The sequence below is a fragment of the Panicum hallii genome, chromosome 9, assembly GCF_002211085.1.
Source record: "Panicum hallii strain FIL2 chromosome 9, PHallii_v3.1, whole genome shotgun sequence".
NCBI lineage: Eukaryota > Viridiplantae > Streptophyta > Magnoliopsida > Poales > Poaceae > Panicum > Panicum hallii.
This window is the reverse complement of record NC_038050.1, coordinates 14,702,823-14,840,691: the sequence shown is the minus strand read 5'-3', so window position 1 is coordinate 14,840,691 and position 137,869 is coordinate 14,702,823. Positions and strand designations below refer to the sequence as shown.

Here is a 137,869-nt window from a genome sequence, read left to right as displayed (position 1 = left end):
GTCGAGCCATGGCGAGCTCGTGTCCGGAGCGCCCTGCGGAAACAGAGGAGACCAAGTCGTGCGGATTGGCAACAGCGGGAAGGGCGCCACTTGGCGAGTGGGTGAGGATCAAGACCGGGTCTCGCGCAGAGTTTGTTGCTCAAGTCGTGGAGGAGGCCGGATCACCAGGAGAGTGCGTGTGTGCGTGCGTGCGCGGCGAGCTCGGTGGAGTTGTGGCGTGAGTGCTGTTGAGCCTATAAATGGCGATGTAATCCCTCTGTAATTAGTGAGTTGAGTCCCTTGTTAGTTGAATTGAAGCCAACATACAGGCCGTTGGAGCGGCCGGGGCGTTCGGCGCCAAATCGTGTGCGGGCACTGTTCATCTTCCTCCTCCGGCCGGTGCGAGGGAGTGTGAGATTGAGGGCTCAATTCCAACAATTGGTATCAGGGCTTGTGTTCATAGCGGGCGCCGACGTGAAGACCCCTCCGGCCTCCCTGAAGAAGCCGTCCGGCGGCAAGGGCGGCGCTGACGCCGAGAGCAGCGCCAAAGGGGAGGTGGTGCGCGTCATCCGGGAGTTCGGCGGGCCGACGAGCTGGCCCATGCTGACCAAGACCAACTACATGCAGTGGTCGTTTGTCATGAAGCTGAAGATGCAAGCCCGCAACCTGGGGAGCGCGATCGAGCCCGGCGGCGTGTCGGTGCAGGAGGATCGCATGGCACTCGACGCCATCACAAGCACCGTGCCGACAGAGATGGTGGCATCGCTGGCAGCGAAGAATTCCGCATTGGAGGCGTCGAACGCGGTGAAGGAGCGGCGCGTCGGCAGCGACCAAGTACAGAAGATGGAGGCACAACGTCTTCTTCGGCAATTCGAGAACATCCGCTTCAACGACGCCGAGGGCGTGGACGACTTCACGCTCCGGCTATAGAACATCGTCGCCGCATTGGAGACGGTGGGGGAGACGATCCCGCCGCGGAGGGTGGTGGAGAAGCTCCTGCGCGTCGTCCCCAAGTCGCTCCGGCAGGTGGCCGTGGCGATCCAAGTGACGGCGGACCTCGCCACGCTGATGCTGGAGGACGCCAGTGGGCGGCTGCGCGCGGCACAGGAAGCTGAGGCCGAGGATGACGGGCCGCCGCCTCCGGGCGCCGACGGCAAGCTCTACCTCACCATGGAGCAGTGGGACGCGTGCCGGCGGGAACGCCGCGAGAGGGAGCACGCGCGTGGTGGCGACGGCCGTAAGAAGAAGGGAGGTTGTAGCGGCGGCCGTGACGATAGCAGCGAGGATGATGACGACAGAGGCAACAACGTTCGTTCGGGCGCGAGCGGGCGTCGTCGGAGCTCGGGCAAGGGGAAGTGCTTCAACTGTGGCGTTCGCGGCCACTTCTCCAGGGAGTGCCCCAAGCTGAGGAAGGAGGAGGCGCTGTACGCCAACGCCGAGGAGGAGGCGACACTTCTGTGGGTCGGGAAGCATTGTGATGTCGTGGTTTAGGGGGAGTTTGTTGGAATAAACCACGCCATGGTGTTCGTGGCCATGGCGGGGCGCGTCGAGTTCGCTAGTGTTCACGGCCGTAAGGGTCTTAGGGTAGATCGAGTCGGAACGCCGGTGTGGCCGCGTTCCAAGGTGGAAAGACGTGTGTGCGCTCGTTCCAGCCAGACAGGGCAGCGGGAGGCTGAGCTTGTGGTGCTGTGCGATAACATACGCGAGTATGTGCTTGTGTAGGAGCGTGATGCAGGCGAAGACAGGACGGAACAGGTGCGGCCGTGTTTGGGTCCGTGTCGAGCCATGGCGAGCTCGTGTCCGGCGCGCCCCGCGGAAACAGAGGAGACCAAGTCGTGCGGATTGGCAACGGCGGGAAGGGCGCCACTTGGCGAGTGGGCGAGGATCAAGACCGGGTCTCGCGCAGAGTTTGTTGCTCAAGTCGTGGAGGAGGCCGGATCGCCAGGAGAGTGCGTGTGTGCGTGCGTGCGCGGCGAGCTCGGCGGAGTTGTGGCGTGAGTGCTGTTGAGCCTATAAATAGCGGTGTAATCCCTCTGTAATTAGTGAGTTGAGTCCCTTGTTAGTTGAATTGAAGCCAACATACAGGCCGTTGGAGCGGCCGGGGCGTTCGGCGCCAAATAGTGTGTGGGCACTGTTCATCTTCCTCCTCCGGCCGGTGCGAGGGAGTGTGAGATTGAGGGCTCAATTCCAACAAACGCGATCAGCGCCAGTACCCTTATTGGGGATTCCCTCTACTGGTTGCTTGAGGATATTGAAAGTGGCTTCCTTGTGTTTGATTTGGGTGCACAGAGCCTAGATAGAATTGGCGTTCCGCCGGACATGGATACTAATTGCAGCAACTATCAAATCATACTTGCAGAGGGTGGTGGTTTAGGCATTGCTGCTTTGAGAAGCCTTAGTTTCGACGTGTGGGAGAGGAAGGTTGGTAACGATGGTGTTGCTAGTTGGGTGCTGTGGAAGACTGTTAAGCTGGAAGAGATCGCTGGGCTGTTTAGAGACGTGAGAGGGCACATGATAATACGTGGGTATGATGAAGAGGATAATGTGATTTTTCTCAGGACGGATGTTGGTTGCTTCGTAGTCGAGCTTGAGTCGATGAAGTTCAGGAACCTTGGAAAATGGAATTTCATTACCACCTGTGCCTATCATCCCTACAGAAGTTTATATACAAGCAAAGGTAGATTCATGCCTCTGTCCAGTTATTTTAAGAGATCAATGAACTCAGAATAGTAGAATACCTTCACAGCTCTACTGATGTGTTGGCTAACATCTTAAATGTTGATGTCATTTTCCTTCTCTCTTTGTTAGATCAATCATGGCTGTGCTCTGTGTTATCCTCGAACTATGGGCATCATTAGTGGTAGAACTTGTAATGGTTATTAGAGTTGACAGACTTTGTTCAATGAAAGACAAAAATAGATGTAAAGGTTATTTCCTTCTGTTTAAACATCTTGTAATGGTTCATTTGTGAAAGTCTAGCTGTATAGCAGTTACCTCACACCCTTCGTGATTACTGTGCTAAATAGTAAAAAGATGAAGATGAGATCTAATGTCTTCCATTGGTTGGCAGGATTCCCCCTAGACTATCAAATGATTTGGAATGACTGCATTGCAGCTTTTGAAGAACAAAAGTTAGTCCTGCAGGAGGTCTTAAGAGTGCAGATTGTACGATTTCATTGACTGCTGACACGGATGAAACTATGGGATATATGTGTGTTGCATGCCACTTTATCAACGCTGATTGGAAACCGCAAAGGAGAATAATTAAGTTTGTTGTTGTAGAGCCACCACATAATAGTGTGGAAATTTTCAATGATATTCGCAGATGCATTCAGGATTGGAATATTGAACAAAAATTATTCGGGGTTACAATAGCTGATTCTGCAGCTAATGAAACAATGGTGCACATGCTGAAGCAGGACTTGGTGCTCAAGAAAGTTCTACCTGTTGAAGGGAAGTTGCTGCATAACCAATGTGCATCACATATAAGAAATCTCCTAGTTAGTGATGGGCTAAAGTTTGTAGATTCAATTGTGGACAAGATACGTGAGTGTCAAGTATATCCAATCATCAAAATCCAGAGAGCAAATCTTTGAGAAAATTGTTGTGCAAGAAGGCATTTCATATTATGAGTGTCTGTCTCTGGATACGCCCACATGTTGGAACTCAACATATTGGTTGCTTAATATGCTTGTGACATTCAAAAAGGCATTTGATTCATTGGCATTTCAGGCTACAAAGTACACACATGGGCTCTCTTTTGAAGAGTGGGAAAGGTTGGGAGTAGTGTACAGATTGTTGGATGTATGCTGTGATGCCACTACGGAAATTTCCTGCTCGTTATGCCCTACATCCAACCTCTATTTTCATGAGATATGGAAAATCAAGTTAACCTTGGATGGAGAAGCTTCTGAAGTGGATAATGATGTTCAGAAGATGATAAAAGGGATGAAAAGAAAGTTTAAAAAATATTGGCAAAAGTCGTACATATCACTATCCATCCCTATTATTTTTTATCCAAGGTTCAAGTACATGTTTGTCGAGTTCTGTTTCAAGCAAGCCTTCGGGGCTGATGCAGGCAAAAGTCTTCGGAGAGTGCAGAAAGTATTAAGAGAGCTGTATGATGAATACTCTTCTCAGTTGAATGATTGTAATGTTGACTGCACGGAGGAGATGTCTATGGAAGATAATGGACCATTTACTGACTGGTGTCAGTATCTAAGTAGCAATGTGGAAGTGCTAACAGAACTAGATAGATACTTTAATGAGAGGCCGATTGACCTATCTGAGGACTTTGATATATTAAATTGGTGGATGGTTTAGTCACCTGTTTATCCTACCCTTGCTCGCATAGCACGAGATGTGCTGGTGGTGCCTGCATGTACAGTTGCATTGGAGTTTGTTTTCAATACAGGAGAGAGAGTTATCGGTGACTCGCATTGCAGATTGACTACAAAGACTGTTGAGTCACTCATTTGCCTGCGGGATTGGTGTCAAGACTCGGGTAAATACTGTATTTATCTTACTCTCATCTCAATTTTCAACACTAATTTATCTTTATTTTCAATAGTGAACTAGGTTATCATCCGAGCATGAGATTGGCCACTGATTTCAGTGACCTCTTGTTTGGTAGCCGCTTTTGGTGACCTTGATGACCTTTGAATTTTACATGCTATGTTTAGACGAAGGTAAAACCTAGCTTACTTCTATTCGACAACATGCTTGATGTTCATAACACATGTGTTTTTATTAGGTATTTGTTAATTACTAAAGTAGTGCTGGTGCACTAAGGGAAATATTATTTTCCAGATTATGTCAGATGATTACTAAGTAGTATATTGTTCAACTTCCTCAAAACATCGTATTTGAAATGTCCATTTTGAAAATCTTGGTTCTATATTGTCATTTTGTAAAAGAAAACTTTTATTCAAAAAATCGTATTTGAAGTGTCCATTTTGAAAATCTTGGTTCTACATAATAGCTCTATGGATGTGTTTGTGCCTTTAACAGATAATAGTTGCCCAAAAGTGCTCCTCTGAAGAATACAAATTACTTATTGTACCCCAACATGTGAACCCACAACCATATGTGATTACGGAAAAGTCAACGAACTAATGAAAGGACAGCAGGAAGCAATGCCATTTTTTTGAGCGGAAGCAATACCATGTTTTCTATTGTATATGATTACTGATTCTTTAAGACAAAGCAAAATAACCTTTGTTGGAGGATTTCTCCAGTCGGGTGGCGGAACGCACCCGCCTAATCCTAGTCTAGGATGAGTTTGGGAAAGTCAAGGAATGCAAGATAAAAGACGAATGAACACGGGGAACACACAAGGATTTAGAGTGGTTCAGGCCGCCGGAGCGTAAAATCCTACGTCCACTTATGTGTTGTATTGCTTGTGGGAACTTAGAGCTTGGGGCTTCTGAATGCATGAGCTCGAATCGACCTTTCAGACTTGTTCTAACATGCGCGCTCTCCCTTTTATAGGCTTAAGGGGAGCGCGTACACTGAGCGGGGTCCCAACAGGTGGACCAACGATATATTAAATAATGTACACATCGGAGCCTTTAATGCCACAGATTCAGAGATCTTCCACTTCAGCTCCTTCCTGTAGTCCTCGATCGGGAAGTTGATGTGCATATCTTCTACCAGGGTATGGACATATGCCGTCTTACTGGCACAGTGCCCGCTGTAAGTGACACGCATAGTGGAAGACGTGCTGTCACTGTTGGGTCAATTTCCACTGACACGTCGGGCAGGTTTGCTGACACCACGGTAAGCCCGCCCGTTACCGAGGCGGCGCGTCGTATCGCCGCGCTGCGGGCGCGGGCAGGCGGCGTGTAGTCACATCACAGCGCCACGCGCGTGAGCAAAGGGTAATTATGATCTGCTGTAGGAGGGCTGCGGCGTGCGCTGCTACAATGTGCGTCGAGGCTACGGCCCGCTCGCCATCGATTATAACACGAGCGGCCTGCTCCTTCTGCTCCACCTCCAGCTCCTTCTGGATCGCCGCCTTCTCCCGCCAGGCGACCACCGTCTCCCGGTCGATGACCCTGCGCATCTTCTCGCGCTGGACATCGCTCTCCCGCTCGAGCTGGGCCCGTTTCTCGGCGGCGCGGGAAGCCACCGCTTGGATGCGGTCCCCCAGGCGACGCTCCCAGTCAGAGAGCCGGAGGCACTCCGCTTCCAGCTCCTCACACTCCTGCCGGAAGCCCTCCTCCATCTCCTTTGTCGCCCGCTGGGCCTTCACCATGAGGCGGGGGAGGGGGACCTTCACCCGACTCGGGAGAGGGCGCCTCCCATACACCACATCCGGTGCACCCTCCTGTGCGGCCTGGGGGACGGTGTTAGGAGCCTCGGCGACCTCCGCCGTGGCTACCCCCGCTGTCGCCGCAGCCTCCTCCGCAGCTGGCTCCGCAGAAGGGGCCCCTGCCGCGGCCCCCGATGCAGCCGCCGCGGCTGACTCTTCACCCATCACGGCTGGTGGGGCCGCCTCCTCTTGGGATGCGGCTTCGGCCTCCAGGGCTCCGGCTCGGGCCTTCGCCGGCATGGGCGGGGATGGTGGCGCTGCTGATGTTGCCGCCGGCCCCTCAACAAAGGTGGATGGAGCTGGCTGGGGGTCGGTTCTCCCGGCCGGAGATTCGCCGGGGGACGCGGAGGTTGTGGCAGGGCATGCGGCCCTGGCAAATATCATCAACATAAGGATCTGAAATAAAATAAAATAAAGAGAAACATGAGGAGTAACCACTCACGTGAAGCCTCTCACTCCCCATCCTGCCTGTGTGATCGGGGTTTCCTTCCTTCCTAAGGAGGGTGCCCCCGGGTGTCCGGTGGGGCTTTTTTGCCGGAGACGCCTCCGATGGTGGTGGCGGTGGGACTTGTTGCTGCTGCTGGGGTGGTGGTGTTGGCGACGCTTGGCGCTACTGTGGCCGCGGTGGCAGTGGTCGATGCTGCGGCGAAGACCGTCGCGTCTCCTTTGGCCCCCCCTATAGCTGCTGGAGTTGCGGTGACGGTGGTGGAGCCCGAGAGCTACTATGCACCCCCCCCCCCCGACTCCACCGTCTTCTGGCGCTTGGCGGCCGACTCCCCCACAAAGGACCCATCGCTGCGGCGGAGCCTCCGTGACTTGTCCTCCTTGAGGTCCTGGCTACTCCGCGAGGTGGCCGCCTCCCGCACCTCATCGTCCTTGCGGATCGGGATGGTGCGCACCTTGTCGTCCTTGCGGATCGGGATGGTGAGCACCTCGTCATCCTTACGGATCGGGATGGAGCGTCCCTCGTCATCCTTGCCGATCGGGATGGCGCGCTCCTTATCGTCCTCGTGGTTCGGGCCGGAGCGCATGTTGTACTTGTGGCGTAGCTCCGGCTCCTTCCCCTTCCCGGCGGGGGCCGGACCCCCGTGGCAGGACCTACTAGAGCCTTGATCGGCGTGCTGCTGGTTGTCGGGCGAGGTGCCGGGGATCCAGATCCCGCGATTGGGGTCGCCCCCCACCTACCGTACCGCCAGGCCGCCCTCGTCAAGAGTCGGCAACGATGCCAGGACCGCCGTCCGCATCGCCTGGTCCTCGCATAGGGCCTTGATTCCTCTCGAAAGTACCAGAGACTCCGGGGTGTACGCCTCGCCAGTCATCGCCCGAATCAGGGCCTCCAGCTCTGCGCCGGACAGATCTGAGCCGGCCCCGCGCACGATCCTACAGCAATCGTTCACCCCGGTGAACATGCAGGCCATCCTGGATCGCTGCTGCAGGGGAGCAATGTGGCGCCTCAGGAAGTCGCCCAACACCATCATGGATGTCAGGCCGCCCCTCGCCAGAGTTTTGACCCGGTCCAGCACTAGGTTGAGATCCACCGGTAGGGACGGCCTGGCCTTCTAGCAGCTGCGGTCAAGGAGGGGCCCTTTCGTCGGCAGCTCGAGGCGATCGTTGGCGTTGGTCATGGCGATGACATAGTCATCGCGCCAGTCTTCCCACTTGGCGCTGGAGAAGGCGCTAATATAGGAGCTGGACATCCCATGCCGGAGCTGGAAGTAGTAGGCGCCGATCTCGCGCTTGCTCCTCCCTGTCCCGACCAGGGCGTAGAAATGCCTGAAGATGGGGACACAGGGACGGACCCCCACGAACATCTCCATGAAGTGGGCGAAGATGGCCACGAGGAGGACGAAGTGGGGGGTGAGGTGCTGGAGCTGAAGACCGAACTCCTCCAGGAGCAGAAGGAAGAAGGAGGAGATTGGTGGCGCCAGCCCGCAGGAGATGTACGAGTTGAAGAGGATGAACTCCCCCGCGACCAGGTCATCGAGGGAGCTCGAGCCTTCCCGGATCTTCCTGGCGAACTCCGGCGAGGTCCAACCCAAATGGCGGCGCACCGTGTTGAGCTGATCCTTGCGCTGGAAGCGGTGGGGTTGGCGAAGAGAGGACATGGCGGCGATGGCAAGGATGCAGGAAGAGGATGAAATGCTGGGCACAAAAAGCAGATCGCAAATGTGCGAATTGAGAAGAAGGGGCGCTGCGGCGTCTGGAGAAGGCGAGAGCGAAAAGATAGCCTATCCCTGCGGCGCATGCCTTTAAGTAAAGCTGCTCACCCTTTCGAACTCCACGGCGACCGAGGAGAAGCCGAAGAGCCGCTCGCACCAGGCCCTTGCCTCTCACCCTCTATGATCGGTGGGCCCGGGCCCGTCAGTCAAAGGTGTGGTCGTTGGAGGCGGGGGGGGAAGTGGAATCCGAATTGCCAGTGCCGTGGGACGGGTTCGAATAAGACAAAAAGCTGAACCGTCAGGCGCGCAAAACGCGGGCAGAGGATGACCCCTCGGGGATCTCGCCTAGGGTGAAAGGTCCTTCTTGCCCCTTCATTGTGGACGCAAGCTGTCCACCCGGCGCAACATAAGATTATGGCCCCACCTGCGGGTTTGTTCCTCAGCCGAGGTGGGCCCGGGGGCCTCTGTCGGTACATACAGATAGGGGTATCTCCTGCTAGTGTGTCCAGCCCGGGGGGCACAAGGTTATCCGTAACCTCGCACTAAACCTTTAGGTGACGGGGCGTATCCGGGCCTGACAGCTGGGGACACGGTCCCCGGACCTCTCCCCACGCTCTAGCAGGACCGGCGCCTATACGAGCCCACAAGGACAAGGTGCTCAGGAACGGCCACCACGGGCCCGAACCACCGCGGGGTGGTCCGGTGCCGCCACGTGTGGAAGCCGGACCCCCAGGGGGCCTGTGCACCTGGGTCGGCCTCGGGGGCCCGGACCTCCCTTTCCTCCGGGGAGGAGGTCCGGTGCCGCCACATGCCCCTGAGGAAGCGGCTGCTAAGACAGCTCTGCCACGTGTCCGGTGGCAACCAGCCTTCTGCGGGACGCCAGCCCAACTACCGCATTAAATGCGGGTAGGTGGGGTGCGCGTGCCCGGGTCAGGGAGTGGGCTGTCCACTGACACGTCGGGCAGGTATACTGACACCACAGTAAGCCTGCCTGTTACCGAGGCTGCGCGTCACATCGCCGCGCTGCAGGCGCGAGCAGGCGGCGCATGGTCACATCACAGCGCCGCGCGCGTGAGCAAAGGGTAATTATAATCTGCTGCAGGAGGGCTGGGACGTGCGCTGCTACAGTGTGCGCGGAGGCTACGGTGCGGCGGGTCAACATAGCCCCTTCGACTATCAGCGGGAATTGACCCAACAGTGACAGCACGTCTTCTACTGTGCATGTCACTGACAGCAGGCACTGTGCGGTAAGACGGCATATGACCATACCCTGGTAGTAGATATGCACATCAACTTCCCGATCGAGGACTACAGGAAGGAGGTGAAGTGGAAGATCTCTGGATCCGTGACATTGAAGGCTCCAGTGTGTACATTATTTAATATATCGCTGGATCCACCTGTTGGGATCCCGCTCAGTGTACGCGCTCCCCTTGAGCCTGTAAAAGGGAGAGCGCGCACGTTAGGAAACAGGTCTGAAAGGTCGATTCGAGCTCAGGCATTCAGAAGCCCCAAGCTCTAAGTTCTCACAAGCAATACAACACACAAGTGGACGTAGGGTTTTACGCTCCGGCGGCCTGAACCACTCTAATCCCTTGTGTGTTCCCCGTGTTCATTTGCCTTTTGATCTTGCATTCCTTTGACTTCCCCAAACTCATCCTAGACTAGGATTAGGTGGGTGCGTTCCGCCACCCGGCTGGAGAAATCCTCCGACAACCTTGATTTGCTACGTATAGAGCAGACTTAGCGAACTCAAATATATTTCACCTTGTTTGTTGTGTGTACTAAATTTAGCTTAATATCAACATTTTTATCAATTTCTGCTGCCGTTCCTTTATCAATAGTTACTGTATTGGCACATCCTTATTAGTATTGTTGCTCCCATTATCTCTTATTACTGTTGCACCATATACTCGTCGGTGGTGATGTTTTATAAAGAGCAATGTTGTTGCTGGTTATAGTACATCAGGATCCGATTCTGAAAATGAGACATGTATTTGTGAAACTCTTTTACTTGTAGTTACGTTCATGACTTGTTCGGCTCATATGTCTAGATCTTGTTCTGCTTACCTGTGTTTTGCATATAGTAAAATGGCCTGTCAGCAGGCTTAGATTTTTCTTATGACCACTGACTTTTGTAATTCTTACTGACGGGTCCAGGGATCCAGGATCCCCAGTTGGCCCACTTCTTGCTGACCAAGCTCGAGGACACGCCTAGAACGAGTGCCCGTCCGCAAGGGCAGTGATCTTACCTGGACCGCCTCGGCCCATGACCCCGATTGACAGCTCGTCCGGGATGACCGGGGCCTGTGTCCCCGACTGGGGAAGCGGTCAAGGGCTAGATTTGTACCAGGGCTTTGATTGAGGGCTCCGACCGGGCTCCGCCTTGCATGTGCCTACCTCCCCGGCCGGACGTCCAGTCGGGAGGCCGCACCCCGTGTGCTAACGGGTCCCATAAGCAGGAGCGAAGGATAAGGATGAGTCTGAAGTCAACTTGATGTACAGGACCAACCACTCCGGTCACAAGAGGAATAGTACCCTCCACAATGGCGACAGGGGGGCACTATTCCACCAGCCCGTCCTCACGAGAGGACGGGACGCAACGTCATCATGACCCGACGGGCACAACTCCGTCATGATGTAATGGCGCCACGAGCGAAGCATGGCAGCCGTACCGTACTCATCGACATGCGCCCTCCCCTAACCGGATGGACTCAGAGCACAGGGACAGGACAAGACAACCACTCCACGATGCAAGACTTGGATGGTGGTCGCCGGAGGACTCTGACTGGCGGGTTTGTCAGATCCGACTGACGGAGTCGATGGTCCCGATCAGCGGAGTTGGGAACACACTCTCCCTCTCTCTCTCCCCCCTACCTTTAGCTTCCTTGTATCGATGACCCCCTTGGACTATAAAAGGGTCCTCTGTAGAGATAGGACAAAGGCAACCAGAACAACTCTCCGCTCGAAAGTTCATAACTCCCCAAAAACTTCTCTCGAGCACCTGGGCTCAAGCAATACAACGGACCGACCCCCAACTGGATGTAGGGCGCTTTACCTGAACCATTATACATCTTGAGTCATTGCGTGCTAGGCCATATCCGATCACGACGCACGGCATACATCTTCGAGAAGGTTTAGCTGTTGGCCATTTTCGGAACCGACAGTTTGGAGCCGTCCGTGGGGAAGATGTCGTGCATTCATCATCCTGGCGATCGGATGACCTTCACCTCCGGCACTTCCAGCCTCACGAGCCTGAGCGATACGATTTGCTTTGGCTCACTGGACTTTCCCGCAGCCCCACGCATTGGGTTGTGGGCACCTCCTCCTTTCGCGCCCTTCCAGACCTTCCACTTTGGAAACTTGGACTTCGTTGCCGATCGTCCCGGCACGCTCCATCTCCGCGAGGACACCGTCCCTCTGGCATCGCTCGAGGGAGACGCCCCCTCGAACGGGCCACAAGCCAGCCTCAACATTGAGGCACTGGCGCGGCGCATCGAGCTCTTGCTCGGTGCCGCTCCTTCAGTGAGCGACGTGGACACGGTCCTGTTCTCGCTGCACAACTGCTTCTGCCAGCTCTCCGAAGGGACCCCGCTGTCCCCACCATGCTTGCCACGTGGCCAATTCCTGTTTGGCCTCGCAAACGCCACGAGATAGCCCACCGGTTGATCCGCCAATGTTCGCAGTCGCGCGCGTGACCGCGAGTGGATCTATCATATAAGGCCCATATACGGCCACCGCCACCGCCACCGTTCGCCGCGCCGCTGAGGTAGGGCAGAGGGAGAGGGGCGGGGAGGGGGTGGAGCAGCCACCGGGGGTGGGAGGTGGGGGGAGCGGCTACTTGTGAGGTTGCCGGCGGCCGGGGTGGCTTCTATGGCCGGCGGCTGTAGAGGGAAGGTTGGGGGCGGCGGCGGTTCAGCGGTGGTGGTGGTTCAGACGGCGGCGGAGGTGAGGCGGGAGCGCTGCCGGCTGGGCGAGGCTAGATCCCCGATGGACGGGGCCGGCGGCGGGGGCAAGAAGGAGGCCGGGGTTGAGGACGTGTGCCGGGTTAGCGTCGGCGGCGGTGGAGACGGGGGAGCGCAGCCGACCCACGACAGACCATGGCAGAGGAAGAAGATGGAGAGGAGGAGAACAGCGGCGGCGACGTATCGGATCTCAATCACATATGTGACTGGGGATAGCCGCCGGTTGATCCGGCAGCGGGCTACACATGATTGAAAAGATAGAAGAGAGAGGTACACACACGTACTGATTTGGGTTGCTAAATATGATTAGACTTAGGGTTAGAGGTTTAAGCTAGGCTAGGTCTCGCATGTGTAGGTTGGTTTGGTCACGAAAAGACAAGGTCCAAGTTAGAGTTAGTTTATGCTAGCTAATCAGTTTGTATTTGAATTTAGGGTTCAAATACAAACCACACATCAATTAACTCCAAATAAAATCAAATAAAATCCAAATCACACTAGCATTTAAATAATCTTAACAATTCAAATTTAAATTTTTGAATTGAAATCTAGGAATTAGGGAAGTTCACAGAAGGCAATCTTACAGTGATCAAGCTAATTATGCACATTGCACCAAAAATTTTTGAAACCTACATTTTCACAGCAAATAAAATTTTAGAAAAATTTGGGATGGTACAGGATGGACTAAGGCCCACCTGTCAATGACACAAGGCGGACCAATCAAAAATTTAGATGCAAACTTTATATACTTTAGAAATAGATATAGATTCGATATGGACACTTTGGTCAACCGCTAATTTCCTTACATTTTTAATTTCCAGCATGTCGGCCTCAGCAGTGCTCCTCCGGTGTCCAGCCTGCTGCACGCTCGGGCGGCCTTGTTGGTCGTTGATGGTGCCTCAGCTGGAACGAGGGTGGTTGGCCCGCACCGGCTCTACGTCTTCTCCGCCAGACCCGAGCCCCGCTTGGTAACCACACCCATCCCATCGATCTCGCACGCATTAGGTCTTCTTTACAATTACTCTAGTTTTTGAAATTCGGGCGACGGCTCCAGAACGCTGGCGGAGGCCAAGAGGACCGGGGTTAGGATTTCGGTGTTGTAATAGTTGGAGTGGGAAGGAGAAAGAAGATGAATAGTGCTTGATCTATGCTGGGTCGTTGGATTAATTATGTCCATCGCCTGAAATTATGATGACTATTTTCATGTACCTGATCGGAGAACAGCATCATCCTTGTTTATTCGACCTGCAGGGGACTCGCAGTGTAGATTTCTATGGTGCCACCACCAAACAACAATGTCATCAAGTCAGCGGAAGAACGCATGGCTCATAAAATGGACGCGCTAGACCATGCCTTGGAGAAGAGCGGAAATATGCTAGATGAAATCCTCGAACAAGTCAAGCGACAGAACATGATACGTACGAGGTCGGTATATAGTGATTCACTCTAAAATTTACTCTCTCTTCTATTGCCTCCACTAAAATATAATATAAGTATTTTTAGAATTGACCCAAGCCAACCCATCTTTATTTTAACTAAGTTTACTGAAGAAACAAAAACATCTACGATGTCAAATTAATATTATTGGATATACATAATAAAAAATGAAGATATTGATATGCTTCTATACAAACTTGGTCCAATCTAATATTGTCCGACTTAGAATAAAACTAGAATTTCTTATAATTTTTGGGGACAAATAAAACGGAGTAGCTAGCTAGCGTTATACATACTGATGGATTATATATGCATGCATACGTTGCTTGGTCATAATCCTTAATTTGTGAGAGACCCGTAAGATGCCTAGAGTGGGGTGAATAGGATAATCTGTAATTTTAAACACTTTGAAAAATGTCAATACCAAATGAATTCGGATACTCCGGATATGTGTCCGGAGTCTTCGGAGATAATATCCGGAGGTTCCGGCTAAGAATGCTAAGATAAGAATAGCTAGTTAAATCAACAAGGAAAGTAGATCTAAAGGACTTGCAAGTATTAGGGGTTGCTATAGACAGATTCTTAGAGGTTGTAATACACTAGAAACTTGGCGAGAAGTAGATCGAGCTCAAACTCGAAGAAGTTAGTCTTACAAGCAAATAACCAATAAAACAAGTAAAGAGCACAAGAGAGAGACATAATTTATTTCCCGAAGTTCACTCCTAAAAGAGCTATGTCTCCGTTGAGGAAGGATTCAAGAGACGATGCTCAAGAACCCCTATGCTCCTCTCCTAAGGATGAGACTAACGCTCAAATCTAAGATTATTTACTATGAGTTCCTCCGAGAGGAATGACGATTACAAACTTCCCGTGGTGCTCACAACTTCTTTGAGCACTCACGAGCGATGCCTAGCCGTCTAGGAGCTTGAAGCTCCAAGAGTAACAAACTTGAATCCACCGGCTAGACGAGGACGATGTGCTCAAGAGATGGAATGGAAGCTCACTAGCAGAAATCTTTGCTCTCGCAACAATCTCACTTGAATCCCCAAAGAAAATCACTTAGGAATGAAGAAAAAGTGGAGTGGGAGAGCTCTTTTTGCTTGTAGGGCATTTCTGGTCAAAATGAGCAAGAGAGTGTGGGTGAAGGGGTATGGGGGGTATTTGTCGTTGGTTTAAGGTACTAGCCTTTAGTTTGAGGTACCCGAAGACTCCCGATATATGTCCGGATACTCTGGACATATCTGTCCGGATATTCCGAACCAGTATCCGGACACTCCGGGTTCAACAGGAGATTTCACAAGAAGACTGTTTATAGTGGTAGGTTTGATTCTCATGGTTTTTGTAGATTATCTTGAGTACAACTACCACGTCAACACCTATAGATCAAAGTCCCTCTTGATAGTACGGCGTTCCTATACTCAATTTCAAAATAAAATCTAATCTTCAACTAAATTTGTAACACCGCTTTTCGTTTCCTTTTTGAGGGGTCATGCTTTATAATACGCTTTGCTTATTCACCTTTACATTTGCACATATATTTGATAACACGATTAAATATACATGTACTTTATCATCTAACACCAAAATCCACTAAAGAATCTAGTTATCTTTCAATTTGTTTGCAGGTTAAGGCCAGCGCTTCTCGGCGTTTCAACACTGGGTGCCGCCATTTATGTCAAGAAACGTTTCTCTGCTGGGAGTCAAGATCAGGCCTGGGGAACAAAACCCTCCCTCTCAATCACATCATCAGCTTGACAATTAATACTCCATTTAATTAGAACATTCTTTTACCTCACTTAAGTAGAACATTCCCTTTGCAGAAAAGCTGAATAGTCAACACTTTTATCTTGCTATATGAAGTTTGGTCGGATGACCAAATTATTTACTGATACAGGGCAGTGGCAGAGGACACGATGAAATCGTGGTATGGCAACGGCGTGCGGGGGGAGCAGGCCAGCAGGCGGCGGCGGCGGCGGCGCGGGGGGGGGGGGGAGCAGGGGACGGCCGCGCGGGGGGGGGGGGGAGCAAGGGGCGGCCGCGCGGGGGGGGGGGAGAGGGGGCGGCTGCGCGCGAGGGGGGGAGCAGGGGCGGCGGCACGCAGTGGGCAGCGCCGGCGCGCGGGGAGGAGCAGGGGGCGGCGGCGCGGGGGGGTGGGGTGGGGGGAGAAGGGGCGGCGGCGCGCGGGGGGAGCAGGGGGCGGCGCGTGGGGAGGAGCATGGGGCGGCGGCGCGGGGGGAGCAGGGGCAGGGGCGGCCTAAATTTTTTTCTCCCGATTCCCGAGCGTAGGTATGGCGGTTGCCATACCTTGCCACATAAGATCCTCCGCCACTGATACAGGGATACATGCACAAGCTGACTGTATTTTCGTACCCCAATTTCTTGCTTGGTTACAAATGATTTGATGCTTAAATTACCACTAGTGATAATTATAAGGAAAATTTTGCTCCATAGAGCACAAAGATAATCTGGTAATATACCATTGAATTGTTTTGCTCAGCCTTAACTGTAATCCATGCCTCTAGAGTGTGTCAAGCATTTAGAGGGACAGCGAACAGATCCAAACTAATTCCAGGGTATCCATGCACGTTATTACGATCTCCCTCCCCATTAATATTTATACAAAATTCATATAAGGATATCTGTGTTCCAACAAAAATGTCCAACAATGTGCAGACTTTAGTCATATTCCATCAAAATAGGCATCATTTAAGGCTGTTATTTGTGGCATCAGGAGTACCGGAATAGGTATTTTTAAGGTAATAACTTCCCTAAAATCGGCCGTAATTTTGTCCATCTGTAAATATCTTTTCCATTGACCACCGGACCACGTGAAATCATGTTTTCGTTTTTCGTGCAGTATACAGTGTGCGTTGAACTCTAGCTCGGTGACACCACGCTCAAATGGAGTACCGCGTGCAAGCAATTTTAAAAAGTTATAGTTCTTGCATTGTCCATCAAATTCTAATTCCGATTGCACAATTGTTTCTCTTTCGATGAGTTTTTCAAAATAAGATCTCATATTTTGACGATATTTTTCAAAGACACATAAATTATTTTATGTATAATGAGAAAATATTAAAATAAATTAGTTAAAATGCTCAATTAATCTACTAGAGTTGCTTATCATTGATACGTAATAAACATTTACCTACCCCAATAAAATTGTTGAACCGCATTCGTTAATCACACCAACCAATCTATCTTCGCAATATCAACACTAATATCCACTTAATTGAACTCAGGCACGTGAAGCAATATTTTACAGTGGCAAAAGCAACTTTTGAAAAAGTCATAAGCAAATTAGAATACACTAAAAAATATTTTCTCTTAAAAACTATATGATTGAAATATAGTGATGTGAGATCTTATTTTGAAACTCTTATTGGAACAAACACAATGGTTCAAGTGGATTTTAATTTCGATGCTCGATTTTGGAACTACGAGCTTTCTTAAACTTGCATACATGCACACATGTATGCATTATTTTTCTACCACTCACATATACATGCATGCGCTGACTTCATTCCTCATTTTTCCCTTCTCTCCGTCGCCTCACATGCATACATACAGCACGGTATGATACATCACGATACGCTGCTGAAGCCCCGAGCTGATCCGCTAATTATTTTTCTTACTAAAAAAAGGCGGCCGTACGGATTATTTATAATACAACTGACCGTAAATTAGCCGCGTCTATTTTTTTAGTTACATCACTACGATTTAGGTGCTTGGTTGAGGGTTATATGCGTCTTTTCTTTTCCAAATGTAGATGAGTATCGGAATAGAGCATGTGTGGCTTGTGTGGATGAGTTGAGTAGACGAGCCATCCTTCCCGAATGTAAGAAGACAACTAAAGATTAAAAAAACATGCAATTTATCAATACTAATCTATTACTTAGATATCTGACATGAGGTTTCAAATTTACCTTCTTATAATGAGATATCTGGACCCTGGGAATTGATCGAGAGGGTGCAATAAGCACAGTTACAAATATCAATCCAGCTAATATATTTTGATTGCGCAACTAAAGATGGGAGATACTTAAAATTACCCACGTTGTTGAGAAGATGTTTTACCAAACTTTTTTTTTCAAAGGGCTTCACTAAAAAAAGTATTTAACAATTAAAACCAAAAGTATTTTAGAAAAAGTAAAAAAATACTTAACCATTAAAACCAAAAGTATGTTAGAAAAAATAAAAAAATATCAAACTTGTTAATATCTCGATCATATGAGCAACAGAATATACATTATAGATATTGATTACCTATAACTAAATTCACAGCAATGCTATCACAGCATCTTACAAAATCAATCATTAAAATATTAATTTGAGGGAATTCTAAAACAAAAAATTGTTGAATGCTGATCATCCATGTATCCACGTTGTACGAAGTTCCGCTCAAACAAAAACCTTCCAACCAAAAACCCACGAAAAACCCTCCGTCCCGCGGCTCCCCACGGTCCCCACCACGCGCCCGCCCTAAAATATCCCCCCAGCACAAACCACTCCGCCCCCAAACCCAAATCCGCACCCCGAAATCCCCAATTCCGCTCTCCCTCCCTCCCAGCCTCCCTCCCCCACCCTCCCTCTCCCCCCGCAGCAGGCGAGAGCGCGAAGCGGAGCGGAGGCGGAGAGATGGAGTCGGACCAGGGCAAGCTCTTCATCGGCGGCATCTCCTGGGAGACGACGGAGGAGAAGCTGAGCGAGCACTTCTCATCCTACGGCGAGGTCACCCAGGCCGCCGTCATGCGCGACAAGCTCACCGGCCGCCCCCGCGGCTTCGGCTTCGTCGTCTTCGCCGACCCCGCCGTCGTCGACCGCGCACTGCAGGACCCCCACACCCTCGACGGCCGCACGGTACGGCGCCATCCCCGCCTCTCGCACTACTCGAAACCCTAGGCCGAATATTCGCGACCCCACGCGGAATATTCCCTTCGGTCGTCTTCCGATCTGCCCCCACCGGTCGAGCTTGACGAGGATTTCTCTCTGTTTTGCTGGTACTTTTGTTGCCTCAGGTTGATGTGAAGCGGGCGCTCTCGCGGGAGGAGCAGCAGGCCACCAAGGCTGCGAACCCTAGCGGCGGGCGGAACTCTGGTGGAGGAGGTGGTGGCGGCGGCGATGCCGGTGGTGCGCGGACAAAGAAGATCTTTGTGGGCGGGCTGCCCTCCACTCTGACGGAGGAGGGGTTCCGGCAGTACTTCCAGACCTATGGCGTCGTCACTGACGTCGTCGTGATGTACGACCAGAACACACAACGCCCCAGGGGGTTCGGCTTCATCACCTTTGACTCTGAGGATGCTGTTGACCGCGTGCTGCACAAGACGTTCCATGACCTGGGTGGGAAGATGGTGGAGGTGAAGCGTGCACTGCCTCGTGAGGCGAACCCTGGCGGTGGTGGCGGGCGTTCTGGAGGAGGCGGTGGCTATCAGAGCAACAATGGCCATAGTGCAAACTCTGGCGGCTATGATGGTAGAAGTGATGGCAGGTATGGGCAAGCACAGCAGGGTAGTGGTGGCTATCCTGGCTACGGTGCGGGGGGTTATGGCACTGGTGCAGCTGGATATGGATATGGTGCTAACCCTGGAGCTGGATATGGAAATTATGGGGCTGGAGCATATGGAGGTGTTCCTGCTGCTTATGGTGGACCTTACGGCAACCCGAGTGCGGCTGGCTCTGGTTACCAAGGTGGTCCTCCAGGTGCAAATAGAGGACCCTGGGGCAGTCAAGCTCCATCTGCTTATGGTGCTGGAGGCTATGGTGGCAGTGCTGGCTATAGCGCTTGGAACAACTCTTCTGGTGGTGGCAATGCTCCCACAAGCCAGGCCCCTGGTGGAGCTGCAGGCTATGGCAGCCAGGGCTATGGGTATGGAGGATATGGAGGGGATGCGTCATATGCTAGTCATGGAGGATACGGCGCTTATGGAGCGCGTAGTGATGGTGCTGGCAATCCTGCTAGTGGTGGAATATCTGGATATGGTGCAGGGTATGGGAGTGGGAGTGGCAACTCTGGTTATCCAGGTGCTTGGAATGATCCTTCACAAGGCAGTGGATTTGGTGGTTCAGTCAATGGAGGTTCTGAAGGGCAATCAAATTATGGCAGTGGCTACGGCAGTGTGCAACCCAGGGTTGCTCAGTAAAGAGAGGCTATTAGAGTGTCTTTGAAAGGAACCAGCACATCTGGGCATTCTATGTATTGTTATGTTACTCTGCTCTCTGATTGTTCTCAGCCTCCTGAAGATGGCCCATTTGCTGGTTAAATCAGTATTTCTCCGGGTTGGAATGCTTGAACCTTTAGTGGCTTACTACTAGAACTTCTAGTCAATAAGTAGCTATAATGTGGAGTAGCAGTATCTTGCATTATTTTTTTTAAGTTTAGCTTTATCCGTCTGTGTGCTTTTCCATGAGTGAAGTTTCAGGTTGCTTCATCTCTAGTTTCAAAAGCTAGAGTAGCTTGACTGCTTATGGGCAAAACTATCTAGTTGTACCTCTATTCTACAGATCATATATTTGTGTTTGGCAGTAGTATCTATGCTGGATCTTGTTCTACTTCCATTCTGGAATGTTCTGTATTTTGTGGTTGTGTTGACCTGTGGTGCTGTGCTTACCCATCTGGTTTAGCTCAAGTTGGATTTATGGTGTTATGCCATGTTACAACATTCATGGTTTGCAACAGATGCCAACCCTGGAACTTCTATGCAGTGTTAGTCATCTGATACTGTAGCTTCTTCTAACAATATGCTCAACTGTAGTGCAAGTGTTTTTTATGTAGCTGGAACGGTACATCCTTCAAGTATATCATGAAGCTATGAATTCCATCTATTTGGCTCTAGATTTCCATATTTTCCATGCAGCAGTAAGCTTGTTAGCAGCAAGATTGTAGCACCAAATTTCTAAGGTAGTATAGATAACAGAGTTATCTGTGAAGCTACTTGAATGATGTAGGCGTAGCAACTGTAGAAGTAGAGCACTCAAGGCATTTGACAAGTGAAATAATTGTCCTTCCTCCTACCTCTCCTTTCTGTACAGGTTGAATGGGATGACATTCCTTTTTAGGGATGCCCAGACGAGGGCTACTAAATCAGCCATTCAAAAGGCAGGTGACTCTGTGTTTACATGATGAGCTGGTGGAAAGTTTTCATCTCGGAGAGCTGACAGAGTGCAACATGCCAGCTTAAGTGCTTCATTTTCTGAAGGGTCTGGTACTGTGCTACAGGATAGTGGTATGTGGAATAAAAGATTCAATATATTAACGTTTCATTCAGAAAAATCTTTTTTAAATTAGGGAACTTGCCAAAAACAACTCTAGATGATTTCTGAGCTTTGTTCCTTTCAGATTTGCTGTAGTGCACCATATACTTTGGTGACAGAAAAAATGATTATGAAACATTGTCAATTGGGCAATAATATCATTCTAGAAAAATAGATAATGAAATATTCTCAGTTGGGCAACAATATCGTTCTAGAGTAGACATTAGGTTGGCCACACAAACAGTGATTCAATGTATTTACCATTGAAAGTGTGCATTTGTTTTTCTATTACAAATTTAATAAATTACTGAATTTTTTTTAAATAAACTTGCAAGGGGCCAGTGCAACATGATTTGGCATGGACCTTTGCCGGCTTATGCTCACTGCACCCCAAGCCTTGTGCATATACACAGATGGGCTCATTATCATGACTATTTCCCCTTTTCTCTGTTCTGTTGACTATGTTGATGAGCAGCTGACTGTTATTCAGTTAAGGTGTATAATATATACATATGCCTTGTTTTAGGCTTCTAGTGCTGAAGGCCTCTATCTGTTGTTATGATGCCTTTTTACCACTTCTGCAATGCCATATTATACTATATGGTTATATCCCTTGATATGGAATCTCTGCTGATGTATTTTCATTTATGGTTTAATGTTCTCGACTTTGTAAGAGTAAAGTTAGACTGAGCGGTTGAAAATATGTTGAAACAGCTTATTCTAGTGACCATCAGCCTGGGCTAGCTCAAAAATTCTCATAAAGTGTCTCCAATACCTAGTGCGCTGTTAGATCATGTTGCAGAAATAGTGCTGAGCAATATAGTACTTGTAATCATAACTCAGATGCTAAATAACAAAAAGTTGAGACAAACACCAACCACACTCATTGGTACAATCTGAAGCAATGTAATTGCCATCTTTCTGATACTGTGATGTGAGGATACATTTGGTGGAATTCTTTCAGCATATACTAGTGCAATGTTGGTTTGCAAATTCGAGATTCTTCTCTGGAAATAGTATATATATTTGATTCCTTGGCAATTTATTGGTCCTTTTCGTCATTAATCACTTAAAGATAAACTATTTGAAAATAAAAATGTGTACCTGCATGTGATACCTTGTCTCATATGGCCAGGTTCAGATTTCACAGTTGAAAGTCTTAGAGAGTTTGCATTTTGGCCGTAAGCTTTCCCCCCCTGAAGCGCAGTTTTTAATGCCAAAACTTTTTTCAACAGAGTGCAATGAGGTAACTGGACGCACTGTCGCTTTGTCTGGGAAGCATGGGCAAGGGCTTGGCTGCGTGGTACAAGGGTTGGCGCCTGTGCATAAATCATAATAGAGATGGTGGATGCTTGTGTTCTAGTAACTTCCCAATATATAGGTGACTCTTTGTGTTGGAGGCTTCTTTTTGCTTTCGTGATGCTATACTCAGTGCATTGTTGCATAATACCCTAGTATACTCACAATGTACTTATATCCCTTGATATGCAAGCATTGGTGCCTCTTTTGTTTAGTATGAATGCCATTGAATTTTATGCTGAATTGTCTACTCTGTTATAGCTATGCTCTACTTGCTGCATTTCCTTGCCACTTATGTTAGCTCAAACGTTAAGCCGATTACACACTGTTGATATTTTGGCACCACTTCTGATTGTAAAGATGGGGATATAAATTTATATTTGAAATATTTTGGCTTGAAGTTACTTCACACCTTCTAGTACCTGTAAACAGGGAGCCTTGTACATTGCACAACTAAGAGATGAGACCTGTTAATTTGGATGAAGAAATTGCTTGAGTTCATGTGGTATGGGGTGGAATTAATGTTCGAACTGCCATATCTGGTTGTTTTAGGTGAATCATACATTACAACCACTTGGGTGTTCACATGCGGTGCTAGGCAAAAAAGGACAAGGTTATGTATTCCATTAATCAGGAGTCATTTGGAGGCACATATTATGGAATAAAATGATCTTTTAGTAAAGTAAAATACAGAACAAGATAGTTGACTCCTGTTTGTGGAAGTTGCTGGAGTATTCAAAATAAAGCAGACAATGATGTATTGAACATGACCTGGAATTTGAAACATTTTAATATATGCGTGATTGGAAAAAAGGTGAACTCTGGCTACTTATATATAGGGGTTGGGCCGTTGGGGTGAGAGTAGGGTCAGATGTGTTTTGAGCTAGAATTATTTACATTCAGCAAGGAGTTAATAATAGCTGTAGTTGAGCCTGGCTTGAATCAGTTATAGCAAATGCTGAATCTCATCTTGGATTTGTAAATGGAAAGAAATGCATATAAGTTATCTATATCCTTTGCTTACTATTCTTGATTGGAGAGTACTTATATACAATTGTTGTTTGACCTATTTCTTAGAATGTCTGTGCAATGCTTGGTATCCCCATACAAATTTGCTTAATGCTCATGACTGTAGCATCATAGTACAATATAAGCTCATTACTTCGCTCATGAATGATATCTCGTGATGTGGCGGTACAGATGAATCTTATATTAACTGGTTTCCTCTGTTTTTTTCAGGGATCTTGTATTACACGTGGTGAGGTCAAGTTCAAATGCATCTAATCAGCTTGGTGATCTCTCGGTTAGCATGAGTTTGTTTCTGAAGGGCATGTGTTTTTGAGATGCCTGCGTCAGGTTAAAATGCTCAATGAGACAACGTAACATGCAGTAGCCTTTGAGATAATTTATGTCGGTCTAAAATGTTCCGAGAATTATTAATTTCTATTCAACTGAAGCAAGTGTTTTTGACATAAATTGTATGAGCTCATTAGGTCATAAGCAGATGGTTAATTCCAGAGAACTATTGTGACAATTCACAATTGCCTGAGGTTTCCTTTCCTGTGATCTGTATCCTTCTCCATCAGTTTATACTTACCAAAAGTTATCAAGTGGGAACTTCATGTTGCCTGCTCATTTGTATCAGATACGTTCCTTGTGGCAATGGATTAGATTGTCTGTTCTATTGGCTGATGGTGAGATGTAGTTAGTGTGGTTGTTGCATCATCTCTCTTTTCAGACACTTGATCCATCCCCTGATGTGTCATTGTGGCTTATGCTATTGCATTGTATGCTTGAGTTCTTGTTCTTCTCCTGTTATGATTTGGCAGCGCTCCTGCCATGCGCCACCCCACCCCCACCCCCCCCCCCCCCAAAAAAAAAGCTTGAGTTCGTTGCCCTGTTTAAAATCTGTCTCTGCATTGCAGTGCTCAAGAGAGGTTATGAAAATTTTCGAACCTGGTTCTTGAAATTCAGGATTTGTTTCTCAGTTCAGACGGTACGCATTGCGTGGCAGAATGTACGGCTGGTAAAATTCCGAGTTATACGTGGCTTTAGCACAATAAAACGATCTCGTCGCAAATCTGAACGCTTGTTCTTCTGCGTGCCAAGCTAGCACTAGCAGGACGTGAGAAATTCTGGCAAAGCCCAAGCCCCTGGTTCCCCTGCAACGGCGGCGCGTACATAGCTTGACTCCATTTGGGCGCAGCATGCCCTGGCCCTTGCAATTCTTGGTCACTTCTCTTGGAGTCCTCGCGGTCGCGGGTCTTCCTCCCAAACTCCCCATCGCACGCGCGCGCGCCCCGGGTGCCTCTCTCGGTGGCTCGGCCGTGCCGGGAGGATGATGGGGCGCCACCAGCGCTCGCGCTCCGCCTCGGCGAGCTCCACGGCGACGCGGTCGGACATCACCGAGCTCGACTTCGCCGCGGCGGACCTCGACTGCCCCTTCGGCAGCGTCGACGCGCTCGGCCCCGTCGAGCTCCGCGAGGCCGCGTACGAGATCTTCTTCATGTCATGCCGCTCCTCCGGCGCGGCACCGAGCAGGGGTAGCGGCGGCGGCGCGGCCGAGGGGGAGGTGTCGTCGCCCATGGCCGGCGCCGGCGCGAGGGGAGGCGCCGCCGGGGGCGGCGTCATGGGAGGCCGGGATAAGAAGGCGCTGGGCCTCAGGCCGAGGCGGCTGTCGTCGGGGGCGCAGCCCATGATGGCGCGCACGCTCAGCCAGACGTCGGCGCCGGGGTCCCCTGGCCGCTCGCGCCGGCCGATGACGTCGGCGGAGATCATGCGGCAGCAGATGCGGGTCACCGACCAGAGCGACGCGCGCCTGCGCCGCACGCTCATGCGCACCGTCGTCGGGCAGGTCGCCGCCCGAACGCATGCGAGCAGCATCGTTGAAGCAATCCATGGCGGCATTGATCAATTTCGCCTTTTCCTGACAAATTTGATTTGCGCAGGTGGGCAGGAGGCCGGAGACGATCGTCCTGCCGCTGGAGCTCCTCCGGCAGTTGAAGCCCGCGGAGTTCGCCGACGCCGAGGAGTACCACCAGTGGCAGTTCCGGCAGGTCAAGCTCCTGGAGGCCGGCCTCATCCTGCACCCCTCGCTCCCCCTCGACCGCCTCCACTCTGCCGTGCTCCGCTTCCGCGAGGTCATGCGCGCGACCGAGATCCGCGCCATGGACACCGGCAAGAACTCGGAGGTCATGCGCGCCCTCACCAGCGCCGTGCACGCGCTCTCCTGGCGCTCCGGCACCGCCAGCGCCGCCGTGGAGGCGTGCCACTGGGCCGACGGGTACCCGCTCAACGTGCTCCTCTACTGCTCCCTCCTCCAGACCATCTTCGACCTGAGGGAGAGCACCGTCGTGCTGGACGAGGTCGACGAGCTCCTGGAGCTCATCAAGAAGACGTGGCCGACGCTCGGCATCAACAGGGCCGTGCACGACGCGTGCTTGGCGTGGGTCTTCTTCCGGCAGTACGTGATCACCGGCCAGGCCGAGCCGGACCTCGCCGCCGCGGCGCTCGCCGTGCTCGTTGACGTGGCAGCCGACGCCACGCAGGGGAGCCGTGACCCGGTCTACGCCAGGGTGCTCCTGAGCGCGCTCGGCGGGATTCAGGCATGGTCGGAGAAGCGGCTGCTGGACTACCACGACAGCTATGGCGAGTGCATCGGTGGCGCCGCCACGGAAGGCATGGAGATCCTTCTGTCCCTGGCGCTTGCCACTGGCAAGATCATCGCCGACCGGGAAGGCGCCGGAGACGGGAACTCCGCCGGCGACCGCGTCGATTACTACATCAGGTGTTCGATGAAGAGCGCCTTCACCAAAGTAAGTTTTTTTTTTGAGGGAAACAGGAGGGGACGCCCCTACTAAGAATTATTTATTAAAAAAATAATACGAGGTTCTTTTTCATGTGATCTTCGAAACTGGAAGGCATTCTGTTCATGTGATCTTCGAAACTGGTGGATAGTATTATTGATCTGCTCATGCCCATGATCCGAATTCAGATACTCGAGAACGGACTCGGCGAGACCGACAGCGTGATCATCGACCGCGACAACGACCCCGCCTCCGTCCTGATGCAGCTCGCGAGCGACACGGAGCAGCTGGCCATGTTCGAGCGCAGGAACTTCAGCCCGGTGCTGCGGCGGTGGCACCCCGCGCCGGTGGCGGTCGCCGCGGTCACCCTGCACGGCTGCTTCGGCGTCGTGCTGAGGCAGTACCTCGCCAAGGTGGCCGTCCTCACCGAGGAGCTCGTCCGCGTGCTCCACTCGGGGAGCAGGCTGGAGAAGGCCCTGGCGCAGATGACGGCCGAGGACGCGGCGGACTGCGACGACGGCCGGGCCAAGGCCGTCGTGGGCGACATGGAGCCCTTCGAGGTGGAGTCCGTCGTGATGGGGCTGCTCAAGGCCTGGATGGACGACAAGCTTGGGCTCGCCACGGACTGCCTCCTCAGAGCCAGAGACACCGAGGTTCTTCCTGGTCATCGATCAGACACCTCGACGGCGAGCTGGAATTTTGCCAGTTCCTCCCTCCACTGGCGAACTTACGAACGTGCTGCGTGTTTTTGGTAGAGCTGGATACCCAAGTCCAAAGAAGAGCCCTTCGCGGGGTCCGGCATGGAGCTGATGAAGCTGGCACGGTTCACCCTCGAGGAGTTCTCGGAGATCCCGGCGAGTGCGAAAGAGGAGGTGGTTCAGGACCTCGTCGACGGCCTCGAGGCCATCTTCCAGGACTACATCTCCTTCGTGGCGTCTTGCGGTACGCTCAGGCTCTGCCGCGACTGCGAAATTGAGAAGTGCTCATCATATGCAGCAGCTTACCATGCATGGCGTGTGACAGGATCGAAGCACAGCTACCTCCCTCCGCTGCCGCCGCTGACGAGGTGCAACCAGGACTCGGGCTTCTTCCGGCTGTGGAAGAAGGCGGCGCTGCCGACGTGCCATGCGCCGGAGGGCAGCCCGCGCGGCGGCGGCTCGCACCACATCCCGCAGCCGTCCATCAGCCGGGGCACGCAGCGGCTCTACGTCCGCCTCAACACGCTCCACTACGTGCTCTCCCACGTCCAGGCCCTCGACGCCTCCCTCGGCTCCTCGTCCGCCCACTTGGACCGCACGCGCGCGGAGGCGACGTCGTCCATCTCCGCCGTGGCCGAGGTCGCCGCGCACCGGCTCATCTTCCTGGACTCGCGCCACTCCCTGTACCAAGGCCTCTACGCCCGCGGCGTGGGCGACGCCCGCATCCGCCCCGCGCTCCGGCTGCTGAAGCAGAACCTGTCGTTCCTGGTGTCGGTGCTGGCGGATCGGGCGCAGCCGGTGGCGGTGCGGGAGGTGATGCGGGCCTCCTTCGAGGCGTTCCTGATGGTGCTCCTCGCCGGCGGCAACGAGCGAAGCTTCGCGCGCGCCGACCACGCCGCGGTGGAGGAGGACTTCCGCAGCCTGAAGCGCGCCTTCTGCACGTGCGGGGAGGGGCTAGTCCCCGAGGACGTGGTGGCGCGGGAGGCCGGGACGGCCGAGGCCGTCGTGGACCTCATGGCGCGCTCCACGGAGTGCCTCATCGATGCGTTCAGCGTCGCGGCGTGCGAGGCCGCCGCCGCCGGCGAGGGCGACAGCGGCGGCGGCACCACGCCGCTGCCGCCCACGACGCGGAAGTGGGAGCCCGCCGACCCGAACACGATCCTCCGGGTGCTGTGCCACCGCGACGACGAGGCCGCCAACCAGTTCCTGAAGCGCACGTTCCAGCTCGCCAGGCGGCGGTGATGAGGCTCGGCCGCAGCAATCGGCGGTCGAATCACGTCCCGGATCACAGCGGATGCAGTCGAGGTGCTGCTGCTCGCAGTTTCTGGCTGGGAATCGCCGACGTGTAGCTCGCGTTCGAGGGGGAAGGGAAGACAAGCTGCGCCGCACTTGTTTCTGTACGGGCAGTAGAAGATTTTGCAGTTCACCTGAGATCAGCTCGGCACAAATTGAGAGAAGCTGAATGCAAAAAAGAAAAGAAAGGGCACCTCAATGGGCCGTAAGAGAAGATCTTCGTAGGCCCCCTCAGCCCATTCGCCCCACGCCTCTCACTTCAGTTCCTGCTCTGCACGGGCTCATGCGTAATACCAAAGTACTGCGAGGGGTCGCGCGCTAAAGAACCATCAAGACGTATGGCCTCTGTCTCTGTGATCTGGGCCGCCCCGTTGTGATCCAACGCGCCCCAGCCGGGCCCGCCCGACCGCACGCCGCCGCCGCCGCCGGCGGCGACCAAGGAGACGCTGTGCGTCGGTGGTTACCCCCCGGCCTGCGAGGTGCGAGCCCTCTCCAGCCACGGCTTCTGATTCCGCCACTCGCGCCATCCCTGAGCCGCCGCCGGCGCCGCGCGTCGAATCCTTCGAGCCGTCCGCGCGCCCTTGCTTGATCCGCCCCGCCGCTGCCATACACTGTTGAGATGATTTTTCCCTCGAGTTTTTTTTTTGTTTTGATTCCCGCTAGGGAGTTGGTTGGTCAATTTCACTTCGGATGCAATAAAAAGGTTCCGAGGAGTAGCAAATTCGTATTCTGCGTGTAGAGTTCGCTGTGGTAAGGAGAATATGGTGCTAAAATTTTGAATGTGGGATGCCACAGAAGTTGGATGTTACGAATGTGGAGTCACTGATTAGTGATCAACTGTTTGCAGTACAGTTATTTCCATACTCGTTTATTGTTGAATTACACATTGATGGATGGAGAAACGTATTAAACAGCTAGCTATGGTAGATCATAATTCTTATATGCTACATCCCATCCCTGCTCATCAATATGGAATGCATTTTTTTCCACTTCAGCAGAATGGTTTTATGCTCATAAAGGAGTTCGTCTTGACTATATACTTATATGGATAGCCAAGGTCTTAAGCGATAAGAAGTAGAGGGGGAGAAATAGAACATCAACATCCTACTATGTCTGTAGCATAGTTCCCATAAGAACTTATTGCATTGGAGAATCAAACTTGAGCAGTAGGGCGGAAACCATGCAGAAGAGCAGCAGACCATACTTTCTCCATGTCTAGCACAATGTCCCCGCACTCATGCTCGTTCCATCCCTCCAATGCATGAACCATTCCAGCGATGCGCCAGGCACTCATGACCCTCCTCGGTAGCCAATTCTGCAAAGTTTTTCAAATTTGTAGACTCAATTAGATCATGTACTAAAGTTCCTGCAGAAATGCAGTTCAGTGGGACCTTATTTACCTCGCAGGAGTGCACATTCTGTAGTGTTTTAGGCACAGCCATTGCAGGAGTTGTTGAGTAGGTGCAGCTGTCCTTGCGTACCATTTTTGGTGGAAACTGGGAATATGGGATAAACTGGGTTCCTTTCTGTGCCTTGAATTGCTCAGAAGCATCTAGACCTTCCCCAATTAACCACACCTGCAAAATTTGAGCCCAACAAGTGATGCCATTTGTCGATTAGATTTGATGTTCTCTTATATGTCCTCTCCTGTCCATTTCTTAAGAGATTGAGTGAGAGCCAGAGGTCCGTTTTTACCTTTGAAGTAGGTGTTTTTGAAAACAAAAGGTTCGCAGCTGCATCTTCTGGCATGTTGGGCTTAAGGAAATGATAATCCTGCTTGTTTGTCATTACTACCTGAGCAAGATGTGTTGGTTTTACATATTAGTACAATGTTTATTATGCAGGTGATTAACATGAAGCTGATGTGCCTTTTGCACTCCTTACCTTGACATTCTTCTTGCACAATGCTGCAGCGACAGCACGAGCAACCTTTGAAATATTTCCTGCAAGAACAACTTGATCTGTGCCTTGGGGAATACCATTCACAACCACCGCAGCAGCTAAGCTGGTGCCATCTACAAGTCGTACCTCCAACTTTGGGTACTTCTGTAGATAAAGTTCTCCATTTCCATTGAGGTTATTTGCCTGTGGACAAACATATCATTGTTAATCATGATTTCTATTGTGCAATCTATTGCTAGTAACTAGTTACTAGCTTTGCATCTGGATAATTTAGTCAATGGTAATTACAAATGAGTACCGATGTGACGAAGTGAACAGATGATAAAGAGATCTTCATAGTTTGAGTTCAGATACCTACTATATCATACTCTATAATGCTATTGTTATGTATCCATTATCAGATAAGAATTACAGGAACTAGTGCCAATTGCTACTTTCTGATAATTTTCTTGTTGTTAGTTGTTTGCCTTTCATAATGTATGCAACTATCCTTTTTGTTCAGTCAGGTCTGTAATGATTTTTTTTCCCTGACTTCCAGAATGGCAATACATATACATGCAACTTTTATTCAAATGACAGATATTTTCGAGTTGTATACTTTGAATAACTGAATAGATGACATACCTGGTTAAGGAGTCCGAGGCTAACAACTTTAGCGCCTTTCTTGTCAGCTTCACATATTGCCTTTTCGATTAGGTTATTGATTGCTTCCTTCTCCCAAGTCAATCCGTACTGCAGAACAGTGAAAGTTAGCGTTTTTGTTAGATACTTTTCTGAAACAAGATGATTTGGTTAGAATCATTGGACACCAGGAGCAGATATTATGAATTGCACATGATCTTACATGGAAACTGTATCTCGGAATGGCCCATGACTGCATCTTGAGTTTCTTCATGACGTTCCTCTCAACAGCGAATGAAGTGCCATATGTCCATGTCAGAACCATGGAAAGCCATGATACAGGCCACATCATCCGCATGTACCACTTGGAAGTGTAAGGCTTAGAAGCGTATTCAGCAAACCCAGGTCTCACATGATAAATGGACTGCAGGCTGGTAAGATGGGTAAGATGAACCACATCTACTGTTTCCTCTTTGGCCTTCAGTGATTTCTCATACAGCGTATCCGATGACTTGTCCATGGTGTTATATATGTAATCATAGAATGGCATGAACAGGGAGTAGTTTGTCCTGAACTGTGTGTGGTGAAGAGAATGGAACCTAAGTTGCAAAAGTTCATGTATACACTCAGAACAACATATAGAATCATGGAATTAACTTAAAGGAACAAAATTATTTCAGTGGTGAAGAGCAACAGGCATATGAGATACTTACGAGGGTGTGTACATCAGATACTTGAGAGGAGGGAACCACTTGAAGAGCCAACTTGGTACCAGTTCAAAGTTGCAGTGACCCATGTTGTTCATGAAGTCTATGTAGAGCACATAGATCTCAAATGCAAGGATTGAAGCAGTTCCAGTCAAGGCGCATGCGATCAATGGGATCGCGAACAGCACTTCATAAGCCACGAGCTCGGCAAATGGATGGATGACGGCTGCATAAACACAATAAGATTGTTATCTTTATATGTTCTAGTTGCTCCAAAGAAACAAAAAAAGAGCACCATTTGATGTGCACAAAAGGCATCTGCCTACAAGGTAAGGAAATGGTATGGGATAATATTATAGGTTAAAAAAAAGTTGGTTTAACTTTTGCCGTCTTTCTGCTTGCTAAGATAAGGGAAGTGTGTATCTTGCCATGTTTGGAGAAGGCAAAGAAGCAAGCGATACCCTGAGACCTCATTTGATGTGTAAGTCCTACAACGTGTAGTATTTGCCATGTGGATTTATACCCAAATGTTTGGCCCGGTGCAAACGGGCCGGCCCGCGCCCCTGCCATTTTGGCACGGCACGAGCACGGCCCGGCACGGCTTTAATCGTGCCCGGGCCGGCACGGAGCACGCCTAGGGCCGTGCTTGGGCCTGGCCGTAAGCTCACCGGGCTGCTTCGGCACCGCCCTTTTAGGCACGGCCCGTGCGGCATGGCGCTCGGCCTGGGTGGCCCGCGGTGCACAGGCACGGCCTGTTTGGCCTGTTTTGTCGGCTCCCGAGTCCCGACTCAACCCTTTGTAATAGCATGGTGATCTATCTTGTGCCTTGTTCTGGTTCTGGTTAGGAGTTAGGACTTAGGAGAAAATTGCAGCTCGATTGGCTGTTCTGGACTTGTGCTTGAATGTATCTTGTTCTGGTTCTGGACTTCTGGTTGAGCACTTGTTCTGGACTTATGCTTGAATGTAATCTATCTTGTATCTTGACTGTTATCTATCTTGTGCCTAGTTCTGGTTGTGGTTGAGCACTTGTTGCAGAAAAATAGAACGGAAAAAGATTACACCATATTCCTTGTGCCTGTTATCTATCTTGTGCCTTATTCTGTTATCTATCCTGTGCCTTATTCTGGTTCTGATTTATAGCTAATTGCACCATATTCAGATTATGTGGGAAAAATTGAATTTGTTGCTGTGTTTTTTAACTTTGGGAGGGGTGAGCCGCGGGCCTGGCCCGGCACCGTAGCATGGCCCGGCACGGTTAACTGGACGCGTGCCGTGCCCGGACCTGACCCCCCCCCCCCCCCGGGCGGGCACGGCACGGCCCGCTGTGACAGCCATGCCGGGTCACGGCCCGTTTAAATCGGTACGGACATGGTCGGGCCCGGTCTGTACCAGCCCGGCACGACCCGACTTGCAAGTATACATGGATTGTCTAATTTCCTGTTTGTATGCTGCAGACTTATTTTTCTGTTTTTGCATTTCTGTGATTAGATGCATATTGGAAGTATGTCCTTGCCCGAAAAACAGAGGGAAGAAAAAAGAACTAAAATTTATCTATCATATCCGGTGGCGAATCTAGCAGCCAAGTGAAGAGGGGGCTTATCTCCCCTCTCTTCTTCTTCCTCCCTTCCTTCTTCTTCTTCTTCTTCATTTTTTGTTCCTAAAAATGGAGGAGAGTTTAGAGGGGTATCCATTAATTTTAGGGAGGTAGGGGGGGCTTGATCCCCTAGCCCGCTTAAGATCTGCCCCTGATCATATCATGACTTCTTGGCTACATGGTTTTCAAGGCTAAAGCATGCTTAGTTAATGCTACTCTTCTCTGTTTTGCATGAGTGACATAATAATAGTTTACCAAACTACTGCACTAATTGCCAGTTTTGATTTACCTACATGGTTTTCCTCTCGTAAGCTACATGTACAAGATTAAATGATTCCATTAGAAGAAATTCAATTCTGATATTTGAACTCCTATTTAGGTATTGTCTTTTCTAAAAGTAATATTCATCAGAAGCTCTCAGGATCCTCCTTACAAATACTAAGGACACGTGTTCTATCTCGTACCAAAGCTCCTGTACCTCTCAGGCAGTGAATGTTTACTGTCGCCGACGCCTAGCTGCATGATACTGGCCTGCTCACAGAGCTCTGCTGCTACACTGAAGGTACGCCCTACGAGGTCAACCGTATGTAGTCTGTATATTTCTAGATTTTACATGGAGCAGTAAAAAAATCTCTTGTGTTTCATTTTTTTAAAAAAAAAACTATTCCTTTCAAAAAGGAAAGCTTCCTCTCCTATTTTTACAAGTGAGGTTGTTCTGTTAAGATCTTTTTATTGGAATCAAGACTTTTGATAATGACATAGAAAACGACAGGTTTCACGAAATCATCTTCGAAGAACAGGTGAAATGGTATGGTTACCTTGCGTTCAATCTTTTTTTTTCTATGTAAACTACATAGTTCTTTTTTCGTGTAAACTACGGTGGAGGTCGGTTTGAAAAAAAAATAGCTTGAGCCACTTACGGATTATAGAACTTTACTGTGGGATTCTATCAGTCCGGATGGTGATGATAGGGATCGGTGGTAAGTACGCTTACGTGGTGATTGGTACTGCCGCACGCGATCATGTTTGGATTCTGTTTGGTGTTGGAAGCTGGCATGCAGCAGCCGAGCAGCATGGCTTCGCATGGTCCCGGATTTGCTCGTCCTTGTCAGGCGTCCTCATCACTCATCAGGCCAAAAGGTCACCTCTCGACTAAAGGACTCAAAGAAGCTCAGGAGTCAAGAGGACAGAACACGTGACATCGATTGACCGTGCCGTTACCGGTCAGTAAAAGTCCTTTGAAAAGACAGGCAGGCGGCCTCATCTTTTACTGATATTCGGAAAGGTCTCTGCTCCAAGCAGTCACTAAATCGAGCATGACCGACAGTGATAAAAGGACTGGGTAGCCCTGTAGTCCATGCACCCATGCATGCTGGTGACGAGATCCGATCCGGGTCTAGGACAAGGCTATGTTGGGCTCTAGGCAGTAAAGTTTTTTTCCGTAAATACGTAGAAGAGCTATGTATCATTGTATTAAGAAAAGGATGATTTGAAAGAGTATAACAACGCAAGCTCAAATAAAATGGTTTAGATGAAACCCAGCCAAGAACGAGTAGTCCCCATCAGCAACAAGCCAACTTGGCCGCATAACTGTCGGCAATTCGCCGGACGAGAGGGAGAGCTAGCTAGCAATCAGTTGGAGTAACTTACATGTGATGGGCTCGGTGACGATGGAGGAGTGGTGGTGGGAGTGGTATCTGGTGTAGAGGAAGTGGTGGTGCAGGGCGCGGTGGAACCAGTAGTAGAGGAACTCGACGGGGCCCGCGTGGAGCAGCGCGATGAGGAGGAAGCCGTCGGCGCGCCAGAGCGGGAGGTGCTGGCCGCCGGGCAAGTAGAGGGCTCCCAGGTAGAACAAGATGCCGCTGAGGATGATCTGGTCGTCCCAGTTGCGCTCCCGATCCACCTGCTCGAACTCGATGCCCCGGTCCACAATCTGCCGCCGGCTCCGCGCGTTCTGGAGCCGGGACGCCGTGATCCACGCCTGGTTGTGGAGCATCCGGAGGAACAGCGACGGGAGGATGGCCAGGTAGCCCGGGTCAGCCGCGCGCCACCCCTTGGTCGCCGCCAGGTAGCCGCCGTGCGCCACCCACGGCGCCAGCAGCAGGTACTGCATGCGTGTGCACGGGCAACACCACATGAACGACCGGCCAGTAGCAGGTTGATTTTGATTTGTTAATCAGTAAAGACAAGACGGTAAAAAAATGGCCTACCTGGAAACGTGTTGGATCTAGCAAATTAACTAATAATAATAAGCTTCCATGAACATGCATGATGCACAGTAGCATATATACACTACATGATACATGAACTGTAGGATTTGACTGTGCATAGCAAGTCGCCCATGCATGAATGTCCCTAGATGCACACAGTTTATGAGTGGTAGAGCTGTACACGACAGCCATGTATATGATGTGGAAATAAAAAAAAAGGAAGCTAAGATTGCTATGCATGGCACACACTGGCCGGCCGGTAGACAACAAGAGTTTCCAGCCGGGATGACAAGACTGCCGTTCATGCACCAACGGAAGAAGGACGTTTGCTTGAGCTGCCTAACACCGCGGAGCGATAGATGGAGATGGTGATGCATGCATGGGAGCTAGCTAGCCGAGGTAGTAAGTAGTATACCTTGAAGTTGCCGAGCTTCTTCCATGGCCACTCGGTGAAGAGGCCGGGGTTCGTCGCCATTGCGAGCTGCCGCTCCTGCGGACAACGAAAGCGCGTGAGAGCTACACCCCTTCACCCCTTTCTCAGCAGCCAGAAGTGAACTTGCCAGCCCTTGGGCAAGCAGTCTCAATTTATAGACCCGTAAGCTGTTCGTGTCTCTCTGTCTCTGTGTGTGTGTGAGAGAGAGAGAGAGAGGGGGAGGGAGTTGCCGTTGCCCCCACACTTTCTTGAATGTGCAATAAGTGCTTGCACGCTCTTAACCTTCAGCTCCCCCAACTCAGTTATCTCTATCCCCAGCAAGAAGGAATCCGGTCTTATTATATCAGAGAAAGTTACTCCACTTCATTAGGTTGGCAATCAAGTGTGCTACGTGTAACACTTTCGGGCGGACACCACCAGAAAATGATGCCAAAGACTTTTGGCACCACTGCAATATCATTGGTTCTTTTCTTTTCAGACTCAGAAAAGTGGAATAATATCATTGGTTCCTGACCGATAGGCCTTGAGTGGTGAGTATGCATAGTGATATGGATGCAAGTTATATATATTTTGGGTTGTTGGATCGATCCGAAAAGTTGATAAAATAAATGGTATTCTGCATAAATAATCTGAAATTGGAGAAGAAATGACGCATATAAATTACCTGACCAACAAAATACTATTGGGTAGCCATTTGCATCATGTGAAAACTAGTTGGCCCCACTAACAATGCAGTGCTATTGATACTGGTACCAAGTTTGTCCCGGCCGTTTACTTACTATTTCTTTTGTAATCGCAAAAAAAGTATTTCTTTATTTGTTTTAAAAAATATGTCTTTACGCAGCAGCTATTCTGACGACGACCGTGCGAGAGCAGCAGCAGCGATTCAGAGACGTAGTAAAACTCTCCATGACGACCGTGCGAGAGCAGCAGCACCCGTGCCTCTTCGGCCTTCGCTGCGCCTGTCGGTCCACCATGAATTCACTCGCTGTTCTCCCCATCTCGGTCAGGCTACCGGCCAAACGGCCATTGGTAGTACGGGCCCAATAGACTTTCAGCCGGCCGGTTAAGAGACAAATGAAATCACACAAAAAAAAATCTATTTTGCCCATCGGCGTTGAATCATCCATGCAAAAAATAGGCTCAACAATAAACAATTTTGTTGGCTCCAAGCTAGCTAGCATCGGCCACGCAAGCATCAGAAAGCAGGTGGCAGGTTCCGGGCATAAATGATGAGGCCCCGGGCACGAACGAAACGCAAACCGCCGCCAGGTTTCTCAACATCGTTATCGACCAGTTTTCCCCGTTCTCCCTGCCTGGCGGCTGGCCACACGGCATGATCAATGATCGACGCTCCCCCGGCCATTGACGGCACGTCTGATCTCTCCGGACGACACTTGGAGCAATCTGTTCATGATGGGCGTCTGGCAGCAGCACCGGAAAGCAAAGCATGACCCTGACGGCGGCATGGTTTACCTTCTTGCCGCCGCCGCCGACGGCGACGGGGGGATGTATTAGTAGTTGAACAGCTTTCGGGTATGCGTCAAATAGACCTTCAATGGGGGGTGTGGCGCCATGATTTTCGATCGACCCCCTCTGCTGCTGTTGCTCGCCCATCATCTTGACCCATAAAAGTTGAGTCCTTGTCGTTGCAACTCCCAGCCAAGTACCAGGAGTCGTGTCAGGAATTTTGAGTTTCTTAGTTAACGACAAGCCCATGCCTTGAATTATCATGCTGCAAAAATGGAATAAAAGTTACCACAGTTGAGTTTCCCATCCTTAAAAATCACAACCTTAGCTACCCTAACAAACGTGCAACATCCCTACAATATCTCAAAAATGCTCACTGCAACCTTCTAAAACACTTTATCCAACACTTAAAGAAGCAAATATACCAAGTCCATGCAGCAACATCTGAAATCATCTTTTGTAAAAACTCCAATCGCCACATAAACATCCAAAACAAGTATTGCAACATTCCAGTATACATACTATTACAACATCATGAAACACTCGTTCCAAAAATTTAATCAGGTTGTTACCATATAAAAAATTTCAACATCCCAAAAAATACATTTGGCAGCTCGGGAGGGAGATCTCCCGAACTTGGGAAGAGCGCACTATGTTAAATACTCCCTCCGAGAAGTTAAACAATTTTAAGTTTGGCTAAATTTATACAGAATAATATTAATATTTATGTTACAAAATAAGTACCGTTAGATTAATCATATAATATATTTCATGCTAAATGTATTTTGAGATATAAATGTTAGTAATTGTTTATAAATTTAATCAAATTTGAAATTATTTAACTTCTCGATAGGTGAGAGTTCATTTTTCGAGGAAGGAGGGAGTATATGAGTGGCACCAGTGCGGTGGGCGCCGACGTACCGCATCGTGGCTTCATGGTTGGCTGGCCTCGCCGTCATACTATGGGACTTGGGACGTGCGTGATGTTTGCGGCTAGCACGACAACACAAAAGCCCTAGCAAAAAAGCGCAGGAGAGCCACGAGCCAACACACAGCAGTTGAGGATTCCTATTTTTTCTAAATTAGAGGTGATGTCTGTAATGTGAACCATTTGCTCTCAAATTTATACTTTGCATATATATATATATCTTTTTGTGTTTACGCCTTTTGTGTTTAGGAATACCTAGCTTGAAAATCCTAACTCCGTTACTGCTCCCATTGCCCAACTGCGCCATCCTCCTACTGTTTTGCTTCCTTCCCTTGCAGGCTCTGCTTTCCTAGTGTCAAAGGGGAGAAGCGTGGAGTAAGCAGGGAGCAACCGAGCAAGTTGTAGGATGGAGAGTAGTAGGCCACGTCACCCGCCACCTTCGATAGCCCTAGCAGGCTAGCACGCAGAGCTTCCGATCACCACCACCACCACCACCACATGGGCCACATCCGGACCAACAGTGTCGTCTCCGGTGGGCCACCGTACCTCTGCCTCATCCGAGCCTCTTCAACTCCACTTGGTGGCGGAGCTGGAGAGAAAAGAAAATTTCAGACCAAGCTCAACTTCATCCCTAAACTTTTAAAATAAATATTCCCATCCTCAAACTTGATCATCTAGTAGCTATCTGCATCCGGCTCGATTTAATCCTTCATCCTGCATAGCATACCACGTTAGCACGCCTTGCACATCTAATCAGCTATTGTTCCTTAAAAAAAGTCAACATTTCTATAAATTTGATCATTATAAAAGTTTCACCTTGACGAAACTAAAATGATGTACAAGTTTTAAGGAAGGGAATTGATACGAATATATTTATTATACATGCAATAAAGCTCTTTTTAAAAAAAATTCATGTAGACATAAGTTAAAGTTTTGTTATGTCATCTTTAAAAATGTGTGAATGTTGTGGCTAAAAAATAGGAACACTTGGATGCTGGTACAGCATGGTGCAAGATATGTAAACCGAATGACTAAATTGAGCTGCATAAAAAAGGTTGAGGACTGAGACTGTCATTTTGAAAGTTTAGGGATAAAGTTAACCCTCGATTAAAAGTTTGAGGATGAAGTAGACTATTCCGCCAAGAAAAACTAGTGTTTCTTTTAGTTTTGCATTAATTTCCTACAGAAATTTGATCTAATTTCATCAACAAATTATATACTATGTATTTTTTTTTGTTGAGGGGGGCCGTGGCCCCTGCCAGCCCGCCAGAGCTATATATCACTCGCGCTACAATAGCGCGAGCCATCGCCTGAAGCATCGACTGAAGAGGTATTCAGCCCATCTTCGATTTCACAACCCACGACGGCCTTCTTCCTCCTCTCGCGACGCGCCTTCTTCCTCCTCCGCTCACCACCGTATTAGGGTTAGGGTTCGGGTTGCCGGGGCTGGGTTATCTCCGGTGTGCCCGGCCATAGAGGGAGGTTCAACGGTGGCATGGGAGCGGGCAGTGGTAGCGGGTTGTGGGCGGGGCGGCGGATGCTGCCGGCCGCAGGTCGTGGAGGATATCCGGTGGCCCCCGGAGGCGGCGGGGGAGTCACGGCGAGCTCTCGACGCTCGACAGAGCTAGGTTAGGGCAGCGGGGGTTGGTGGCGGCGAATTCGACGGTGGGAGCCGTCAGAGGCGGTGTTCGAGGGTGCTGCGGGGGCGAGCAACTCCGGCGGCGGCACGGAGGTGAGCAACTCCGGTGGTGGCGGTGGTCGGTGGCGGTGAATCCGGAGCCACTGGAGATGAAGGTGGAGGGCGGCAAAGGGGTGAGCGGACGCTGGCTGGGAGCGCAGGTAGGGTGAGGAGGAAGAAGAAGTTCATTGTGTCGCTCTTGGGCTGGTTCAGGCGATGGATCTCGAGTTCATCACCTCAAGTGACGTATAATCACCCCTGCCAAGCCCCCCCCCATTCCGCCACTTACTCCATTCTACCTCTCATCAATACACGCCAAACCTAAGGCTGAAATAGGTTAAAGATGTTGTTTCTATTTTTGATGCGTATACAGGGCCGGGTTCGGAGAGTTTGACCGTACCTCAACAACTCCAAGAGCCTAACCAAATCTCACTCTCCATATTCCTATTTAGTTATCCATTTAGCCAAGATTCCCTCTCCATATATGGATACACCCAACAGACTAGCCAAATCTCACTCTTCGTATACTTTTTTTCCTTTACCCTTATCCATTCGGCAGGAGCAAGATACCCTCGGCGACGGGCGGCGGGCGGAGGAGCGTCACGCGTGAGCGGTGGAGGAGCTCCGTAGTGGGCAGAGGAGCTTCGAGTGCGGGCGGTGGAGGAGCTCCGTGGGTGGGCGACAGGCCGCCGAGGGTCATCGCGGCTGAGGTGAGGTGGAAGGGGCCCAGGGCGTTGCACGCAGGAGGACGAGCACGCGCGGGCGTGCGCAGGAGGGCTAATGGCGAGTCGAGTACACTCGGGATTTTTGCCGAGGGAAGGAGCGGGGATGATGAGCCAGATAGCCAAGCGAGCAGGATGCAGAGGCTGATTGTGTTTTTTACGCCGTTTCACTATATTTGCCAATCCAATTTATTTTACGGGGGCTCTTGGAGTTGCTCTCATGATCTGAAAAAAATGATACCTAACAATCTTTTAATTCCAAGGCGGCACCCAACGGAGATGGGAACAAATTTCATGTCGGAGATAAATTTCAAGTCGGAATCGAATTCAAGCGAGTTATACGTACAGATGTGAGATGTCTGAAGCAGTTGCCGCACCGCACCGCACCCTGCCGGCCGGCGGTTCGTTCGTCCGCATCTATCGCGGGCGGCAACGGATACCCATCTTTGCCGCGCATTGGAAGACAACCCTTGCGCTCGGCGTCCAGGCCGCCACCGGCCCTAGCTGGCCACGCGCGCGCGAGGCATGCACGCCGGTCCGCGGAGCTGGCCGCCCGGCCGGTCGGCTTCGATCTGGCTAATGGCCACGACAGCCGCAGGCGGCAGGCAGCAGGCCGTGAGGCCCTGCGCCCCTGCCAGCGGCCGGCCGGCGCGCGCGCCACAACAGGGACGAAGGCGGCTCGCGTGGCTCCGGCCGGGCGGGGCGTCGTCCCACTCCCAGGTCCCAGCTCCCAACCGAACGCCGCAGGCCTGCGCACGCAGAGCCGCGCGCAGGTATCGCTGCACGCACTGCACTCGCTGGACCATCAGGCTACTCTCCGGCCCGATCCCACCCGCCCGGCCGGCAGCGCGCGCGCAGGCAGCGTACGACGCGCACGTCCTCCGGGCCGGACCAAACCTGCCGCGAGACCCGGGACATGTGGCGCCGTACGTGCGGGCCCTGTCTGCTGCGCCTTGTACGTGGCGTAGTTAGTGTGGCGATGCACGTACGTAAGTTCGAGTGCCGACGAGCTAGCGCTGGTAACACACGCAGGCCGATCGGTGCGACACGGCACCCGTCACTACCTGCCTAGCTACTCACTACTCACTAGTACTAGAACGGAGCTGCCCGGCCGAGCACGGCTCGCCGTCGCCCAAGCCCGCCCGTTCGTCGACCCCATCCACGCCGTCGAATCGCAATCGAGCTAGGCCCGGATCGCCTCGCCGGCGACGGCACCTACTAGCCGGGTACTGTACTGGTGTCTTAGGGTATACGTATACCTAGCTAGCTACCTCATCGATCGATCGGGTCGGTGAGGTGAGGACTGAGCGAGGACGAGTACTGCTGCCACCCGGAGCAACCACCGGGGTCGAGAGCAAAGGCGCGCACAGTGTGCGTTCGGTCGCTGGTGCAATTGTACAGCAGCTTTTCCTCCGGCTTGATTGGGCCGCGCGGAGGTCCTCTACCTAGGCTCAGAAGCCGTGCCTCGCTCCGTGGCACCGAGAGCGACCTGTCTGGGGTACTTACGTGTTGCTGCGGGCACACGCAACGCAAGCAGTCGCTGTTGATTGCCATCGTGCATGAACCACCTGCTGCTGCTGGACTCGAGCTTGGCGGGCCATGCATGGCAGAGGAGCTTTGGGTTCTTGCCGTCAGAGCATATATTTTTGCTTCTACAGCTTCCTGTGTTCGATCTCCAAACACCAATCTACCGGCTCAACGGCATTCATGCGCAGTTCGTCGTTCCCGACAAGGACCTGGGCTAAGCCAGGAGGGCACTCTTCGCCTGAACCTGACCGCAAGACCTAGCAACACTACGACGCAAAAAACTAGCATCTATCCATTAGAGAACTGTTCAGGGCACCACGCAAAAAACGACTCGCACGGAACATGCATGAGCATCACCACGTACGTACTAATAGTTTCCTAGTCAGTACAGTCTTTTATACCCCGAAGTGACGCGCCGAAAGAACTACTCCTTACACAATCAGCTGCTAATACGTACGACACGTTTTATGCGCCGAAAGAAAACTGCGGCTGTGATCGATGCAGCTAGCGTACTCCGCAACAATTGGGCGGGCCATCTCGTCGGCTCGATCCCACTGTTCACCACGCCAACACGGCGACGGACGGTCCACGCACGAGACAGCTGTTGGCCAACGGATCGATCACCAGCCACTGAGCTCTCCTTATGATCTTATCAACAGCAACAACAAAAAAAAGAAAAATAAAGAACAACAGTGAGCTCTCGTACGACGACGCCAGCAATGGCGATAGGGATGGGAGAGAGCGAGGACGAGGCCCCAGCACGATGCCGTGGCGGAGACCCAGGCACAGGACGAGTTGGCGAGTAATGGTGTGATTTCGCTCGCCGATCCATCGCGAGTTAAGAGGGCTTGGCTTCCAACTGCCCGCTCCCGCTTGTCATCTCCCAAGGTCGTCTGCTGGAACCAAACAAAACAAAGCAATGACCAGACGTCTATCCCAAGCTACGCAGAAGCATACATGTAGCTCCTACGCGAGGCATGGAGTCTCAACTACCAGTAGGCGATTTTTCTGCGACGAATTTAATTGTGCAATAATGTGCAACTAGCTAGTTTACGCTGTGATGGAGGCAGCAGAGAATGTTTGAAACTTTCAACAAAACTCTTCAGCCCTGGTATGGCCTAAAGCCCTGCAGAGACAGCTGCTGGTTGGTCAAGAACGAACTAGCTGCCGCGTGCGTCGCGTATGGAAAACATTCAGGGATCGCAATTCGCCAAAGCAAAAACACATTCAGGGATTACAACCCGTTCCACAGTACGATAACAGGCACCTACAGCTAGGGATAGGTCATTAGCTAGGTCTCTTACGTGGTGCTTGTACGTACAGGTTAACATCAACAGTCATCAACAAGCATCTGCCACGAAGCAACCTAACGGATAGCGACCCCGGCCAGAGTCCGGACGAACTGTCGTTCTCTGAATTCGCCGGTTTCAATGCTGGGTTTCCTTCCAACCAACCGCTCCCATTAGGGGCAGTTTCCATGTTATGATCCAAGCGCAGTTTTAGAAACTTGTTGTTTCATTAGTTGGCTTAGCCAGGGTGCCGTGCCCAAAAGAAAAACATGCGCGCTCTTTCAGTTCACCTTGCTAGGCCGAATAATGATCAAAACACAAGGTGGCACTGCTTGTTTCTTCAGAGTTCAGAGAATCAAAGTGGGAGAACGACAACATCCTGGTGCCCTCTAAACTGTGCACTCTGACAGGTCTGTTGCTGCTTGGCGTGCGTGGATGGGCAGCATGGCTCGTTCTGGGGAATCCTGGCCATGGCCACCATGGCGACGAGAGATGCCAAAGCCAGACCAAGCTTGCAATCGCCACCGCGTGGGCTGTCGGGCCGAGGTCAGCAAACTATGCGGATCCACGTGGCTCCCGATCGGGTGCACTTGGATCTGATTCTGATCTGATGTCCGAGCAGGGTTTCAGGGCATGCTCGCCTTTAAATTCTGACGCATCCATTGATGCCCTTGCTAGGCCATATGTGATAGTACATGCGTGCACCGCCGAAATGATTGATCGATGTTCAATCATGCTGCTGTACTTGAACCAACAAGTAGTGAACAGAGCTCCGATGATTGATGAAGTGATGATAACAAAAAAAAAGAAGGGAAAAACACTTTAGGATGTTAATGCTAGAAAGCTGATCTCTGAATGACAGCGGGTGTTCAGGATTTACAAGTCTAGCAGGCTGCACAGTTCAGCAGTGCCTTGATGCAGTCATGCAGGCAATGGAGAGTACTGGGAGGAGACGGTCCCAGTCCAGCATTGCCGCCATGGCAGGCGAGGCATGCCGATCCATGTGGGTGGCGGTCTCATGTCCAGCACATGCATGTACATGCAGTATGGACGCAACCCCCGCCAGTCAGATTTTTTCTTCTTCTTCCCACTGGCCATGATCAGCGAGTGATGGCACTGCGCGCGTGGCGTCTCCCTCGCGGATCGCCGCCCCCCCCCCCCCCCCCCCCCCCCCCCCCAAAACAGCCATGCACCTGCATTCTGCAGTTCTGCATTTGTGCAGGGTCGCATCAGTCAGTACCTAGCGCCGAAATATCTTCGCATGGAAAGGAAAGCAGTTCTGTTCACCGAGTTATCATATGGTAGACTACATTTTTTTTTGAAGAAATGGTAGACTACATTTGTCCACCGGCGTCTGAACTCTTCCGAAAGCAGGTCCGGCGTCTGAAAAAGCACCAGCTTGGAATATCTACATCATTTTCTCAAAATTCGCTCAGCACATTCGCATAAAAACGACGCAAATACACGACACCTACGCTTGTCTGTATGCACCTGACCTGAGAGCACGCACCATTTGGCCGCACTGGCTTCCAACCAAACAGACAGTGAACCGCAACGAAGGCGCACATGGGCACCCGAGATGGCTAGCTCAATCAGTGCTGTTACTCTCCAAGTACAGGCAGCACGCCCAGCTCCCGTTCCTCGCGGCATTCGATGCCACTAGGAAGGGGCCAGAGCCCCTCCTTGATTCGCCGATACGCCACCCGAGAAAACGCAGAGGCTTCTTTGGTTGCGCCGGGGCACGGTTGTTGCCTCGACAGTCTTGGCCCGGGCCCTGCTCTCGACCGAGCAGCGGTTGCCCGGACGGTGCGGTCGGTTCCGATTGCTCTTGGAAAGCGGGCGTGAATTGGAGCACGATCCCGGCGATCTTGAAAGCGCCCATGAATTGAAGGGGAAAGGTGCCGTGGGGTTGTGCCGGTTTCGTCCTTCGCCGGGCCATTCTCTCCCATCATCACTCCTGCAGCGTGCTTAAATTTATTTTGTTGTAGAGAACCAAATACATGACGTACTCCCACGATCACGGGCTGGCCAGATCTACATACATGACGTTCTAGAGAACCAGTTCCACTTGCAATGCAGGTTTATTTTGTTGTCTGGTATGTTATTTTTTGAGCAAGATGGTTTCAAAACTAAGTTAGAGGATTTCACTTAGGGGTGTAATCGGGCTGAGTCTTCAATAAAGCAACTTTTTTTTTGAGCAACATGGTTCCAAGACTAAGGTAGCGGATTGTTAGGGTACAGCGTATCTGTCCCGGCTAAGTCTCTGATTTAGCACGGGTGCTTAAATTTACAGCTCATTACTCTTTTAGAGCTCTTTTGTCACAGCTTCTTGAATAGTTTCAAAAAGAGCTTCACACGAAGCTATGCTAAAGGGATATTTTCCTAGCAGCTTCATCCATAAAGTATCTGGTGAAGCTGTTTTCAGCTTACACTGGGGAGGAGAAGTCGGAAATCGTAGTTTTGCCCAGCTTCTCTCGCAGGCCCACGTTTCGCCAAACGATTTTGAAAACAGGTTCAGCTTCACCAGAGAAGCTGTTTCACCAAGAAGCTACTTCAGAAACTATTTTAGGAGAAGCTGAAGCTATACCAAACAGGGTCCAGTAACATAAGGCATGTTACTCGGTAGGATTGAAAAGAGCGACCGAACGTATGCTTCGCTAAACACAGTTTTTAGAGGAAAGGGCGTGCCCCTCATTTAATTTCCCAACCGGGAGAAGAAAAACATTAAGTTTATAGTAGTACAGTGCAGTTTTAAGTGTATTCTAAGCGCGACCGCTAAACAGGTTCACAGCATTGGGTGAATACCCAAGGGCAGACACAAAAGGAGTCTCAGTTGTTCCTCTCGCGCCATAAGGTGATGAAGCGCCCACTCCCAGCTCCTCCGAAGCATGCTGGTTCATGCAGATGCGCAGCGGCAGCTTGGCTTTGTTCTCCAGTTTCACCAGGATCACTTCCAATTGAGCCTCCTCCACGTCGTTGCACAGGCTTCTCCATCTTCTCATGGTCCCACACGCCTTGAACACCACCTTCCTTATGTCGCTCCACACCTCCCCCTGGAAACAAAGAGCATTCCTCAGTTCCCGCAAACTCCACAAAATGGCAGAGGTACAGAGATTGAACACAGCATGCTTTTTCCTACTAATCCAGAACCTAGCAGTAGATTCAGAGCAAGGATCTGGACTCAAATCTAAACACAGTGGATCAATGAGCCATTCTAGAAAGCAGAAAGCTACCATGTCTTCAGACGATTAATGTTGCTGCTGCACAGCTAGTTCTACCGTGCTTCGAGTTCTCGGCTCGTGGAAAACGTACACCTTCGTCGCATTACATGAGGCCTCATGCGTGAGCGTGCGCGCCTTCCTCGTAATTAAAAGAAAGCCATTCCAAAAACTAAGTGGCCTAGCTCGCTGCGCGCGTTGGTTCGCGCTCGAAGTTTAGCCCGCGCCCAACGATAATTTCTTTTCGGCCCGGAGCTTTTCCTTCATGGGTGGGTGCGTGGGCTCAACAATCGCTATCCGTAGTAGAACAGCCCATGTGACGCCACGGCCCACCGGCCCACCTCCGGAGCCGTGTCTGGGTTCGCGAGCTCCCTCCGGCCGGCGGCGGCGGCTTACCCACCCCGCCGCGCGGCAGGCAACCACAGCCACCCACCTGGCCGCTACACGCCGCGCTGCCCACATCACCCGTGCCGTCCCGCCTCGCCTCGCCTCCCCAGTCCTCACCTGCCGCGCCCACTTCCTCGAGCACCTCGTGAGCAGCGCGGCGGGTAGCAGAGCGACCGGGTGTGGGAGGGATCGGAAGGGCCGGGGGTGCGCATGGAGGAGAGCAGCGCGAGGGCGGAGGTGGTGCGGAGCCTGATGGACGCGAAGGCCGAGTCCGGGAAGAGCTTCTCGGACGTGGCGGCCGAGACGGGGCTCACCAACGTCTACGTCGCGCAGCTGCTGCGGCGCCAGGCGCAGCTCAAGCCCGACACGGCGCCCAAGCTCAGGGCGGCCCTGCCCGCGCTTACCGACGACCTCGTCAACCTCATGATGCAGCCGCCGTTCCGGTCCTACCACCCCGACATCGTCCACGAGCCCGCCATATACAGGTGCCCCGAGCCCCCATCCATTCTTCCCTCTGCCCCTGTATACGAGGATGTTGCCAATTGCCTATTTTTAACTGTCTCCGTAATAGGTAATACTTGTTTATGTCGATGTTAGCATGCTTGCTAGACGAAGAATGCCTGGGCAATTTGTTGGGGGGACCGTAAACCTGTGCACGTGCAGATGTAGAATTTGCAACTAGAATTTGCCTTCCCAAGTGACATAGTTACCCTGCAAATAGCTAACTTGTATTAAAGATGTGGCTACAGTTTTCCCCAACCTTTAAATTTCAGAAGACTGAATGTGCATGTGGTCCGAATGCTATGCACAAGTTTATCTTTAGTTATGCTACTTCTTTTAGATAATGATCCATATTCAAGCTATAGTGGTGAATAAAGATTAAAGAAACGAGAGGGCAGGATGCAAGTTGCAAAAATGGCACTATGTTTGATAAAGATGCACTTTGCTAAAACCTTTCCACTAGTCTGCCTGAAACATCCTCCGTATAAGTTAGAAACTTAGAATCAGTGTACAAGAATGTCTACAGTCCACAACCCACATAATGACTAGAAGACTAGATAGCTCCGAGTCCCGAGACCAATGCCCCAATCCTTGGTTAAGAATATCCAAATTCTGCAAGTTTGCATGTTGAGCTTGACAGTTTTCAGCATTCTTGTCAGCAGCTTGCTAAAGTTGTATGGTGTTGCTTATATTCAGAGCTTCTTTAGTCCATGACTTGTTTTTCTTCCATCCATTTTATCAGTAACTTATCAGATATTAGAATAGTGTTCTTACTAACAATGTTACTACATATTGCACACAGATTGAATGAAGCTGTCATGCATTTTGGAGAGAGCATCAAGGAAATCATCAATGAGGAGTTCGGTGATGGAATGTAAGAGATCCACCTATGATTCATTTATGCATAAATTCTTGTTCTGGTAGTTGGGCACGAACTATTGTGTGATATACAAGTTAGTAAATCCATTTCTTATGCTTAAGAGAGGATACAAAGTCCTTTGAAAACACTGCCATTGGCATCACTTTCAAGTTTCTTTTATATTCTGTATGATGTCTCTGTGTTTGCGTGTAGACATTTATTAGAACTTGGAATGCTTTTAAATTCTTGTGCAGCGTCATTCTTGCCTGTGCCTGTCGAAACCCCAATAAACACCTGAATGTGTGCAGTTAGCAAATATATCCATGGAATCCTCTGCCCATGAAACTCCGTTGAATGGTCTGTTAAATGTCGACACTGTTATATATCTTATCTTTGTGTTAATAACTTTGTGTTACTACATTTTCGTTGCTTCTTATTGCAGCATGTCGGCCATAGATTTCTACTGTTCAGTTGACAAGGTTCAAGGTGCTGACGGCAAAGATCGTGTAGTGGTCACATTTGACGGGAAGTATCTGCCTTACACTGAACAGGTTCGTGTCCTTTTCTTGTTTTTCGCCTGCCGCTCTGTTCCTGACAAGCTCTTGGCGCTTACCTTGCTACCAATACAAATTAAAAAATTTAGCAGATAAATATACAATCCTTGAATGAGTCGGCAGATCTTTTGATATAATTACAATGATCATTATATGTTTTTTTATATTATTATAAAAAATGATCATTATATGTTGATAGGATTATCATCTGACTGGGACACCTAAGCATACACACTTATGCAGTTATACCTTTTCACATGTGCAGAAATCTGAACACATGATGTCGAGGCCGGCCCGCAAGACATCTTGAGACGGGGAGAAAGATTCTTTCACGACATGGAACCACCATGTCGCAATTTGGGTCGAGCGTGCCTTTTCTTTTTCTTTCCAAATAATCAACGAAAGTAAACAGGCCCTGAACTGATGCACACATGAACTGCTAAAGCCTGGTTTCACCCTTGCTAGCTTTTACAGGTACGCCAATAAAGAATAAACACATGATTGTTCGACTACATTTGATGATGTCATAATTTAAAATAAATAAGCATTTGTTTATGGATGTACATGAATCGTCTACAGATTGGCTCGTGTGGAAGTATGTTGGAGAAAGTTCTGGAATCGAAAAAAAAAAGATTACACTCCTCTCACATCCTTTAGTACATATTTATCATAAATACATGGGCCTCTTGGGCCTGGAACACCAACTCTAATGCATACAACTCATTTACAACAAAACACTCTCTTCAAGATGGATGATAGATGTCAATTGTGAATTGTCCCATCTTGCTAGAAGCTGACATATATTTTTTGAGTCCCAAACTTCCATTAAACAATTTGCTACTTGCTCACCTGAAGCTCATTGATGAAGAAGCGACCAATTTCCACAGGCTTGTTCTGTCGTGTTAAACCAGAATATTAGCAATGTTTGTCGCAGACCTTCCTTAGCTTTAACTTGGACAATAAGTTCCTTACCCATAGCAGCTCACTTAAATAAATAGACATGGCTCTATACTCCGCCCCTGCAGTTGATAGAGGCGCCACTGCTTCCTTATGTCCCAAATCACATCCCTTGGAAAAAAAAAAAGGTCGGACAAGCGAGATGCTGATTTTTGTTGTTGCCGTGAAGCGAAGATAACATTCGTTTGGCGAATGAAGTGGATTAACAGTTTAACACTTTTTTCTGGAATTCTGGGCAACTTGCACAATCAGTGGCGGAACCAGGAATTTTGAACTAGGGGGGCCGACTGGACATTTTATACTATACGTGAGAAAATATATCGATATATATATATATATATATATATATATATATATATATATATATATATATATATATATATATATATATATATACGTGTCACCAATATTTTAGATAGAGAAAATGCTTCACATATATTCTATTTACACTTCATATGATTTCGTAGCATACAAGCAGCCATCTGCTAACGTATTGCAAATTTGCAATCTCTTTCTTTTCTAAAATAATATAAATATCTTCTTTTTTAGTTTAGCCATGTTTACTGAAAAGATTATAACATAAGTTTTAATTTTTTCATTATACTATATGTATTTAAGATAAGAAAAATAAATATAGGCATTTGAGAATAACAATCGCTTCTGTGCTTGATGGCTTATATATGCGTGAATTATATGTACGTGCATTGCTTGCTTGCCAAGGGCTAAATTGCATGACTGCATGCCATGCTGCCCTATGCTAGGTGTGCTGGCTAGTAGCATTTTCCGCTGCAGATTGCAAGAAACCAAGGCAGAGGCTGTCATGCGCGCAAACGTCGAGCGACTTCTGATTTATTGTTAGAGATTCAGACCTCATTGGCCCATATCGGAGTCTTCTAGTTGGATTTGACTGTATTTAGCTAGCTGCCTGGCTAGACGACTATTACATGCACCGTTGAGTATATGTTGTTGGATATGTTAAGGATGAGCTGAAGAACTTAAGTACACAACATCGTTGTATTGATAATCTGTGTGTTAAACTTTAGAATTTTAGAATATAGGTAGGAGGTTAAAAATTTTCACTGGTGTGCACAATCTACATCACACTAGCCTTTCACATTTAGGTGATCATTTCTTTTGAAGCATAGTACTTTTCCAGAACCTCTTCAAATACCACAGGATTCTACAGACTGCATCATGTGTCCACTCAAAGGATCATGCGTATATCTATTTGCCACGCTTATTGCATATGTTATATCTGGCCTTGTATGACACAAGTAATCAACATCCCATAAGTTTTAAAAACTCAAGCCAATATAAGGTCTTATCCAAGGTTTGTACGGGCAATTAGGGGCGGTAAGATAATTAGACTAGACAACTCTATGACGCTAGATTCTTGTATAGGGCAAGAATCGAGAGTCCTAAAGGGTAAAGTAGAGTTTTTAAGAGAGCGACAATCAGTTGTACTGTTTTAGAGTTGTGAATTTACAATTGGCTTCTCCAGAATCTTGTCCTCCTGTCGTAGTTGCTTCGACACCGTCATCTAAGAGTTTCTACCGGGTTCATATTCTTTACATGGTGCAAGAATGTACCGTACTCGTAATATTTTTTTTTCAAGATCCAAGATCAGTGGTGCATAATTAGGTGATATAAATCATCAGTTTTTTTGTTTGCTAAGATAAATCTTCAGCCTAGGTTTGAACAACCTCTGATCTGTATGAGGACTGATGTCAGGTCAAAGACATAGGAGGCATTGGCTGCACTTGGGTGCACTGCCGGCTTCGGACTGCGATGTGCAAGTCGCCCCCAAGTCGCTTTCGGACCAATGATCAGACGTCGGATCGACTCGACCTGACGAACGGAGTAGTTGTCATGCTGCTACACCAATCAAAGAGTCGATGCACTCTGAATCAGTTTCTTATTATGGTCTTAGCCGGCTAGCCCCTTGACTCACTGAACGAACATGGATGCACCTTTGGAACTGGTAGCCGTGCTAGCTCTCGGTTTACTCCTTGGCGCGCAGGCCGGCCTCGATAAACTACTCGGCCATTCAGTCGCTCTCACACAATTACACAAACCACACCAGAATCCTGACCCTGAGCTCGAACCTCTCATGAATCACCTCCATCTCCACGGCCTTCTCCTCCTCCCCTGCATCCCTCTCCTCCTTTGCGCCGCCGCGCCAGTGATTGCTGGCGGCGGACGGCGCGAAGCACAAGCGCTACTCAGATGGAAGGCGAGCTTGGCCGGTGTCGACGACTACGAGTCCCTCAGCTCGTGGAACCTGGCGGCCAACTCCACCGCCACCACCACCACCAGCCCGTGCGGCTGGGCGTTCGTCGCCTGCAACACCGCCGGTGACGTCACCGAGCTCAGCCTCAGCAACGTGGTTCTAAACGGGACGCTGGCCGGGCTCGACTTCTCGGCGCTCCCTCGCCTGGAAACCCTTGTCCTGGAGCAAAACTACTACTTGCACGGCACCATACCGGAGGGGATCGGCAACTCGACGAGCTTGGCTTTGTTGAGGATCACGAGCAACAAGCATCTGACGGGGTCGATCCCACGCAGCATTGGGAAGCTCAAGCAGCTCGCGGCGCTGGACTTGGGATCTTTGGGGCTGGTCGGTGCGATCCCGGTGGAGATCGCCAACCTGACGAGATTGGAGGACCTCAGACTCGACGGCAACAGTCTGACAGGCTCGATTCCGCCGGAAATAGGGAGGCTCGAGAAGGTCAGATCGCTGTATCTGGGCGGCAACAAACTGACGGGGAGCATCCCGCCAGAGATCGGCAACATCACGGAGCTGCAGATCATGGACCTCGCGGACAACCATTTGGAGGAGGAGCTGCCGCTCACCCTCTCCCAGCTTGTAAAGCTCACGGCCTTGTTTGTGTCGAGCAATCAGCTCGAAGGCCACATCGCCACACAGCTCGGGAACAAGAGCAGCCTAAATCATGTCGAAATTTCCAGGAACAGGTTCTCCCGGCTGTTCCCACAGTCCATTTGCACAAGAGGAGGAGCACTGCAAAATTTTGCCGCAAACGGCAATGGGTTTCAGAGCCTTCATGATCTGAACTTCCAGAACTGCACGTCCCTCGCATCTCTTGATCTCGCAGCAAACAATATTCTTGGGGACATCACGGAGTGGATCGGTACGCTTCCTAAACAACTTCTGAGAATCTATCTTACTCAAAATCAGCTGTATGGGGCACTTCCACGGGAGTTGAGTGAGTTTGTTCAGCTCACTGTTCTGGAGCTAGGTGAAAATGAAATTAGCGGTGAAATACCTCCTACACTTGGAAACATAACTGGTCCGGGAACTCTCAACCTGGGACATAATCTTCTTGCCGGCACAGTTCCTGCAGGACTGGGGGCACTGCTTGAAATTTACTCACTAGATTTAAGTTACAATTATTTGTCAGGACCCATGCCTCTAACACTGAGTAACCTTTCTAACCTTGCCTTACTTGACCTGTCAAATTGTAGCCTTACTGGTGATGCATATGGCCTTCTTGTTGCTGACCAGTCCGATTCTTCGCCAAACCTCTCATTTCCAGATATTGAGATCCTTGCCCTCGCCTCTTAACTACATTACTGGCACCATACCGATAGTGCTTTGTAAGGCTAGCTATCTGTATCTTCTTGACCTGTCAAATAATGCCCTATATGGTGACCTGCTGGATTGTCTGTGGGATTTGCCAACTTTATGGTTCATGGATTTGTCAAGGAATTCTTTTAGTGGTTCATTTCCAATCTCGAGCACACGCACAGCTACTCTTGAATCGCTACACATAGCCAGCAACAAATTCAACGGAACTTTCCCTTTGTTTCTTCGAAACTGCAGTCGATTAATCACTCTAGACCTTGGGGGGAATAGTTTTTCAGGTGAAATTCCTTCTTGGATAGCTGAGAGCTTGGCTAAACTTAGGTTTCTCCGGCTGTCATCAAACATGTTTGACGGCATCATACCCCAAGAAATATTCAAATTCCGTCAGCTTCAGCTATTGGATCTATCTCATAACAAGCTTAAAGGTCCTGTGCCGGTCGATTTCACTAACCTTATCGTCGACTTCACTAACCTTATCGGCATGGTACAAGAACAAGGAGGAGAAATAATGTATGACGGTTTGCACTTAGAGTGGATTGAACTAGTCTGGAAGAATGGGGACTACATTTACAGCAAGACCATTGCATTTGTGACAGGTATAGACTTGTCATGCAACTCTTTATCACAATGGATCCCTGAAGAGCTCACAACCCTTCATGGACTAAGGTACCTAAACCTGTCCAGAAATAATCTCACGGGTGGTATCCCTGAATATATTGGCAATTTGGCGATGCTAGAATCCCTCGACCTGTCATGGAATCGACTATCGGGACAAATACCTCCAAGCCTTGCCGATTTGAAGTTTATAAGCAGTTTAAACCTCTCGAACAATGGTTTGTCCGGAAGGATGCCGACAGGTAGTCAGCTGCAGACACTTGACGATCCATCAATATACAGCAACAACCAAGGGCTATGCGGTCCTCCTTTGAAAGAATGTGCAAACGCAACAGCACCAACGCACAGTCGAACAAGCCAGGAAGATGGTAGAGGAACATTGTGGTTGTATTGCTTTGTGGTTGCTGGATTTATCTTTGGGTTCTGGCTATCCTGGGGCATCTTGTTTTGCAGTAAAATGTGGAGATATGCGTTCTATCAGTATGTTGACAACATGCAGGAGAAGATTGCTAAGAAGATAGCTGCATACCGTCGCTGCAGGGCCAGGACCTGAACGTCTGAACGACGACATGCACCTGATGGGCCTGAACTCTGAAGAAAATGTGTTCGCATAGTCCAATGTTTTAGCTCCCTCCTTGACATTGCCCTCGATTATATGTAATCATTAACGTGTCCTCCAATGGCCTGGCCATACTATTTCGGGTATGACAATCTAGCATTTTTTGCTGCATTTTCCTAAACATTGGAAGTTTGGAACTCCTCCACAAATGTTCACGATCCATTGTTTCTGAAACACATTGAAATGCAGGCAAAATCATAGCTACTGTATAAACACAGAATCAAAATCCAAGAGCTCAGGCCTGCACCTTGAGATGCTGCTCGAGTATAGGGAGGAAGGGGCCGGCCGGCGTACGTCTCAGCGGTTATCAAACTCAGGCCAGCAGGCGTTCATCTCAGCGGTTATCAAATCGGCATGCAGGCCGGCAGCCAATCAAACTATATACTGCAGTTAAACAGATCGCACACTGCATTCACTCACTCACTCTCAGCAGCACCCAACCAGAGTTTTGCAACCGGCAAAATGTGAAGGGGATGAGCTACAGGGTCAGCCAAAGCACTGCTCCGATGGCAACGGACCCGGGATCGACCCCTGCTGGAAGAACTGCAGGCCGAAGACAACGGCAATGGCGGCGACGGTGAGGTAGGCAACGCCCTCGGCGGCGCCGAGGAGGCCGTAGGGGCCGGCCGGGAGGCCCGACCCGGTGCGCGCCTTGGTGGTGACCGACCACCCGACCAGGGCCGCCACGACGAGGTAGCTGACCCCCTCCGCCGCGCCGAGGGCGCCGCCGGGGCCCGGGGGCAGGCCGCAGCCCGTCGTGTTCAGCGTGTACAGGGACCACGCCACGGTCGCGCTCGACGCCAGCCCGGCGGCACCCGCGGCTAGCTCGAGGGTGCTGTTGCCGCCGCTCGGCTCCGCCTTGCAGGTGATGGTGGGGCGCCGGCGGGGTTTGGCAGCGTGGCGGCAGCGGGAGCCAGCGGTCGCAAGCGTCGTGGAGGCGGCGGTGGCCGAGATGGTGGGGCGGAGGGCCAGGGGCGCCATGGTTATCTGCCTTGCTGGATTGGAGCAGACGAGCGGGAGGTTCTTCGAGTGGATGGGGGCTTGAGACTTATCCTCTCTGCTGCACTGCTGTGTAGACACTCTTCGCAAATAGGATCAAAACATTTTTTTTAATTCTCAATATTTTGTACACGGAATATCAAAACTTTCTATACCTCCAGCTCATAAATCACATAATAAAAAACTCTGTACCTAGAATTAAAAAACTTTGGAATATCATATTTAAAACTTGTACAACTGTTTCTTTCAATTTACAAATGGAAAACCTTGTACTTTGAATAAACTTTGTACTCAGAATACAAAAGTCTGAAATTGCATATTAAAACTTTGTACATTTCCAGCTCCCAATCATGTATCAAATCATTTATATCTGGAATCCAAAACCTTTGAAGCCACATATTTAAAACACTCTACATCTCTAACTTTCAAATAGCAAAAAAAACTCTGTGCTCAAAATTTAAAAATTTTGTAATTTTTTTGAAAAAGAAAAAAACTTTGTAATAACATGTTCAGAACTGGCTACATCTCCAGCTTTCAACTCAATGAAAAACAGTGGCGTATCCATGGGAGGTTACAGGCAAGGGGGAGCTAGAGGAGGAGAAAGTGGAGGGGGGAAGAGGAAGGCTTAAACACCCCCATCCCCTAGCTCTGAGCTGGGTCCGCCCATTGAAAAATTTTGTACCTAGAATTCTTTCACACTCTTTGCCTTCATATATTTACCCTTTTACATTCCTATGCACTCATGTCATTCTATCTAATAATCATAATATAATGTAGCAAACAGAACTACTCATAGGAAAACTTCCAACATTCATTTAGTACTCTTTTGTGCTTAGAAGCGAATGCTCCCTTCGTTTAGAAAAGCAAGACATGTTTTAACAGAGGTATTGATTTTGACCCTTAATTTCTCTTGCAAAAATACATCAACTGCTACAGAATCAAAATAATCTCAAAACCGCTTTGAACAAAAATATATTGGTGCAAGTTTTATGCTCATATGATTTAGCTAATTGTTGGTCAAAGTTTGTAAAGTTTAACTTTTCCTTGATCAAATTACATCTTACTTCTGAATGGAGCAAGTAGTTCATTGAAGAGCAGCAATAGTGTGTAGTAACCCATTCTACAAAACAGCAAGAATTAATGAATTTGTAGTTGATTTTCTAGGCAGGTTGCCATATGGATTTTGAAACCCTCTCAAACTAGAATGCCACATAAGGAGTGTTCAAAGGCCCACTCCAAACATCAAATGAATGATAACAAGATTCACTTCCACTTAACACATTAGATAGCAAATAAATTGATCGAGTTACCACATTGATACATCTCCTGTGTGACAATGACAAGATCTCAAAATTTCCTGCCTCCATGAATTGGGAGGTATTGAACCCACACTGTAGGAGCCACGAACATCTATGGGAAACAGAACTTCTATAAATATTACAGAAAGCATCGCCTAGTATCACTTCCGTCTAGTGCAAAAATTGCCCTATGGACTGCATCTAGTGGTACACATTTTGACTGTGCAAAAGTTCTACAGCTGCCGCGACAACACCCTTTCCTTCTGAAAAGATGTCAAGTCCAGGTTCCTCAATCCTCCTCTGGAGGAGTTTATCCAATTCACCTCTTAATCTCTGTTTAATGCAAATGAATCCCAAATTAGAACAAAGAACATATTGTAATAACCTTATCCTGAACAAGCTTTTTTATCCATTAATTGTCAGTGGGCGTTCAGGATTCAATTAATCTTATCCTGAGCCAGTAGGACCTTGGTTTCTATAGAATAATGGCAAGCACCAAAAGTTAATTTAGATGAAAGGAATTCTGGGAATGTTTAGGATTCAGTTCAGAAGGACTTGAACACAAATGCTCAGTAAACAGGGCCAACAATTCTAAAGCTTGAGTCCAAATTCAACATTAATCATTTCTAGATTTCAAGGTATAAGCATGTACTCCCTCCATCCCAAATTAAAATTCATTTTGACTTTATTAGATACATAGTTTTTGCTATGAATCTAGACATAATGTACATCTAGGTGCATAGCAAAAATATATGTATCTAGAAAAGGCAAAACGAATTGTAATTTGGGACGGAGGGAGTAGTAACAAAAATCTTTTTTTTTGGAGCAATAGTAATGAGAACTATTTATATTGAAGTTGGTCATACCTGAATCAACTCTATTGTACGCTTTTGGGCCGAGAAATGAAGATAACCCCCGAGCATCTCAATGCCTTCTCCAGTTTTGTTTGGACTAAGGGAACCACCAAAAAGTAAAAGGGCATAGTCTGATATATTTGTGGAGTCCCTCACATAAATGCTAGCCGTCTTAACCTTCTCACTGTAAACCAAGTAAGGCAACGGGAATTGGTTCACAAATGCATTCACTGATGAAGGATGAATGTCCACTTTTCCCACATCTTTGGTGTAGAAAGCCGTCCTCTTTCCTCGCCTTTTACATTGTACAACATTCGGGTAAAGCCCAGCACACAAGACAGCACGGACCACCTCGAGATCGCTGCCATACTGGTTATATGCCTGAACCATAGCATGGAAGTAAGAAGCCAATAGTGGACTTTTAAAAAAAAACGTACACAATCATGTGTCCCAGAATTCAAACTACAAATACTTGACAGGTCCGGTAATTAGGCACCAGTTTAGTATTGTTCACATCCTGTATAGGATAATGCACAGAGCACAGGTAGCAAAATTATTGCAGCTGTGTATTCAATAATCATATTATTTGAAGAGGGATGGAAGTACTGGGTTACTGAGAGCCGCAGGAATGTAAAGTCCCTAGTTGCACAAGGGATTGAAATCACATAAAAGGTCTTGCCCTCAACCGAAATACCAGTAAGAAATATCAGTATAGGGAAAATGAACCCTTTTGGAATCTATTTTGAAGTATGATTTAAAATATCAAAATTTTGTGAAAATACATCAAAATTAGTGAGGCGAGTTAAATCAATGGAAGGGGTATTTCAAAAACCCGGTTAAATGTGCATCACACCCTGAAAAGCAGCCAGCACCTTGCCCAAAAAACAGGCATGGATATGCTAATGGCAACTAGTGTGCATGCTACATGTTAGTATAAATACTCCATAGGGTCCAAATTATTGGTCGTTTTGGTTTTTCTAGATATATAGTTTTTACAATATATCTATACATAGCGTATATCTAGGTGCATAGCAAAACCTATGTACCTAGAAAAGCCAAAACACCTATAATTTGGGATGGAGGGAGTAGGTTTGAATAGAAAAAAAGCCAACCTTATTTTGCCGATAAGGTACTGGTGTTCATGAATTGCATGTTTGAAATAAAGTAGAGATCAATAGCAAAACAGTCTAATCTCTACTACTAAAAAGGGGCTAAGGGAGACAAAATTTTCAATTGTCTACACCCTCGGTGCGATCCTTTCGTCACTCCCCCTTCGTACGTCCGCCAGCGACTTTTGGCCGTATGATCGCCCTCCCGCTCCTCTCTGCCTCCCCCTCCGCCAAACAAGCCAGACCCTCTACCTCCCCCTCCTCTCCGTTGGCCGCTGCCCTCCCCTCACACCGCCGCAGGCCGCGTGCCGATCTGCGCCGCCGCCATCGCGTTGTCCAGCCATCCCCGCCCTCGCAACTCGCATGCCAGATCCTCCCAATCTTGACTCCTGGCGCGCACGGGCTCCTCTGACCTCCCCTGCGCGCGACCCCCGCTCGACCCCAGCGCACACGGGCCCCACGCTCCAGGCGCTGCCGCCACACCCCCCCCCCTCCCTCCACACCGGCCGCCCCGTCGCTCGGATCTGCACAACCGTCCCAGACTCCCCGCCATCCCACCGCAGGACCATGCCTGCCTGCCTGCCACGCGCCGTCCTCGCCGCCGCACGGATCCGCGCCCGCCTCGGGACGACGTCGCACGGGATGCCGACGTCCCCGCCACGCCCGGTGCCGTGCACCGTCCTCGCGGCTATAGGCAGAACCCACCTCCCCCGCGGCGGGCCCGAGCTGTGGACGGATCAAGACGGTGGAGAACCCCCTCCTACGCCGCCAGGGCCCGAGCTGCGGGCGGATCGCGGATCGAGCCGACGGAGTTCGGGCTCTCCTCTGCGCAGATTCCCCCTCCTGCCTCAGGGCTGTCTCTCAACCATCCGCATCTGCCGCCATCCATCGCGCGAAACACGCCATCCATCGCGCGAACACGCCGCCGCCGCCACGCGAACACACCAGATCCGCTGCCGTTTGTTGTCCCCATTGCGCGAACATGCCGAGCAGAGGGCTCGACCGTCGACCGGCTGCGCCGTCCCCTACCCCCTATCTTCCTCAACGAGGTGAATCTGCTATCTTGCTTCCTGGCTCCATTTTGATTCTTCAATCTGCAGCATTTCTCGATGTCAATGGGCCCTCACCAACAAATCCCTCCTCGGCAAGTTCCGTCCGACTTTTTGATCTCTGGAGGGTTCTTACAGGCACCCACATAAGAAGAAACCATGGCTTGCCTGTGTGCGTGTGTGCAGGCACCCACAAAGCCATGGCTGCCATGAAGGATTCAGAACTTGAACGCAAATCAGGTATCCAGGTTGCTCACGGCAAGGGCATGGCAAGGGGAAGAAAGGAAAAAATGGAGAGGAAGAAAATATCATGATCTATACTGACCCAAAATAATTTCTGTCATTTAAGGTTGGCTTAGGATGGAAAATTAGGGGTAATTTGATCTAAAATTCTTTCTATTCACAAGGATAGCTGCAATACAGTATTTTAAGACAGCAGTTCTGATGGATTTTTGGTCAAACAGTTTCATGGTATTACATGGTATACTAATACTCTGATTTGGTAGAATAGTATGCATAGTAGTAGAGATTTTGATGTGATCTAGGGCATGACTTGAAAATTATTGTGAATATACCATAGTTTGTTGTAAAACATTTTCTATTCGACTATTGGAGGACATTGCAATAAGTCACTTGGTCGGCTAACTTTGTCTTTCATGGGGCTCTAGAGATATGAAATAGTGAAGCTGGTCAAATGATGAAAGCAAATAATAAATCAGGAAATGCAACTATGGAAGAGCAATGGTTTCATTTATTCTGTTATTTTTTTTCTTTCAAAATAGCGTCAGGTCAAAGCAACCAGTGAGCAAGCACAATTGGGGAGCCAAATTTACATTTTGCATTTCACTTTTACCATATTGACTTACGCTTTTCTTTTGCTGTGATATGCTCTGCAGTAAAAGCTAGATTGTTTTTTATGTCTGCTACAGTGCATTCATTTTATTTGTCATTCGTGTGTTACAATTTTTGATACAGTGTTGTCCATGCTCTATTTATGTAGGTACACTGAAACTAATTAGTCCAAGTAGAGATATGGTAAATCAGTTTAACATCTGAAATAGTTGCAGAACTACTAAACTAAGTTTAATATCTTTCAAAATTATTTGGTGATCTGCATCTTTCTGGTATATCAGGCATAAACACAAATATGCATAAGTATCAGTGGTTATTTATTCTAATAACTAAGCTAATTCTTTTCATGTGATTGGAGTTGAATTATGATATGGATTCTCAATTTTTACTATAATCATTAAAGTCGAATCAGGTTGTGGTATATTTATTGACTTTGTTCCTTGAGTTAATAACTAAGGATCTTGACAAATGCAGGGGAAAAAATTTAGTTCCCCTTTCAGCTCATGAGGGCACAAAAGGAGTAGCGGTAGAGGCAGGACCACTCCTGCAGCACATATCTGGTGTGGGTGCCATAGTGTAGATATGTGCAACTCAGAGCTAGGTTGTTACAAATGGTGATACATTAATACAACTATATTCTCCAGTTATTCTATTTGGCCCTGACCCACCATGCTTGTTCTGATTGCCAAAACCAATCATAATAGCTTAAGTGTCATTCATCACTGGTTCTGTAGTCTGTGTGATAATAACTTAAGCTTGCTATGGTTAAAGATTGCATGTAGAAATGAACCTGTAGGTGAAGTTTTATCTGCCTAAGGTTTAAATATGCATATTCAAAATAGCCAGTAACTTGACTTCTAATTGTTATGTCTGGAGTACTCGCATGTCAACCAACGGCAGGTATGATGTTATCACAGCTGTTGATTCTCATTCCCTGTGATAAAATAACTTAGATAAGCCGTGCATATCAAAACAACTTAGATAAGATATGTGATGCTCGGGAAATCGACTGCCTCTTTTATTTAGTGCTAAAATTTGAGTAATGCTTGCCCAACAACGCCAATGGGAAAGTGATGAATCCAGTTTGGATTTTTTAACCATATTATTAGGTACACTGAGATAGTTTTATGTGAAGCTTTGTTTTCCTAATAGACCGGAAATGCCCTTTGATTATTTGTGTTTGCCCCTATATGTTTGCCGATGATTTTAATCCATTGTCTGTCCGGGTCCTGTAAAAATATTATATAGATCATGTCTGTATGTGTGCTTGTGTGTTCATCTTGCTGAAGTACTACTGTAAGTACTACGCCATTTATTTATGAGATTAAAAGGTCTTGGACTATTTCATCGCGCAACATTAATAATGTTTTTGAATTGACTATTTTCATTTGATATGTTCGTTCTAACTTTCACACTACTAATGTCTTTTTGAATACTTTGTTTATTGCACTATAAATCTTTTGTCGCCCATAGCAACGCACGGGCACGAACCTAGTGTAGTTATATAGTAAGATCGAAACAACGAGAACTACACGTTTGAAATGAAATAGAGCCATGTATAGTTGCATAAACGATATTTGTGAAGGAGTGCTCATAACTAACCTTCACTCCTCTTGTCTTGCTAACAAACCCAATATCAGATAGTAGATCAAAGAATTGATTTCGCATGTCATCCATCATCTTCAGGGTCATGGGGGACAAAAAGTTTTCCCAACAGAAAGAACGTTCTCTGCCACTACGTTTTGCTTCCTTCCATGCTACAAACGCCTTAAGAAGAGCAATGTGATCACTGGCAAAAGAAGTTACAAGAAATTATCAGCCCCTGGAAGCCTCACACAACTTTTGGCATTGAATGGCATTGCTGCCAGATAAAATTTACTCTAGTACCTATCTAGACTAAGAAGCAACTGTACCACATGACATACATTCCAGTACTAAAAAAAATTGCTACATTTAAACAGGCACAAGACAAACAAATCACATACATACATGTTTTTTTTATTTCGTTTTTCTTTTTTCGAAAATAGTCAGACATGATTCTATTATCTATGGTTGTAGAAATACCATCTTGTTAGTCAAGTATCCAAAAATTCCTAAGTAAATGTCAAAGTAACAAAACTGTTACAATAATTACCTGCAGGAGTCACCAGCAAATGATCTTTTAACAGCATCAGCTTCTTCTTTTCTATCAATTGGGAGCACAAATGGATTACGGTATGCAAGAGCAGCAGCAATTGTTAATACTGGGTCCAGGCACTGGAATACAGATCCCATGAGCAGCATTTTTCCAAGGTTTGGATCCAGTGGAAGTGTACAGAGATGTCGTCCTGTACAGAACAAAACACGGATGAGCAAAGTGCACATGAGCTGGAACCTGGAATAAAATCGAATAGGCTAGAACACTTATATGCAGGCTAGCAGCAGCAACTTCATACCTAGAGAAGTGAGTTCCTCCATATCATCGAGTGCGCCAATGGTTTTAAGAAGCTCAATTGCATTCTTGACAGAAAGAGGATCAGGAGGTTGCAGTGATTTTGCCAAAAAGGAGGATACTGCTCCAAGCTGTAAGCTTTTGATAGTAAGGCATAGTTCTTGCAAAGGAGTCCTAAGAATTTCAGGCAATTGAAACTGTGGCATTGCATCATGAATGACTTTTGGATAAAGCCTATAACAAAACCCTGGCTGAACGCGGCCTGCACGACCTCGCCTCTGTGTAACATAACAAACAAGGGTAATATTAATGATTTTTCAAATTTGCCACAATGCCTAGTTACATTGCCAGCAGCAACATACCTGATGAGTAGAAGCTTTTGATATCCATGATGGTAGAAGGCATGCAAGCTTGTTCAAGGCATCATAACTTGTTTCCTTTGCCTTACCACAATCAATTACATAGACAACATCATCTATAGTGATACTACTCTCCGCAATATTGGTTGCCAGAACAATTTTTCTGAAATTACACACATAGTCGTCAATAAATAAATAAGGAATGTAAAGTAGCTCAAATAGAACATCATTGGCATTACAAGATGCAGCTTAAACAAATTGTCCAACAACAGTTGTGTGCATAACATGAAAACTAACATCAAGAAAAACCATTCAAATAAAAAAGAATGGTACTTTAACATAAAGCAAAAGTAATGAGAAAGGAAATAAATACATTTATGATCACATGTGTTTCAACATACCATAATAAATTGAACTAGTACACATAGAAGGGTACTGGAAGGGAAATGGCAGAAGTCAAATTCATTGGTAATAATACTCATGCTTTGCTAAACAAGGCCATAATTTGCACCTTCGTTAGTTCACTTCCTGATGGTAATTTTAACTATGTGCTACTTAAGTACGAAAATTAAACTTTGCTATCATAGAGATGTTGAGATATCAATGAAACATTAAGGCTATAAGGGTAAAAAAACCAGCATATTTCTACGACTTCCTAAGCAAAGCATGGTGGTTAAAAGATGCCCAGGAGAAGTTATGCTAGTCAAAGAAAAAGGAAAAACTTTGTTTGGCACATGTGCATCGCAATCATGTCCATAACACACTGAATATTCTATTTTCTCGATAAGTAGCTAAGTGATTCACCTCATATTAGTTGGCGGTCTGTCAAAAATTTCACGCTGATTGACAGTTGGCATAGAACCATGCAAAGGAAGAACAAGGAATCTGTTTGAACTTCCAAGGAAAGTATTCCCTTTAATTTTGTCCAGAAGTTTTGAAATTTCATCCCAGCCGGTAAGGAAGACAAGAATTGCACCTTCTGCTTCATAGCGACAAATATACTCAATTGTATTTTCTACCTAAAATATCAATAAGAAGGCGTTAACTGCACAGATAGGTTATAATGAGTTACTGAAAGAAGTTCCTAGCATGCAACGTTTTTTCTTTGATATGGTTGGCAGTGAATTAGTTTAAAATAACGTTGATGTGCAGAGTTGAAGTACAGCCATGAAGTAGACAAGTGTGACAAAGAACATGCAAGAAATGACACTATGAGCAACAAAACAAAGCCCCTTTAAGCATTACCACATGCCAATACTTCGGAAAGCTCTTATTGACAGTTACTCCGTACATATGTTGATAAAAGAAATTGATGATTGTACAATCTACCAATTGTGTAGGGCCCCACCAGTGGCGGATCTAGAGGGGGGGCTAGGGGGGCTCGAGCCCCCCCTACTGCCTGGGAGTCCATGGATCCCCCCCTCCGCCCCCCCCCCCCTCCTTAATTGCCCACGTTCTTCCTTCTTTTGAACATCTAGCATATATATCCACTTAATGTAATGATATATTCATGAAACTAGTTTAACATCCACAATTATTTTGGGCTTCATGATGTCACGCCTCATCCAAATGATGCGGATTTCTTCTTGTGGTGGCAGCAAGCTGGTGACAGAATAAGTGCCGGTGCGCTGCGAGGTTTCAACACCCTGGTCGTTCTGGGGGCATGGACTATTTGGAAGGCCAGAAACGATGCTGTGTTTGATAGGATTGCTCCTAGTGTTGATAGAGCCCTCTTGCTTGCGCAGGAAGAAGCTGAACTATGGATGCTCGCAGATGCAAAAGGGCTAAGTGCAGTGGTCGCTGTCATGCTCTATGACTAGGAGTTTCTGGCGACAGCCTAGTGGGTCTTTGTGGCAATTGTTGTTGTTTTTTGGCGCGAATGTAATTCTGTAAAAAAACCCAGTGGCTGGGGCAGTGGTGTGCATTTTGGGTGCATAGTGGCGTGTGTATTCGACTATTTTAGCCTTTCCTCTTCTTAATGCAATAATACCAAAAACATAAAACTTCAAGCTACTCCCTCCATTTGGATTTACAGGGCGCCATTTTTCCAGCTTAAAGACCAAGGATGTTGTTCAATGGACAATATTTCCCTTGCTTAGTGTTAATTGCGCATTCATTGCTAGCCTGTTGATGCCGGGTTTGCTCTGGTAGTTAATGCAGCTGCATGAGCTGCATGCCTGCTCACGCTTACAGAAGTGACTGCTTGGGAATAACAATAAGTCAATGCCATTGCGCATGCTGGACCAAACTAGGGGTAATCATGTACATTTCTGCATTGGGAAGAGTGTGTGCCCTCTATATCTGAACAGCTAAACAAAAAATCTGCGCCTAGTAAATCTGAACAGAGGGATTAATTGTCAAATCAAATGTATGCACTTAAATTATAGGAAAAAATTACGAAGTACATACCAGGCTCAAATCTAGTTCAGCAGCAGACCAAGCTTCAAGGGACTGCCTTGTTGTAATGCTGTAATTTCCATATTCCTTATCAATGTCAATGTCCTGGAAAAACACATCAGGTGAGCAAACTATAATATGCTCCTAGTGTTGAAAGAAAACCAAACACTCCTGGTTTCTGCAAAGATTTGTTTCACAAAGTTTCAGTTTTTATTTAACTTTATTAGAGAGAGAAATGTTAAATCAGTATGACACAATGCACATATCACAAGTACACAACTGGACTAATCCATACGCATCAGACTAAATTAAGGGGGAAAAGGTTTGATGTGACAAGAAAAAAAATGAAATTTACCTCAAACAGATCAGATAATGGATCACTCTTAACTGATGAAAGCCTCTTTTTTCTCGAACTACCTGCAGAACTATCACGTTCGGACTTGATTTTGTAACGAGTCTTTTCTAAGACATCTTCCAGAAAAAACTCAGTAACAGGAAAGGTGAAACCCTGTCCAAAACACCTCATCTTAAATATAACATACAGAAATATTGAATCCATCATGTCTTCTATTGATGTTGTTCAAGAAAGATTTCAGTACCGGGATGTGCATTATTGGAGCATCTCCGAAGTACTTGGAAAACAGTTCTGCATTTATAGTTGCACTCATCAATACAAGGCGAAGGTCTGGACGTCTTGGTAGAAGGTCACGCAGTATTATGATGAGAAAATCTTCGTTCATGCCACGTTCATGAATTTCATCAACTAGTAAATGACTTACGCCAACTAAGTCGGGCTCTTGAACCTACACAGTACATCATTAACAATTAAATCAAGGCTAATGAAACCAAAATGACAGCATACCAGAAAATATAAACTAGCTGGTGAATTGAATTGCCAGTTCAAGTCTTAAGGTGGGCTGAAGTGAGTTAGGAAAACTATGCCAGTACACACTCGATTCAGCGATGGTATCCGTAAGTATAGATGCCACAGGTAACTAAGCTCATGTGCGCAAATCACGAAATTAGTTAAATGCATTGAAATGACTGACAGTATAGAATACTTTCACTAAGGAGCATGTTCACTAAAGGAACTTAGTTTTGAGATTAATTTTATACTATCAATTATGGAGCTGCTTCCAAGTAAGCTATGTAGAACTAAATACCAATTCCAATGTACAACAAAAGGTAGCAATCACCAGCAAATTAAGGAAAAATGCACTTCAATTTTAATTCAGAAAGAAGATAAAACAAAACAAGCAATGATTAAGTGGCCTGGCTATCCTAGGACATGAATTCATCAATTCTATAAATTAATCATACCAGTCTTCTAAGCAAAACTCCAGTAGTGCAGAACAGCAGTCGTGTTTGTGCAGACCGTTTTGATTCTAGGCGAATCTGGTACCCAACAGTCTCACCGAGCTCTTCACCTCTCTCAGAAGCTACTCTTGCTGCTACTGATATGGCAGATATACGGCGGGGCTGAGTACAGATTATGCTGCAATCAGCACCACGGAGGTTATCTATTTCTTCTTCCAGAATGAACTGTGGAAGCTGGGTTGTTTTACCACAACCTGTCTCACCAGATATGACCAGAACCTGATACAGGAAAACCCCACAAGTTAAGAGAGAGAGAGAGGAAATGGAATGGCCACAAAAGTAAGAGCAATTATGTCTAGAAAAGAAATAGAACTCCACAGTATACACATTCTCGAACATGTGATCAATTTCACATCTAGCACACATGAACAATCACAAACAACATAATATTAACCCTGTAACCATTTGATGAATATGTCACCACTGATCAATGCCAGGATCTTCGAACTCATGTTAATTATGTCCATTCATTCACAAGATAGCTTTCTGCACAAAGGAAAAGCAAGTAATCGCAAAGGAAAATAACAGGGCATACCGCAGAAGATATTTGCTACTAAGGCTATAAACCATGCACTGTTCAGACAGAACATTCAGTGGGTACACAAGAAAGTAGAATAAACTGAAGCATCTTACCTGATTAGCTGCTACTGCTTTCAGAAACCCTTCTCTCATATTGAATGCAGGTAATTTCTCCCTGAAAGACTGCATTGATCTAGCACTTGGCGTCATCTGGAAGAAAAAATAGATGGTAGGATCCCTGAAGGAATGCTCATAAATTGTATAAAATGTTAAAAGGGGTGGGGGTGGGGTGGGTGGGGTGGGGTGGGGTGGGGTGGGGGTTGGGGTGAGGGGAGGGAGTTGCAGTCATTGACAATACCTTCCTTGAATTCTGCAAATCCCTAAGCTGAGAGCTGAGCTTTTCTTTATCAATATCTGCTGGTCGTTCAACTGATGAGGATGCGCTAGGCAAAGCTTTCATCGATACATTAGATGAGCTTGCAGAATCATTGGTACTCAACTTTGACCTGGACAAAAGGTCTTCCACTCGCCTCTCTATCTGATTAGACATCTTAATCTGCTCCAGTAAAAAATAGAAACAACGATCAAGAAAATGACGCTTATAATCATGTTATTATACAGTATCAATCAGATATCACATAGCACCTCTTTTTGAGTTGATCCATGCCTCTCATCAAGATCTGCTCGATAATCAGGTAATGGCACCTTACTGAATACCAGTGCCTTCCCCTTGTTGTATGCATTACTATCTTCCCCGGGTTAAAAGGCAAGCCGGGTAAAGTACAATTTGTCAGCTTTGAATTGTGATTCACAGACTAAACAGAAGGTGCACAGAATAGATAGAACTACCAAAGTTTAAGAACAGAGATCATAGCCAGGCATTGCATCTACTTTTTTTTTCTCGAACACCATTGCATCTATTCATGCTAGTTGAGAATGATCGTAAAGATGTGAAGTGGAGACTAGGAATGTGATACTTACAAGTAAAGCCCTTGTCTATGAGCCATGTCTGCAAGTATGTTCTGTCCATCCCGTCCAAAATTCCGCTGCTTGACTACTAGCTCCTGTTGGGTCCCTTCTCTTAATTGTCTGATCCTGTTCCACCATTCATTCTCATCGACGTTTTCCACCTGAAGATTGTCAGTATGCAAAAACTTGTAAGTCACTACTACAAGACAAGCAAAAGCATATGTGATGTGTACAACAAGTGAAGGAAATTTTGTCAAACCATGCATCTCAGGCAAATTGCACAGCCTAACAGCCTAAGTTTACCAAACCAAGTGGGCAGAGAGCAAAGCTGTACAACCAGCTCAACTGCTGTCCCTAACAATAAATTAGAGCTAAACAGGTTATATCAGAAGTGATGCAACCAAACTGTGTTTTATGACGGACCTAACTGGCAGTTCCACCAGGGCAACAAGGCAACCAGTAAGCAGAGTTCGAAACTGTGGAAGTGGTACTGCAAACTGTGGAAGACTACATGACTAGTGCACATTAACGTTTGGTCATTAAAGCTTCAAAAAAATTACCAAAGATACACGGAACTCCGGTAAAGCTCTGGTTCAAACCAACATAGGAAACTTATATACAACTAACATGGAAAGCTGCTAAGGACTCTGTAACACTCGTGCAAAATTTAGAATTCGGAGGATGAATTAAAAGCACAAAATCATTGCGGCATCACGATCCACGAACTCGCGGCCGCCGCGTGGAAACATCTACATGAAACAACCAATCGAATCGCCACGCCGAGGCACGGTACCGAGCGCCCTCACCTCCCGTTGCTTCTGCCGGAGCCGCTCCGCGCGCCACTGCGGGTCCCACCACCTCTCCTCCCCACGTCCCCGCCGCCGCCGCGGCCTCCCCTGCCGCCGCCGCGGCCGCCCCCGCGGTGGGAGTTGGGCCCGCCACCCCCGCGCCCGCCGCGATACGACATGGCGGCAAGGGTCCTGAGTGCACCTAGGGTTTTGAGAGGGGTGGACGCGGAAGGGAAGTGGAGGAACCGGCCGCTGATGTTGCTACAGGAGGCGAGGAGGACGTGGCTGCCGCGGCAGGCGGAAGAGTGGAGCAGCATCTGGGTCGCGCAAGAGCAACACAAAATAAACCGGCTGGGTGCCTCTCATGCGTTTGGGGGTAGGAGAATTTGGCTCGTTCGCTGGGCTGGGCCGATGGGTTTGCATTTTTTTAGCTTATAAATTTTAAGTGAGCCGATGGGTTGGAGCTTTTGGGCCAAGTCTCACTGGCCCGATATAATAGGTTGGATGGTTTAGGCCGAATGTTAAGGGGGACCTGGTAAGCGAAAGTTTCTCTTTCTTATTATCCAAAACAGTGACAGATAATCACTTTCCCACTCAGAAAACAGATAATCACTTTCTTTTGTAGTAGTTTTTTAGTAAGAAAGGAGAACTGTTATCAATGGCACAAACAGGAGTAGCTATTGTTTGCATTAAATGTTACCTATGACAATTGACAAATGTTTTTTTAACCAACATGCAGGAGCCCTGTCTTTCAATTAAGAAAGAGTTTTTACGTACGAGAGGTAGCCAAGGTAGGCCCCAAAGAATTATCTATGACAAATTTAAAATAATTAAAATGGGTATTATAAAAAATCTTTCAGAATAATTATATTGTGATGTTCTTAGCCAATCTCTAAATTTTTTGAGATTACACAATACAACTCAGACACTTACAACGCACACATACTTACCCCTATGAACCCACGTACGTAAATTCTACCCTTATGAGCATCTTTGAATACTGAGCCGGCAAAATTCTCGAGATTGACGAAGTCACCACATAATGAGAAATATGTTCATAGCTTAGTCTGGTTGGGGTGTTTCAGTAAATGAGTAACTCTGTGGGATTGATGAACTAGAGAATCTATCTCATCTTTTACCAGCCCTACTATTGGTTTGTGTTGAAATGATTTAAACACGGGTTGAAATGATGTGAGTGCATCTGTAAGATGTAAATTAGGAATTTTAGCATAAAGATGATACAGTACTCGGTAAGAATGCTGGTCTTAGCGATTCTCTATCTAACGTCTGAAAATGAGGATGCATGATGGATGGGTAAGTCATGTAGATTTTGGTATATTTTACATCGTATATTAGTGCGGGGAAGAGGCTGAAGTGGCTGGTTGAATGAACTGATGTAGAAAACAAAGGAAAGTAAGGACACTAGATTGCTCAATATTTTTCTTACTATTTTTTCCTCTTCCTTTCTATCGTTGCTTGTTCAGATACTTTTTCAGATAGAGACTTAGGGCAGCTCCAATGTGCATGCTAAAAAGGTGCAAAGATGAGAGAGAAGAAAGGAAGAGAGGTGCTAGCTTATCATTTCTTTGCACATGTGGTTTGATTTTGCACCCGGTGCCAAGAATAAACAAACAAGATTCCTCTCCACTCATTCTCTCTCCACCCATTAGCACGAAGGATCTGTTAGAAAAGTTAGAGAAATTAAAGTTTTCTATTAACGTAGGGTGCATCTTAGTTTGGACCAGTAAGAGCCCATTTGGAATGGCTGCGGCTCCTCTAAAAATAGCTCGGGCTCCAGGCTTTTTTGGTGGAGCGGCTTCTCTGGTGGAGCTAAAACCGTTTTGGAAAAACTTTTGTCAAAATGGCTTCATCTAGCCATTGAAATACAAAGAAAGTATGAAATGACCGTAGTACCTTTCTTTTTTATTTTTCATTCTTCTCATTTATTTTCCTTTCTCCCTTCTCTCTCCACCATATTCTTTCTCCCCTTCTCCCCTCATACGCATCCTCCCCGCCCCTCGACGCGCCGCGGGCCGTGGCCGGCCGCCTCCTCCACCTCGGACCTGCGTCTCAGGCTAGCGCTCGCGGCCGCCACCGCACGACCTCCGCACCACAGGCCACGGGCTCTCGCTGGCGCCTCCTCCGTTGTGGCCCGCCGAGCCACGGGCCACGGGCTCCCGCCGCCGCCCGGCCTCCCGCGCCCGCTCCGCCGTGCCTCGGGCTCCCGCTACCGCCCAGCCTCCTGCAGCCAGCGAGGCTGAATGAGGAGCAGCGGCCGGCCGCCGCGAAGAGGCGCAGCGCGCGCGTGGGGGGCAAGGTGGTAGGCGAGATGGAGTAGCCGAAGGAGCCGTGGGAAGCCACATTCTGTGGCTCCTCCTCCACAAAATTGCTCCACAAAGCGGAAATTTCAGGGCTTCACCACCGGAGCTGGATGTGTGCACCTCGTTTGGGAGCACTTCAGCAGAAGCCGGTTTTGGAGCGACTCCTGGACGCCCGCCAAAGGAGCTCTAAGTTTTATACGTTGGACCTCTTTTTGCTAAGAGACCATCCTATGATATGGCAGGACTTGCATCTTGCTAGAAAACTAAACGAAAACGAAACGCTAGAGCTGCCCTTAGTCAGATAGAGACTTAGGGTGGAGGTTGGCAGACCTTGAGGCATTACCCGTGGATGCTATAGATCTGCGGCTTCAAGGAGCGCCTCCTTCCCGATGGCCTCACCTCACCAAGGTCCGCATAGAGTGCGTGTTGGCATCTTCAGGTCCACATGGATTTCTTTTTTTCTTGTTTTGGGTTCTTGTTTTCTTTTCCATGGTTTGTGATTCGGATCATCATATGCATCACATGTGTTTTGACTATGCATCACATGTTGCATCACCTTACTTATGTTGAAAGCTCAATTACAGCATGGCAAATTTTTCGTTACATATGTACAAGTGTCCTGTCAGATTTCCTCAGCTTTACTAAATCTACCTGAAATGAGAGCACAATGGCCTTTGGTGATTGCATCTCCACTTAATTTGTCCTAACCTCACAGTATTTATTTTATCAGTTATCTAATCGGCCTATTGTTTCATTTGTACCCCTGTGCTATATACATTGATAAACATATTCTTAAATTGTAGCAAAATTACTAAAGAGAACTATTATAACTTGGCCATATTCATAGTGTTTCCTGAATTATAAGGTTTTATTATCGTTTTATGTCCCATGGATTGATGTTTTAAGTTCCTCTTTTTTCTTCTACGAGACAGGACGCCCTGGAAGCAATGGCCTACATGGTCACGTGCCTTCTCCAGCTACGTTAAGCTACGGAAGGCATTGCCTCCGTGAAAGGAGCGTGATGTCGCTAAGAGGGTGGTTGAATAGATGCATCTACAAATTTTCCAAAACAGCGGATAAAATTCATTGCCTGCCAAATACGCAACTTCCAGGTTAGCAAATCTGGAACTTCTGAATTTGAGCAAGACAGTAGATTAACTCGGAACTTCTGGGTTTTACAAACCGGAACTTCCGGATCCACACAGAGCAGAGTGAACATAATAAATTTTTAGAACGAGTAACTTAAAACCCCCCGAATGCAGAGTAAGCCCCGAATGCAGAGTAAGCTTAGTGAAGTTTCTGAAGTAGGTCCACACAGTTTCTGCACACAGAAATACTACTGTCGGTACATACAGATAGGGGTACCTCCCGCTAGGGTGTCCAGGTATTAGGCTTCTCATAATCCATGCTCCCCCTCGCCTCTGGGCCACGTGGCATACGGCCTCCGGACCTGACAACTGGGACCGCGGTCTCCGGACCCTCCCCCGAGCTCCATGAGGCCCGGGGTCTCTGCACACCCAGGTGGGCGGGAGAGCCCTCGGGTAGTCCCTGCGGACCCGGTCTCCCCTGGGAGGTCCGGGGCCGCCACGTGTGATGGCCGGACCATCACAGGCCAGCCCACTCCGACCGGCCTCGGGGGCCCCGGACCCCCCTTCCTTCCCCCGGGAAGGGGTCCGGTGCCGCCATGTGTTGCCCAGCGGGAGGAGCGGGGCTGGCCCCGCCGCGTGCCTGCGGCCCGAGGCCCCTTGCGGGACGCCTCCCCACCTACCAGCATTTAATGCGTTAGCTGTGTCGGGCGCGCCAAAGTCAAAAGGTGCGGCCTGCCACTAACACACGGGGCAGGTAAGCTGACACCACGGTAAGCCCGTCTGATCTGAAGGCGGCGCGTCGTATCACCGTGCACAGTGCGCGGGCTGTGTGCTGTCCCGTCACGGCGCTGCGCGCGTGATGATGGCCTGTAATAGGCGAGCCATGGCGTGCGCTGTAACAGTGCATGCGCGACGGGTCAGCACTGCTCCACCACCTGACGGGAGGTTCCATCCCAACAGTGACAGCACGGCTTCACTGTTGGGCAACGCTGCCACCGGACACTGTACAAGACAAGGCTGTACACGGCCATATCCTGGCTGTGGATACGCGCATCAACTTCTCGATAGAGAGGACTACGGAGAGGAGCTCGAGGAGAAGACCTCCTTATCTCTCGTAGAACAACCCCTGTTGGCCGGGCCCACCTGTCGGGGTCCCGCACAGTGTAAGCACTCCCCTTGAACTATAAAAGGGAGAGTGCGCTCGTTAGAAGACAGGTCCCAAGTTCCAGGCACACACACAAGCTTATGCTGCTTTCCATTCAGGCTCACGCAGCCAATACAACACCAAAGTGTACGTAGGGTATTACGCTCCGGCGGCCCGAACCACTCTAAAATCTTCGTGTCCTTCCTGCGTTCATCGGTCCACCGATCGAGCGCTCCTAAGTCTCCTCCAAACCCATCCTTAACTAGGGTTAGGCGGGTGCTTTCCGCCACCCGGCTGGAGAATTCCTCCGACATTTGGCGCGCCAGGTAGGGGACTTAGGTTTGGTTTGCGCTCGGTCGACCTTCACGACCTCAATGGCGCAGGAAAATGGTCACCATGACCTCCTGATCGGTGAAGAAGTGGCGTCAACGGCGCCACACGCCTCGCGCCATCCCGCCTCCAGAGTGGCCCCGCGTGCTGCTCCACCGTGTGCAGCGGAGCGGGCCTCTGTGGCCCAATCGGTGCCCCCACCGAGCGGGCCCCTCATGGCAGCCAGGGAGTTGCTCCGCAACCCCCCGGGCGAGGCAGCGTCGCCAGACGCGCACAGACAATGGCGTGACGACGTCGACCGTCTCCTCAACCTGGCACAGGCTTCCCCAGGCTCTGCGGGGGGGGGGGGGTCTGTTTCCAGGCAGCGCCGTCGCCAGGGCGGTGCATCCGGTTCTGTGCGCTCACCATCCGTGAGGAGTGCACGGACCGAAGACCTCCGGGCGGAGCTCAACCGCAGGCATGCGGGAGAGGACGCCAGGGTCTCCATCGAGCGGGCGCGCAACCGACGACTCAATATTGAGGGTCGGAACCTTGCGCCCGAGCTCGATGCGGCTGCGGCCAGGTCGCAGGGACTCCCCCAGGCGCCGGTGTCGGGTGTGGGCTGCGCAGCGCTCGCAGACCACCTCCGCGCAGTCGCCTGGCCGTCCAAGTTTCGGCCTCACCTGCCGGAAAAATATGACGGGTCCACCAACCCGTCAGAGTTCCTGCAGGTCTACATCACCGCCATCACGGCGGCCGGAGGTAACGAAGCCGTCATGGCAAATTACTTTCATGTAGCCTTGACCGGGCCAACCCGGACCTGTCTCATTAATCTTACCCCAGGAACCATCCGGTCCTGGGGTGAGCTCTGCGCACAGTTCACTGCGAACTTTGCCAGCGCGTACCAGCAGCATGGCGTGGAGGCCCACCTCCACGCCGTGAGGCAACAATCCGGGGAAACCCTCCGGGCCTTCATCTCCCGCTTCACCAAGGTACGTGGAACTATCCCACGTATCTCCGATGCGTCCATTATCACGGCCTTCCGACAGGGGGTCCGAGACGAGAAGATGGTAGAGAAGCTGGCGACCCACCAAGTGGAAGCCGTCACCACCCTGTTCGCTCTGGCGGACAAATGCGCCCGGGCTGCAGAAGGCCGTGCATGGCACTCTGCAACCCAGGCAGGACCCGCTCAGACGAGCGGACCCAGCGTCGCTGCCCTCGGCAGCGGCAAGAAGAAGAACAAGAAGGCCCGTGGCTTCGACAAGTCACGGATTGGGGGTCCGGCCGTTGCAGCTGCGACGACCGGGGGCCAGAACTCCCGTGGCAAGCGCCCGCGACAGCAGCGCACCGACCCTGGGTCGTGCCCTGTTCATCCGGGGCTCACCCACAGTGCCACCGAGTGCCGCGAGATCCAGAAGCTCGCGGAGCGCCTCAGCAAGAGACGAGATCAAGCCTCCAAGGAGGGCTCCTCCCCACCGCGCCGATCCGGTAAGGAGAAAGCCTCCAATGCCGACGCAGCTGCGACGGAGAGAGAGTTGGGGTATCAAGCCCCCAACAAAGACCTCAAGGGACTTTTCCAGCAGTCCGATTCTGAGTCCGGCGGGGACGAGCGCCGCAAGAAGCTGTACGTTATGTACGGCGGCAGTTCGGAGCTCGTCTCCCGGCGGGACGTCAAGGCCCTTCGCCGGGAGGTCCTCTCGGTGAAGCCAGGGATGCCGAGGGCGGCGCCCCATCAGCGGTGGAAAGGCACCACCGTCTCCTTCGGGCCATCCGATTGCCCAGAGAACATGGCGGGCGTGGGAGTGCTACCGCTCATCACGGCACCCACCATCGCCAATGTTCGCCTTCACCATGTGCTGATTGACGGAGGTGCTGGCCTCAGCGTCATCAGCTATGCAGCGTTCAAGCACCTGCAGATCCCGGAGTCCAAGTTGGCTCCATCACGCCCATTCTCAGGAGTGGGCCCGGATCCCGTATACCCGGTAGGGACCATCACCCTACCGGTTACATTCGGGACAGAGGACAACTTCCGTACCGAGAACGTGCAGTTCGAGGTTGCGGAAGTTAACCTCCTCTTCAACGCCATCATCGGCAGACCGGCTCTGTACCGGTTCATGGCCGTTGCCCACTACGGGTACCTGGTCCTGAAGATGCCTTCTCCGGCAGGCGTCCTCACTGTCCAGAGCGATCGGGCCGCTGCTGTTGTGGCGGTCGAAAAGCTCCATGCGCTGGCCACAGGACTTGCCCCCATAGCAGGCGCCCAGGGGTCCGGCCCCTCAACCTCGCGTGCCAAGGTTCCGGCCAAGGCACCGAGGGTCTGTCCGTCAGACACGGACGATGTTCCCGTGAAGACCGTCCAGGTCGGAGCGGAGACCTCCCAGACCACCCGCATTGGTGGCAACCTGGGAGAGAAATAGGAAAGCGCGCTCATCGCCTTCCTCCGGGAAAATGTTGATGTGTTCGCCTGGGAGCCATCACAAATGCCCGGGATCCACAGGGAGGTGATTGAGCACCATCTGAAGATCCACCCCGACGCCAGGCCGGTCCGGCAGAAGCCACGCAAGCAGTCCATCGAGCGGCAAAACTTCATCCGTGAAGAGGTCCGCAAGCTGCTGCAGGCTGGCTTCATCGAGGAGGTCTACCATCCCGTGTGGTTGGCCAACCCGGTGGTGGTCCCAAAGGCCAACGGGAAGCTTCGGATGTGCATCGACTACACCAATCTTAATAAGGCATGTCCAAAAGACCCTTATCCACTCCCGCGTATAGATCAGATTGTAGACTCCACCTCCGGGTGTGATTTGCTGTCCTTCATAGATGCCTATTCTGGTTTTCATCAAATCAAAATGGATAGAGATGATAGGAAGCATACAGCTTTTGTAACAGTGGATGGGCTTTATTGTTATATAGTGATACCTTATGGATTGCTCAATGCTCTACCCACCTTTGCTTGTGCAATGAATATCACTCTAGGTGATTTGGTTAGAGATATTGTAGAGGTATATGTCGATGACATCGTTGTCAAGACTAGAGAGTCGTGTTCTCTATTAGAAAATTTAGCTCGAGTCTTTGACAAGTTACGGGCGACCTCCACCAAGCTTAATCCCGAGAAGTGTGTCTTTGGCGTATCGGCGGGGAAGCTCCTTGGATTCCTGGTCTCCCACCGGGGAATCGAGGCCAACCCGGATAAGGTCCGGGCAATCGAGGCAATGAGACCCCCTGCGCGCCTCAAGGATGTACAAAGATTGACGGGGTCCCTGGCAGCTCTCAGCCGCTTCATTTCGAGGCTGGCGGAGAAGGCACTCCCCTTCTTCAAGTTGATGAGGGGGTCCGGCCCATTCACATGGACCGAAGAGGCAGAGTGTGCCTTCAAAGAGATGAAGCAGTACCTTACCTCCTTGCCGGTCCTGGTCGCACCGGACCCAGGTGAGACACTGTTTCTTTATCTTGCAGCAACGACCGAAGTGATCAGTATGGTGCTGGTCACCGAGAGGTCCGAACCTCTCTCGCAGGGGGGCCCCGCGGACCCCCCTGTAGGAGAAGGAGGTCCGGCCCCCACCACTCCGGAAACCGGCCCTACTTCGGAGGGTCCGGCCGGGTCCCGACCCGGACAAGCGCTAAGCAGTCTGGGGGCCGACAGGTACCCAGCTGAAGCCGAAGGGTCTAATCCACCTGGCAGAGTCAGGACCATCCAAAGGCCGGTCTACTATGTCAGTGAGGTCCTTCACGAGGCGAAGGCCAGGTATCCCGAGACGCATAAGCTTCTTTATGCCATACTCGTTGCGTCCAGGAAACTCCGCCATTATTTTCAGGCCCACAAGATTGTGGTGGTAACCTCCTATCCTTTGAGGGCCATCCTCCACAACTCCAACGCCACAGGCAATATCGCCAAGTGGGCAGCTGAGCTCGCAGGATTCCAGCTCGACTTCCAGCCGCGCCACGCCGTCAAGAGTCAGATCCTAGCTGACTTCGTGGCGGAATGGACACCGGCGAAAAGCGCCTCTGGGGGTCCGGACCATGGGACGGACCCCCCACGTCCGGAAGCCAGGGCCTCGGTGTTCACCGAACCCCACTGGACCCTCTTCTTTGACGGGTCCGCCCGCAGCAAGAGGGCCGGGGCTGGCGTGGTCCTCATCGACCCACGAGGCGAGCAATTGAAGTACATGGTGCACCTCAATTTTGAGGCCACCAACAACATGGCGGAGTATGAGGCCTTAATCTTTGGGCTCACGGCGGCTCTGTCCCTGGGGGTCCGGGAGCTCCTGGTCAAAGGGGACTCCCAACTCGTCATCAGGCAAGTCCGGGGGGAGTGTTGCTGCAACAACCCCCAGCTCGCAGCCTACCTCATCCATGTGAAGAGGCTGGAGAGGGACTTCGATGTGCTGGAACTGCAACACGTTCCACGCGAAGGCAATTCAGCAGCTGATGCCCTCTCCGCGAGCGCATCGACTCAGGCACCCGTGCCTGAGGGCGTCTTCCAGAGGCGTCTGCTGAAGCCTTCCGCCTAGCCTGCCGATCTGGGCGAGGGGGGTCGGACTAGCACCTCGAAGCTAGCGGTCCCGGCGGCGCTCCATCCATGGTGCCCGCCAAGGGTCATGTGCTCCCTTGAGGGTCCAGAAGACCTCAGGGAGCCACGCCCAGTTTCTCAGGAAGGTCCCGACGCATGGATCTTTAAGGTCCGGGACTACCTGAAGGATAATTATCTTCCTGAAGATCAAGCATCTGCTGAGCGTATTGTCCGGATGGCTAAGCGATACACGGTGGTAGAAGGGGATCTCTATCGCCGTAGCGCCAACGGCGTCCTCATGCGGTGCATCACCCAGGAAGAGGGCCGTGACTTGCTTGCGGAGATCCATGGAGGCGAGTGCGGAAGTCACTCTTCATCCCGCACGCTGGTTGGTAAAGCCTTTCGGCATGGTTTTTACTGGCCGACAGCGCTCCAGGATGCAGCTGACTTTGTAAGATCCTGCAAAGCGTGTCAGTTCCACGCAAAGCAGATACACACTCCAGCTCAGGCACTGCAGATGATTCCTCCCTCTTGGCCCTTTGCGGTATGGGGTTGGATATCTTGGGACCTTTCTCTAGGGCCGTCGGCGGGTACCGGTACCTCTATGTCGCCATTGACAAGTTCACCAAGTGGCCAGAGGCAACCCCAGTGGTCAACATTACCAAGGCGTCGGCAACTGCTTTCCTCAGGTCAATTGTGTGCCGGTTCGGGGCCCCGAACCGGGTCATCACCGATAATGGGACCTAGTTCACGAGCCAGTACTTCCAGGAGTACTGTGAGGATATGGGCATCCAGCTCTGTTTCGCCTCAGTGGCACATCCCAGGAGCAATGGCCAAGTTGAGCGGGCAAACGCCGAAATCCTCAGAGGGCTCAAGATCCGAACCTACTGTGACCTTGAGAAGCATGGCGCAAGGTGGATTGAAGAGCTTCCGAGTGTGTTATGGGGGAACCGGACCACACCCAGCCGCGCAACAGGGGAAACCCCTTTCTTCCTGGTTTACGGGGCCGAAGCGTGCCTTCCCCCGGAGATCACCATGGGCCCTCTGCGGGTCCGGTCTTTTGATGAAGAAATGCAGGAACAGGAGCGTCGCCAAGACGTGGACCTCGTAGACGAGCGTAGATGGCGAGCAGCAGTCCGCAACGCACGGTACAACCAAGCGCTCCGACGCTACCACCAACGCTTCGTGCGAGGTAGGGAGCTCCGGGTCGGGGACCTAGTCCTAAGGCGAATCTTGAACCGGGAGGGTATGCACAAGCTCTCCCCCAGCTGGGAGGGGCCCTTCAAGGTGACCAAGGTGTGCCGACCCGGATCTGTTCGCCTGGCTGCGGAGGATGGAATGCAACTACCCAATCCATGGAACATTGAGCACCTCCGTAAGTTCTATCCCTAGGACCTGGTTGAGAGGAAATTTTTTCCTTTGTAATTGGTAGCATTGCCGTGCGGACCAGGGCGGTAGAGGTCCGCCCTCGTAAACCCAGCCCCTGGCGTACATCGCACAATTCTTCTGTACCAATTCATTTAAGGGGAAATTTGTTCTCAAACGCGTCCTTGAACTCTATGCGATTCTAAAGTTTTTTCGCTTCTTGTTACGCTAACCCCCCACGTGGTTTTTCGCGTCTGTGTCGTGTCGAAGGTCCTACTTAGGTTGCTACACTATGTCTCTGCCCGGGACCCCTGTCTCGCGGAAGAAAAGGAACCGGGCACCCGGGAACTGGCTTCAGGGAGGCGTGCTCGTTCTTTGCTGGGGTCCAGGGCTGTGTAGCCGCTTAGCCTGGTTCCGTACCCTAAGCCTACACGCCCTGCCCCCTAGGACGGGTACCGATGTACCTTGAACAATGGACCCGGGGGCCGGGACCCCTTAGATTCCCGAACTATGGCTCCGGTGCTCTGACTCGTTACGCAACGCAGTAGGCTTTTGCTGGCCGGACCGGGACCTCGTGGGGACGTCTACTAAACATCGATCCTAAGTCATGTGCAGGACCTCGGTTTTATGGCAGCTAGTCCCATTCTACCGCGACTACCTCCCAGGGGGCCACGGGACCTCGGTGTGCCCAAAAGCACTTTGGCACTTTGCAGATCGACAACCAGGAAAACAGCTAAGTTTTTCGCAAAAAAGTAGACATATGGAATACTTAAACGCATTACTGAAAATGTGCACAACAATATAAAGTTATCTTAACAGAAGTTATATTACAAAAGAGATAACTAAAAAGCTACTGGCACTACTGCCCTGGCGGTCCGGAGGCGCTCCCACCTTCTGCAGGTTCAGGATGGCGCCGGAGGCGTGATGCGACCATTCCCGCTGCCTCCAGGACCCCTTCCCGCGCGGCGACCGCCGTTGCCCGGATGGGTCCGACTAAAACTGGAGTCAGCTGGATGGAGGGGTCATGGCTCCGGAAGCTGGTGAGGATGTATTCAGCCACTTCCCGAGCAACTATTCGCCCCTCCGTCTCCAGGAGGTCCTGCATCCCGGTCTCCGCGTCCTGGAGCCGCCTGGCGGTGGTGTCCAGCAGTTGGAGTGCGGCACTAAACGGAGAAGGGGCCTCCGGCACTCGGATGGGGTCGGCTCCGAGCTCCTCTAGTAGAGGGTTCACCGCGTTGACCCATCTTGTCAACTGGCCAGTGCCGGCTCGCTGCTCTGCCAAGAGTCCCTCCACCTTGGCCTCCCTCTCCTGGAGCGCGGCCTCGCGTTCCTGGAGCCTCCGGCTCCCGGCTGCCAGCTCCTCCTCCACCGCCTCTTCCCGCTTCTGGAGCCCCTGCAGCCGGGCCACCTCCTCTGCTTCTCGGGCGGCCAGCTCTTCTTCTTTCTTCGCTGCCGCCGCCGCCTGATCCGCGAGGGTGGCCTGTTGCGCCTCGGCCATGGCAAACGCCTCTCTCGCCGCGTCTGCCAGCTCCCGAGCGGCCCGCTCCCTGCTCGCCGCCGCCTCCTTCAGCCTCTCCACGGCAATCAGCCCCTGGAGAGCCTCTGCTTCCTGCCGTGTGGCCGCCAACTCCCGCTGGCGCGCTGCTGCCTCTCGGATGCGTGCCTGCTCCAGCTCCTCCCGCAGGAGCTCGCGCTCCGCCACGAGTTTGGCGCGCTCCCCGGCGTAGCGGGCGGAGACGGTGTTGATGCGGTCCCCCAGGCGGACCTCATAGTCGAAGAGCCGCTGGCGCTCCGCCTCCAGCTTCTCCCACTCCCGGCGCATGCCAGCCTCTAGCTCCTGTTGAGCTTGCTGGCATTTGACTATGAGCCGGGGGAGTGGGACCTCCGCTGTGCTCGGAAGGAGGCGCCTTCCCAGCACCACCTCCGGTTCCTCCTCCTCTGCCGGAGCGGCGGCGCTGCTGGCAACTTCGGCGACTTCCGGTGCCGCCGCCTCTGTCGCCTCCGGTCCAGCCACCTCCGGAGCTGCGACCTCCACCGCCTCCGCTGCCTCTGGTGCTGCAGCCTCCTCCGCGGCAGCGGCCCCCTCTGCTGCTAGCTCAGCGGGAGAGGGCCCGACCTCGACTCCCGGCGCTGTCGCCGGCGCCTCGGTCGTTGCAGCGGACCTGGTGTCCTCCTCCAGGAGGGCGGCTTCGGGTTGTGGCAGTGAGGCGGCCTCTGGCTCCGGGCCCACGGGTCCGGAGGTTTCTGGAGCTGTCACAGGCAGGGGCCCAGCTGGGGTCGGCGTCGGGCCTCCCGGCGTTGGCTGGGGGCCGGCACCCCCAGTTGGTACGTCTGGGGATTGCGGCCTACCAAATCACCGGTATAGTTAAGGACCAGAATCCAAGAGGGATAGTAAAAAAAAACTCTGGGGAGGATGCTTACGCGTAGTCATACCACTCCCACCGGCACCGTGCCGCTCGGGGGAGTTTCCTCCCTGTCGAGGATCCCCCGGACCCTTGGTGGGGGTCTCCGCCCTTCGAAGCTTCGGGCGGCGGCGACGGGGACTGTGGCCTGATCTCGGATGGTGGTGGTGGTGTCTCTTCCCGCCGTTCTGGCGGTGGAGGCGGAGGAGTCTGTTGTCTCGGGGCAGGCCGGTTCGGTGGAGGAGGTGCAGCCCTGCTCTGCTCCTCCGCTCCCGCGGTCTTCTGGCGCTTGGGCGCCGGCTCCCCGACCAAGGAGCCATCGCCTCGCTGGAGCCTCCGGGATTTGCTCCCTTCGGGTTGGCAGCTCCGGGCCGGTGCTGGCTCCTGGGCCTCGCCGCGTCCTTCTGCCGGGGCAGCCCCGGCGTGGCCCTTCTGCAGGTGCTCTGGCACCGGCGCCTTCTCTTTCCCTTTCCCGCTGGGGGCCGGACCTCTGGGTCCCGGCCCCCCGGGACTGTCGCTGGAACGTTGCTGGCGGTCCGGTGTAGTGCTAGGGATCTGGAGCCCGCGGTTGGGATCGCCCCCCAGTTGCCGGACCGCCAGGCCGCCCTCGTCCAGGGTCGGCATCGACGCCAGGACCGATGACCGCAGTGCCTGGTCCTCGCACAGGGCCTTCACCCCGCTCGGGAGGACCAGGGACTCTGGAACAAACGCCTCGCCGGTCATCGCCCGGATCGCCGCCTCCAGCTCCGCCCTGGTGAAGTCGCCGCCGGGCCCGCGCGCGATCCTGCAGCAGTTGTTTAGCCCCGTGTACACGTAGGCCATCCGGGACCGCTGCTGCAGGGGGGCGATTCGCCGCTTCAAGAAGTCGCCCAGCACCATCATGGAAGTCAGGCCACTCCTAGCCAGCTTCTTGATCCGGCTCAGTACCGGGTCAAGCTCCACCGGTATCGTTGGCCTGGCCTTCCACGTGCCCCGATCGCTCTGGGGACCCTCTGCCGGCAGTTCCAGGCGGTCGTGGGGGTCGGTTACCGCGATGACCCAGCCTTCACGCCAGTCCTCCCACTTGGAGCTGGGGAAGGCGGCGATGTAGGCGCCCGCCATCCCGTGCCGGAGCTGGAAGTAATACGCGCCAATCTCGCCGCGCTTCTTCCCGGTCCCAACCAGGGAGTAGAAGTGTTTGAAGATGGTGGTGCAGGGGCCCACCCCCACGAACATCTCCATGAAGTGGGCGAAGACCGCCGCGAGGAGAACGGAGTGGGGGGTGAGATGATGAAGTTGGAGGCCAAACTCCTCCAGGAGCAGGAGGAAGAAGGAGGAGATCGGAGGAACCAACCCGCACATAATGTACGAATTGAAGAGAACGAACTCCCCCGCGGCAAGGTCGCGGAGGGGAATCTCGCCGGCCCTGACCTTCCCGGCGTTCGCCGGCGTGGTCCACCCCAGAAGGCGCCGCACCGCGTCCAACTGTTCCTGGCTCTGGAAGCGGCGCGGGAAAGGAAGTGAGGCCATGAGGATTTTTGGGGTGGATTGCGGAGGAGCAAGGAAGATTGAAGAGCCGGGCGCAAGGAAGCCGATCGCGAGAAGGGATGCGGAGACGAAGGGGCGCTACGACGTCTGTTGTTGGCAAGAGCAAAAAGGTAGCCGTTCCCTTCGGCGCATACCTTTTAGGCAAAAGGCTGCTCCCACCTTAGCGTCCTGCGGCGACCAAGGAGAAGTCGAGCGGTCGCCAGCGCCGCCTTCCCCTTCCCTCACACTCTATGACCAGTGGGCTCGGGCCCACCAGTCATTGGCGTGGGAGCTGGAGGGTCGTGGGAAGGGCAGAATCCGAACCGCCCGAGCCGCGCGACCGGCTCGAATAAGACAAGAATCTGAACCGTCTGACGCGCACGGTGCGCGCGGAGGACGGGCCCCTCGGAGACCCCGCTACGGGCAAAAGGACATCCATGCCCTTCCCCGGCGGGAACGAGCTGTCCACCCGGCGCGGTGCTGGGATTTGGCCCCACCTGCGGGTTCATCCCTCTCCCAAGGTGGGCCCGGGGGCCTCTGTCGGTACATACAGATAGGGGTACCTCCCGCTAGGGTGTCCAGGTATTAGGCTTCTCATAATCCATGCTCCCCCTCGCCTCTGGGCCACGTGGCATACGGCCTCCGGGCCTAACAGTTGGGACCGCGGTCTCCGGACCCTCCCCCGAGCTCCATGAGGCCCGGGGTCTCTGCACACCCAGGTGGGCGGGGGAGCCCTCGGGTAGCCCCTGCGGACCCGGCCTCCCCTGGGAGGTCCGAGGCCGCCACGTGTGATGGCCGGACCATCACAGGCCAGCCCACTCCGACCGGCCTCGGGGGCCCCAGACCCCCCATCCCCCGGGAAGGGGTCCTGTGCCGCCATGTGTTGCCCAGCGGGAGGAGTGGGGCTGGCCCCGCCGCGTGCCTGCGGCCTGAGGCCCCTTGCGGGACGCCTCCCCACCTACCAGCATTTAATGCGGTAGCTGTGTCGGGCGCGCCAAAGTCAAAAGGTGCGGCCTGCCACTGACACACGGGGCAGGTAAGCTGACACCACGGTAAGCCCGTCTGATCTGAAGGCGGCGCGTCGTATCACCGCGCACAGTGCGCGGGCTGTGTGCTGTCCCGTCACGGCGCTGCGCGCGTGATGATGGCCTGTAATAGGCGGGCCACGGCGTGCGCTGTAACAGTGCATGCGCGACGGGTCAGCACCGCTCCACCGCCTGACGGGAGGTTCCATCCCAACAGTGACAGCACGGCTTCACTGTTGGGCAACGCTGCCACCGGACACTGTACAAGACAAGGCTGTACACGGCCATATCCTGGCTGTGGATACGCGCATCAACTTCTCGATAGAGAGGACTACGGAGAGGAGCTCGAGGAGAAGACCTCCTTATCTCTCGTAGAACAACCCCTGTTGGCCGGGCCCACCTGTCGGGGTCCCGCACAGTGTAAGCACTCCCCTTGAACTATAAAAGGGAGAGTGCGCTCGTTAGAAGACAGGTCCCAAGTTCCAGGCACACACACAAGCTTATGCTGCTTTCCATTCAGGCTCACGCAGCCAATACAACACCAAAGTGGACGTAGGGTATTACGCTCCGGCGGCCCGAACCACTCTAAAATCTTCGTGTCCTTCCTACGTTCATCGGTCCACCGATCGAGCGCTCCTAAGTCTCCTCCAAACCCATCCTTAACTAGGGTTAGGCGGGTGCTTTCCGCCACCCGGCTGGAGAATTCCTCCGACACCATCCTTAACTAGGGTTAGGCGGGTGCTTTCCGCCACCCGGCTGGAGAATTCCTCCGACAACTACCAACCAAGTAGATCAACCAATTTCACAAATATCACAAAGAGCGCAATGAAAGGCAAAAAGGTGGCGATACAAAGATTTGTTTCTACCGAAGTTCGGATTCACTGCTTGCTACCAAAGCTGCTACTAAAGCACAGTGAATCCTACTCTCCGTTGAGAAACTCTTTAGGATGTGAGTCTATTCACCTCACTTCCACCGAGTCGGATCTTCTTCCACCCACTTTCCCAATTCACTAAGCTTGCTTCTTCCCTTGCGGAGGCGAAGCGCAACCTGCACAAACTTTCCGCGGCTCACCACATAATTGGGAGCTCGCCGGGCAACACCTAGCCGTCTAGGAGCTAAAGCTCTAAGAGTAACAAATGCGAAACACAAGATTTCAGCCAAACTTAAGTGCTCAAGGTTTGCTGTGCTCTTAGTGGTTTTAAGCTTTCACTCTCTCAAACCCAACTCAAAGATATACAAGAATCATACAATATTATAAAGAAGGGTTGGGGAGAGCTCAACAAGACTAAGAACAACCAACAAACAGTAGAGTAATGCCTGGAACAACAGCCTACCAAGGAGGGGGCTCAAGGGTATAAATAGCTGGGTCCAAAGAAACTAGCCGTTATGTGACACTGAACCCGGAACTTCCGGATTTTCATACCTGGAACTTCCGAGTTTTCAAACCTACTAGCCGTTAGCGCCGCGTATGCAAAATCCGGAACTTCCAGTTTGGGAAACCCGGAACTTTCAGGTTGTCCCTGTTAATTCCATCCAATGTGCACTTGAAACTTTTGTATCTCTCTCAACTTATTTGGACTACTTGAGCACCGAGACTAAATCAAAATACAAAATGATGCATCTCTCTTGATAGTACGGCACACATATACTCAAGATCAAAGATAGATTACATTTCAGCCACTTGACTTTCTTAAAAGTGTATCATATCATGCTTTGATCATTCTCAATCTGAGAAGTGCATCCAACTTGGTTCCTATAACTTGAATACAACTTCCTTGAGCTAGTAACTTGAACCATTATTTTTGAATGGAATTCACTTCTAATTCAAATCAGCATCTTCACAATAAGATTCTAAAAAAATTGATACTTGCTAATATGAACACCATATATGACCAAGCTTCTTGAAATTGAATTCAAAGAAGTGCCTCGGTACAAACCAATTGCCCTTCGCCAAACTTAGTCCCTCCAAACACTATCCTGAATTCCAACTCTTCGTACTTGCATCATACAGAGTTTCATATAAATTTGTATCATAATTAAATCATCAATGAAATCCATTCTTCATAATTCTTTGCAGCAAAAAGTCCATTTTACTCCCTTCAACAATTCACTTTGTCCGCTTAACCCCTGAGCAAAATTGAGGCTCAATTTACTCCCGCAACAATTCTAATTAGTCCAACCTACCCTCTAATGATATTTCTCTTTTTTTTTTCTCTGCGTACAAATTGAATTTTAAGTTAAAATTTTGTGAGTGGATAGAGAACATGATGTCATATGTTAAAAAATACATTAAGCATTTTTCATGGTTATTTTCATAATTTGGAAATATTTAACACGAAATTTATCAAAAAATACAATTCTGCATGAAAAATATTTATGAAAAAAATCATGATGTATTTTTTAGCATAGGGTATCATATTATAAATTACATTGCAAAATTTAAAGTTCAAATTTCAATTGTAAGTGGAGAAATAAAAAGGAGAAATCTCATTAGAGAGTAGATTGGACCAAATAAAATAGTTTGGGGTAGTAGCTTGAGCCTAAATTTTGTTTACGGAGTTAAGTGAACAAAGTGAATTATTGAGAGGAGTAAAATAGATTTTTTCCTTCTTTGCAACTTATATTTTTTTATTGATAGATTGTTTATTTCTTCGTAGGAAATTCCCAGCTTCTGGAGGGGGAGATGAGTGGATGGCCTCCACGTGCACAGGGACACCGATGGAGACATGCAAAGAGAAAGAGAAGCCGCAGCCCTCCCCCACGCCTCCGACGGTTCCCCGCCCGACGCCACCTCTCCCCCGCGCCTCCCCTCCCCCTTGCGTCCCCCCGCCAACGCCCCTGCCTCCTCTCCGCCGCCCCGCGCCACCCCATCTCCGATCCGCCGCCCCCGCGACCCTGCCTCCTCCGCCGCCGCGCCACGACCTGCTCCGCCCGAACCTGCCCGGCCAACTGCAACTCCGACCGCCACGAACTGCTCTACTTGAACCCGCCCGGTCGCCTGCAACTCCAACCGCGCCGCAAGGTCGTACTCCTCCGTCGCGGCACTCCTCAACCCCAGCACCCCTACCTCCTCCGCCGCCGCGGCACGACCTGCTCCGTACCGATCTGCTCCGCCCGAACCTGCCCGGCCGTCTGCAACTCCGACCGCCGCGAACTGCTCCGCTTGAACCCTCCCGGTCGCCTGCAACTCCAACCGCGCCGCGAGGTCGTCCTCCCCGCCGGCTCTGACCAAGGTAATATTTGTTGTTCTCGTTTTTTTGGTAACATTCTCATCGTCATCGCTTCACGGCACCATGCCTTGGCCTCCAGTCCCGCCGCACGCCGCGTCTCACGTCGCCGATCCGGACCCTGGCCGCACCGGGGCTGGTGCCTTGTGGAGCGGCTGCCGCAGTGCACCAATGCACGGCTGCGGTGTCCCATCGGCGGAGGCAACACGGAGAGAGAGGGGGGGGGGGGTGGAGGGGGGGGGGGACGCGACTGCTATGCCCCATCGGCGGAGGCCGCGCAGGTGGGCGGCGGAGGGGCACCTACAAAAAATGGAGTGGGGGGCGATCTTGAAGCGTGGATTATTTTTGGGCAGTAGGATAAGCCCATTGTGGGTTGGCGCTCAGTTGTGGGCTCCTCTTCCCAAAAGGTACCAGTCCCTCCTCGCCCAAATCCATCACCGGCTGCCAGGCGGCGTTTCCTTCTCGATTCGGCTGTAATTCTATCAATCCTTTTTCGTGAGTGCAGGCGCTTAGCAAGATCGCTTGCAATCGGCTGAAGAAGGAACTCAACGAGTGGCAGCTCAGTTCCCCTGCCGGTTTCAAACACAAGCTCTCCGGTAACCTCCAGATTATCTGCCATCTCACCTCTCCCTTCTACCCGTAGTCTTTGCTGCTCTGGCCTGTACTGCTTCACCAACTATTTGCTTAGATTTTAGGTGAAAATCCGAGTAGGTTCACAAGGTCAGCTCGAGGCTCAATCCTTTTGTTCTCATGCTCTTCTACGATTTCTGATCTAAGAGCACCGTGTGACACAGCCTTGTTTGTGATTCGATTTGACCCAGGTTTAGGATTTTGTGCATTGTTCCATATCAAACTTTCCAGCTTGATTTAGTTTTGTAGCTTCAGCCTTCAGCTTTACACCTGAATGTAGGCCGATTTTTCATACATAGGATTTGGTGGTAGAGTGACAAATAGTCATTAAGTTAGATTCAACATTCTCTATTAGCAACTATATAGACTTGTTCATTAGCACCAATTATGTTGCCAGCAGTGGAATACTATATCTCAATATCTGTAGGCCACATCTAATGGAATTTGGATTTGACAAATGGTGGCTAATTGCATAAAAACAAATTGTAAGTTCCCAGACTTGATTTGTTTGGATATAAACAGCTATGGAGACACTACTTTCAGAATATTAGTTTAGTGATATTTGGTGCTTGGGATTTGTGTCTGCTGAGTACAAATAAAAAAATGTACAATGTAGAATTAGAACATGGAGTGCAATTAGATAAGCTGTAAATGGCTTAAGTAGCTTTTGGTTTATCAAATCCCAGTAATTCAGGTACAAAATTATGTGTACAAAGTAACATGAGAGACTTGGTTGCTTGCAGTAATTAAAACTCTAGATTCAGGTGTGTTAAACTTGTTTCAGTCTAGCTAGCACGGCGAATCAAAATATTAGTGCAGTGATAATTGGTGCTTGGGATTAGTGGCTTTAGAGTACAAATAAAAAAGTTTATACTGAGGAATTAGTGCATGGTGTGCAACTAGATAGGCTGTCAATGGCTTAAGTAGCTTTTGGTTTATTAATATCTCGGTAATTCAGGTTGAAAAATAGTGTGTACAAAGTAACATGAGAGACTTGTCTGTTCGCAGTAATTCAAAACTCTAGATTCATATATTTGTGTCAAACTTGCTTCAGTCTAGGTAGCATGATGAATCGAAGACCATGATAGCGAGGTGCCATCCCCGTGCTGGGCAAGGAGGTCGTTACAAGGGCTCGCGTTTCTAGGAGCGATCTGGTTCTGCCAATCCTTCAACGACCACCTGCTGGATCGAGCGCCGATTGCTGTAGCTACAAGTTGAATGTGTCCCATGACGTCACCAGGTAAGGCTTCGTTTTCTCTCTTTCTCTCATTCTACTGATGTATGTGGTCCACTTGCGATTATGCTATTGCCACTGCATACAACATATTTGTAGAAATGCCTAATAGAACAATATAGCTAGGAACCTGGGGTTGTAGTTGAAAGTTCACTAAACGAAAGCTTGCAGTTTTAAGGAAACAGGTTTAGTATTTTTTAAGTTTAAGGCTTGCTTTGCTCACTCTTATTCTGCTAAAATGTGTTTTTTGAAATAATGTGGTTCCACTTTAATCTTTTTCTACTGCCAACTCAGGTCCGCCATGCCCCTTGTGTCTCTATACATGACAGGAAATGTGCTTCACAAGACATCCATCAAGCTAAGTTTCCGTGCTACTGTTGGACCACAGGACAATAGAAGTTGAGTTGTCAACTCTTTTTGCATTTGAGGAAGAAGTGATTAAACCAGCTAATTAGCAAAAATACTTCATGGGTTATGTAACTCAGAGGCTGCTGTTTATTTGTGTGGCCCATTCTGATTCTGCTTCGTTTCTATCTTAGCTTGGTGTTTGCATTGTGGGTGCAGACTAAGCTCATCAAGTAGTGGGATTCAACTATAACTTAGATAAAAAGATAATATCTATTTTTTTTTATCTGAGACGATCTTATAGGCTGCATGTGGGATTGAGACTCAGAAGAGTATGTAATCACGAATAAAAAACACAGTCAAGGATGTTTTAGGCTTTGCTTGGAGCTCTAGAAACCATCTATCTTTGTCGATAGTATGTTTATTTGGTTATTATGGTTCAGGAACTGAAACAGACTCAGCTGTTGTAACACCTTTGCCTTTTATTTTCTCTTGCTTTCCTTGACTTTCCCGAGGTTGAACATAATAGTGGTGAGGGAAACTGTAGAAAGGGATGTAAAAGATATTAATTAACCCTTGACTTTTTCCACAAAATCATGCATGAAAACATTGAGGGAGGAGGCAGATAGCAAAATGAAAGGTGGGAGAGGAGGAGGAGCCAATTCAAATATATCATCCCTTGGACTGTTTTCTCTTTTCTAATAATAATCATCTTGCTCTGATATTTCTGGAGGTCCTTTCAGTTTGAATAAAATAGCATATTATCTTTTCATCCAAGTTATAGTTAAATGCCAACATATTGCCAATGCTTAGTGCTTGCCAAATTTAGATTATAAATTTATCACTCGCAGCAATGCACGGGGATTCAACTGGTCTATGATATTATAGGCAACAAACATTTTTGCAGTCTTACTCACCACGTGTGTGATAAAGAAATGTTGTTAGGAACGAGGAAATGGCACTCCAAGGATTATAGTTTCATGTCTCCTCTCTAAACCTGACAAATGGCATTTCCATATATCTTATAAAAAAAAGTCGTCCCAAAAGCAAAGGTAGCAGAGAAGAAGGCGGAACAAAAGTGAATCCAAAACTTTCATGTTTCAAGGGCGAAAAAAGGCGAGGACTGGATCACAAAGCTGGAGCTGTGCACTGCAGGGTGCGCCTCAAAAGCCGGGAAAGACCGAGCTCGGTGGCAACCTGTCGGCCTATGGGTCCCATGCTCCTCGCACCTCCAACTGGGCCCCCGCACTCGCGCATAGAGGATCACGCCAGCCCAGAAGCTTCTTGGGCTGCGAAGACGTGCGTGTTCCCTCACCGGGCCGAACCCTCGCATTTGCCCCCTCGGCCCCACGCGCATGGGCCGAATCCCACACGAACCGCACACAATCCAAAACAGGCTGGCACGCGCACGGGCCGGCCCACTGTCTGACAGATACTACATGTCATGACTCGTGACGCCCTGCGCCTGGAGCCCAACAGGCAACCGACCGCTACTCCTGCAATTCCTATCAATCTCCCGGAAGAAAAAAAAATCATATACATCTTCAAATATTTGAGATTTGTACATAGTACTTCAATGTGTGAGATCGCATGTCATGCAGCCGTGGAGGCGCCGAGCGGGACGTTTGGGAATTTAGAGGACACGTGTCGCTACCTAATTGGGATGGTTGGAAGAGAATTTAGGACGGATCTCAATCTTTAAATGATCTTTTCTCTTAAAGGTAAATACTTTTCCAAATCTGTTTGCACCATCGCGTTCTACAGAATTGATCCAGTCCAATATGTTACATTTTTAAATTTTGAATTTTTTTCCGTAAAACTCAACATTTTCAAAATACCATTTCAACATTTTCCTGAAAATGCTGACTTAGTTTTCCTGAAATGTTGAAGTAGTTTGAAGAAAATGTTGGATGTAGTTTTTTAGAATGTTGAATGCAACAAAACTATAATTTCTATCTCCTGATAGGTCTAATATGTCCGACTGTAATTTATTTTTTAAAAATATTTTATCTTACACTGGCAATACATGATGTAGAGATATGCCCCATATGCATGTGCCGTTGTGTAATATGTGGGCCAATTTTCTGCTAATCGGATCTTATTGGGCTTTATAGGGTTTTATAGATGTATCCTTTAACCATCTTCCATAAGATGCATAGGGACACCCGCTACTCTTGCTCCCCGGCATCCCTACAGTTTTGTTTGGTTGCTTCCCGGCCGCAAGAGGGGTGTACGTATACCCCGCCTCGCCGCCTTTCCGCCGTCCGCGCTGGCGCTAGCTTTAGCGCCGCGGAGTCCATCTCGTCTGAAGAAGAGCGGATCTCCGAGCTTCCTCCACTTGCAATTACATTCCAGGCCTTGTGCACCAGCGCCGCAGGTATTCCCGGTGTAATCCTCTGCATCTGGGCGGGCCCCATTAAATTCAAAGGTATTCAACTGAATACCTATTTATTTTTAAACAAAACTTTAGTGTATTTTATGTGTATGATTAAAAAAACGAAAATGACAAAACAAACCAGAGTAATAAAGTCCCCATCTCTCTTTTGGTCCAAAAGAACCTCAGCAGCCCAACTTCCCTCCCCCACCGCCGGCCCACGCACACCCACACGGCCCAAAATCTCTCATCAAACTGGTTTTCCGCAGGCCCAACCCCCTCCCAGCATCCCGACGCCCCCTCCCTGCCGTCGCTGCCGATTCTCCCCGCTCCGCCTCCGCCTTCGCCTGCCCTAGTCCGCCGTTCCGCCCGTCCCCGCCCGCCCCGCCGCCTTGTGCCTCGCCGCCGCCCGGCCACCCGTGCTCGCCGCCCGACGCAGGCACGCAGCGCTCCCGTTCCCGGCTCGAGCTCGCCAGGGGCCCGCGCTCGCCAGACGCCAGGGGCCAGCCGGGCGGGTCCGGCCGCCTGCCGCGCGCGCGGCGCGCCCACGCTGCGCAGGCGCCGCAGGCCGCAGGGGAGCTGGGAAGCTGGCCGCACTGCGCAGGGCCGCCCACGCGGGCACGCGGCCACACCGTGGGGGCTGGGGCCTGGGGCAGGGGAGCACGCCGGCACGCGCTGACGCGCACTGAGCTGAGCAAGAAGCCCTGCTGCCAGTGAACCAAGGTGAAAAATTCATTGCAATTTATGATTACTTATGGATTTGTGAAAAAAATTAGCAGCAATATAGACATGTAGTTAGGAATTTTTTTTCTGAAACTTGAATACTTGACCACATTCATTGAAAGGGAATTCTTTTTGCAAGCGAAGGATGAGACATCATCGAGTATTCTCAAGCCATGAAGGAATATAAAGTTATCTTGTAATTTGTAAGCATCCTTATCAATACCATTTGTTGTTTTAGAATTTTATCCTCTATTTATTTCAGATATTCCGACTTTGATATGTTGCTCATTTAGTACATCTATTATCAATATATGTTTAACAGTTTCGAATTATGAACAATTTGTGTTATCGGTACTCAATTATGTGCTACTAATATGTATTTTGGGCTGTCAATTTTTTTTTTTGCACTACTTGAAATTTTGAATACCCACCTCCCAAATCCTGGGCTCGCCTGCTCGTGAGCATCTGCGAATGCTGTCTTTTACCTTCTCTTCCCCACATTAGTTCGTGCGAGCCCTAGGGTCCTCTGTTAAGGAAGAACTCTAACACGCTTGCTCGGGAGAGATTGGTTGGACTTATTTGCTGATTGATTGAGCTTAGGCAGGCGTTTTCTCCTTGATTGTGCGCTGATGTTGCCTTTTCTGATCTGCGCAGGAAAAAATTTGAGGGGGGTGCTGGGGGGAATTCCAGTAGTTCCACCCAAGTTATCTGAAGAGCGGAATGCATTGTTTCTGAAATTAAATTCCGTAGAAGTAGATCTTGACATGGTTGTTCCATAAGGAAATGGCATATTTTGGGGATATCAGCTGCTGCGGATGTGGTATGTGGTCAAATGGTTCTGCTCCAGTAATCATAAACGCGTCTACGCGGCCTTTGAGGATTAGAGGGCATGCTGTCTCTTTGGATTATCCCACTAGGAGTGAGCAGAAGAATGAGGCCAATCTAGTGGTGATACGACCAGATCGAAGACTGCGGGAAGATTTTGTAGATGCAGGTGCAGACCACGGAAATGGCAGAACAGCTGCAAAGTTCAAGAAGTCTTTACCATCCCTGGAAGCTAATCCAAGAAAGCTGCTGAATGAGCAACAAAAACCAAGAAGGCCCTTGAATCATAACTCAGACAAGGTGGCAAATGGGGCATATTTTTCGAAGCATAAAGCTGAGTGCTATGCCGACAGCCTCCGCCGTCACTGCAACAACGGGAAGCTCATTCAAGCTTGCCGTGTGATCGATGAGATGGTGTTACATGGCCAAGTTCCAGATTCAAAGTGCTGTGTTAGATTAATCCGTGGGCTTGTGAGAACTGGTAAGGCAAACAAAGCTAGGCATGTTCTTGAGGTCATGGTGCTTTCAGGTGGGGTTCCTGACACCATCACCTGCAACATGTTGATTGCACGACTTTGCTGCGAAGGGCAGCTGAGTTCTGCAATGAAAGTTTTGGAAGATATGAGGTTTACCGGTTGCTCTCCAAGTGGCATCACTTTTAACACTTTGATTAGGTGCATGTGCGGCCAGCATATGTATGACAGGGCAGTCTCCTTTTGGAAAGAGCAACTCAGAATAGGTTGGCCACCATATGAGATGACGAGCACCTTGCTTGTTGATCTTGTATGCAAACAATGCGGTCCCATGCGGGCTCTTGAAGTATTAGATGAACTTGGTTTGGAGGGATGCCAACCAGATGTTGTCAGCTACAATGCTCTTATCAATGCATCATGCAAAGCAGGCTGTTTGAAGGATGCAAAGATGATCTTGACTCGTCTTGCAGCTGAAGGCATTGAGCCAAATGGTACAACATATTGCATCCTGCTTCATTTCCTCTGTGACAAGAGAAGGTGGTCTGAAGTAGGTGATTTGCTTGCACACATGAAGCAGGCAAATCATGAGCCTGATGTTACTGCCTACAATATCTTTATCAACTACTTCTGTAAGTATGGACATCTAGATCAGGCAATTGATGTTTTGGAGATGATGATGAGTGAGAAATGCTTTCCTGATATAGTGACATACAACACACTTCTGAATGCCATCTCTAAAAGGGGGATGGTTGAAGAAGCTCTTGGCATTTTTCATTCTATCAGAGAAAATGGATGCCAAGTGGTTTGTATCACATACAACACCCTCATAGATGCTTTAGCAAAGAAGGGTGAGGTTATTAGTGCTATGGCTCTGTTTGATGAAATGATTGGTGATGGGATCAATCCTGATGATGTCACTTATGGATCACTTGTCATGGGCTTCTGCAAGAAGAACATGGCCAAGGAAGCACTGGAGCTTTTGAATCAGATGCTTGCTCTTGGCTTTGAGGTTAAAGCAACTACATTTTCCATGATGATCCAAGCATTGTGCAGAGAGTGTAAAGCTGAAGCTGCTGCTGAAATACTAAGAGTAATGGTGTCTAAAAATATCAACCATAGGACTGCATTTTATTTATCTATTGTCACAAGAGTTGCCAAGTCAGGTTGGGTTAAAGAGGCCCAAATGCTACACCAGGAGTTAGTAAAGTGCAAGGTCCTTAAAGAAGATTCCCAATTTATTTTAAGCAGTTAGTTGCTGGATTGTAAGATCCTCAAGTCACTCAGTAGTCATGAAAGTGATAGAAAAAAAAATCAACTGACACAGCAGATAATTTCTGGAAGTTTTGGAGTGTGGATAATGTCTTCGGTAAGGTACCTCACTCCTGTTGTTTATTTTCGTGGTTGTTTATATTGCAGGTTTAGTGGGTATGGATGGAATGGTAGTTATGACATGGTTCATGCCTTTTCAGTTTCATATAGATTTTTTTAGTATTCCTTTATAAACATTTACTAGGACCTCATGTGCAATCAATGATTTGGCCTGGACGCTCGTGTCAAATATAGGCACATGTCAATCGCTGTTCTATGCCATAGCATATCTTCCTTTCGTTGCATCATTAGCACATGACTTTTGTTTTCCTGTAGAACATGTGAAGTTGGGACTTGGGGATATCATTCTTTGCAACTATATTTCTTTCTCAACCACATTCTGTATTTGTTGCCAATGTCTGTAGACTTCAAATATTAATATTTGGTTAAGCTAAGTTGTTACCATACCTTTTGGAAATCGATTGCATTTTCACTATGTGCACTGTATTATTTCCAAAGATGGCTCCATTTGTCCCTGTATTTTTTTAGTTAGATGTGACTGTCTATATGAAACATCAAATTCTTACGAATGCTTTATCTCTTAAGTCTCAAAGTAGTAAGCTATGTCTGTTTTTATTTATTTTTCCTCTCTTATGGTAGAATTAGCTAGGGTCACGTTTCAGAAAGAACAAGGTGCATTCCTTAAACTTAGAGAAAAAAGGCGAGCTTAAGCAACTCTCCTGATAGCTTTCACACCTCCACGCTGTAACAATTCTGTTCCTAATATCTAATACATGGTTAATGAATAATGATGTGTAGGGTTATTTTCATTGTACTGTTTCCTTCAAAGAGAAGTATAGTCTAGCACTCTAGCTACTGTTGCAAGTTTGTAATATTGCGTAACTTTCTTTATACAGCATCACATAACCGTGCTGCTGTCTTCAGGTCCATCTGTTTGAGGAAGAGGACTGTTGGCCAGTACCACACCATGATGCTTGCTTGATGGTTCTTGGCATAGAATGGACACGGTGGGGTCATGCTCCACATTTCCTTTAGTCTCACAAAGCAGCAGCCAGCAGCATTGTTCAGATAGCGTAGTTCCATGCCATTCTTCTGCGCGCGTCACCTCATTATGCATGGTTATCAGCCGATGATTGATTAAGTGTTCACGTGTTGTGCTTGTACTCCTGGAGCAATTGTCTTTGTTCATGTAGTCACCTCAACGGGACCTTACGACGGCGGCCTCCTGTACTTCTGGAGGATTGGCAGCTGCCAAAGCTCAATGCTACTTGCAAAATTGTATATGGTTGCGCTCACGTTGATTTCTTTAAAGACTTGTGATCGAAGAGTAATTGATGATGGAATGGATGGAACCGACATGTGGGACCGGGGATCTGGAATGTTCACAGCTACAAACTTTCTCTCTTCTAATTCAAAATCGCTTCTTTATGGCAGAGGAGACTCCAGCCACTGCCATGTGGGCCTAATGATAATAGGATCTACATGGCAAAGACACAGTGTCTCCGTATTTCTGCAGAGAATTTATTTTCGATTGGATGGATATGATTGCTTTGGCGCAGCATCCAGAAGCATTATTCGGATGAAGATGCTCATTTTGGCAAATAATAACAGAATTGAATGAACCCTTCACGCGATTCTATGAATTTGTCAAACTACACACCATACGTCTGGTACGAGGATAGACTCGTCCAAAGTTTGCGGATTGATCGGAGGGAATGGGTCGGCAACACTGCCTTTGGTTCTGCCAAGGGAATGGAGTGGCCCAAGAGTCGGTACAATCCGGAGTCGCTCGTTGGCATCCGTACACGTCCAAGCCCAATAAAGCAGAATAGTGACAATTACGCCAGGTTGTTGGATCGATGTTGTGTTTGCTTAGATGGTTGCCCCGTTCTTTGTGAATCTTCAGATGGTTAAGACTATACGTATACCAGTATCCTCAGGGCATAGACATCCCTATCTTCTCCTACTCCGACTAGGTGTGGAACCTTTTCTTGGCAACACATATAAGAGGAGGAGGAGGAATCGTCCACAGGTGGCTAGAGTTAGACGTCGTGCACTTAATGTGTGCAAGATTATTTTTATTTGGAGTAGCAAATTAATTCGAGCCTGTCGGACAAGATAAACATTGGAGTTTGTTAGGAGATTTGGTAGTGCAGCTTCTAATAATAAGCACTGCTAAACTTGTTCAGGGTTAACTAAGGAATAAGCTGTTCCCTTAATTGATTGTTCAGAGCCTCCTCAGGGAGGGAGAACACGCCTCCACCCCTTGCTAATCCCCATCCAATCTACTCCCTGCTCCTGCGTTTTAAATTATAGATTATTTTAGCTTTTCTAGATTTATAGATTAACGATCTACAATTTGAAACTGAAGGAATACAACAACCTCTCTAGCACCATGCTAAGACTGGGAGAGGTCACCGTTATATTTTTGTATGACCTGCCTTTTGGTAATAGCACCGTATAAATCATCCGTAAACAAGACTTAATCGAGATAGCATGACGGAAAAATTGCTCAACAAAAAATTAAGGAAATATTGCCAAGAACACAAGTTTTCCTTTAAAAAGATAGTGACAGCTAGTAATATACATGCACATATAAAGTTCCAACAGCGGGAGAAAGGTAACTCGAAATGCAAACGCCATAGCAATGCCAAGAAAACGAACAAACCTGACAGTACTGCAACCTAGAACATTCTCCAAATTTACACCTTAACAAAAATTGGATTGCCAGTGTTATCTACCTTTTTGTTAAAAAATACTATGCACCCAATCCACAGCTTCTCGGTAGTGTTACAAAATGACAACAGTATCCATGCCCTGAGGTCTCTGAGCTTTCTCTCAAAATGTTTGAACGGCAATAAACCAAGAACTACAAAACACCATGCTGATGAGAAAGCAGAACCTGAAAGCTACATACCACGATCAAAGTCACTGATGGAACAGCTACCTCGCGCTTCCAGAGATTAACAAAGAAAATGGCAGCCAAACATTAGCAGTTCAGCCCCAAAATTTGGGCACAGCAATTGAATTAACATACATCCCCCTAAAGGACCAATCAGAACACAAATGGAACTAGTTGACCAGGAAGGGTCCTTCACTTTAGTATCATTTGTGACTTGAGGTTGTTGCCTTGACACTGCAGAGCACGCCCATCAACCTCCCTCCCCACTTTTTCCAGCCAAGCAAAAATGTTTGCACAACATGACAATTGACAAATATTGAATCAGACCTGCACAGTAAAACTTGTAAGTAGTTTCTGGTGTTACTGAATCTGCTGCGAGCCACCAATGGCATCCACAGGGTAGCCACCAACTTTACAATTCTTCTGCTTCCCAACCAAAATCATCCATGCCCAACCAAATTCAGGCAGCAAGACCTGTTCACGGAAAAAAATGAAAATTAAAAAAGCTAGTAAGACACCATAGGTATATCATTAGAAAAGTTCCTCAATTTTGTAAACATAATAATAGCTCAGGAAAACGAAACACCAGAAACCAAGTGCCCGCCAGTCATTAGGTGCCAGAACTGGTTTTAAACCGCCAAAAATTTTATGTCAATTCTGGTCTTAAGCTGACAATATGTGATGTCTAAAGCGTACCTTCATGTCACTAAAAGGACATGAACAGGTCAAGTAAGTTCAATCGCTAGAGAAAATAAGATCGCATTCCCTCCATTGCACAACAGAAATCTGCCCACAGCTTGCATGCATCAGAATAGGGTGTCACTGTTTCTTTGAAAATTTCATGGTGTCTTCCACAATTCATTTAGCTATCTTATCATGTTGCCATAATAGATTTATCAGACAATATCAAGTAGAAACACTTACTATTCAGAATGGAGCCTCAAGTGATTCATCCCACACATCACCACTTCCATTTGAAGCATCTTCACCATCTTCTTCCATGGACAACCTAATATACTCTCTATGCGCGAATCGATCCCACTCAGTTAGGGTTGGGTTTTCACGTTCCTGCATTAAACAGTATCCAATTATTTAAGTTGATACTTGGCAGTGAATCCAAACCTTTATGAAAAGGTTATAATGATATAATCACCTGGCGAATGAGGAATGGATCACGAGTTTCAAATGCCATGAACTTGTTCAGATTGAAAAGAATATTGAATATATTTCCTGAGAGTTTACACCGTTTTAAGTCCCGCAGTGTAAAAAAGCTCTCGTTCTGTAGAAAGGGAAAGTTTATCAAATCCAGTAAAAATGCTTTATGATTATGTATGAGAATCTACCTCTGGTCCAATCATATCAATCATCTGGCATAATATGTCCTCGAAAAGCACAGGCTCCTGTGCCATGCACTCCATGCGGTGCAATTGCTCCTCATAGAAAAATTGCATTTCATTGGAAGTTAAAATACCATTACCATCAAGATCAATGCACTTAAACCTGTAAAAATTGTTTCACATATTTCAATAAACATACAACTACAATCTGAGTTACACTACACTACCACAAAGATACACAGGTTGCAATCTTTATCTTTTAAAATAGGAAACTTCATGATGTCTTACTACATTTGTCAAGATTATGGAAATTCAATGGGGGTCCATCAGATGAACAACAATTATGAAGATTCAATAGGGCATGTACATAAAAATATAAAATATGTTAGGTGTCCCAGCACTGGGAAATGGGGCGCGTGCAGCTCCACCTCACGTTAAGACTATAAATTGTAAGTTGGAATGACCTTATATCACATTAAGACAATAGGAACAATTCTCCAAATGCACGTACAAGACACCTATTCAGAACACAGTTACCAGTATTCAAGGCTAGGTTCAGATGATTTGTCTTCCTCTGATAATATGAAGTAAACGAAGTCTTCATAACCCATCTTTCCTTCTGTCATGCTTGTGAATTTCCTTGGTATCTAAGTCACAGTAAAATAGCCAATATAAGGACACAGCATAACATTTTGGTAAACAATGGCCAAGTTCTGAATGCACCAACAGTATAAACTAACCTGTGTAAAAATTCTATCAACTATTCTATAGGTCAATGAATGATTTCCATATCTGATAAGGTTTTCCTTATCAATCAAGAAATCGTGATCTGTATCCAGCTCCCAGAATTTGCAGTAGATCACATAGAAGTGCTCATATGAGAAGTATCTGTGTCAAAACATAACCCAACATTATCACTATTGGGAAGAGTCATGCAAGAATATTATTACTGCATGAAGAGCATCAATAAATGTAATCCACACCATTACTAATGGAAGTACAAGTAAGGTACAGAAATGCGCGCAAGAAACTGGATCATGATAAATAGTGCAATGAAAGCCTCTGTTCTGCTCAGAACTCATGGGCATACACACACAAATGGACACTGGCAATCTGTTAACAATCAATGCATTAATTACCTCAACACTTTGTTGATATCTTCTTCCTCATCTAATTGCTGAAGTGCAGCAATTAAATTTCCACGTTTGAGCTCTCTCAGCGTAAGATGGCCATTTCCAGATCTATTTATGGAGTAAAAGATTCTGTATATTACAGTTTCCGCTGAAGAAAAAAAATCAAGAAATGGTTATAAATGAATGTGATACAGTAAAAAATAGCAATAGGTCAAAACATCCAGCAAATCTTATGTTAAAATCATAATGAGTTGCTTTTAAGTAATGATTGGCAATGCTCCAGACTTCAAGCAACCAAAACCTAATTTTACAGCATTTTGCAATCATTAAGGTAAAGAATTTAAATCAGGAGTGCTATCATTGCCCATTAATCTCTGGCAAGAACCACAACGTGAAAGACAAGGTTATCAGGCTGAACTTCTTGAATAAAAAAAGTATCATATTATTAGTGTTGACAAGAAGTGACCATGTTTTCATGACATAGACAAGTTTGTTGAAAAAACAGATGCACCGAGAAAATCATATTTACCAAGCCTAGCAAAAAGTCAATCAGTATTGACCTAACAATGCAAGGATGCCATTATACATCAGGTACAGGGCTCGCCTGTTACTTTCACGTGTGCATTTCTTAAGCAACAAAAGAATAAAAAGGCATTGAAAAGCACATCTATGAAGTACTCCGTTTTCTTTTACTGGGCACATTTTTTTGTTTAGCTGTTCAAGAATAGAGGGGTCACGCTTTTCCCAATGCAGAAATGTACTCCATCTCATGGAAAGTGCAATCCTAGTATTTGAAAAAATTCCCACAAAAGAGTGCAATCCTAGAAATTGGGCAATAACAACTGCATAATTAAGTGGTTAGATTTGATTTGCATGCCAAAATTAACTTCTACCCATGATTTTAGGAAGTCTGATTAGTTGCACATGATCAATAAATGAGGGCATGGAGGTCATTTCACGCCACTGCTAATCTGTCTGAAAAAAAAGTAAAATTGCATTTTTCATGGGATGGAGGGAGTACAGGAATACCCCTAGTTAAGTCTATGCATGTGTGATGCATTAACACGTTGCTAGTAACAGGCATGCAGTTCAAACTCAACCCACAATTGGTGCCCAGCCATGCCGCTTCCGTGCAGCTGTATTAACTATGATAGAAACCAGGAGCCCACAGAGGCTAGCAGGGCATGCACACTTGACACTAAGAATGGGCAACTTGCAATGTCCTTGGTCTTTGAACCAAAAAAAGTTGCGCCCTCTAATCACAAATGGACGAAGTATAAATTGGAGTAAATAATTAATTCTGCCGTCTGCTAGTTCCCTCGGATAGCAGGAATTACCATATCTCTCCTGAAACTCCGGGGTCCCTTGTAAGAACTCTAAGCCAGGGTGAGTTGCCAGGAGTTCTTTTAGGACAGGCTTGAAGTCATCCTGTACATATCACAGAAAATATAATATTTTCCATCACTATACAAGAAATCAAACAGAATTAGAATCTCACCAGCTGGAGTCATCTATTTATGTGTTAATATTGAGAATAGTCGGAGGAAAATAATGCTGACCTGAGTGAGATAGTTGTAACCCGGCTTTCTTAATATTTCAAATATTTGGCTAGCCATATCCATCGTAATCTTATTGTCATTGATCCAGTACTCAACAAAAGCATCCCTGTGTTCAGAGATAAGAGTCAGATTACCAAATCTAAATCTGAAATGCAATTAAAAATGCTACACAGAATAATCAGTTTGAGAGGTAAAACAGGTTTTATTAAAAAAAGGAGGTAAAACAGGCAGCTATTTACATAGACCCACTAATAGAAATCATCATATGTAGAGATGCAGGTTTGATGAAGATTAACTCAAAACCACCCTTTCCTACTAGAGTGAGATAGAGTGGGTCGATGGGTTAATTGACCCATTTGCATCCCTAATCACATGTTCTAGCATGGTAAAGAGAAAATAACTAAACATAACATCATATTCCCCACTAGTTATTAAAAAACATGAAACAAAGCAGAAGTTGTGCGGTGTCAAATCTTACTACCAGAGCCATGGTGCATGTTACAAGATCTGACACACTAGTAGAGGAAAGGCAAGCTAGAAGCTACAACACTACTTTTACAGTGAGAATGCTGAATCAAGAAGCCTGTGACCCAAAAGCTTCCAAATCAGTGCCTAAGGTATGTCTACCATTACAGATTTACAGGTATGGACGAACTCAAGAAAAAATAGCATCAGTGGTTCACACTAGAAGCAGGATAACAAAAACCACTTTAGCAGATTCTAAATTCTTAGTCCACCTAATCTACTATTCACACTTTCTTTACATTTCTCAATGTTTTTTGTGTTGGCAACTTTGCTGGACCTAGCCTATAAAATTCCTTTAATATACATATGGATGCATCCTTCAACCAATAGGCAGCCAGTTTTCAAAGCCATTCTTGTGACGGAGAACCTATCACAAAACCTTGAAATCTCATTCCCAGCAGTCCAGGTACTAGCCAGACAGGATACAGCACTTCAACTTAAAGCACTTGCATCTATAAAAGAAAACTAACTGACCAAAAATATTAAATGTTGGTTTGATCACAAGATAGCAACATCATTATCTTAAAAAGATAATTTAGCACTTGAAGATCACATAGTCCATTAAGGAATCACGTCATAACTTATAAAAAAATAGTCAATGTGAAATGTCCAACTAAAATGTTGAAGACCAATAAAGAGTTTTGGCATAAGCTAAGAATAATATCTGTCTTGAAGTGACAGAAGAGGTAAAAGGCCGAAACACACATGACTGTAATCACAGAACTGAGATCCAGTATGTTTATATGCAAGGACAGGGAAAAGGAACCAAGACACCAAAGAAGAAAGAGCTGAAATAGGATATAGGACACTGGCCTGACATATGAAAGTAACTACAGTTCCTCAACTGGATCTTTAGACGGGCATCACTAGACCTTGGATTCAGATGTCGAACATCATACCTTGAGACAGTTCCAGTGCACGCAACATCAATTTTCTTGAAAAGAACACTAGAGAAGAACGAAGGGAGCTTGCATATGTCCTTTGTGACCGATCTGAATTCTGGTATGGACAAATAAGGTATATGAGCTTCAGAATCATCTCAATGCCAAAAACCAAGCTGTGAGACCATATTCACCTTGAATCTGAAGACCCTCCCCACCAAAAAATAAGTGATCTATTCTAGATAAGCACTGCTCCTTCAAGTCTTTCGGAGGAGGACGCCCGTTCTTGAAGTAAAACTACAAAACATATTGGTCCAACAAAATTTGACACTTAACAAATGAATGTAGGAACAAAAACTTCAATAATTGTTACAAGATAGGTGGGAAGTACCTGAGGTATAACTTCTCTCACTGGTTCACTAACTAATTTCAATGGAGAACCCAAGGACGATGGTCCAGCACCAGATCCTCGTCTCATAACACGGGGAGAACCAGAAGTGCTCCTAGGAGAAAGTGGAGGAGCACTACCAGCAGGAAACATCGACGGTAGAGAACTACTTGAAGCAGCATTTGTACTAGCAGAGGTTCCAGCAACATTAAGCGTAGTACCAGTTTTTGCATCCTCAATCAAAGACTTTACCTAGTGGAACATGGAAAGCATAAGAAACCATGGATAATACACTACAGAGTTTCAGATCATTCACATAAACACAAAGAAAGAAAAACTGAACAATATACAATAACATAAGTTTACAGAAGATCAAGCAGATACAGGAGAAGATATCTAGATAATCACATAAGAAAAAAGACAATCATGCAGTAGATGTGCAAGTACAGCATTAACATTGGTGGTGCTCACAATGAAACAGAACATTGTAGAATCAACGGACAAAGAAGTAACGCTATCCTAATAAAATCTAAAGCTGTAGAAAACACTACCCTAGCTTCCGTAAAGCATCATGTTGTCAATACAGGCTTTTCATTTTTAGTATCATGCATTTATAAATCCATTCAACCTTAAACCCTCATCAACTTCTATCTGCAATTGTTTTTTTGGACATCCTTGATTCCTGATGGTCAATCTTATGGACAAATGGAATTATTGAAGGACAGATCAGACCAAACCACAGAAATTGTTATGACTTGCAATATATCTACATTTACAGCTTCCACCACAGGAAATGCTATCACATAAACAAATTACTGTAGTGGTAGCACCAGTGCTTGTTGTATGGTGTATTCGTGCAGTGCCAGTAGATACTATTATGAAACAACAATTAAGGTACAGAGGCATGCATAAACTAAGCTACCAAAGAGCACTTGAGGGCAATCCAAGCAACAGCGCAGACTCTATCAACTAAGAAGCCATTGCACTCCGTATCATATATAAATAAATGCAGTTATTCACTAAAAGCTACCGACCACGAACCAGAAATTAGCTAACAATCAAAACCAGCATTATCGTTGAAAAGTTCAATTATAGCACACCAAACTTCAAATGTTCTGTATTCCTCTACCATAATGCTTTTGCAAAGAGAAAAACCCTCAAGTCCAACACCAAGTCGATGAAAATGTCAAATCAATCCATGCATTGGAGCACCCACCATATGTCCTTTGCAAAACTGATCGACAGCATGACCTTACTCAAATGAAGACAGGAATAGATACCATCTTGAGCTTGATGCGCCGCGGGAATGGCATCAATAAGAGTCTTCTACAGTTTTCACTCAAACTGACAAATTAACTAATTCAGATCAAATAATCAACTAAGAAAGGTCACCCCCAACCTCCCACGCTCACTAAATTACAGATCTAGCATCTGCCGAGTCCCGAGTTTACAACAATCAAAGCCAACCCGTTGCACAGAGACTACCAGATAATCACATTAACCAGATACAAATGCTATATCCATGCTGCCCAGCTACTGAAATTTACCTCGGCAAGTTCAAGAACAAAACCACAGACGTACAGAAATATCTAAGAACAGAAACAAACCAAGCCAATAAACTGAACATACACTTTGATCTACCAAACTCCGTCATCATACTTGAATCGAACACACAAGCTCATAAATGCGAACAATCTAACCAGTACGCGCCGCAGAACCAAGCACACCAACCAAACGATATTTCTAATGAGTCTGGGCCCAAGATCACAGAGTCCACGCGAAATTTAAGCACAAACCAAGCCAATCAAGCATAAAAGCCAAAGCAGAGTGAGGAAGACGAGACGGAGCGTGGGAGCGATACCAGCTTGGCCGTCTCGGGCAGCACGAGCCACTGAGAGTAGAGCGCATCAGCTATGATGGAATTCTCACGGAGCGCGCCCGGCGCGAGCTCCGGCAGCTGCAGCAGCTCTGGGTCCAGCGCCGCCGCGTCCCTCCTCGCCGGCTCCACCTCCATTACTCCCAAACCCTAGCGGCCTTCTCATGCACCAAGCGGGCCACCAAAACCCAGATCTGCCCCCGCGCGTCCGGACGCTGCTCCGGCGGGGAGGGCGCGAATCGGAGCTCGGCGGGATCGGCGGCCAGCGACGGAGGAGGATCGGGTGCCAGCGGCGGTGGGATCTGAGGCGGCGGCCGGAGGCAAGGGCGGGAGCAGGCGAAACCCTAGGCAAGCAGCGGAGCGAGCGGTGGTGAAGATGGGGGAGACGGGACGACGGTGGCGTGGTAATGGTGGGCGTCGATATAACAGCGGAGGGCAAAATAGATTTGTCTTTCGGATGGCACTTTCGGTTTGGGCTAAGCGAGCTACGCCTAGCGAGCAACCCCTCGCTGAATCTCGCCTCTGAACGCAGTGTACCTACCAGTCTACAAACTAAACCGGGAGATGGTTACAAGTTCATCGAGTAACCACAAGTTCCATACGTATTTATTCGCGCCTTCATAAAAATTATAGTATTATCCTAAACTTTCTGAACAAGTAGATGACGATGATGAGCTATTTTCTTTGTATTTTTAGGTGAGTGGATATAAAATGCTAAATACGACTAGATGTATGGTTTTCTCCGTGTCATCTATGGTTTTCTCCGTATCATCGTGTAACTACGTAGTATGCATTGATAGTTTGCACACGATTTCAAATATTTTGCATCTCGAGGACACCTTTCTATGTTATATAATATATTTTTAATATGTTACCTTACAAATATTATGATGATATTATTTTAAGTGATTTAGAGGGAAACAACCTTACATAATACTTATTTATATTATTTTATTATGAAATTATGGTTAATATAAGAGGGAACAAGTTGGCACCATTTCTTCTACATTTTGCGTAACTGGCTCTTTTTAAATGCTTGTGTTATGCACTAATTGAAGTAAGTACAAATATAAAATAGGTAAAAAATTAAATGATGTCAACAATAACAAATGGATATGGCAAACTCGACTGATTGTGTATTAAGGTGATCTTATGACCACATGCCTGTAAGAGCAACCTTTTATGTGTGTTCGCTTCTGGAGATTGGAAACCAAAGCTTGATGGTGTAGTAAAAATATTTAATAATTGTGCAACAACTATAGTAAATAACCCCCTCACTCCGAACCTAGCAACTCTTTTCAAACCCACTATTTGCTGACACGCCACGAGCAACATCGTGCTTGCTCCTGGGTCGTCCCAAGTTCACTCTTGATTTCTAAATCGACATAACAAGACTAACCCTTATCCTTATATTGTCCCTAAACTCCACCATGACATATGCAAACACTCTAGATTTAGGTCTATATGATTCATTGTTAAATGTACTTTCTTTCGTCATAGTTGAACACCGTATGCGAGATTGTGTTAGCGCTTCCTCTAATTCAAGATATAATTGCTTCTATCGATTAAAAACAATAAGTATTTAGAATCAATGACTAATTAAGACTTTCATTTTCTTGCAGCTACATATAAGATAAGACTTTACAAGTATTATCAAAGTGTTAGCCATTCGCTTAGTAAGAAAAATAGTGCATAAATGGCACATAGCCAGTCACATTGGCGTTTGCTCTATTAATTAGGCATTTGTTTACCGTAGCATAGTATGTCATTCAAGTTGAGCTTAGCCTTTACTTCTACTTTCCTTTTACATTTCTAAGGTTAAAGTATATTTTTGATTAATAGAGTAAAAATTGCTTTATCTATACTTAAATCGTATAAATAGGGGAAAATGGGGCTTTTGATATTTTATAGACATTGTTGGTTACATCAGAATTAGAAGAAACTAAATTTGTATGAAGAAACAAAATATCTCTCATTTCTAGTGTTGCATTTTGAAGCACACTATGAAAAATCATCCTTTCTCCATTAATGTACCCTCTGATTCTGTGCCTCCTTAGCAAATGAAATGCATGATGTATATTTTATCTGCTACTATACTGCTTTAGCTCTCCACTTGGTCCATTACCTTCTATAATGTTGAAATGAAATTAGTAAGATGTGAAGTACTCTTCTCTGCTATGACTTGTTTCATATAATACCATGATCAATTGTTGTCTATATCTTTTCGATTCACTTTCTTCCATCTAATCACAGTATAAAAATACTTCTTTCTTGACTAAGTAATACAAAAGTTTTTACTCCCATATGCTAAAATATAGCAAGGTCCGTTGGAAATGCACATCACTTAATCATGATTAATGCCAATAATCGCCAACATGTGTGTTCCACCACAATGCATAGTCTAAGTTATCCATACTTCAAGAGAAAAATTTTAGAATATGCTTTAATTTATAGTTTTTTCTCTCCATTGTACCAGTTATATAGTATGGAGTTTGTTTTGTTCTACGGTAAGGATGGTCTTACTTTTTCGAGTGAAGATATAAACTAGCAGGATATTTAGAGAGTGTCAAGGCCACCTCAAGGCTTGTGTTTGCATGTTTTGTATCTTCATGAGCGAGCCAAAAGTGGCTTGGTCGGGCCGGCAAGTTTTATTAGATGGCCAAGCAAAGTAAGTTTAATACTATCTAATATTTTTCTGCATTGCATGGCTAAGGTGAGGCAAACACGAAAAAATAAACAGCCCCCTATATTACTTTTTTTTCTTTGTAGGCTAGATTTTCTACGTGCATTCCTAGGAAAACAAACGTGCCTTAGCCCACGAATTACTGGCATACTAGGTGCCGGCTGTGCTTTCCCTGTGTCAAAACTCTGAAAGTTCCAGATTCACCCATGGCAAATGTGAGCAAAACCCATGCCCGAGGTACCCAGTTAGCAAAAGGAACAAAACCAGGTGATTACTTGCAGGAGGTGCTCAACTGCCAGCGTACCACGAAAGGGGCCGGGAAAAAAAAATCAATAAAAGCATCCTCACACGCGTACGCGGGTCCTCGGTGCGGTTCCTCCCGGCGACCACGAAGACGAACACACGGAGGCAAGTCAGCGATGAATCCCTTCGCGAAGAAGCCAACGCCGCGAGGTACGATCCACCCCCCTTCCCTTCCCCTGCTTCTCGACCGGAATTCGATCGAATTCGGCCTCAGCTGCCGCGATCCCCTCCGCGATCGCGCTTGCTTTCGGTTGGTCGCCGCTGCGTGCGGCGAATCCCAATCGACCTGTTCGCTTGGATCGAACCTGCGCGCCCTTGGCTAGCGCGGCGCGACTTGACCCTCAGCCTTCCGGTCTCTGATTCTGTTTCTGGTTGTGCAGAGGTGATGCGGAGCAGCAAGCGAGACCTGACGAATGCCACGCGAGGTAATGGGTCCGTCTCTAAATACTCGACCGCCGGCTTCCCGGTCGAGAAAACCCTCCGAATCCTGACCATGTCAGTGAGGGTTTGTTTTTAATCTCAGCCTAAAATTCGCTCCTACGAGAGGAGTCGTAATAGGCCCGTCTCTAGCTGCGCGCTTATACCAGATATACCATATAATAATAATTGTTTTTTTTTTGTCTCGCACGCTATATGGTTGTGTGCTTACCTAGAGCATCCAGAACTACATGTAATGAGTTCACTTTGCATCTAATGCAATTATGCGAGCTGCGCAGAAACGCTTGTTCTTGGTGGTCGATTGTTCACTGTCAACAGTAATTGCTGCTTTGAAACTTTCAGCACCCTTATTTTGAGCAAATTATAGAAATTAGATGTTCTAACATTGGCAGCGCTACATGTGTACCAAAAATGCCCAGTGCCCTTTTTTCGTGAGTTTATTTGTTTGAAAAAAATATAATTTCGAGAACTTGAGAGTAAGCTTAAAACATGAAGAAAATGATATCCTGTATCAGTATGTGGTTTCCTGAACCCTCTTGAGCAATAGTGCCCCCCCCCCCCCCCTCCTTGTTTTCTCAAAGTTAAGAGCTATGCTGGCTGTATGGTTATTTATTGCCTGAGGTGTCTCGTCTGCAGGGATTGAGAGGGATATCACGTCATTACAACAAGAGGTATGATAATTCAATCGCATCACTGGTCTGATTAATCAAAAGTATCCTTATATATTTTGTTGATTTGTGAATTTCCTCATGTGTTCATACTTCATGTTCAACAGGCTTATTAAGCTGAAATATATGCTTAGGAAGCTCTGTATGTTCCTTTGCTTTAGATTATTTCTGCATCATATTGGATCTAGAAATATATTATACTCAGTTTAACATCCATTGCCTTTCCATTATGTGTTCCCACTATTCGATTTTGTTGATACAGTTGAATTAAGCAACAACAGATTTATAGTCCTTTTTTTTCAATAACAGGAGAAGAAGCTAGTTGCTGAAATTAAAAGGACAGCAAAAACTGGCAATGAGGTTCCTACTCTTATGTTCAGTCTTAGCTCAGTAATTTTTCTCAAGATTATACATTAAGGTTCAAATTATTTCCTTCGCTTCGGCAGGCAGCAACAAAAATTCTAGCCCGTCAGCTGATCAGGTTAAGGCAGCAGATTTCTAATTTGCAAGGTAGCCGAGCTCAGATTCGAGGGATTGCAACACATACTCAGGTGACATTTCCTTCTCCATTTTGCTTTCTCCCACATGCATAGTAATGTCATTTTTCTGATTTTGGTGGTGAACCGTGCCCTTAGGCAATGCATGCCAACACTTCAGTGGCTACTGGTTTACAAAGTGCAAGCAAAGCAATGGGAGCTCTTAATAAGGTAACATCGTACAGAACTTTTGCGCATGAGACATTTCATATATTTATATTTGGAAAAATCATGGGTGCATTTCATACTGGAACTAACAGAGTATCTTTCACTTGTGACCTCCATTTCTCAGGATAATAACTTCATTTCATTTGTTATTTCTACTAGTCTGTACAGTGTTACTTTCAACAATCAAACATATGTGTTCCATTGAATTTATATTTTCTTATTTATTTTGCAGCAAATGGCACCTGAAAAGCAGATGAATATAATGAAAGAATTCCAAAAGCAGTCAGCACAAATGGATATGACAGTATGCAAACTTTCTTCAGAGCTTATTAGAATGATTTCTCGCAATCTTACATGATTTTACGTTCTCGTCAATGTGGTGTGTGCTTGCATGTGATGGTATGCACTGACTAATCTTATGCATTGTGTAGAATGAGATGATGTCTGATTCAATTGACGACGTCTTAGACGATGATCAGGCTGAGGAAGAGACTGAAGAACTTGCTAATCAGGTCATTTGATGTCTATTTTCAGAGCATCTATCTGAAATATTTTTCTTTCATAAGCCCTACGCTTTGCTTTTGAATTATTCATTTTGTTTCTTCTTTTAAGCAAATTATTCATCCATTCTATTTGTTGTCAATGCCATTTAGGTTCTGGATGAGATTGGTGTTGACATTGCCTCACAGGTAGTTGAAGATTCTAGCACAATCTTACTCCTCCGTCTTTTATATGACGTTTAGCACTAGATATAATTAGTTAAAAAGTGAGATAATTAGCTTGTCCTAAACATCATATATTTAAAAATGGAGAGAGCTTTCCATACTCTATTCCTTTGATCTAAACCTCTTCTATACTTTTTCTTCCTTGCAGTTGTCCTCAGCTCCTAAAGGAAAAATTGCCGGAAAGAAGGTTCAGGTTGATGAAAGGTATGATCTATCCTTGATCAACAATTTTATATAGTTTCTTGTTCTTTTTTTTTTTTGCTTTCGCCCACTCCTCTTTCTGTGATTACTGTTTTTTCCCACTTGAAATCACTATGACCAAAAAAATCAGGATGGCATTTAAGTACCTGAGTTGTTTCACCTTTACTTGAAATGATTAAGAGATTTCCAAGAGTAATATCCACTGTATGTTGGGGTGTTTAATGGCGGGTTGACCAGTAACCAGTTTGGGCAACGCTGCTGGACGCCCAAAATTAGTCCCATTAGTCACATAAGTTTGGAAGAAACCAGTTGAACACCCCTGCCTGTATTATTGTGGTCTGATAGATACAACTTATTTAGTCATATTCAAACTGTGAAGAAGAATGCCGACGTTTTGGAACTTATGCTTTGATTGTATTCGCCATATTTGCTCTACATATCTTAATTGGAGCAAGCACAGTGTCTGATGTAGGATTTCACATTGTTTACTTAAACTAACTTTTGAGCAGAAATGGTGGCATGCGCTGATCTAGGCAAACACTATTCTATGTAGTTTTTCATGAATCTGATTGGCTTACAATTGCTCTCCTATATCTTCTGCATCTTTACAATTCCTAATATATGTTGCCATGTTACTGAACATTGTGGTACCTTTGAGATAAACTTTAAAAAATGCTTTGGTCCTCTTATTTGCAGTTCAGAGCTGGAGGAACTAGAGAAAAGGCTGGCTGCTTTAAAAAATCCATAGGAGGGTACCTGTTTGCATCCTTCTCTCTACGCAGAGTCCATATCCTCGTTAGACATTCATAAGGCATTGTGATTTTGTAAATATTGGATGGAAGATGATCCCAGCCCCAAGTTTCTCGATGAATCGATGAGCTGCCACACAGCCATACTTGCTATCTTGCAGAAGATGGGGCTGTGGAGCGTTAACGGTGACATGATACTTGATTCAGAGCAACTTATGTAATCGTGTAAAGGAAATTCGAAATTTTACATCTTCGCCTTTTGTTTCTGATCATTCAACATGATGGCATTTTGTTTTTGATAGTGTAAAGAAGTAGAACCTCACAACAATGATTGCTCGAGTTTTTTAAGCGTCAAAATGTAACTTATTAGCGGTTGACCTCGACAGAGTTTTTTGTTTCACTGCTTGCTTTGCCGTCCCAGGCGTTTCAAGCACAATTGCCGAACATGGATTTTTCACATGTACTTTTGACCGCATGGTTTACCTGGATCATTCATCTTAAAATCAACGGGGAGATGAATCATAGGTAGGTGAGGGAATCATGGTAGGTGAGTGAGAAATTCAACGGTTGGATCGATATCATGTGAGATGAATGAATGGTTAAGATAAGTCATGCAGGCACAAGTACACGTGGAGATGCCTTTCCCCGCAATTGCCCCATGTTTTGGGTACGGGAGACGGTGTCCATCACAGGGCGCGATTATGTTCCCAATCCTGCTCGTCGGATAGAAACACATACATCATTGTAATTGTAGAAGAGCCCGCTACTAATAATTTTAATCTCATGAAAAACTTAACGAAGTTAACCAAGATGCTTGTATAGTTATACACTTGGTTCTTGTCAATACTTCAGAAAACTGTCCCTCAATACTTCAGAAAAACTGTCCCCCAAACGGCAGAATCTGAAGCGAACAACAGTGTGAAGCTTTGCCGTCAAACAGGATTGCGTTATACTTTGGAGTTGTTTTTCCTTTTCTCCTAGGATGGTTCACATATGTTGGGGGTTTGGAGAGAGCATATGCACGGCAGCCCTGTAACGAGTTTCCAGGCCCCGTGCTTCCAGGCCTAGTATTTTGCTGCAGCTCCTCACATCCATTTGCTGATTCGTTTCAGCTGCAAGCCTGCAACGAGCAACGATCCCAACGCCAACCGGCGGTTCACCGTGCGAAGAACGAAAGAACCCGCCTTTCACTTTGAGAATCCGTCGGTGGCCGATCGGTGGGTCACTTCCTCCGGCTCGTGCTGATGGAGAGGCGCTCGAGGCTCCGGAACGTCGTGTTGTCCCGCGAGCCGGAGCCACCTCTCCCCGGCGCCGCGTTCCGGGACACGGGGGAGCGAGGGGACGACCTGCTGTTCTCGGCGCCTCCCGAGGGTTGGAGCCTCTGCGCGGTGGACGGGCGCCCGCTGCCGCCGCTGCTGCCCGAGACCCACCGGCGGTTCTGGTCGCCGCTGCAGTCCCCCGACGAGGTTGGCCGGCTGGACGGACCCGCGGGCATTTTCGACGAGCTCCCGCCCCGGGACAGGATGCGCGTTTTCTCCGAGTCGGCAACCTGGTACAGGTGTGAGACATGGTGAGTTCTTCTGTTTCCATCAGATCTGGTGTATTACGGTGAGAAACAAATATACAAGCTAGAATTTTTGTATGCTCTGTGTAAACATAGAAAAATAATGTCCATCATCCATCTAGTATCTATGCTAAGAATTCTCAGCTGATTAGTATCCTCTATTGTATGTAATAATCAAATGAGAAGGAGCAATAGCGGGCTCGTCTTTAGAAGTCATACAGATAGAACATTCTGTCAAGTTTCTGTGAAAAGATTATCATACTCTCCTGTCAATTGACCTCAGTTACTCGAAAGCCTTTCAGCAAAACATTTTTGTTCTTTTCCATTTGTTGGACCCGTTTTTCCATTTACGGGAATCTGGACTTCCACATGTTTTTCATTTTAAAACAGTGTAACTGTCCATTCGTGTTTACTAGCTACCACAGCTAAATGGGACACTTACTGCTTCGTTAGATGTTCCAAAGGAATCTGCATGGCTTTTGTGCCTGGAATGTTCTCCATGGCGACCAGAGCCTGGATTTCTCCTGGCAAATGCCTCAACAGCACCAGTGAATCTATCCCGTATCTCTTGTCCCACTGGCAAAAAAGAAGTTAATTATGCAAATTACTCAGTGTTTCATATAGCGACAGACCAAATGCAACCAACTACAAGGAGACACACCTGATGGTTTGTCTGTTCTCTCGCCAGATGGTCCAGCTCCAGTTATTCTTGCACTAGGTTGCTGTATGAAAAACATAATGCCATTTTCTCTTTTGTGAAACGAAAAAACAATAGTAGCTCACCAATAATGTAGACCAAAAAAATACAAAGAGATAGCTAAAGCGACATACTTGAACAAGCTTATTGTTAGAACTCATTTGAGGGTACTTGAGTGCAGTCCAGTCAAATACATAATCGAATTGGTATCCTACAATGTTGGTCAATAATGAGACCCAGTTTCCTAACACAGATCATGGAATGGACGAGAATAACAAGCTGGTCACATTAGGTACTCAGAAGAAAGAAGGTATGTACCTTCGCGGATAAATACATCACGAAAGAGCTTCTTAAGAAAAGAGTAATCTGGCCTGTCTTCAAATCGCAGGGAGCGACAATAGTGGAAATATGAGATGAACTCCGAAGGGTAAGATTTGCACAAAACCTGGTCGATACAATTTGTTCAAATGCATGCAAGAGTTACCATAACAGAATTACAAACTTCATGTTGGCAAAGTTCAGTACCTCCGCTGAGGTAAGCATTTTTTTTTCACTAATTTTGTCATACTTTTGTTTCTTAGTTCCAGCTTTAAGACCCTGCCATGGGAGGCTAAGCATAACAATAGAGCATGTCAAGTACGCATTTGGGATGTTGGTAAAATGGGTTATATAGTAAAGTAGACAGGTTCAGGCCAAACCTTCCTCTTAAAAAATATAGCAGAAGATATCCAACAGACTCCAGATCATCTCTTCTGCTTTGTTCTGGGTGAAATATATACTGGTGTATGAAATACGATACAATGTTTTTCCCTTCTTTTAATAGATATATATCAAGTGGCCGAGCTGTGTGAGGCAGGGTTTACTTATTTTACTCACCTATTCCAAGATGAGTATTCACACTGGCATAACGTGCTGTTCCAGTCAGATTTTTGTTCTCCCTGCGGAAAAAATTAACTGATCATTTACCCCCAAAAACAACTAATAACAAAAATGTAAAAAGTTCTCTTTATATCCAAGATATCGATTAAATTGGAGCCCAGGACCCTAGCCAGTAAAATGTTACAGAAAAGGGATTACATATTTGCATGTAATGTAAAACTAGAAGACTTGCGAGCCTTTCGTGTCAAAAGTTATTCTTGAAGAAGATGTACGATAACACACAACATCATGGCGCAACTGGACAGGGACACCTTGAGTTATCTATCATTTTATTTCGGAAGTTTACATGTAAACAATGCAAAGATAAAATGACGTTTAGTTTATGTGCTGCTCTACACCATGATCAGGGACTACATTAGATCCACATATACCCTATATTGGGTTGTCCATTGTCCCAATGGTGTACCATTAGGAAGTATCTCTGAAACAAAATGTAGGAAGATGTGACAACACAGAGGTGAGTGCTTAGAAATTTCCACATCCCAGTTTTGCTTATGTACTTGCAATTTATCAGAAGAACTTCTTGATACAACAAAATCCAGTCTCAATTCCAAGTCAAAACTTGATCAACTAATATGCTTCACCTGTAAGGGATATGTTTATGAGTCTGAAGGTCCTTGTATTTTTTAGCAAGCCCATAATCAATTATATAGACCTGCAGAATAAAAAGGATACATCTCATTATGTATTAATTGATGAATAAGAATCTTGGGGGTAAGTTTTGGAACTTTATTGATATTAGAGAACTCATTACAATGTTCAGTTTATGCTAAAAACAACAAAATCAGACAAAATGAGCATTATAAGGCAAAACCTGATTAGCTTTCCGGCCTAAGCCCATAAGGAAGTTGTCTGGTTTGATGTCACGGTGAATAAATCCCTTGGAATGCATGTATTCCACTCGATTTATCTAAATAAAAGAGGCAATACTCAGTAATTAAGTATCAGTGAAAATACAAAATCGCGTCTTCCAAAGGGAACATATAGTACAAAAAAATCTCATTCTCCTCCTTCACAAAGAAAAAAAACTTAAATAATCATTCTAATCATGCTAACATCAAACAAAATACAGTAATAGTATTATGTGGTGTTCGTGAAATTCGTTTGATTTGTACCACTGATTATTATCTAATACTTTGAAATTAACTCCAAAAAGGGAACATTTATGTTAGAATACTCAGTAGTATTCTGAACATATGGTTCCTAGCAATTACTTAGTTGATATCAAACTCCATAAGTTGTACTTGCTTCCTAACTCTTGTAGTTCAGCGCAAGATCAAATATGGAGCAAATAAACTCACCAGTTGATCAGCAAGCATAAGCACTGTTTTCATTGAAAGTTTCCTGTTGCAGCAGTTAAACAAGTCTTCCAAGCTTGGGCCAAGAAGATCTATGACCATAACATTGTACTCCCCCTCGACACCATACCACTTCAGGTGTGGAATACCATCTATTTTTAAAAAAATTGTGAATAAATAAGAGATTTTTAGGTTTGAGCACAGATTGCTGTAAACAAAAGATATAAATACAATTCACTTACTTCCACCCTGCAATAGCATATACACTTTAGATTCATAATGCAGTTGTGGGTGTTTAGTTTTCACAGGCTCCTGACAGATCAAACCGAATACATTGTAAGACTTTGAACCAAACATTTTAACTCAAGTTTAAAAGGACATATCCGGATTCTGGAGAAGGTAAATGTTATGTTAAATACTTAAATGCAAACGGTGTACACATTACAAGCAGACGTGCACGTACCAATTTTATTCCCACTTCCTCTCCATTCTGTATATTAACACCTGAACCAAGAAAGCCAGACTAAAAAGAATAAAAATGGATTCCTGGTTAACAGATCGCAACCATTTTGCGTCATAGAACACGTAAAATGTACCGAGATATAGCTCCCCGAAGGATCCACTCCCAATCTTCCTCCCAAGCTTGTACTTCCCTCCAATCACATGCTCCATGATCAGCCCTCCTCTTTGATCTGTTCTAATTCCTCCTGCGAATGGATTGCTGCAGCCCCAGAGAAACACAAATCAAAGGAAAAGAAAATTGCAACCATAACGAAAGCTCTTCGATTATAATCCGCAAAATTTCCCTTGCACAACAGAGATTTTTGCGGTTTACCTGTTCAACGAAGCTGCCTATTGCCACAATGCCTCCTCAGAGAAGCAGCACTGCCGTCTGCCATCAAACAGTAATGCCGAGCAACACCAAATCGCTCCCTGAAAAGTGAAAACCACACAGAAAACGAACCCCGAACCATCTTCCATTAGCATCACCGACGCCCACAAGCACAGCAACGTTTCCCAGCGGTGGAGGGGGCCGCGCTGATGAAATGCGGAGAACAAGGAGAACGTACCCGTGGGATTAAGAGCCAGCAGCAGGAAATCAAACTCGCTCGCAGCGGTTCCGGCGGCGGAGCGGAGCCTCCTCCCCCCAATTGCAGACCTCCGCACCGGATGCGCGGCCGCGGTCGAATCGCATCGATGCTGATCCTGCAACTGGAGGGAGGGAGGGGGCGAGAGGTGGGGGGAGGTGCGGGAAAGCGAGCGGTTGGTGGCAGTCCTTTTTCGGCTCCGGGTCCCCGGAAAACCAGGTTATTAGGCCTCCAGGCTGTTCGAGCGCGGAGGCGATGAGGGAGGGAAGGTCGAAGGGAACACTGTGGGAGTCGCTGCCGGCTGCCGCATGCGGTGGCGCGCGAGACGGGGGAAGCTAAAGAAAGAAGATAGGCCAGTTGGAACGAAGGGTTTCTTTTGGGAAGAGAAGTTGCGGGGAGGTTTATGCATATATGGAAATACGAAGTACGTACCGACCTAGTATACCGTATACTGCAACCGACTAGCCGACGCGATCCCCTGCGGAGACCGTCCAACGCGGGGGAGTCTATTTATCGCGCGCCCCAGTGGAGGCAATGTAGGGTAGAAAAGAGGCTCCATCATTATCACCGCGCGTACCGTTCTTCTTCCTCCTCCGAGCTCATGACAGTGATAGCTGCGGGAGTCAGAGGAGAGGGGCTGCCGGGGAACATGATGTCTGTCGGACTTAGAAAGGGAGTTGGTGGCGGCAGGGAAGATTGGCGGCGGAGACGATCAGCGGTGGGGACGCCGGCAGCCTGGGGCGACGGTTTAACAACCGGTGGACCAGGAACCGAAACAGAGCATGGGAGCCATGCAGCGGGTGGAGGCAGGGTACGTACCGGGTGGTGGATCCGGCGACCAAGGTGACCGTCTTCTCAGCGATAGCTCACCTCGCAGTCACATGTCTGACGAATAGACCTACCTCCAACGTAAGGATATGGTCTCGACCGCTGATCAAGTTTACGTGCACAGCCATGTGTCCCACGTGACCTGAGGTGGGGTTGAGAAATACGGTCGATTGCGCCGGTAAGTGGTGCGGCAGTCCGTCCGTTCTGAGATGTTAATCATGGGATGATCGACCGGAGCTCAACATTTTTGCAATGATTTTTGATATAGAGATTTTTATTTTACACTCATGAATTTGATCTTTTCTTTTCTTTGTTTAAGGTCGCATGGTTGGGAGGATGGAAGGGGATGGAGTGATTCCCTAATGATCTAATGTGAACATTTTTCCAAAGTGTTGCATCATCCATTCTAATTTTTTATGTAGACATGCTCATTCCAGTTGGATGTCGTATGCACCCCCCCCCCTCTCTCTGGCTAATTGGTGCATAAGGGCCGCTGCATGGACCTAATTAAAGATAAGACCTCCTCTAGATATGTAGCGCGTGTCACGGGTGAATTTTCCTCATCTCCTCTGAAGCTCTTGCGCAGGTACCACCGTTAATTCCCCAATGCCGCCATTGTTGATTTGCTGTGCGCAAGTCACTCGCTGGCCGATTCCTCATCGACAAGCAACTTGGTGAATGGGGGAGCTTGGTGAACCATATTGCTGGAATAAAAGAATTCATACTTTGTATGAACTGAGGGGTGAATGTTTTGAGAAAATTAGGATGGTGAGATGCTTTGAGCAAATTGAGATGGTGGCATGTGTTAGCCAAACTGAAAATGGTTAAAATATGGTTGAAATTGAAACTATATTGGTAGGTGGTTTTGGCCATACTGAGAATTTGGAGTGGTTTTGGCCATACTGAGAATTTGGACCTTCTAAGTTTGAATTTGGTGGGCTTTACAGCAATCTATTGAGACCATCCATTTGAGAATAGCTATGGTTGACCCTCATATGTTGTTTGTGCAAATGAACCATGGGAGAAGCCAACGGCTTAGGATATGGAGGGAGCTTCACTGCTACATTCGGCCAAGGGCTAGAGGAGATGGAGGTGCATGTACAGTTGCGATGGTTAGTGGAAGTGTAAATCATTCTATCCTTATTCCTCCAACAAAATATAAAAATAGAATAATTCTACCTCTCCAACTAAATACAGATGGAATCACTTCGTCCTTAAAATCAGACGTCTGAATTCATTCCATCCTTCCATATTTTCCAACCAAACGCATTGAAACTTACAAACATAGTTCCAGGAACATTAGGCAGAAGTTTTTTTCGCTGCGTAGTGCATTCTATTTCTAAGAGAGACCCCTGACCGGGCGCTTGTGCTCTGTGCGACTGTGCTTTCCCCGGCCAGTGAAACCTGAAATGGCAACGCGGCACGGCCCCCCGTCGCCCGTCTATGATCCAGCACTTGCAAGTTCATAGACGCGCGCGCGGGGTCGTTTGCCGGGCGGGGCTTGCCGCCGACGCCGACGCCGACGCCGACGCCGACCACCGGTGCGCGCGCGCCCGGGCGCATCGAGCACGCACGGCATCGCGGGAGGGAGCGGGGAGCCGCCGAGCGATCGAAACAAGTTACATATTTTTGCACGGACACTCTGAATCACTTAATTATTCCCAGCAGGATCACCAGTGCAATCAACAACGAAAGAACACGCCACGCTTTTCCCTCTCCTCCTGGCAAGCCACTGGACTCTACCGACGAATCGAAGGGACGCTGCTCCTGTACACGAACGGATGCCATGCAAGCCGCCTACCGATGATGCCCTGTCTGACAGGGTGGTGCTAGGAGAAGCAACGCTTTCATGTGGACGCCGAGCTGAGGCTTCTGGTCAGCTCGGGCTCCGCCGCGGGCTTCCTCACGCTTCCTTCGGCGGCGTCCTCGTCGCGCTGCTGCTCCCGGCCCTGCTCCTGCTCCTGGCTGTTCTTCTCCTCCCCTTCAGGCGAATCTGCGCGCAAAGGCCAATGCGTCTTCTTCAGAACGTCGCAGACAAACAACATAGGATGCTGAAAGAACATTCAAAGTCGTGCAGCAGACACGGAGAGATCAACGCTGCAGGAACTGATTTAGAATGTATATGTACCGAAGAGAGACTTGACGCTTGGTCTCTTTGCCTTCTCCTTCTTCTTCAGTTCAGCTGTGCAGGAGGGCAGCTTGTGTTAGTTGAAAAACACAAGAACAGAGCACACGGACTGAATGAAGACTCTGTTGTGCTCTCAGATCCTTCTTTCTCTACCAAGTTGAAGAGTCTGCACCTCCAGCTTTCTGTGCGTGGCTTGTTGTCACCTAAACTGACTACTCGTATGAAAAAGAAACCGGAAAGTGCAGTACCCATGCCAGGGACGTCATGATCGTTCACGAGTTCAAAGTTCTTGTAGGTGTAGCCCACGAAATTCAAATCCTTTGAAGAAAGCATCTGGAAGAATATCACAAAAATTAGAATGACATTTACAGTGCGTCTATATATAGTTAAGAAGTGACTTGAAAGGTATGTCTTTTTCCCTAAAATTTGTCGTCATTTTAATCACAGAAAAATCCCTTCATTTAGTGCTGGTTTAGTAATTGAACACAATAATAGCAGCTGACATGCTCACAAGTCACAATATGCAAAGGTACAATTACCTTCCTCCAAGGGCCCGCCTTTGCTGAACACTGAACACTATCCGAGGACTGTGGATACACCGCGCAAAGATAAGTTATTTCACATCTGTGCAAACTTCTGGTAACTGAGAAGCACATTTCCTTGTGAAGCAACATTTACCTCTTCAAATTTCTCAAAGTTCTGCGTGTCCAACTCATCTGTGACTTGAGGCAGATATGCAGCTTCCATTTCGTACAGTTTATTCCATTGTAATTCGCTAAACCAGGAGTGCTCCTAAGGTTACACATGCAAAGTTCTTTGAGCAACAATTCGTAGTATCAAATATTGTTTTGTAAAATGATTTTTTTTTGGGAGGCACGTTGGCATACTTAACAAACACATAACAACCTTTATTTCCTCTGCCCCTTTTGTACCGAGGCGTTGGTCGACATTGCATAGTAGTTTACTTATAAGATCCTTTGCCTCCGCTGTTAGTCTCGCTTCTTCAGGAAACTTCAAATGTGTTCTCCAGTTCACTATCTGTTTTAGCATATACAGGCATGACGTAAATAAAGGACATACTAGTATGAACAAACTAGAGATAACTAAACTTTGGAATCAGTTGATTTGGAAGATGAACATGCTCTAATCAATGGAAATAACATGAAGTATTCATAGCTAAAAGCCTAAACACATTACCTTTCTACAAGTTGTCATAGGCTCATCTGAATAAAATGGAGGATAGCCCACTAGCATCTCATACATGATAGCACCAAGAGACCACCTAGAAAGGATTTTTCCATTAGCCCCAGACTTGTCTAATAGCACTAATGATACTTCAAAGGATGCTTAGTGCTTACCAGTCACACTCCATCCCATATCCTTTCTTCAGAAGAACTTCTGGAGCAATGTAGTCTGGTGTACCAACAGTCGAATATGCCTACAACCATATAATTGCTTGTCAGCACATGGAAACTAATTATGGAAGAAGGTATTACCAAACAAATGAGGATTGATAACATTGGAATCAATAGGTAAATTGTGTAGTGGATACAAATGATGAATGCCAGTGTCAGTTACAGACCAAAGTTCTTCTATTCTTTTGCCAGTGCTCCAACTGTTCTTGCTGCGAGCGCTTTGGCATCGACTGTTGTTTCCCATCCCCTTGCGTCGACGATGATTTTGTAGGTGTAACATCCTTATCATTCAGGTCCGGGAAGTTTGAATAGTCTAGCGGTTTGCACAACCCAAAATCCGACAGTCTCAAGTGACCATACTTATCTAGTAGCAGGTTATCAGGCTTGATATCTCTGAAAATTCAGGTTCTTAACTCATCAGAACACCACATCAGCAGCAATACTGAACCCGATTGCCCTTGCTCCGTACCTGTGGATGTAGTTGTGCTTGTGGATCGCTTCGATCGCAAGAACTGTCTCGCCAACATAGAACCTGGCCTCATCTTCAGTCAGTGTGTCTTTCCTCATGAGCAGCGTCATCATGTCACCTCCGGGGAGGTACTCCATGATCAGGTACAGATACTCATTGTCCTGGAATGAGCAGTATAGTTTGACAATGCAGTGGTGATCCACTTCAGCAAGAAGATTTCTTTCAGCTCTGACATGCTCAACCTATGAAAAAAATTACAAAAATATCCTGAAAAATCACTCAGAAAAGGAACATTAGGTATAAACATGAATCAGAATTTTCATAAGAAAATAGTTATACCTGACCTCGGCGAAGCATTTCCGACTTTTTAAGCTTCTTCATTGCATAAACGTTTCCTGTGGACTTCTCTCTGCAGACTCTGACCTAGAAGAAAACCATTGCATTTACCGGAAACATTCCAATAAAATAGAGATAATGGGATACAGAATGGTTGCATATTTGCGGATAGGTTTACCTCACCAAATGCTCCCTTGCCTATCATTGTTAACAAGTCAAAATCGTCGACGCTCATTTTATGCCTTTGCAAACGCATGTACTCCGTCTCTTTCTTCTCAAATTGCTTCAAGATGTTGTTCACCTCCTCCTCGGACACATCGGCATCTGCTAATTTCTTTTCTAGACTACACCGTCTGCATGACAACAATGCCAAAAGTTGAGATATCATGAACAATGCCAAATACTTAGTAACAGAAGTATAACCATGACCAGAACAAACAAATTTCATTATGGGAAGAAGCTTACGGAAAGAAAATTACCATAATAATACCTCATGCATTGTTCACTGGAACAGATTTTGAGAACGAACCATTCTAGAAACTCTTGTCAGGTTATTGTCTCTTTATTTTGAAAGAATCTATTTTCTCTGTATGAGAATTGATTCAAATGCAATTTCTATTATCAATGCAGAAATAGATTAATAATTGGAGTTATCGGTGCATAAATAGATTAATAATTGGAGTTATCGACAGATAAAATTACATTGCTTATGCATGCATAAATAATGTAATAAGTGAACTTATTGACAGATAAAATTACATAGTCAGATAATTGCACAGATCGTTACCTCTCTTTCCTGTCCTGCAAATGCTTCATTTGCTCCTTGTAGTGTTTCTCAATGTACTGCTTGGCAGCGGCAACCCTCTGCTTGGTTGCGCTGGATGGTGCATCATCACCTGATTCCTTGCCATTGGGAGGCAATTCCTTCTTCTTGCCAATGGATTTCTCCCTCGTTTGGAGCTTGGTGAACCAACTCCTCGCTGAATCCATTACAAGCAAGAGAAGAAAGGAATCAATTGCTGCAAACTACGATCCCAACTAATGGTGTAAGCCTATACACGATTGTCCATGCAGAAACTGCATCACAGAAACAATCTTAGTTGAAGTACAAATTCAGTGTGATCTATGAGTGCAAATCCCAAGTAAAGAGAATATCAGAATTTTTCTGTGCAGTGCTGCAAAGTAATGGGGAAATTTTGATCTAAAATTTAGCTCCATCTGCATCGAAAAATAGTCATTAAATTTTTAGGCAGTCGAGACAGGTGGTGGAAGAGAAGCGAGGACAGAGGCGACAAAGAAGGATATGCTAAAAATGCTCGCACATCCGCCCAAGACGAGTGGTTTTGGTTGAGAGGAAGAGTTGAGGAGAGAGATTTTGTTTCAGCAATCTGAACAGCCTATAATTGGCAAAGTCACTTATCATCGGAGTATGGAGTGCTGCACGGGGTAGTTCCTCCAAATTATTTGGGGAGTTAATGGGTGTAGGTACAGGATACAAATGAATGAATTTCAATGAGAGCAGTGCTTGTGGTTTGCCTTCAGAAATATACTTGGATGAGCCTGTCATCATGATCATACGATTTCCATTCTGACGAACAGCTCCTAATCTAAAACTCCAAGAATGACAACACTACAACAATTCTTTATCACGTCAGCTACACTCTGAATATTGAAATGACGTACATACAGCCCAACGATAAACCCGAGGCTTGGAGAAGGCACAAGACAGTCCATATTCTGGACTCAAACTTGATGAACACTAGATTACTAGAACAAACAGTCTTTGTTGCATTTGAAACGATATTCTCAATCTTTCACCGCAAAATACACATTGAGGTCAGTATGATTCTGGTTTTTGTTTGTGAAACATGACACAAATGTGACAAACAACAAGGGAGAGGGAGGCTGTATTTATATTCAGAATATCCGAGCACCCTTGGTCCATTCATGTGGTGAGATGGGTAACAACTCTGGTAACTGTTTTATTTCTTGATTAACGACTGGAACACTGATCAGTAATTTTAATCATTTGAGTCTGCAAGGGTAAAGGCTTCCAACAGGTCGGATCCAAGTCTTGTTCGGTACTTCAGTTACCCATTCCTCTTCCTTCAGATAAAACAATGTCAACAGGAGATCGTGCATCATCATCAGAATGCTGCCCATCCAGATCCTGTGCTCTTTGTTTGCCCGGATTCGCCCGATGAAGGTAGGTTTTGCTGCATATCACATACGATTGAAGCGTAAGGGCATCAGCGGCTGAGTAAAATAACCATGAGATAAAAGGCCCAAAATTTACTTTAGATGGCATTTGGAGTTTTTTTGTATCTTTTGTATCTTATCCAGATGACGGAGAATGTCTGACAAATTCTTTTTGTTTGCTAGTCTTATTTGACAAGTGACAGAAAAAGGGGTGCACCTAGAAATTAAATAAACAGATCTAAAAGAACATTTTCTTTTACTTGTTTGAGGATTGAGGATTGCTTTAATCCTTTATCATGAAGACATGAACCATAAATGTATAAGCTTAAATCTTGTCTTACTACCAGCTTGTGTAATTAGCTAGTATGTGCATGGGCAGCTGCATGTCTTCTTAGTACTAGTAGTGCTCCATTCTGGAAAACAATGCTCTCAAGTGCAAGGCACCAAATAGAAAACCTCACCTTTATAGCAGAAAGATCCGAAAATGGATCATTATTTCTCTTGGTCGATTCTTTTGGGGCCCTGATTCCCGTATTATGTCCAGAATTCATCCTGGCAGCTGCAGGGTCATTAGGTGGAGGTGGAAGAGGAGACCGAAGCTTTCCAGCTGCTCCTGGTGGTGGCGCAAGAAGCATGCCTGTCTTTGGTTTTGCAGTGGCCCCTCCAGATAAACCAGCAGATGAAAGCATGCCACTTCCAGTTGATGGCTTGTTTTTTACAGTTATCCTAATGGTTTCACCTTCCTAAAACAAAACGAACGCCAGTAAAACTCATGCAAATAGCAGGATAATTCATCATGAACACATTGACAGATACAAAAGATGAACATGATTAAATGAATTGGGTGCTCTTGTGCAACACTTGTAATGCACCTATGATCATGATATGGTACCTTCTGTTACATTCTCATCTGTATCATGCATTACAGGAAACGTACAACACAAACTACAAAAGGAGCAATGTTCTTCCTTCTTGAGTACTACCACACAACACTGGTAGATTGACTTAATCAGCGAAGTACAAAACATAGCCTTTGTTTACGTATGCATTTCGAAACAGCAGATTTTTATTTCTTTCCCCTTCACACTATATTCTTTTATTTGATGGAGTTGTAAACCATGGATAGGATATGCAAACGACTGAGCAGTTAACAATCCTTTGTTTGGTTCCAGTGATTAAAGAAGGATCTATTGATATGACCTTTGTTAGGGTTAGGAAAAAAAATTCACTGCATGGATAAAAGAGTCTAAAGAGTTCTATTTCTGAGAAAGCTTGATATGTGCAATGAGTTGGTCGTATTACTAGCAGAATAAGGTCATCCATTAGTCCAATCAGAAACGAACTGACTAAAATTTGCTCATTTGCTTGGATGTCTTTCTCATCTTGATGTCTGATCTGCCAATGACAAGTCAATAGCTCGCACTCCAAATATATGATCAGCTTCACTTTGAATTCTTTATATACACTATACAAGACATAGGAGCATCTTTAGTTGTGAACATGATTTTATGGCAAGTCTCAGTTAACTTACAAAATCTATTTCGGCAAGCAGCATATTAGATGCTTGGCAATCCATCTATGATTCCTTTTGAGTCAGCTTACATATTAGCAGACCCTAACTAGATGCACATTATCATTTTCTATTAGTCTTCTTGCATGGATAACCAGTTTTACCCAAGCTAACAACAACATTTCCTAATTCATTCGCTAAAGTCCAAAACATTCAGGTAATCACAAAAGAATCACTGAAGTTTGCAGCAGAGAATTTAATTTCTGATCAATCGCATCCCGAATTAGACGCACATAATGGGGAACAAAAAGCTGGAGCTTTCAGCTCACCTTGAGCCGGCGATTGACGGCGGGGTGTATATCAATCTCGCCGCCGCCGCCGCTCTCCTCGCCGGCAGTCTCCTTCTCCTGTTCCCTCTTGACGTACTTCTCGTGGTCCGACAGCGCGACATTGAAGTCGAACGCCTCGTTGCGCTCGTTGAAGCCGAGCCCGACGAAGGCGTGCTTCCCCCTACCGTCCTCGATGCGGAGCACGAAGTAGCGGGAGGAGTCGAGCACGGTCTCGACGGCGCTCTCCCGCTGGCCGGGCAGCACGAAGCATGCGGCGAAGAGCTCCCCCGTGGCCGGGTCCTCGAGCCGGATCTCGCAGCGGTCGCCGCAGGACACCACGCGGAGGCGGCCCGACCAGATCTTGTCCGACTGCAGCCACTCGCCGCACTTGTAGCCGCCGCTGGTGGTGCGCGGCGGGATCTTGTACACCGACACCTCGCGCACCACCAGCAGGGTGTGCTCGAAGGCCTCCTCCTCCTCCACCACCGACGACATGATCCCGCCCTCGCGTCCTCCTCCTCCCCCCCTCAACTCACTGCTTCCTCACTTATGCGATCGAAGAACAGGTAATGGTCACGGGATCAGATTGCGACAAGAGGAAATGAAGCAGCAGAGATCTGGATCGCCTCAGGCGCGATCTGAGCCGAGACGATATTTCTGCGCAATTTCGTAGGATTTTTGGCGGTTGGGGTTTGGATTGGGGTTCTTGAGGAGAGAGGTGAGGAGAAGAAAGGTGGAGAAGGCGTGGGATCGAAGGGTGGAAGGTGGGGGAGGAGGAGGAGGAATGCACAAATCAGAATGTCACGTTTTACGATTTGGCCCCCTTCTCAGGCTAGGATTCTGTTCCAGGGCCCCTTTGTTCACTCTGTTTTTCCCCCAGATTTTTCTTTATTTTTTGGAGATGGTTTTCGTTTCTTTTCATGGAACTAGGCATTTGTGCATTTTGTCTGAGAGGTTGGGGCATCAGTGCATCACCAACCAATGGGGGTTGGAGCGTCACCAATGTCAGCATCTTGTCTTACAACTCTATAAGACTATATGAATAGAAGATACAACAATTACCTCTATGCATCTTTCACAAAAAATTAACTTGATCCCATTCCTCTGGGATACAAATGTCACATTGAGAGAATTCATCTGACTGCCATTTCATTCGGTAACAAGTTTTGTAAATGTGTCATCGAAGGTTCTTCTAATTTCTGGCCCAAATCATGTCTAGTTTATTTTTAGAAGTATTGAAAAGAAAAAAAAAACCTTAAGTTCAAACAATACTAGATATCTAAAGAGATTGCCATGTACGTCATCAAATTCTTGCAGAATCTGTATCCCATCGAGATTATAATATAATGCCAACCACAAAAGAAAAGAATTAAGATAAAACTATACTAGATACCTAAAGAGATTGTCAAGTATGCCATCAAGTTCTTGCAAAAATTTCTATAATGCCTACCAAGATTATAATATGATGCCACGCGCATAACGCCAATCCCAAACACCACCATTTTGTTGAGACTTCACTTGCAATTTGTGGTTCCACCTTTGACCACAGTTTTGAAAAACTTTGCTGATTTTCTAGGTTGAAGGGTGCCTACCTTTCTTAATTTTCTGTTAAGTGGCAATTTTTCCTTTATAACTAAATAAAATAGGGCTTGCTGGTTTCAAAAGCTTTTGCACGTCAATATGGTTGGGCACACCGTACACTTCTTAAGGAAAAGAAATTAATGTTGTATTTGTCTATAGTATGTGCTTGAAAAATAATGCGTCACAATTATGTTTCTCTTAGGTGTACAAAATTATAGCCATAATTAAGTATTTTAAGCATGAATTCAGTAACACTAATTTATGTCATATTATGTATCAATAGAGTTGTTCTTTTTCGAGAAACTAAAACTTGTCCTAGAAAAGCAAAATTAGCCTTTTAATTTCAAACTATGGGGGAATAATATCTTGAAACAAAGTGGCACACAAGATTTTAACGGGTGCCAACCATATATGTTGTCGTAGGACATTTGGAATGCTAAGGGAACGGGTATGAAAAAAGACATAAACCTAGAGACCAAGCGTGCATAAAAACAGCACCGAGCCGAAAGGTCCCCTAGACTACCGCATATGCCAGACATCAATTCGTGTGCTTGACCGGTCCTACCCCGGAGGCCACCACGGCACCACCATCTCTTGCGTCATGGAGCGTACTTGACGCTTCTCCTTTATAGGCCCACGCTGGATTTTGCACGCCGCCCGCACATGTCTGGGGGTTTGCTGGTAAAACTCGTCGTCGCACGCGGGGTTTGCTTGCAACTTTTGACCGAATGCCATCGCAGATGGCACTCATGTGGTGACGAGGCGTTGGTAACTTGGGGTGGATGCTTGGATGGTCGTGTGAAAATACTGAAAGCTTGGTAGTCTATTCAGCCATTTTCAATAGAACTCCGTTACATGATTTTCAAGAGTGCTATATCATTTTAAGATTCAGTTTGATCAATGAAAATAATCACTCGTAATGTATAATGTATAGTTTTCTTTCATAGTAAAATCCACTGCCGGTCCTTGAATTTGGCTCGAGTCGCCATCCCGATCCCCGAACTTCAAAAATGCACATTTAAATCCACGTGGGGTTCAAAGCACCATCACTTATATTTTAAATCTCACCACATGTCTGTTGATGTATGTGGGGCCCACATGTCAACTACGTCCCTCTATCTGTTGTATTCTTTGAGGGGTTTTCTACTAGATCTACAAGACACAGTTTTAGAGTTCGGATTTTGAATTTTTTCAGCATCTTTACGTAAAGCTACTCTGAACAATTCGACCTGTGCTCCTTAGCTAACGGTGTCTCCTCACGTGGCAGCGCCTGAGGAGGGGGAGGAGGGTAGCAGGAAAGAATTGATAAAAAAAAGAAATATGAGGCTAACATGTGGACCCAACATGTTCCAGGCACGTGATGATTTGACTTAAGTAATGGTGCTTTGGACTTTACGTGTGAGCTAATTAGCATGTTTGAGAATTTGAATGTACATTTTAGGATTTGGGGATTGGGATGGCACTTCGAGCCAAGTCTGAGAACTGACTGTGCATTCTACTGTTTATTTTACGAATTCATATGCTAACCATAATAATTAATTGTTGCAAGGTGTTGAGATTATGCATATCACATGGAACTATGTGGCCACTAGCAGTTGTAGCTAAATTAACTACAAGCACAGTAGCTGTCAGACCCGAGGCCACCGGGCTGGGTACATAACGTAGTTTAAAGGGGTTTAAGAGATTAAGTCCGTCTTATCTTTTATTCATCTTGTTTATCTCTTCTTTATTCTATTTAAATAGGAGATAAGGCTAACCGATACAGAGAGAATCTACTCGAGATATATTCTGGTACGATTCCTCAGCCGGTGTTGGTTAGTATCTTTGTAACCCTGGCCTCTCGGATATATAAGGGAGGACAGAGACCCCTCTCAAAACAGATGATCTCTAGGTCATTCTACACAAAAGGCAATACAAACCACCATACAGGACGTAGGGTGTTACACATCTTGCGGCCCGAACCTGTCTAAGTTCTGTGTTCCTTGCACCTTCGAGTTCCTGATCTCGGCGTCCCCTCACCCAAAACTTACCACCTTGGGTATATCCCTCGGTGGGCAGCCGGTTAGGGGTGCGCGTCGAAGATCCACCGGCGAGCTCGATGGCATCTTTCAATTTCATTAGGTCAGTTCCCTCTCAGGGTACAACATCCGTTTTTGGCTCGTGGGTCTGCATCGCAGATGGTGTGGGCAACTTTCGGCGATTCCTCGTTGACATGAGGCCGAAGACCTTCGCTGCGGATCTTCGCAGCGACCTCGACAATTTCATCGACGAGCTCGACAACTTGCCGCTTTATGCCTCTGCAGCACAGATCGAGATGGAGTCTGCTCCAGGCTCGACTTCTTCTGGTGTTGCGACAACTTCCCCTGGTCTGGACTTGTTCCAATCTAGAGATCTGCATAGCCGATCTCAACTCGGCTCATGCAAACCGGCCACTGATCTTCAGGAGGCCAATGTCTCTGGGCCCCTCTCCATGTTAGAGAAGGACCTGGACTTGCTGCTCCAGGGCGGAAAGCCGGAAGCCACCGCATGTCGGGGGGCTTCGGGTTGTTCTGGTATCGGTGATCTGGTGATCACCTCTTTGCCGGAGGGGCGCATTGTGCTTTGGAGGGGCATGATGCTCTCCGATTTACTCGAGGCAGAGGGTTGACTTGTGGCTCACCTCGAGCCCTTGCCTTTTCAAGAGGGCAGGCCATTGGCTACCGCGGCGGAGGGGTTGACTGAACTAGTCGACGAAAGCTCTCATGAGCTTTTCTCCCGCCAGGTGCTGATGGCCGAAGAAGGCGAGGATGATGGGGATCTTCCTATCGTTAACTTTGAAGCAGTCTCCGAAGATGAGATCACGGCCAACGCAGACGACGAGAACGACGCCGACCGTGAGGCACGGAGGGCCAGGAACAGGGCCCGCACAATCCGGCGGAGGAGGGCCAACGAGCGTAGGCGATCTATGCATCGCGAGCTTGATCCTGAGTTTGTCGCCGTAAGCGAGCGGGGTTTCAGGACTCCGGTGGCCAACATCGCCAGGGTAAAGGCCATCCTCGAGCGCAGCCACGATCCGGAAGTGCGTCAAGCACTTCTTTATGTGCAAAGGGCTTGGATCCAGCTGGATCAGCACAACCCGGCGTCCACCATCAGGGAGGAGCGCGTGGGTGAGAGTCGAAGTCAGGTTCACAGCCGAACGGCTGGCGGCCGTCCTCGACACCAGCTCAGCAACGACAACGCTCGCGGGAGCCAGGCTCCTAGCGGGAGGTAGCAGCCACCGCAAGGGGGTCATCCGCGGCAGGCCAATCATCGACCTTCTCCAGAGGACCTACGCCGGCACATCAATGAGGGTCGCGATGCGCGGACAGTGATCTCCTCCAGGCGCAAGGTCCGCGAAGAAGTCGAAACTGAAGGTACTGACTGCAGCGACCGATTCCCTGCTTTTTCTGCTTGTTTAGCAGCTATAAGTATCCGGAGGGCTTCAAACCGATCGGCATTACTAAGTACGACGGCAAGCAAGCTCCTCAGCAGTGGTTCCGTTGCTACTCCACGGCTATTGAGGTCGCAGGGGGGTCGAATATCACCAAAGTCGTCTACTTCCCGATGGCTTTGGACCCTGCACCGCTTACTTGGTTGGAAAGACTCAGCAACAACTCAATCGACTCCTGGGAGCGCCTCAAGAGGGTCTTCATCGACAACTTCCAGGGGGCGATTGCTCATGCAGGTACTCGTCACGATCTTGCTCAGTGTAAGCAGGAACGTAATGAGCTCCTGCGGTCCTACACAAGTCGCTTCTTCGACGTTCGCGCCACAATCGCCAACATCTTGGAGGACGACATAATCGATTGTTTCTACAATGGCATCACCGACCCGGGCATCTACAGGGATTTCGGGCGGAACAGGCCGAAGACTGTTGCGGGCCTTCGTGATATGATGCACAATTGGTCCGAACAGGAGGAGAAAATGCGGGAGTGGTTCCCGCGGCGTCAAGATAGCAATCTACGGTGCCCAAATGACAACCGCAACGACAAAGGCCAGCGGGACTTTTCGGGTCCGCCCCGGAAACAAAAGCCAGATGATGTCATCGCAGCTATTGATCGTCCTTCGTGGGGCAAAAAGTCAACGATGTAGGAGGAGTTTGAGAAGCTCCTGCAGAAGAAGTGCCCTTGGCACCCAGGTGCCAATCATGCCGCCATTGACTGCTACCACCTTCGGAGGACGTTCAGCAACTCCGGTGGTGGCAAGAAGAACAAGAAGCCCTGCGGACAAAGAACCCGAGGATGATGAGGATCACGGGCGCAACCCGAAGTTTCAAGACGCCTCAAAGGTCGTCAGCATCATCTTCGGTGGAGATGAGGAATTTGGTTCCAGGCGGGACCAGAAGTTGCTTCTCCGGGAGATTTTGTCTATTGAGCCGGCGGTACCACGATGACTCCGTTGGTCGGAGGTCCCCATCTCATTCTGAAAGATATCTAGGCCTCTAAGTGGGTTTTGGTGATAAATGACAAAGCACATGTATATTTAATTGGTTTATTAAGCATGTGTACAGGTGCTAAAGGTGACTGAGCAAAGCATATAGCAAAGCGTGAACCCTCAAAAAGTATATGAAAAGGGGCATTCTTAAGTGTACTAAAAGACTAGATTTTATTTTTGAAATTGAGTATAGGAACGCCGTACTATCAAGAGGAACTTTGATCCACTAGTGTAGACATGGTTGTTGTGCTCAAGAGAACCCACAAAAATCATAAGAAACCATCTCAACACTCAAAAAGAGACTTAAATGTGAAATTCTGTGTCTTACCCGGAGGGTCCGGGTCCCAGTCCGGAATGTCCGGGCAGAGTGTCCGGAGTATCCGGACGCATACCCGGAGTTTTCGGGTTACTGTTACAGGTCTGCAAAACACGTTTGGTCCGGAGTCTCCGGACCTCTATGTCCGGAGTATCCGGACATATACCCGGAGTTTCCGGGTACCGCTCTCCCAACGGCTAGTTTCTGGGAGAGGGGGTATAAATAACCCCATACCCCCTCTCACTCTCTCTCTCTTGCTCATTTTCGACCAGAACTGCTGAAAAGCCAAAGAGAGCCCTCTCACTCCCCATTTGCTCCATTCTTGAGTGATTTTCTTTGGGGTTTGAAGTGAGATTGTTGTAAGAGCTAAGATTGTGCAAGTAAGCCTTGATTTCACCTCTTGAGCACATCATCCAAGTCTAACCCGTGGATTCTAGTTTATTACTCTTGGAGCTCCAAGCTCCTAGACGGCTAGGCGTCGCTTGTGATTGCGTGATTGATTTGTGAGCATCACAGCTGGTTTGTAATCTTCATTCCTCTCCGAGGTATTCATAGTAAGTAACCCTAGGGTTTGAGCGTTGGTCTCACCCTTGGGAGAGGAGTATAGGAGTTCTTGAGCACCGTCTCTTGAATTCTTCCTCAACGAAGACGTAGCTCCTTTGGGAGTGAACTTCGGAAAACAAATTCTGTGTCACTCTCGCAATTCTAGCTTACATTTATGATTATTTGCTTGTGAGACTAACTTTTTAGGGTTTGAGGGCAATCTACTATTATACAAGTTTCAGGAGTAAAACAACTGGTGAGAATCACTTCAGAGGTACCACTAGTCCTTCTAAATTTACTGGATTCAATTTACAACATTTCTATCTTTGATTTGTAGCAGTTTGTTTCATATCCGGATTGTCCGGACATTATCTCCGGAAACTCCGGACACTATATCCGGAGTATCCGGACATATATCCGGAGTATCCGAAAGCCAGTGTTGCTAACCGTGTTCAAAGTATTTTTAAGTTGCAGATTAGCCTATTCACCCCCCCCTCTAGGCATCTTGAGGTCCTTTCAATTGGTATCAGAGCAACGTTCTCTATATTTGAAGCTTAACCGTTTGGAGAGTCAAGATGTCGAGTGACGCTTCATCCAAGGGTCAAGCCGATCCAATGGATGAAGTTCAAAAAGAGAAGTCATTTGAAAAATCAGAAGACAAGAAAAAGAACAGGCTGCAAGAAGAAGAAGAAGAATTGGAAACAACCGACGATGAGATGTCATTTCAAGAATGGAAGGCTTGGAGGAAGAAGAAGAAATTGCAAAGAAAGAAACAGAAATCAGGCACCAAAGTTATAATCGAGTCAAGTGATGACTCGGATAATGATTACAAGAGAAGATCTTCAAGTTCTTCAAGGATGAAGAAAAGAGTCAACTATCATCAAGTGGCTCATGACTACACATTTCAAATTCCTAGTGATCACAATACTTCGATTCACATGGGAAAGCCCCCTTATTTTGATGGAACGGGGTATAATCAATGGAAGATCAAAATGTTTGGTTATTTGAGTGCAATTCACAAGGATCTTTGGAAAATCATTGAAGTAGGGTGTGAGATCCCGGAAGATGGAGAAGCTACAACACCCGTGCAAGCATATGTCTTACAAAGAAACTATCAAGCATTGAACATTCTTCACTTTTCCGTGAGTCCGGAAGAGTTTGACAAAATTGAAGATTGTTCTACCGCCAAGGATGCTTGGGACACACTCCAAGTAAATCATCAAGGGTCAAGAAAAGTTCGAGAATCGAGAATCAAGACTTTGGAAGATGAACTAAGTCTATTCTCCATGAAGAAAGATGAAACCGTCAAGGAGATGTATAACCGCATGAAAAAGATCACCAATCAAATCAAGTCTCTTGGTGGAGACAAATGGGGTGATCATGAGATAGTGGATAAGCTTTTAACCGTCTAAATGGCTAGGGATGTCACATTACCTAGTTTGATAAGAGCAGAGAGGGATTTCAAGCATTTCACCGCCGAGAATGTTTTTGGAAGCATTGAGGCTCATCATGATCAATTGAAGAGAGTCAAAATAAATCAAGATTTGGCCGATCTACAAGAGCAAGCTGCAAAGAATAATGGGTTGGCTCTTCAAGCTAAGTTGAAAGGCAAGAAAAAAGCATCCCAACCCTCAAAGATTGATGACTCTAGTGATAGTGAAGATGATGAGCTTGATGATGAGCAAATGGCTTTCTTCATCAAGAATTTTAGAAGGGTTCTAAGGAAGGGCAACTTCCGAAACTTTGGCAAACATAAGCATGAATCAAGAAGAAGATCAAGCAAGCCATGTTTTGGTTGCAAGAAAATCGGACATTTCATTGCGGATTGTCCGGAGGAAAAGAAGAAGAATAAGAATATCAAGGAGAGTTCATCCAAGAGGGATAAGCCAAGATATAAAAAGCATGTTGGTGAAGCTCATCTTGGTCAAAAATGGGATTCAAATGAAGAAAGCAACTCCGACAATGAAGATATTGCAACCATGGCATTCAAGACTTTGTCTTCACATCAACCAAGCTTGTTTGAAGATCTCACCGATGATGAGGATCAAGATCCAATTATGTGCTTGATGGCAAAGAACTCAAAGGTAATATCCCCGAACTCATCGGATGATGAAATAGATGATGATGATGAAGTTGCTAGCCTTATTGAACAATATGGCAAGAGTGCGGCAACTAGAATAATGAAATTAATAATGAAACTAGATGATCTAGATGAGACTCTTGAATCACAAGAGGAATTGTTTAGTCTTGAGAGAGAAAAATCCGAAACTCTTGAAAAGCACCTTACCAATGAAAGGAAGGAAAACAAGAGGCTTGGAGAATCTCTAAAAGCCAAGGATAACATGCTTCTTGAGGTAGAAGAGTCATTTACTAGTGAAAAGAGGAAAGTGGATGACTTAACTAAAGAATTTCTTTTAGTTGAAGACACTCATGCTAACTTAAAGAGAGACAATGATAAACTTTAAGAAAGCTTAACAAGCTTGCAAGTCATGAACACGGCACTTGAAGTTAAAGTTAGCACTCTCTTAGTAAGTTCCTCTAACACTTGTAAGGCATCAAAGTCATCTAGTCCTTCAACTAGTAATGGTTGTGCACGATGATTTAATATTGATATTCAAACTTATGTGACTAACCATGCCGAAGTGCAAGCTATGAGGAAAGAGATTAGTAGGCTCACCCAATTGGTGCAA

At 47.5% G+C, this 137,869-nt stretch overlaps 13 protein-coding genes and 2 long non-coding RNA genes across 27 annotated transcripts; 8 read left to right on the top strand and 7 right to left on the bottom strand.

Annotated features, from left to right (window-relative positions):
* Nucleotides 1-18,353: 18,353 nt before the first annotated feature.
* LOC112873992 (heterogeneous nuclear ribonucleoprotein 1-like) lies at nt 18,354-24,041 on the top strand. 4 transcript variants are annotated; one of them, XM_025937117.1, is made up of 5 exons: nt 18,354-18,707; nt 18,866-20,123; nt 20,877-21,070; nt 22,334-22,479; nt 23,637-24,041. In XM_025937117.1, the coding sequence occupies exons 1-2, from the start codon at nt 18,486-18,488 to the stop codon at nt 19,985-19,987; spliced, it is 1,344 nt and encodes a 447-aa protein (XP_025792902.1). In that variant the 5' UTR covers nt 18,354-18,485; the 3' UTR covers nt 19,988-20,123; nt 20,877-21,070; nt 22,334-22,479; nt 23,637-24,041. The 4 variants fall into 4 exon arrangements, with proteins under 4 accessions (XP_025792902.1, XP_025792903.1, XP_025792901.1 ...); XM_025937118.1 differs by having other exon boundaries at nt 18,866-20,745; nt 22,334-22,442; XM_025937116.1 differs by having other exon boundaries at nt 18,866-20,745.
* A 694-nt stretch (nt 24,042-24,735) lies between these two features.
* On the top strand, nt 24,736-30,669 carry LOC112875266 (protein unc-13 homolog). Its single transcript, XM_025939060.1, has 6 exons — nt 24,736-25,251; nt 25,346-26,212; nt 26,392-26,856; nt 26,959-27,145; nt 27,227-28,807; nt 30,039-30,669. The coding sequence occupies exons 1-5, from the start codon at nt 24,736-24,738 to the stop codon at nt 28,141-28,143; spliced, it is 2,952 nt and encodes a 983-aa protein (XP_025794845.1). The 3' UTR covers nt 28,144-28,807; nt 30,039-30,669.
* LOC112875267 (protein ECERIFERUM 1) lies at nt 29,025-35,948 on the bottom strand. The gene is made up of 9 exons (XM_025939061.1): nt 35,644-35,948; nt 34,669-35,125; nt 31,431-31,650; nt 30,941-31,316; nt 30,721-30,828; nt 30,079-30,279; nt 29,890-29,988; nt 29,595-29,771; nt 29,025-29,509 (listed from the first exon to the last, which is right to left on the bottom strand). Exons 1-9 carry the CDS (start codon nt 35,701-35,703, stop codon nt 29,348-29,350), a joined length of 1,860 nt encoding a protein of 619 aa, XP_025794846.1. The 5' UTR covers nt 35,704-35,948; the 3' UTR covers nt 29,025-29,347.
* A 10,973-nt stretch (nt 35,949-46,921) lies between these two features.
* LOC112878248 (cyanate hydratase) lies at nt 46,922-49,353 on the top strand. Its single transcript, XM_025942689.1, has 4 exons — nt 46,922-47,365; nt 48,184-48,255; nt 48,683-48,791; nt 49,060-49,353. Exons 1-4 carry the CDS (start codon nt 47,091-47,093, stop codon nt 49,102-49,104), a joined length of 501 nt encoding a protein of 166 aa, XP_025798474.1. The 5' UTR covers nt 46,922-47,090; the 3' UTR covers nt 49,105-49,353.
* A 791-nt stretch (nt 49,354-50,144) lies between these two features.
* On the top strand, nt 50,145-53,403 carry LOC112875664 (probable leucine-rich repeat receptor-like protein kinase At1g35710). The gene has a single exon (XM_025939596.1). The coding sequence runs from the start codon at nt 51,712-51,714 to the stop codon at nt 53,332-53,334; it is 1,623 nt and encodes a 540-aa protein (XP_025795381.1). The 5' UTR covers nt 50,145-51,711; the 3' UTR covers nt 53,335-53,403.
* Nucleotides 53,404-53,861: 458 nt separating this feature from the next.
* Nucleotides 53,862-55,706, bottom strand: LOC112875665. 2 transcript variants are annotated; one of them, XM_025939598.1, is made up of 2 exons: nt 54,500-55,706; nt 53,862-54,411 (listed from the first exon to the last, which is right to left on the bottom strand). In XM_025939598.1, the coding sequence occupies exon 1, from the start codon at nt 55,568-55,570 to the stop codon at nt 55,076-55,078; it is 495 nt and encodes a 164-aa protein (XP_025795383.1). In that variant the 5' UTR covers nt 55,571-55,706; the 3' UTR covers nt 53,862-54,411; nt 54,500-55,075. The 2 variants fall into 2 exon arrangements, with proteins under 2 accessions (XP_025795383.1, XP_025795382.1); XM_025939597.1 differs by having other exon boundaries at nt 53,862-54,757; nt 54,837-55,706.
* A 1,131-nt stretch (nt 55,707-56,837) lies between these two features.
* Nucleotides 56,838-69,921, bottom strand: LOC112874484 (DExH-box ATP-dependent RNA helicase DExH1). The gene is given in 17 exon segments (XM_025937818.1): nt 56,838-57,219; nt 57,753-58,121; nt 62,353-62,539; nt 62,885-63,077; nt 63,186-63,459; nt 63,544-63,703; nt 64,345-64,559; nt 65,950-66,042; nt 66,293-66,445; nt 66,537-66,740; nt 67,258-67,533; nt 67,948-68,043; nt 68,192-68,389; nt 68,479-68,578; nt 68,815-68,963; nt 69,609-69,674; nt 69,677-69,921. Coding segments are annotated over 17 exon segments (3,096 nt in total). The 5' UTR covers nt 69,908-69,921; the 3' UTR covers nt 56,838-57,087.
* An 18,154-nt stretch (nt 69,922-88,075) lies between these two features.
* Nucleotides 88,076-91,143, top strand: LOC112876654. The gene is made up of 5 exons (XR_003225352.1): nt 88,076-88,488; nt 88,565-88,889; nt 88,988-89,078; nt 90,167-90,352; nt 90,641-91,143. It is a non-coding gene; the product is annotated as an uncharacterized LOC112876654 (long non-coding RNA).
* A 2,206-nt stretch (nt 91,144-93,349) lies between these two features.
* LOC112875598 (pentatricopeptide repeat-containing protein At1g08610) lies at nt 93,350-97,817 on the top strand. 6 transcript variants are annotated; one of them, XM_025939498.1, is made up of 4 exons: nt 93,350-93,788; nt 93,933-93,991; nt 94,443-96,452; nt 97,312-97,817. In XM_025939498.1, exon 3 carries the CDS (start codon nt 94,572-94,574, stop codon nt 96,336-96,338), a length of 1,767 nt encoding a protein of 588 aa, XP_025795283.1. In that variant the 5' UTR covers nt 93,350-93,788; nt 93,933-93,991; nt 94,443-94,571; the 3' UTR covers nt 96,339-96,452; nt 97,312-97,817. The 6 variants fall into 6 exon arrangements, with proteins under 6 accessions (XP_025795283.1, XP_025795284.1, XP_025795279.1 ...); XM_025939499.1 differs by having other exon boundaries at nt 94,443-96,457; nt 97,340-97,817; XM_025939494.1 differs by having other exon boundaries at nt 94,443-96,457.
* A 1,148-nt stretch (nt 97,818-98,965) lies between these two features.
* Nucleotides 98,966-107,466, bottom strand: LOC112874951 (probable serine/threonine protein phosphatase 2A regulatory subunit B''delta). Its single transcript, XM_025938576.1, has 13 exons — nt 107,002-107,466; nt 105,144-105,392; nt 104,947-105,049; nt 104,771-104,870; nt 103,347-103,452; nt 103,125-103,215; nt 101,794-101,935; nt 101,395-101,542; nt 101,192-101,301; nt 100,661-100,817; nt 100,471-100,596; nt 100,242-100,385; nt 98,966-99,791 (listed from the first exon to the last, which is right to left on the bottom strand). The coding sequence occupies exons 1-12, from the start codon at nt 107,152-107,154 to the stop codon at nt 100,245-100,247; spliced, it is 1,626 nt and encodes a 541-aa protein (XP_025794361.1). The 5' UTR covers nt 107,155-107,466; the 3' UTR covers nt 98,966-99,791; nt 100,242-100,244.
* Nucleotides 107,467-109,980: 2,514 nt separating this feature from the next.
* LOC112876773 (vacuolar protein sorting-associated protein 2 homolog 3) lies at nt 109,981-113,887 on the top strand. Its single transcript, XM_025940951.1, has 11 exons — nt 109,981-110,152; nt 110,383-110,427; nt 111,077-111,111; nt 111,418-111,468; nt 111,555-111,659; nt 111,744-111,815; nt 112,045-112,116; nt 112,244-112,324; nt 112,466-112,501; nt 112,686-112,741; nt 113,435-113,887. The coding sequence occupies exons 1-11, from the start codon at nt 110,119-110,121 to the stop codon at nt 113,484-113,486; spliced, it is 639 nt and encodes a 212-aa protein (XP_025796736.1). The 5' UTR covers nt 109,981-110,118; the 3' UTR covers nt 113,487-113,887.
* A 367-nt stretch (nt 113,888-114,254) lies between these two features.
* On the bottom strand, nt 114,255-119,772 carry LOC112876772 (casein kinase 1-like protein 10). Of its 2 annotated transcripts, none has more exons than XM_025940950.1 (16): nt 119,056-119,772; nt 118,821-118,918; nt 118,582-118,706; nt 118,449-118,508; nt 118,228-118,297; nt 117,989-118,137; nt 117,502-117,597; nt 117,272-117,342; nt 116,625-116,686; nt 116,447-116,510; nt 116,274-116,358; nt 116,067-116,193; nt 115,883-115,959; nt 115,713-115,773; nt 115,494-115,627; nt 114,255-115,036 (listed from the first exon to the last, which is right to left on the bottom strand). In XM_025940950.1, exons 5-16 carry the CDS (start codon nt 118,244-118,246, stop codon nt 114,710-114,712), a joined length of 1,272 nt encoding a protein of 423 aa, XP_025796735.1. In that variant the 5' UTR covers nt 118,247-118,297; nt 118,449-118,508; nt 118,582-118,706; nt 118,821-118,918; nt 119,056-119,772; the 3' UTR covers nt 114,255-114,709. The 2 variants fall into 2 exon arrangements, with proteins under 2 accessions (XP_025796735.1, XP_025796734.1); XM_025940949.1 differs by having other exon boundaries at nt 118,449-118,489.
* On the top strand, nt 114,919-116,568 carry LOC112876775. Of its 2 annotated transcripts, XR_003225367.1 has the most exons (4): nt 114,919-115,057; nt 116,002-116,058; nt 116,137-116,175; nt 116,330-116,568. It is a non-coding gene; the product is annotated as an uncharacterized LOC112876775 (long non-coding RNA). The 2 variants fall into 2 exon arrangements; XR_003225366.1 differs by lacking the exon at nt 116,330-116,568 and having other exon boundaries at nt 116,137-116,277.
* A 1,681-nt stretch (nt 119,773-121,453) lies between the features above and the next one.
* Nucleotides 121,454-125,302, bottom strand: LOC112876771 (serine/threonine-protein kinase tricorner-like). 2 transcript variants are annotated; one of them, XM_025940947.1, is made up of 13 exons: nt 125,037-125,302; nt 124,428-124,602; nt 124,253-124,336; nt 123,914-124,155; nt 123,612-123,837; nt 123,388-123,467; nt 123,227-123,311; nt 122,936-123,067; nt 122,708-122,821; nt 122,569-122,616; nt 122,278-122,362; nt 122,030-122,083; nt 121,454-121,900 (listed from the first exon to the last, which is right to left on the bottom strand). In XM_025940947.1, the coding sequence occupies exons 1-13, from the start codon at nt 125,237-125,239 to the stop codon at nt 121,749-121,751; spliced, it is 1,680 nt and encodes a 559-aa protein (XP_025796732.1). In that variant the 5' UTR covers nt 125,240-125,302; the 3' UTR covers nt 121,454-121,748. The 2 variants fall into 2 exon arrangements, with proteins under 2 accessions (XP_025796732.1, XP_025796731.1); XM_025940946.1 differs by having other exon boundaries at nt 121,454-121,894.
* A 685-nt stretch (nt 125,303-125,987) lies between these two features.
* On the bottom strand, nt 125,988-129,101 carry LOC112876774 (uncharacterized protein At1g03900). The gene is made up of 3 exons (XM_025940952.1): nt 128,288-129,101; nt 126,910-127,191; nt 125,988-126,465 (listed from the first exon to the last, which is right to left on the bottom strand). The coding sequence occupies exons 1-3, from the start codon at nt 128,780-128,782 to the stop codon at nt 126,397-126,399; spliced, it is 846 nt and encodes a 281-aa protein (XP_025796737.1). The 5' UTR covers nt 128,783-129,101; the 3' UTR covers nt 125,988-126,396.
* Between the last annotated feature and the right edge of the window lie 8,768 nt (nt 129,102-137,869).

Bases quoted from the DNA above. Each gene is read 5' to 3' on its own strand.
- LOC112873992 (XM_025937117.1), top strand. From the start codon at position 18,486: ATGGAGTCGGACCAGGGCAAGCTCTTCATCGGCGGCATCTCCTGGGAG. The intron at 18,708-18,865 runs GTACGGCGCCAT...TTGTTGCCTCAG, and splicing joins ACACCCTCGACGGCCGCACG to GTTGATGTGAAGCGGGCGCT.
- LOC112875266 (XM_025939060.1), top strand. From the start codon at position 24,736: ATGATGGGGCGCCACCAGCGCTCGCGCTCCGCCTCGGCGAGCTCCACG. The intron at 25,252-25,345 runs GTCGCCGCCCGA...TGATTTGCGCAG, and splicing joins TGCGCACCGTCGTCGGGCAG to GTGGGCAGGAGGCCGGAGAC. The intron at 27,146-27,226 runs GTACGCTCAGGC...GGCGTGTGACAG, and splicing joins CTCCTTCGTGGCGTCTTGCG to GATCGAAGCACAGCTACCTC.
- LOC112875267 (XM_025939061.1), bottom strand. From the start codon at position 35,703: ATGGCGACGAACCCCGGCCTCTTCACCGAGTGGCCATGGAAGAAGCTC. The intron at 35,126-35,643 runs GTATACTACTTA...ACACGCATGCAG, and splicing joins AGAAGCTCGGCAACTTCAAG to TACCTGCTGCTGGCGCCGTG. The intron at 30,280-30,720 runs GTATGTCATCTA...GTTTGTCCACAG, and splicing joins GCCTCGGACTCCTTAACCAG to GCAAATAACCTCAATGGAAA.
- LOC112878248 (XM_025942689.1), top strand. From the start codon at position 47,091: ATGGAGGAGAGCAGCGCGAGGGCGGAGGTGGTGCGGAGCCTGATGGAC. The intron at 48,256-48,682 runs GTAAGAGATCCA...TTCTTATTGCAG, and splicing joins GAGGAGTTCGGTGATGGAAT to CATGTCGGCCATAGATTTCT. The intron at 48,792-49,059 runs GTTCGTGTCCTT...TCACATGTGCAG, and splicing joins ATCTGCCTTACACTGAACAG to AAATCTGAACACATGATGTC.
- LOC112875664 (XM_025939596.1), top strand. From the start codon at position 51,712: ATGGATGCACCTTTGGAACTGGTAGCCGTGCTAGCTCTCGGTTTACTC.
- LOC112875665 (XM_025939598.1), bottom strand. From the start codon at position 55,570: ATGGCGCCCCTGGCCCTCCGCCCCACCATCTCGGCCACCGCCGCCTCC.
- LOC112875598 (XM_025939495.1), top strand. From the start codon at position 94,572: ATGGCATATTTTGGGGATATCAGCTGCTGCGGATGTGGTATGTGGTCA.
- LOC112874951 (XM_025938576.1), bottom strand. From the start codon at position 107,154: ATGGAGGTGGAGCCGGCGAGGAGGGACGCGGCGGCGCTGGACCCAGAG. The intron at 105,393-107,001 runs GTATCGCTCCCA...ATGTTCCACTAG, and splicing joins TGCCCGAGACGGCCAAGCTG to GTAAAGTCTTTGATTGAGGA. The intron at 100,386-100,470 runs GTGATTATATCA...TGTTTAATGCAG, and splicing joins ATCCATTCCTCATTCGCCAG to GAACGTGAAAACCCAACCCT.
- LOC112876773 (XM_025940951.1), top strand. From the start codon at position 110,119: ATGAATCCCTTCGCGAAGAAGCCAACGCCGCGAG. The intron at 112,325-112,465 runs GTCATTTGATGT...AATGCCATTTAG, and splicing joins CTGAAGAACTTGCTAATCAG to GTTCTGGATGAGATTGGTGT. The intron at 112,742-113,434 runs GTATGATCTATC...TCTTATTTGCAG, and splicing joins AAGGTTCAGGTTGATGAAAG to TTCAGAGCTGGAGGAACTAG.
- LOC112876772 (XM_025940949.1), bottom strand. From the start codon at position 118,657: ATGGAGCATGTGATTGGAGGGAAGTACAAGCTTGGGAGGAAGATTGGG. The intron at 118,298-118,448 runs GTACGTGCACGT...TTGATCTGTCAG, and splicing joins AGGAAGTGGGAATAAAATTG to GAGCCTGTGAAAACTAAACA. The intron at 115,628-115,712 runs GTGTGTCTCCTT...CTTTTTTGCCAG, and splicing joins GAGAACAGACAAACCATCAG to TGGGACAAGAGATACGGGAT.
- LOC112876771 (XM_025940947.1), bottom strand. From the start codon at position 125,239: ATGGATTCAGCGAGGAGTTGGTTCACCAAGCTCCAAACGAGGGAGAAA. The intron at 124,603-125,036 runs GTAACGATCTGT...GTTGTCATGCAG, and splicing joins TTGCAGGACAGGAAAGAGAG to ACGGTGTAGTCTAGAAAAGA. The intron at 124,156-124,252 runs GTATAACTATTT...TTTTTTTCATAG, and splicing joins AAATGCTTCGCCGAGGTCAG to GTTGAGCATGTCAGAGCTGA.
- LOC112876774 (XM_025940952.1), bottom strand. From the start codon at position 128,782: ATGTCGTCGGTGGTGGAGGAGGAGGAGGCCTTCGAGCACACCCTGCTG. The intron at 127,192-128,287 runs GTGAGCTGAAAG...GTTTTGTTTTAG, and splicing joins CCGTCAATCGCCGGCTCAAG to GAAGGTGAAACCATTAGGAT. The intron at 126,466-126,909 runs GTGAGGTTTTCT...TGTGATATGCAG, and splicing joins CGGATCTTTCTGCTATAAAG to CAAAACCTACCTTCATCGGG.